The 144,179-nt window shown below is 34.5% G+C and overlaps 1 protein-coding gene and 1 long non-coding RNA gene across 5 annotated transcripts; both read right to left on the reverse strand.

Annotated features, from left to right (window-relative positions):
• Positions 1-16,181: 16,181 nt before the first annotated feature.
• On the reverse strand, positions 16,182-41,018 carry LOC150099451 (uncharacterized). 2 transcript variants are annotated; one of them, XR_016549401.1, is made up of 4 exons: positions 40,915-41,018; positions 36,890-36,916; positions 18,711-18,749; positions 16,182-16,342 (listed from the first exon to the last, which is right to left on the reverse strand). It is a non-coding gene; the product is annotated as an uncharacterized LOC150099451 (long non-coding RNA). The 2 variants fall into 2 exon arrangements; XR_016549400.1 differs by lacking the exons at positions 36,890-36,916; positions 40,915-41,018 and adding an exon at positions 22,318-22,385.
• A 1,978-nt stretch (positions 41,019-42,996) lies between these two features.
• Positions 42,997-85,608, reverse strand: LOC150099452 (uncharacterized). Of its 3 annotated transcripts, XR_016549377.1 has the most exons (8): positions 85,281-85,608; positions 82,444-82,499; positions 68,425-68,508; positions 67,889-67,915; positions 66,810-66,845; positions 51,714-51,752; positions 45,278-45,391; positions 42,997-43,039 (listed from the first exon to the last, which is right to left on the reverse strand). XR_016549377.1 is itself a non-coding variant. In XM_090404095.1 (7 exons), the coding sequence occupies exons 1-7, from the start codon at positions 85,372-85,374 to the stop codon at positions 45,374-45,376; spliced, it is 354 nt and encodes a 117-aa protein (XP_090260221.1). In that variant the 5' UTR covers positions 85,375-85,608; the 3' UTR covers positions 44,977-45,373. The 3 variants fall into 3 exon arrangements, 2 of the variants coding, with proteins under 2 accessions (XP_090260221.1, XP_090260222.1); XM_090404095.1 differs by lacking the exon at positions 42,997-43,039 and having other exon boundaries at positions 44,977-45,391; XM_090404096.1 differs by lacking the exons at positions 42,997-43,039; positions 45,278-45,391; positions 51,714-51,752 and adding an exon at positions 65,778-65,998.
• Positions 85,609-144,179: the final 58,571 nt, after the last annotated feature.

A 144,179-nucleotide genomic window follows, 5' to 3' on the forward strand; every position in this document is an offset into this window, starting at 1 on the left:
TAGAGTAACGGCCGCTATCTAATTCATATAGTTCGAAAGTATGGATTGCAATATGAAACTAAACACAAATATAGATGGCAGAAATTAGACTTTAAGAGAACAATTAATTCCAAAATTAAAACAACATATAAAGGTTAAAAACATAAATCCATATTAAGAGATTTTACAGGGAAAAAATGCGTTTTATAATTTGAAGGAAAAGATCCAGAAATGTAGAAAACATGGATAGCACATTTATATGGGATGGAAAGAAATCGACATTCAGAAAAATAAAATTGATATACATGGACCGAAAGACGAAATGCGATACAGGAATAAAGGGAGAGAGAGAGAGAGAGAAAATACAATTGCAAAATTTAAAATGAATGACGCTGGAAGAAACAAATGTTTAATTCTTGACTTGACAAGAAAATGCACACACACACACACACACACACACACACACACACACAGTTCATCATACAGCGCCTTAAATACAATCCACATCTCCGCAGTCGCCACATGCAAAAAACCTACTTTTCATCCCCTTGTTCATATCCTCCTTACAGTTTTTAGGGCAGACACATCTTGTTCACACACACACACACACACACACACACACACACACACACACACACACACACACACACACACACACACACACACACCTGCACACATCTCTTACCAGAGAATGCGAAATCTTGAATCTCCGGCTTCATCTTCTGTCCTTCAAAGTCTCTAACTCATTATCAGTCATCTGATAGTGGATTAGAGCTTCCACCAGTTACTTACTGAAGGATCTTTTATATCGCCCACCCCACGTACTAACTGATACAATTTACCTTCACTCACTTACTCAAACGCTATCCTTAGTTTTTCCAATAATTCATTCGGCTTATATCCCTTGCAGCAATCAAACCTGCGAACCATCAAGATCTTCTAGAGCCTGCGCCTTAAACAATGATTTATATAACAAATTATATAGTTCTTCAGTATAATGATTTTTTCACCTTTTGGAAAATGTAATTCTCTTTTTCATTAAATTTCCAGTATGGAGACCACATTTTTATACACAGAAATAGATGTTATTAAAATATGCAATATAACTCGACAGGTTGCTGAAATTCTTATACATTTGTTATGGGACATTAATTTTTCTGGTAATTTTATACATCCTATACCACTGATGATGAAACTTGTCGGATTATATTGTTCGTTTCAATAAAATCTGATTATGTATAGAAACATACTTTAAAGAAAATCTGCTAAACTACAGAAACATTCGTTGTTATAATTCTCTTTTTCTTTTTGTTTCTCATAAAAAAAATCCTTCTGCAAGGTTTTTTTTTGTAAGACACGGCTCAAAAGTAAAGACCAGATCTCTCTCTCTCTCTCTCTCTCTCTCTATCTATCTATCTCATTATAAATTGGAATAGTATTTATCTTTAACGTTTTTTGCCGCAAGCACATGACTTCAAGAGTATCTCCTGTTTCCAAATAACTTGATTCACTTTCTCGTTCAAGCCTTTACTAGACCAGCACCTCTGTACAAATATCAAATGTGTCCAGGCTTAGAATACTGCTCTTATACCTCGGGAGTTTATTTTCATGCCATCCAGAAAAAAAGTGTTAGAGGTAGTTGAAGAGCCTCTAAATGATGGTTGATTCAATCCGTTTCTCACCGACTCTCTCCAGCCATTATCTCGAATAAACGGTGAAGTTCCGCATTGTGCTTTTACAGTAGAAATATAATGAATATTCCCCTTGTTTACTTATTATACGTATGAAACATACGAAGACATAAGAGTTTCATAGCTTTGTTTGAGAACTAGTTTTAGAACGAGTAACTAGTGCGGCTAACTAAAGGGAACATTCTGACGCTAGCCTGCTTGCGATGCGAAATCACATGAATGTCGCGTGAAACATGTTTGGCATGAACGACCGATAACAGAAAACTATCTTATTAAATAATAATCAGTAAAACATATACAATAAAATACCATAATTAGAAACAAACAAAAATTATATATATATATTTATATATAAAGTTATTTTTACCTTCATGCATTCTTCCATTTGTCTGTTCTGAAATAATAAAAGAGGCTAATGTCATTGTACGTTTATAGTCTTCCAGGTTGTAATCTTAAAAGGAAATTTATACGACAATTCATAAAATATTCAGGTAATCATAAGAAAGTATTGAAATGTTTGAAGAAAATGTCTGAAAACAAGGAAAAAACTTATTATTATTATTATAAAGCCTCAAACAGTTTCTAAGATATAAATTAGGACAGCATTATATGAACTGATAGGCAAAACTGGGCAAAACGAAACTGAAACCTAATCTGCTATTCCACAACCCCAGAAAGGAACGCGGTCACAGATAGTTTTAATGAGCAACGGTAAAGATACCTCACACTTTCATTCACCGAAATATGAGGTTGAAATGAACTTATAACAAAAATAGTTAGCAATCAGGAACGTTGTAAACCAGCTCCCTATTGATTTCTAAAGGAAATAAAATAAAAAAGAATAAAAAGTTACATTTACATCGTTCGGGAGATAAACAGAAGTGAAAGAATTATTTTATTTTCCAGAAGTGTCTCAATTCATTTAAATTATCACAAACATAAAAGGATAGATATTTTACATCTCTAAAAATTTGAGTATGCATTCGAATTGTGTATTTCCGACTTGGCAGCTTTTCGAACTGCCAAGTCGGAAATACACAACACAGTGGATTATCTAACTCTGTAGTTCACTCACAGTAACTCGAGTACCACATGATTACAAACTGTCACGAACGATATTCACCTTTAAACATGTATATGCTTTAAATATATTAATATTGAGCCTTATAATAAAAACAGAACAGTATTTAGAAGTAGGTGATTTTTATCGAATACTTATGACTGCAAGGTATGATAAGGAAGGGTGTTACCTTTCTACGCATCATTTTCTTCCTCTCCTCCTCAGACCTTTCCTTGTATGCGATTATTAATCTATCAGAATTCCTCGCCAAAATTGTTTCACAACATTCTTTTACACAGGTCTTGAAAAATTCGTAACTCTATTAATTAAAAAAAATAACGGTCACGTAAGCATTCAGAATTGCGTATGAATATATTTCGTGACACTAAACACACAGCTCAATTATGAGTATCACTGTTAAATATAATTTCTGAAATATATAAACATCTCATAGCAAGAACCCTTTCATTAATATCAAAATATATTATTATTCATGTTAATTGAACCTTCTAATTGTACATATTCGAATTGTACATGTATGCTATGTATATCGTACATAGCATACACGCAGTTGGAACAAGAACAGCTTTTGATATTTCAAAATCGGTCCATTCTTCATACGCTAAGAAAATCTCAAGAGATGATTGAATTTACACTAAATCACTTGTAATACAGTCGAATACGCTTGGAATCTAAAATCTACTTCTACCAAATGACAGTTTTCACCAGACATTCATAAAATAAACCGTATTCAAAAGAATTAACGCATGTAAATAGAATTTACTATTTAGAATAAATAAATTTACTATTCAGAATAACATAGTAAGAAGTTAGCAGATTTCGGATTCGTTGTCATGTATGCGTTTGGATCATCAACGATTGAACCAAACCCCAGAGATGCGTTATTCAGTACATCTCTGATAGATTGATGTGGGTGTGGTCTGTAGCTACTGTATTGTAATGAGTTGCTTATTTGCCATCTGATGAAATCGTAAGACGAAAAACATCACTCAAATGTGCGCGCATCCTAATCAAAAGGAAGCATATTCTAACGGGAAGAATACCATACATAAATCAATTGAGAAAGAAGCCACAGTACGGTGCTGTGATCGTTGGATAAAAATCCTTTGTCAGTCAGAGCTTCATATCATAGTGTCATCTGCATCGTTATAATAAGAACCTAATGACCTTTGATATTTCTTAGACAATTTCTGACGAACATCATCACAATCGCATCAATTCTGTGGATAGCGTGAGTCATGACCAGCCTATGATTCACAATACGCCCTTAATATCTGCTTCACAATTCTTATATCTTATAAACCAGTAAACATACTCGTAAGGTGATTCGTAGTTAGATTAAAAACGATTTTATTCTCTATAAGTATGGATGCAAGACATACGATCGATTCTGGTTACATGCAGTCTAGTCAAAATATTATAAGTACTTCTATTGGTACAAACTTTTGCTATTGAAATTTCACACTGAAATCAAAGTCTGTGTACATGACACTAAACGTGTGTAACATACTGTTCATTCGACATTGCTGATCGATATCGGCAGTGTGATCTGACGGCTTCGAAAAAATTGCAATTGTAACCAGGAATCTGTCAATATTTTAGCGTCTTTTGCGGACAATGCTGTAGTTAAGGTCTTCCAAGAGTGGAAGAATACTAAGTAAACCAGCAGTCGCCAGAATAACAGTGGGCGAACACGTCTCGTATCGATGCACGTAGTGAGCGCATGTCCTGCTTTGTGCAAGCCCATATACAAAAATCTGTAGAAGAGCTGATCATGGTATTGACCAGGAAAACAAATGGTACAACTTGCCTGAACAGTCATCATCATCCGTATGGGCCTCCGAAAACTGAATTAAACTGAAGAAAATAAAAATGAAAAGAAAAACTTCCTTTTCGGATGAATCTCCTTTCCATCTCTCAATCCTTCTACCAACCACTACATAGTAGTGGTAGGTAGAAGTATTGACGAAAGCCAAGAGTGGAAAAATTATTGTGCGTGGACGTATTTCCTGGAAATCTCTTGGAGCCCCTAAAGGGAGCCACCATAGTATGAATATTACAAATGAATGCTACCGATCCATTTTGGCTGATCAAGGACACACTTCATTATGAATATTTTTCTGATAACACAGGGGTATTCCAGCAAGATAATGTGCAATGTCATGAATGTTACTCTTGAGGTTCGAGAGTAATTCGCCAATAACGATCTGTGATTTCTGGGTGACACCATAGCCATCAATTCGCCATACTTGAATCATACAGCACACCTCTGGGATTTACCCAGTCGAGGGATTCCGCCTTTCAATCCTCAGTTTAACCTTACCGGATATACAATATGTACAGAAAGCAGTTTGGTACAACATACATTCTGCAATTTTATGAGCCCTGGGGTAACAAAATATTAATTATTATACTGTAAACCTGTCAAAATATAAATTCTTTGTTAGATCATTAAAATCACGAAAACAAATAAAATAGTTCAAGTAGTTCAGACTCCTAATTATAATATATAATAATTCTAATGCAAAAATTAAAAAAAAATCAATACAGTAATAAAACAGCTATATATATTATACAAAAGAAAAGCACCTTTTTATTATATTTTGAATCAAAAGTTGCGCTTGTTTGGAAAAACAAGAGTATAGTTACAACAGGAGTCAATATACATATCAAAACACTGATTAAACATTAGTAACTAGCTACTTGCATTTTCCTCTGTTATTTTCCCTTCTCTCTTGCATTCTTCTAAATCTATGTCAACACGTTTTACCACTGTAAAACAAACAAACAATAAGTACCTCAGTAAAGATATTATGTTTCGAGATAATTTTTGAGTTAAAATTACAAGTATGAAATGCCTCAACAGCGCAAACGGAAGAACAAAGGAACATTGCCCCCTTCGATTGGAAAAGACCTCAGTTCAATTATCGTCGCGAACGGGAAGAATCTTTATATGGGCTTTTGCAATTAAAGGTGAGATAGTTGATCTCTTACGGACTGAGCAGGATATTATCTCCCGGAAACTTGGTTTTTCATCCAGCATACAGGCAAATCAGCCAACAAGAAAAACGCAATTTACAGAAAAGAAATATCATTGGTGATTGCAGGCGGTAGGTGGAGTTGTGTTGATGGTAGTAGTTTTGTGGCGTCCAGTAGGAGGGATTAAGTAGAAGAAACAGTGATTTGTGCAGTGGAGTAGGCTGCTCTTCCACAATAGATCCAAGTGCTTAGTACTTCCTAGTTTAATCACCAACTGTAGAATAGTTTGAAAAATATGTAACATGAAAACCATTTTATACATCCACGTAATAATTCCCTTTAGAAAGGTGTAAAGGTAACCCTCGTACAACGCGGTACTTATACAACGCGGTTTCGATATAACGCGGTCTAAAATTGTAGCAACCCTTGTTGATCTCGGTACAACACATTTCCAACAAAAACACGGTCTACAAATTGTAGTAACCCTTTATCTTTTCATATGTTTTTCACCGCGCGACTTAAAAATCAAATTTTATCTTCTTTAAATTTGTGTCTGCCTGTATCCCGCATGTAACTATAAGTAGCGAATTTATATTAGGGGAAATACCCTTTAGCACATGTACTTCAATTGTTTACCGTATAAAACGTTTATTGTTGAAAATTGTCCTCGTTTCTTGCAGGAAATTACATTTAAAATCATAAGTGTGTTCATCTCAAGCTGAGCACTTTATTTTCTAGTGAGTTACATACAATATGTAATGCTTGCTTTTTTGTGTAAAAATTTATTTTTATAGTAATGGCCACAAACTGCAACGAAAGGGAAAAGCCAACATTGAAAAAAAATTAATTTCTCTCGAAGAAAAATATTCAAAATCTTGGATCGGTTGAAAAATGAAGAAAAACCAGGCGTTTTTGCAGAGGTTTTTGAATTTAAATGAATCAACAATTCGACCAATCAAACAAACGGAACATAAAATTCGAGAAAGTGTTTATTGCTGGGTCAACGATAAGAGCAAAGCCCGTTGCACTTGTACGCGATATTCTAATGGAAAAATGAAGAAATCTGTAATGATTTGGAAAGAAGATGCACTCAAAAGAAAATTTCTATGGATGGAAATCTTATTAAACAAAAAACTCTCAAAGTTTATAAACATTTATAGTGCAGACCGAATGTTCAATGTGGATGAATGCGGATTATATTGGAAAAAAGTGCAAAAACGCACCTTTATTTCGAAAAATGAAAGATCAGCTCCTGGATTCAAAAGTTTCAAAAGATAGAATTAATTTACTGTTTTGTAGTAATGCATCAGGTGATTACATGATTACAAAACCAATGTTTATTAACGAATCCTCAAATCCTCCTGCTATGAAAGATTAAAATATGCACTATTTTATTTTGCCTAAAACATTTATGCATTATGTGCAATGAAGTTTAAGTACAATTTGTAATTTTTTATTCTTTTATACTATGTATTTGTTTCACAGTTTATGTTTTCTTAAATTACATGAATTACCTGAATTAAATAAAAATATTTTTTGTTGTATATGTCATTATTGTTTATATAATTAAAAAAAAAAACGATTTCGGATCATAACCCTACTTTTTCTATGTGATCTGAGACTCGCATAACGCGATTTATATAACACGGCATTTCTACGGAATCTAACATCCGCGTTATACGAGGGTTACCTGCATTTTACCGAAATTTGATATTTTAATCTTTACTTTGAGGTTTTAGGCCTAATATATCTGATAAAGTCAATAACTAGGAATGAGGGAACTAATGCTGTGCAAATAAGTGCATTATTCTCAATAAATTTTATGTGGACGAAATAATTATTGTCTATTTTGAAAATGAAACCCATCTTTCTTAAAAAAATCAATATAACAGTTATTCCTGCATCCATATGTGATCGGCTAAGAGATTTAATTTAAAAGTTCTTTTATAAATTGTTCTCCAATTTTCACCAAAGGCATAATTTCACTTTCCTGCATGCCCTTCATTGGTTTTTGAAAATTTGAGTCCAGAAGTTTGAATAAGCCTTCGACTAGTATATGTTGCTGAATAAATTAGTCTAGCAAGCACACAGTGCTCTGATGGAGCTGTCATGCCAGTGAAGAGCATTGGCGTATTAACAAAACATTAATTCTGTTCCATAAACCTGGTATAATGTTGTAAACTGATTATCCATATGTTCTACATTTCCATTGGCGTTCTTCCTTCGAGGTTTTATAATCATGAGTCCACACTGGAAGATGCAGCTTAAGACAGTTATATGCATACTAGTAAACTTTACTTGGTGTTAATTGAGTGGTACAAGAATCTGGATATAGGAATAACGTAATTTCCACATCACCATTTCGAGAACAATTTCATCCTTTGATGTTGCATCCTGATTCATTCTCTCTGCTTCATGGCTGATGAGACACCCGTTCATTTCTTTGCTTTATAATCATACCCACAGACAATGCGGAACTTGAAATTTATCCCTTTATTATTAATTTGCATTATTCAAAATAATGAATGACCTTCATGGTAACTTCCATGACATTAGAGCTTCAAAGGAAACACCACACACTGATTTCTTTTGTTAGGCCTTTCTTCAGCTGACTGCAAAGATTGCACGCGAGAACATACTAATAAGAATGTACTAAATTTCGATGATACTGCATAGTGAAGAATATCTACTTCAGATTATAAAAATGTTCAACCATAAAAATTTTAAATAACGGAGAATAACTTCCGTAATTAAGAATTAAGAATTTACTTACTATAAAGATTAATGAGCAAAGTTGTTTACATAAATATTTTGCTGATTAAAAAATTCATTAGCCCGTGTTAACATATTTCTACTAATCAAACTCATAATAGGCATAAACGTTATCTTTAATTCTTGCATTATCCACAATATCTTACTTACGTCTTTCACAACTATTCTTCATTACTTCGACTTCTTGAGCCGATACGAAAGAAACTTCTAAGAAGAAAATAAGGCAAAGAGTCACTTCCAACTTCATGATGACAAAGATAGTTTTATTTTCAAAACGGCTACGGATTTCTGGGAGACAAACCCATCTAGCTGAAGTCTTTTATACTCTCAGAAAAATATTTCGTCCTAAGTTGCGTGCAAGTTCAGAAACGTTTATAAGAGCAACAAAAAAATAATCAAAACCGATGTTTGTGTCGTTGAATAAAACGGCTGCAAAAATATTCCACAAAACATTTCCTGTCAGGCATTTTGCTATATTATATCATTCGGTACCTTGCGGTGCCTAGCAAGAAGCTTCGCGAAGTTAGTTCAGTTATTTTAAAATAACGGAAAATTTCATTCATTCATTTTTATCACCAGCCTTTGTTCACACAGCACATGCACTCAACTCAAGCAGTTTCGATCTTCCAGGAAAGGGAGGTGCGTGCTTCGATGGTCACTGAAGAAATGTTTCATCACAAATTCCCTTGACTTCATTTCCTCCATGCATGCACTGGCGTTTTTTTTTTAAATTTAATTTAATTTATTTTATTTTATTTTTATGAATATTGTTATACGTTTGCCGATTTGCAACTAACTTCTTCCTACATTTCAGATTCGGTAACGTGTACGTTTATTGTGATGTGTTATTAGACTGCATTAAGAATCTATCAAAGAGAATATAGCACATGATTTTTAAAGTTGTATCCATGAAGGGTAATTTGCAGTCTACGAGTACCTTTGGAAGCTCAATATATATGGTAATTATTAATAGCCCTACACTATCTGTGATAACGTTATGCAAAATGTAATTAATTTTAAGGCTTATGAAATTTTCGATATAGCTTTTTTTTTTCAATCGTAGCAAATGCTGCTTCATTTTTTCCCCAGTTCACTGACTGGTTATTTTATCTTGAATTTAATTCGATCATCATCTGATTATATAAGAGTGAATCTGCTAGTCTCATTTCATCCATTGGGAATACATGTAAATACATATCGGTAGCAAAGGGCGACGCCCTCTTGCGTTAAATTAGAACAATTTCCTTTTCTAACTAAAAGCAATCAAAAATTAATTGTATGTTTGAAGTATACGTTTACATTGTTTCATGATGCTATATAATCCTGTTCGTTTCCATATAGTTTTATATTGTGCTTCTCTTTCTTCCATTTATCTCTGTATTCTCTAAGAGCACAAGTTGACTTACTTTCCATGAATTTTCCACATGAATTCTTCTTTTTCTTGACTGTCATCAACTTCCGGAGTCCATAGTGGAACAATGATTTTTATATTCTCACAGAAAACCTCATCACCTGCCTATCTGACTGAATTAATCAATGTTTTCGTCGGGGTTTGCCACTGAAACCCCAAAGTTTGGTTATCGTTTTCAAACTCTCATTTTTCCTTCAACGGTGTTTGAGTATTTGAGCTACAGTTCACCTCTGAACACTGCTCAACTTTGATTCGTTTTAAAACTTTCTTACACACTCTTCTTTTCAATATGAAATTCAGTTTTAGCCTGCTCAAAATTAAATACTATTCGCGTCCTATGTCAAATACTCTATATACTCTTGTGTCCTGAACCAGTATGTAGCTATTTCTTGCATCTCCTCTTGAACATTTTCGTATATCTTTATGCTAGAATATGGTGTTAGTAATAACTAATCCATGTCCTGAATAGAAATCCATAAGTACTAACCATTATTATTAACTTTGTGCTTTTCTCCAAATTTTCCCCAAACGGTTTCATGTCAAGTAATCATTTTCTACTCTGCTGTTTAGATCTCCAACAAAGACCAACTTTTCCTTTTTCATTGAACCAGCTTCCCTCTCTAATTCTTCAGAACATTCTTCCATTTCTTTGTTGGTAGAACGTTCTGTGGGACCATAAGCAAAAATAAGTCTCGTTGTCTATTTACCTTTCTAATATTTGCCCACATCATTCTGCTTGATATTCCTGCCATTCATGATTTATTCTAGTTATTTTTCTTTTACAAATCCAAATTGGAATGTGGACCATTAATAACAAGAAATATATACAATAGCGCAGTATAGATATTATTAATTTATTATAATGCTTCATAATTTATTATGTAGCATTATAATAAATATTATTTTATCGATATTATTTTATATTATTTTATTATAAATTTATTATTTTATCGCCTTCCCGTAATGCTAAAATGGCAGTAGAAATGCGATTATAGGCTTGATTCTTGTCACCGAACAGAGAAACATTTAGTGAAACCTCTTTCAAAGCATCTTTTTCCCGAGTCAGTCGACTTTTAATTATGGTTTATGCCCAAAACTTTGGTTTTAAGTCTGGATTCAAGAAAGTAGACCGTAGAACAAATTTTCCACAAATATTTCTATATGTCTAGTAATTCTACCATGTGTAGATCTCCAACAAGGACCAACTTTGGGTTCATAATTGTTTCAGTTGCCTTTTCTAATACCCTAAAAATTCTTCAAAAACTTTCTACAAATATTTAGAGTAGGATGGCTGCTATATTTGTATTTTAGTAGAATCCTTTGTGCTAGCAGAGGCACAATAAGTCTCATTATGAAGTTCCCCAGTCTGATATTGGCCACATCACCCTACTTGACACTGCTTGCTATTCAAGATTTTTTTGATGTTTAGTGGCAAACGCTATAGATACTTTCTTTCCCTGATTTTTGTCTTCTTTGTTTCATTAGGAATAATTATATGATTCTAGTAGTTATCCAATTCTCCTGTTAGATCCGTTTCTGTCCCATTGATAATTATGTTAATGGTACGAATCATGGACTCTGCTAATGTCTAGTTATGGTTTCGATTTGCTGCTGACGTTTCTCTATTCGATTGATTTCCTGACGAAAATAACAAGGTCGTTGTTTAACCGTGCGAGTTTCAGCCTTATACCATATTTTTCACATTGTACGGTCATTCTATTTTGGTTTAAGCCAATAAAAATGCAATTTGTAAGATTAAATATAAAAACACTAACCTATCCTTTTTCATTCAGCGGCCATCATGGGTGATGTTAAACTTGATGGAAAATCACGAATTTAAAGTAAGCACTTTTGTATGAAATTTGAACTTGCTCACTCCCCATGTTAATCAGGTTTTCATGTTGAAACATGCCGACAATGCTACGTCATTGTGAAAAACTGATATACTGATAATTTACCACTCTCCCACATTTGGTGGGAGGGTGGTAAAGTACACTATACACAAGCGTGAAAGTTCACTGTAGTAATTATGAAGGAGATTTTATTTTTATATTTATTTATTTTATTTTTTGTGAAAAAGTATGCAGTATTTTATTTTTATCTTTAATATACTAACATGCTAAAGTAGGAACAAACGATCTTTAAAAATATCTATATATTAATGACATGCATTTCTCTACAATAGTTTTCAAATAAATGAAATAGGATTATTGTTTCCATACTTGGGTACAGGGTAGAATTATTTCCTTCCAGTCTCGCAATTAGATTTCTTTGTTTCTTCTAGTGGCTGTCTTGGTTTTCGTTTTTAGATTAGATTTAATATTTCTTTTTGCTTCATTTGGCTGACATAATTTTCGTAAATAGTTTCCTAGTTTTCCTGGCGTACGAGGAAGTTTGTTACTGGGTGGTTTCATTTATCTTTATAGATGCATTATTTGTTATTTTTCGAGTTGTAATTGATTAATTTCAGATTTATTATTTGTATTAATCGTTAGCGGTTTCCTTTCCTGAAACGGTACTTCTCTTCGCTTCACCGCCTGAAGGAGAAGGAACAAAAAGTCTATTTGCTGAATTTGTGTTTCATGTAGTCTGTGTTTCTGCGTGGATTTCTTCCTCAGAATCCTCAGAAGTTCTATATTAAACTTGATTCTGTGCGTATTTCACAATATGATATTTCTTCTTTAGGTCCGGTATTCGGTGATAAAATAGAAAACTTATTAAATCCTCAAGAAATTAATGTTCATTCGAAATAATTTTTTCCATCTCCTAAAGAAATACAAAACCCAAGAATGGTATTTTTTTATGCAAAAATATCAAAGCAGTCAAACCGAACATTAAAGTAAATAAACAAAACTGTATGAACAAACAAAATTACCTAACCCACTCCCTCCAAGAAGCAGAAACCACGAGGAGAACACACCTATTCATAATGCAAACTAGAACATCTTGTTTCCTCATGACTGTTGTTTCAACACTAGGGAAACTGACAACTGTATCATCTCCCCCATCACACAAAATATCACATGTAAGCAAATGTATACTACCCTCTAACAATAACTGGCTGAACCGCCAGAGACAGAAAAATATCCTCGCCATCGTCGAACATGTCATATCTCCCCACCCTCAGGTAAACAGCTCGGGACCATGGAGACACTTCTGACCGTACAGCTTTCCCTCCTCATTCTCTCAGGGGTTATAAATTCCATCAGGAGTATCATAGATATCTTCTAGTGTTATATTTCCGAATTCGAAATTGCAAAATGTGACATTTACTAGGATTGGCTTGTCATCCCATCCTTACTTTTGTTCATAAACTGCCAGTCTATTGATATCCCTCTAAGTACCAATACATCTGCATCATTCTGATAGTCCCATCGAACTTTAAATTATTCATAAACAGCAGAATATTTACTTGCAAACCACTCAGATTATCATTAGATCGGATTAAACAACAGCAGTCCCAAGACAGAACCTGCAGGATTCCACTAGTAACTCACCTCTTCAGGAACACAGGAGAGTTAATACTCCATACGCAGCTATTTGATATCTATAAGAGAGCCAGTTTCTTATCCATCAACCAATCGATTATCAAGACCCACTGAACCTAATTGATGTATCTATTTATTAAGTGCTTGTTTGTCGAATGCTTTTGCAATATGTAAAAATATCACCGTATATGACCAACTCCATCCAAAAGTTAGTCCCTTCCTTTAACAAACTCATGTTGAGCTCTAAAAAATCGTTTCATTATATACCCAACCTGTATCCTATTCCTAATGGATATCTATAAAACCTTATCAGCCACTCCAGAAAAACAAACAATCTGTAATTTCAATCATCTGTTTTGCTTCCACCTTTGCAATGGAACAAGTTTACCTCCACTCATTAGAGATCATTACGGAACAAAGACTTCCATTATACAACAAGTCTGTGGAAATATCAGTTCCTTAGCACATATCTTTCACAACATGATCTCGTTTTTTTCTGAATTCCTCACGTTATTTTCCTATTTCTCATTTAACACGTATTCTATTAACTATTAACTAAATCTAACTATCTAACTATTAATTATAGTTAGGTACAGCGTCGATTACTTCCACTATTCTCCATTATCAAGGCATGCTCACTCTTTAGTCGAACAATTTCAAACAACCCTCTCAAATCCATTACACGATTTACCCAGTTTCTCAAATCATTCGTCCTATCATAATCCTTTCATCCATATTCCCACTCCGCTTGCTCGAGTTACACAATCTAAAGTACCAAACAAGAGTATTCTTTTAACACCTTTTTTCTTTATACACAAAATGTTATTGCATTATTTTCTAGTATTATTTTCTCAACTTTTCCACTTCCTCTACCTCTTCTCCCTCTCCCTTTCTATCCATCTCTTCTAATTTCATTCTTACTCTTCCGATTGGATAAGATTCCTTATCTAAACCATGAATCTCATCCGTACTGCCTCCAACCCGCTCCGCATAGTTCGGAATTTCTTTAAAATCTTGTTCCACTCTTTCTCTCTACACTCGCTTCAGAACCGTTCTCACTTTCTTACAATATTTGTCTTATGCTTTCAGGTGTTACCTCTTCATTAAAGCTTACACATATCGCATCCATTGTGTATACATCTTCCTTAATCTCATAACACTTTTCTGTTTTTTTTAAGGCAGAGACAGATATTATTTAACGTGGTTTGTGAAAACTATATGCTTGTGCACTATTTAAGAAAAACAAATAGGGCTATACTGTCACTTAGTTCGTTAGATAGACCTTGTGCAAACCCTGTAAAATCCTTTTAGATGCTCATAGTTACCTCAGTAATGCTATTACCATGTAAGACTCTAATGCGACCGAACTGGCTGCTTTACTTAGTTGTTGTTAATACGCAAACACATACTTGGTTTTTTCTATATTTAAGACGGTGGGTTCTATAACTCTGATGTTACCACCACTCAAAACAGAGTCACTTGATTTGTAGGTATGCTGTTGCTTTTTAGCATTGTTATTTCCATTAGTTTTCTGCTTTCCTAGTAGGTCTACATCAGTTATCATGCAAATTTCTCGCACCTGCCACCAAGCGAACGCCAAATAGAGGTAGACGGTAACTACAGATGTCCAAATTCTAAATTAGTACCATTATAATTGAGGGAAATGCCAGCTTGCCTAAAACAATTTATTTCAGAATAAGAATATGTGGACATTCACTGCCGATTACTTTTTCTTTACTTCCATATCACAAGATTCCTTCCAGGTGCTCCGGGATTCAATATTTGAATAACATATCTCGACTTTGTTCACTACGCCTGAAAATTTCCACCATCAAATCTAGTGTTGCACAATATCAATGCCAGGGAAAGGAGCAGACGGATATGAAGCTCTAATGCATCGTAAACCGATGATACATGCAATAGCCGATACCAACTGCCTGAGGCTGCAGAGATAAGGAAACCATCTTAGACTGATCTTCAGTTTTATTGCTAGCAACTGCATTAGCATCTGCCGAATCTTGTTCTTTAATATGTGAGGAAATCATATAACATCTTGATTACATCAGTCAGGAACTTCTGTCTTCTGATATTACTAGATCCTTTATTGCACTGAAATGAATTCCTCTTTGTTAAATGTTGTCATCATTTAAATATAAAGAGTCAATAGGCTTCATTTCGGCGATGTAACATTATTTTAAATTCAGGGCATATTAAATCCCACATTGTTTCAAAACCGAATAAGAAACTCAAAGATTGGAATCAAAGAGTTTCATGCCTAATATAGTAAACTATAAAAGAATCGTACTATGTACTACGTGCTTTAACTTACTAGCGTAAGCTAAAGCACGTAGTATATAGTACGTAGTACAAGCTAGGGCAACTCATTGTCATCATGATGTCTTTGTGACTCACACTCCTTAACAACGTTTTGTCAATACTGTGATTATTATTCGATTAGCATTCACTGGAATATTATTTATATCGCGACGGTCTTTACGTCAATCCAAATCTCTATTGAATACAAGGATAAGCATTTAAAATTTCTTATCCATTACGTATAAATTTACAACAAAAATACAACGTGAATTATAATATATTAGATAAATCTACAGTTGCAAGATGAACTTTTCTGTAGAGAGAGTAAGAAAAGTGTCAGATATTTATTGAAATGATATTGTTTGAGTCATGTAATATCACATTTAAACTTAGTCCAAGGCAGAGATTATTTTTATTTTTTATTTTATTGGAGAGAAATACAATCTTAGTGTTCATTTCTTTCAAATACAACTTAAAATAAATCATACACAGCAGTGTCATGCGTAGAACATTCCTAATATTCTAAGTAAGAAAATTTAACATTTCAAGCTTTCTTCGTGGTGTTCTCGGTATTCGGTTTTTGATATTTTTGAAACTTTTTCATGAACGTCTTCTCCAGATGGTCCTGTCGAAGCAAAAACCAGAATTTTTGAGATCAAAATTAAATGTAAGTAATCAAAAAAGTAATCAAAAATTATGTAATAGTTCAAATTTTTCTCCAATTAATAATTACCCAAAAAACAATTGGTGTGGTGATTGTTTAACCCTATTCATTGGTATCCAACTCCTGGGTAACTTTGTAGCAAGTGCTCTTGCAAGAGGCGAACTGAGGAGAACTATGATAGCTAATGAACCAATACGCACTTGTGCAGAAGTAATAATGTAGAGGTTGTTGACCTGTGGCTTGAGTTTGATGAATGCAAAGATGTATACAATGCTGATTTCTATCTTAAATGGATTCCGAGTAAAGTGTCTGAAGAGAGAGAGAGAGAGAGAGAGAGATTTATTATCTGGATGTGTGGAAGCGCAAAGTCAGGAAAACAAAATAAACTAAGGCGAATGCAAATGAATGTGTGTGAAAGAATCCATGAAGCGAATTGGTCTGTAAATGAACACAAAATTTGGAATCTAATGTCTTAGGCCACAATATCGAATAGCGCAATTAATTCAGAATGTAAAGGTAGTTGGTAGCCTAAGGGTATGCCACAATTTCTACATACTAATGCTAGAAGCATCACGAATAAGAGAGAAGAATTTTTGATTTCGTCAGTGTAGTTATGCCAAATATTATAGTGGCCAGTGAGACTTGGCTAACAGCAGATGATATAGTTACAGGGAGTGAACGTGAACTCGAATGTGTAATCGAGGCCAATAAGATAAAATATCCTCCAGTCGGTGACTAGACTTATTCTTCAAAACCAGTCGCCGACTGAATGATCTTTTTCTAAGCCTTTATTTGATCGGTTCCCGAGTTAGTAGATGTCTTGCACAGGTAAGCGGTTTTTTCCAGAAACTCGGGTTTTTCATCAGTTCTGTAAACTCAACAAAATCCGCCGTAGAACCCACATTACTTCAGACAATAACATATCCTCTTAGGATTAGGTACAAAGAGATGAGAGCCTCCATAGATCAATCAATATAAAAGAAGCCCTTTGGTCGGAAAGACCAGGGTTCGATTCCCATCTAAGATGTGAGGAACCTTCATCTGGTCTCTTTTGTCTACAGGTGAGTTAGCCAGTCTCATATGGAGCTAGGGTTTGTCCCTCCTGGATACTGTGGGTTTGCGTTCCCCAGAACAGGCAAACCAGCCCAATGAATACGCATGGATTACAGTCACAATTACTACCCTTATCCGTAAGGGCAGTAATCATTGATGAGTGCAGCAAGGAGTGACTACCAAGATGCATTAATTAGTATAAGCCCCCTCATTAGGAGGGGTTCAACCCATCCTTGGATGGATGGATAAGTAGGATAGGATAGGACCACAAGATGTCAGTACTTCTTTGCCAGTCTCTTCATCATTGGCTGCGTATAATTAGTGATAGACATGGGTCAGCTATTTCTGATTGGCTGCCTGTGAAGATTGAACTGCCGACCCAGTCTTCAAAAGCTAGAGGCCTCACCTACTCCCTATAAGGGAATAAAAGAAATTAGCTAATTAAATTAAATTGAGATAAAATATCTGTTGGCTCATATCATTCGAGATAACCTTTGCTCAGCTTGGTCATTGATGAGCCGTGGTCGGCTTACAACTTGCCAGCAGTTCGGATTTTTCCTTCCTCGGACCGCTTTCTGAAGGCATTCACAATGACTGACCGTGAGCACGTCCAAGCCTTGCTATCTTGAAAATGCTCTGACCAAGTCCTTTGTCCATCATAATTTGACCTGTGTGAAGCTGAATTAAGTGATCTGTCTTTCCCATCTAAAGAACAAGAATAACACTGATTAAAATAGTCAGTATCGGGTGTTCTTTAAACTATTTCATGATCTGCACGCTCTGCGTTGTTAACCTGCAGTTGCTTCGTATTGCATGAAGACGCGCTGTCGCTGATCACAAAGTTTTGTCTCTTGGGTGTATATTTATAACAACAATCAATAACGTACCATCTCGAGATGATAATATACGGTATCTCATGTAGAAAGCATTCATTGTTGTCACGCGTCATGTTCAAAAGGGTCACAATATTTCCATATCAACGCATTTCATATTCACAATTTAAATTTCAAGTGTACTTTTATTAATGCACCCATTCTCTTGAAACCACGTCCTTAATATTTGCTCATATATAAATAGATGATATCACAACTTTCAACTGTCAGCTAATAGTAAACGAGAAGAATCGATGTGAAAATTCACTTAGGTTTTTATGGTATTTCAAGTATCAACTTGAAATACCATAACAACCTATCTTTTTTTCTTGGTAAGATGCAAATACAGATTTTTAAATAGTAATCACAAACATAATAAAGAAAATATCTGTTATATAACTTACTTCAATCATGTTGCAATCTTTATCATCGCCGCAATTTTTCTGTAAATAAGTAAACACATGTAACAGATATGCTGATTAAAAATTGCATGGAAGAAGGTGTAAAGTAGCAATCCTATTTTAGGTTTTGTATTACGTTAGTGTAGTGAACTAAACCCAACAATAAATAAATTACTTTTTGTGGACTATTTCGGAAATCTGTTGGAAATGTTGCAGTTCATTATATATTAGTATAAAGAAAATAAGTTAAAAATCAAATAACTGTAATCGTCTAAAATATCATACTGTGTTAAAATTATTATTATTATTATTATTATTATTATTATTATTATTATTATTATTATTATTATTATTATTATTATTATTGCAAAGTTGCAAAGTAGATCTTTTCTTGTGAATAAAAATTTAAAGTACATCAGTGAACTCTGTTCTTTAAGACGAATATATAGATGTAAAAACAGTAAGTATCTGTTAAGTAATAAGTAAAATATAAGTATTCAAAGTTCGAAGTATACGTTGGTGAACTACGCGAGAAGAGAACAAAGGAGGACGCCATATTAGAAAATACAGCAAGATCGTCAAACAAGAAGTATGAAGTGCTGCAAATGCCAAGAAGACCTAACGGGGGAAGAAAACCACGTAACATGTAGGAACTGCCAAAGAAACATGCATTTTTTATGTTCAGGATTGTCCGAGACTACCTGGCAGCGAAAATCAAACAAGAATCGTGACGAGTGGAAGTGCCCCATTGCAGAGATAACAAAGGAACGTCGACTTCGACCGCAATGGGAAAACAGCCAACGCAGAAAACAACCACAGGCAGTAAACAGCTATCAACAACAGAGGGAATTAAAAACAAAGAAAACAACAACGGAAACCCAGGTGAGCCATCTTTAAATGCATTACTTGAAAATAGATTACAAAACCTAAAAGACTGTTTAATCGATTTTGTTGGAAAACTATTTAAAAAACATACCGCACAAATTACAGAAAAATTTAACCAATACGAGGCATTTATTAAATTTAATAATAACTCGATAGAAGATATGTTACAGACCGTTAGAGAAATTAAAAACTGCGTCAAATAGCTAAGTGAAAGACAGCATAATTTAATTAAAGAGACAACGGACCTACGGCAAGAACTAAACTCTCTAAAGCAACAGTACGAGCTCTCAAACCAACAGCAGCACAAAAATGACCTCCTCATAAATGGTTTCCCAGAAATAGCTACGGAACCTCTAACAGACACTGCAATACAACTAAGCCAAAAAATCGGCTCCCCATTGAACCAAGAGACATCCAGTTAGTTCATTGGTTACCACAAAAAAAGGAAAAGAGAAAATAATACCCGTCCTTCTCCCGTCGTAGTGCGACTCACCAACAGCCTAACAAAAACTACACTTATAAAAGCTAGCAGGATTAAAAATCCAGTAGTAAAGGATCTGAAAGGAGACCACGAAAACACCCCAATATACTTGTCTGAATACCTTACTCCACACTACCAGAAAATATTCTACCAAGCAAGGAAAGTAAAAACAGAAAACAATTACCAGTTTATATGGATAAGAGACAGCAAAATATTCCTTAGAAAGACACAAGACTCAAAACCAATCGAAATAAAATCCGTAGATGACCTCAACAGGCTGTCACATTGAAAGGAATATTGACAACTCGTAAAGAAGGACCAGCTCCCCAACCAACATGAATGCCCACCATCAAGCAGACGTAACCACCCAGGAACATGATAATTGCCACATTCTGAAATCAATATCAGAATGGAAACAACTGACAATCCCCCAAAAATGACTATCTATTCTCCACATCAACATCAGAAGCATTCAAAAATACTGGCTAACCCTGCAAGCTTATCTGAAGGAAGACATAGACGAAATAGACATTTTAATACTGACTGAAGTATCTATGACAAACGAAGAGGCATCCTCCTACCAAATGCCACACTTCCAACAACACAAACACTGCAGACAAACAAAACGAGGCGGTGGTATAATAATATTTACCAAACATAAACTAGAAGTAACAGAAATAAACTACAAATTAGAATACGCAGAAAACATATGCATCGAAATTAAAAACATCAAACAAGAAAACTCCCTGATATTAAACGCAATATACAGAGCACCCAACTTAAGCACCAAAAATTCCTAGAAGAACTAAACAGATGGCTTTCAGCCACGAAAGTAGGCACCTCAAAATACTTGATAATAATAGGAGACATTAATATAAACATTAGGAACATAAATAACAACACAGAACAATACCTAGGCCTATTATCGGCATATAACATAACCCCATCCATACAGTCGTATACACGAGAAGAGATAGTAGGAAACACAACAACCTCAAACTGCATTGATCATATAAATATAAGGGCCCCTCCAAACAGCCACACAGCAGCCGTCATAACATGCAAACTAGCAGACCATTATTTCACAGCATTGCAGTTTCACACTGAACCAGAACCCATAAAAATCACTGAGACTACAAAACAGTATCATAGCATTGTAAACGAAGCAATAGTGAACGATGAAATCAGAAAAACAGACTGGATGCAGATAGCATCTTTAGTCCCTGCTGAAGCTGTATATAATAATCTTAAACTTGCATTTAACAAAATATACAACAAAGCATTAACAAAAATAAAAATACGCCCACAAACGAAACAAAATCCATGGATAACAGACAACATACTAACATACATACAAAGAAAAGATGCGCTATGGAAACAATTTAAGAAGTCACCGAACAATATCGCTTTAAAAGCAGAATACAAAAGAAAACGGAATCTCCTAACAACCCAGATTCGAACGGCAAAAAGAAACTATTACAGCAACAAATTAACAACAGCACAGAATGACATAAAGGAAATCTGGCACCTGATTAATGAAATGCTGGACAATATACACAGAACCACTGCCACAGAAACAATAAAACACAGCTTTGCCTGCGACCCCAAATCTCTCAAACAGTTGGCAAACAACTTTAATCAGCACTTCGTGAACTCTGTCCAAAAGCTACAAGAAACAACCTTTCCTCACACATACGAACATTCTCCACTAGGTCAACGAGCAACCCAGTCGATGTGGTTCCCCACAGTAACAAAAGAAGAACTATCACTGGCAATTCAACAAATTAATCCTAACAAAGGACCGGGGATAGACGGAATCAGACGAAAAGACATCAAGAAACACTCAACCGACCTGCTTCCAGTTATACAAAAACTGTTAAATAAAATCTTCGAAACGGGACACATACCTGAAACACTGAAGACTGCATTAATCACACCCATACACAAACAGGGAAAAAGAAACATAATAAATAATTACAGACCTATCGCCATGCTGCCTGTAATCCACCAAATCATAGAGCACATTGTACATCAGAAACTCTCCACATATGTTGAAAAATTTCAAATCATACCCAAAACACAATATGGCTTTCAAAAAAATAAAGGAACAGCAACACTCCTGGAAGATTTCACAGATCTAATAAACGCTGCATTGGATAAAAACAAAATAACATTAGTGGTATTCATTGACCTAATAAAAGCATTCGACACACTAACACACAAAACCTTGTTAAAGAAACTTACCCATATCAGAATTGTAGGGCGTCTACTCCAGTGGTTTAAAGCATACACGAAAAACAGAAAGCACATCACACGTATAGGATCAGCACACAGCAAAGAGGTACATGTAACCTGTGGAGTACCACAAGGAGCTGTCCTATCTCCCATTCTATTTAACATATACACACACGACATAAGCTAACTCCCCCTAAAAAGTAAAATCTTCCAGTATGCAGACGACACTGCCATTGTATCCATTCACAACCCTGCAAAAATCGCTTACAAAAATATGCAACACGACATCAATCAAATCACTAACTGGTTAACCTAAAACGGCATATATATAAACCCTGGAAAAACAAAGCAAATGATATTCAAAAACCCCCAAACCCTGCCCATAGAAACTAAATATCTCACTATCCGACATTCATCCTCCTATACACAAAGTGCCGAACCTAAAATCACAACCATCACACAAGTGAAAACATCTCGCTACCTTGGACTTCACTTCGATGCAGATCAAAGTTCGAATAGCCATACAAACTACCTACATACTAAGCTTAGGATAATAGCAAGCAAACTCTACAGATTAAAAGACATTACCCCAACCCACATAAAAATACTAATCTATAAAGCATTATGTGAAAACATTTTAAGATATGCAATCACATCATACGCATTCTGCGCAGACTACAGACTTAACAGGCTACAATGGTTGCAAGATAAAATGATAAAACTGATATGCTGGGAACAACCCACTCTTATGCAGATAGCATGGACAAAACACAAAATATTTAAGGTGGAACACTTACGCCACTACACAGTCATGTTAAAACACTACTACAGCCCAACATATAGAGTAACCAGAACAACATATCAAATAACAACACCACAGTCAACAAACTACATGACATATAAGTACAACAATCAGCACCGCAAAGCCACCTGAAACTTCTATGTACCTGACATGATAAACAAACTGCCGTTCGACAACAGAAACCTAGGAACATACAGAGAGCTGAAACAGGCACTATATAAATATTATAGCGAGAATGAAAATTAGAGCAATTCCTGTTTCTCTCTCCCCACACCACTCATACACACATACACAAACCTATGACAACCCCCCCCCTCTCAAAAACTATCACTACAAGAACACTAAGAAACAAACACACCATGTCTAAATCCAACCCTATTTGCACAAAAAAAAAAGTTAAACAGTCGAAGTCTTTCGAGCACGTACCAACAAACAGTAAAATCAACACCTGGCTTGTGACCAGTATAGGAACACAACCATGAAACCACCACCCTCTGTCATCTATTATCTTCCTCAGATAAGCTCTGCTAAGCTTCGAGGAAGAAAATTACTAACTTGCAAGTATCTGTTATACACACTTGTAATGCATTATAAATATTATATATATATAATATTTATTATATATATATAATAGTTCAACAGATATTGGAGTTCAACAGATATTGGTGTCGAGGCTAGCTGGTGAACGGATGTGCTATCGGAGAGCTCCTGAGAGATTTGTGTTTTTTGTTGATTTATTGGTGTTTTGGATTCAATTTAATGGACTTAAGTGTTTCATTTTGGTATATTATTGGAGCTTTATTAGCGTGGTTAGTGTACTAAAGTGTTTTATAACATAATCTATGTCGGGAAGTCGCCGCTAGATGAATTCGTAATGTGTAGTGTTCGTGCAAGCTCCAGATAAGATAAGTATCATTTTCAGTTATCGATACAAATTACTTAATATTATGTACTTTTGTTTTGTTTGCCTTGCGTATTTTAGTGCGTCTATTTTTGGTGTGTTATAACGTATAATTTGACAAAACACGTTACAGATAATATGGCATCTGTGCGAAGGAAAATGGCGGCCAGTAATGAAGGTTCGCCATCGTTATCAAAGAACGGTAGCATAAAAGAAATGAGTCAGTGTACTAGCTGTGAAATGTACGCTTTGCGGAGTGCGGTCGGAGTGTGGTTAAATGATAATAAAGGATTGAATGTGTGTAGAAAATGTAGGGAGAATGCGGAATTGAAGTGTATTTCAGATCGTGAGTGTGATATTTTTGTCAACCTTCAGAATGAAGGAAATAGGGATATGACAAGAAACGGCAAGGTTGTACATGAAAATTGTGAGAGTGTGAATGTAGAAAGTGTGAATGATAGTATAAATGGTTTCTCAGAGAACAAAAAAGATGAGATAGATGCATTGAGTGAGATCGCGTTGTTGAATAGTGCGATAGAAAGAGCAAAACAGCAGCTAGAGTGCATGAACAAAAGTAGACTGAATGAACCAACCAATAATAAAAGGTATGACAGGAAAAATAGACGTATGAATGTGAACATGAACAAAATGAAGGATAGAGTGCTGTATGGAGACTCGTTAGTACGAGGTGTGTTAGTAGAGGATATGACAAAATCGTACCAACCTGGTGCGACCATAAAGGACGTAACTGCATCTATTAGAGAGCAAAAGGAAAGGGTGAAAGAAATGATTGTTGTGGCAGGTACGAATGATTTGAAAGGAGATAAAATGGAAATGATAGAAGATCTGAATGAATTGTTTGAGGTAGCAAAAGAAAAGAGTGAGAGAGTTAGAATGATTAGTCTTTTGCCACGGTATGACAGTGAAATGTTTAAAAGGAGGGCTATAATTGCAAATGACTTTATGCGTGGGTTATGTATGACGAGTGGTGTGGAATTTGTGGATGTGTGGAGTGAGTTTGATGGGCGAAAGGATCTATATAAGATGGATGGCTTGCATTTGAATGGTTACGGTGTAAGAAGACTTGAGAAAGTGTTGCTGAATGTAGTGGATGTGCAAATTCAGGGAAACTAGATTTGTTAGGGGGGGGTAGAGATACAGTCCTTATGGAGGCAGTTAAATGTAAGAATGAATATAATATGCCAGAGCAAATAAGGACAACAAATCTGAGTGGGATAGTTAATATAAGGCATCAGGGTAGGGTTGGGGCTAATGGGGGTCTTAAATTCATGTACACTAATACTAGGAGTATTAGGAACAAGAAGGAAGAGTTTTTGGCCATGGTTGGCACTTCCAGACCACAGGTTATAGGTATTAGTGAAACATGGCTGACTGTAGATGATATAACTAGTGGGATTGAATGTGATGGGTATAGTGTGTTCAGGAATGACAGAGAGAATAAAATGGGGGGAGGAGTATTGTTGATGATAGCTGATGAGCTCCAGCCAAGGAGAATAGAAGTTGAATTGCAGGATAGAGAAAAGAGCACATTTGAGGCCATTTGGTGTGAGATTGTGGCTAGCAGAACTAAATATACAATTGGGTGCTGCTATAGACCAGGTGATGGAAAAGATGGTGGTGACAGTATGCACAAGCAAATAGAAGAAATGGGTGGAAGGAGGGTGATTATTATGGGAGATTTCAACTATGGTCGCATTGATTGGAGTGAGGAGAGGACAGACGGGAGGAAGGAACTGGATTTTATGCGGTTATTAAGGGATAACTATCAGCGACAGCATGTAATGGAAAATACTAGGGGTCAGAGAGTGCTTGACCTAGTAATTACATCTGAGGATTTGGCTGTAACAAATATGACCACATTGCCACCAATCGGTGAGAGTGATCATAGGGTCTTAACTTGGGAGGTGGCTAAAGGTGTAGAATTTTCAATTAAGACAGGGTACATGTGGAATTATCGGGCTGGAAAGTATGACAAGCTTAGGAGTTTGATTGGTTCAGTGCCATGACATGTACAACTGCAAGGACTAGAAGTTGATAGTGCATGGGAGGTAGTTAAGAATTGCTTGCATGAAGCAATGGCTGACTGTATACCTAGAGTCCGAATAATAAATCAAGTAGGGGTTAAATGGATGAATAACACCATTAAGCTTGAGTTGCAAAAAAAGAAACAACTATGGAGGGAATTTAAGGAGAAGGGTGACCGGCAGGCACATGAATGGTATAAAGCGCGGGCCAGAAGGGTCAGGAGTGTGGTAAGAAAAGCAAAAAAGGATTACGAAAGAACATTGGCCATGCAGGCTAAAGAGAATCCTAAACAGTTTTTTAGATATGTAGCAAGTAAAAGGAAAAATGTACATGGCAGATTGATTTTAAAGAATGCCGATGGTAGGGAGGTAACTGAATCAGTTGAGATAGTTGAGTTACTGAGTGAGCACTTTGCAAAAGTATATCATCCAGGTGGTGACATTGCAGAAAGGAATAAACCAGTAGATTATACAGGACTTGTGGTTAATGAAGTGGAGGTGAGTAGTCTATTGCATAACCTCAATGTCAATACATCTGTGGGATTGGATGGTATACCAGCTCTTGTTGTACGAGAAGCAGCTAAAGAATTGTCAGTACCCTTGACCAGTTTGTTTAATTTGAGTTTCGGGTCGGGGTTAGTCCCGAGCGGGTGGAAAGAGGGGAAAATAGTTCCACTGCATAAAGGCGGTTCCAAGACTGCTGTTGTAAATTACCGACCGATTAGCATATCAGGAATCATTGTCAAGGTCTTAGAGAAAATAGTCAAGAGAAAAATACAAGATTGGATAGAAGAAAATGGGATACTCTATCGGGGACAGCATGGTTTTGTGAAGGGTAGGTCATGCCTCAGTAATTTGCTCACGTATTGTAACACAGTGACGGCTGAACTGGATAAGGGTAATGGGTTCACGGTGATTCTACTGGACCTTGCCAAGGCCTTTGACAGGATTCCACATGGAATTCTAATCAGTAAATTGCAGCATATGGGAATGGACATAGGGTTGGTGAGATGGATAGGAGGGTGGTTGACGGAGAGATATCAGAGAGTGGTTTCTCAGGAGTAGAGTCCACAAGACGGCCTGTGACTAGTGGTGTGCCACAAGGATCTGTTCTTGGACCACTGCTGTTTAATTTGTTCATAAATGATATAGGAAATGATCTAAGAGGAACAGTTCATTTGTTTGTGGATGATGCGAAGTTGGGTAGGGCAATAGTGAATGCAGATGATGTCAAAATTTTTCAGGATGATTTGGATAGATTGGAGATCTGGGCTAAGGAGAATGGATGTCAGTTTAATGTGGCAAAATGTAAGGTTTTGCATTTTGGGGTGAAAAGATTGGCGGCAGTTTACTGCATTGGTGGAACCCTGCTCCAGGAAATTGATGAGGCACGAGATTTAGGAGTGTTGGTAGATAAGGAATTGAAATTTAGGGGACACATTGCAAAAGTGACCAAAACAGCTCATCAAATCACTTGGTTGCTGAAGAATACGTTGACAAGCAGAGACAAGCAGGTTATTGTTCCTCTCTATCGAGCCTTGATGAGACCCCATCTAGACTACTGTGCTCAGATTTGGTCACCTAGGTTTCTTCTTGATGGGGAGGAGGTGGAGAGGATCCAGAGGCGAGTGACCAAGATGATAGAGGTCTGTGGAATGAACCGAATGAGAACAGGTTGAGGATTTGTGGGTTGCAAAAATTGGTTGATAGGCGGAGAAGGGGAGATATGATTGAGACATTCAAATTACTGAAGGGTTTCTATAAAATTAATTCAGAAGATAATTTTGAGAACAGGGCTGGTTGTGGGAGGAGTAGGGGACATCCATGGAGACTGGGCAAAAGTGTGGTTAGTAAAGGTGTTAGTGCTGGGTTCTTTACTTTTAGAGTAGTGAATGAGTGGAATGTGCTCCCTGAGTCTGTGGTGGATGCTGTGACAGTGAATGAGTTTAAGGCGAGGTATGATAGATACTTTCTGAATGTCAAATAGTTGTGATGAATATGATTTGGGGCCTCCCTCGATGAGTCTAATGACTCCCTGGAGTTGCCCGTAATAATAATAATAATAATAATAATAATTTTTTTTTTATTTATAAAAAAAAACTTATTTGTTTTTATAATGAAAATGATAAGGTTTACTATAACACAGAGTATCTCCACACACACAATGAAAAACATATTATCTTTTCTGTACAGTACGAAAATTCGATGTACAAAATGCAGAGTACATTTTATAAATATGAATATACATTTTTTTAAACTATCTAAATATGGATTGGCACCAATGTGCACACAATTCATGATACAATGCAGTAATGCAGCATACACATACAATTCAATAATAATAATAATAATTTTTTTTTTTTTTTTTACATTTTATTATGTCTCAGTATAAGTTACATACAATAATAATATTTACAGTATTTACAATAAGGATTATACAGAAGTTTTTTATTTATTTTTTTTTAATTTTTTTTTTTTTATGTCTCAGATGAATTGCATACATAGTTGCTGTAGTAATTATATGTATATAATATTTATAACGCATTACAGTGTGTATAACAGATACTTGCAAGTTAGTAATTTTCTTCCTCGAAGCTTAGCAGAGCTCATCTGAGGAAGATAATAGATGACAGAGGGTGGTGGTTTCATGGTTGTGTTCCTATAGTGGTCACAAGCCAGGTGTTGATTTTACTGTTTGTTGGTACGTGCTTGAAAGACTTCGACTGCTATTACAGTTTAACTTTTTTTTTTTTTTTTTGTGCAAATAGGGCTGGATTTAGACATGGCGTGTTTGTTTCTTTGTGTTCTTGTAGTGGTAGTTTTTTGAGAGGAGGGGTTGTCATAGGTGTGTGTGTGTGTGTGTGTGTGTGGTGGGGGAGAGAGAAACAGGAATTGCTCTAATTTTCATTCTCGCTATAATATTTATATAGTGCCTGTTTCAGCTCTCTGTATGTTCCTAGGTTTCTGTTGTCGAACGGCAGTTTGTTTATCATATCAGGTACGTAGAAGCTTCGGGTGGCTTTGCCGTAATGATTATTGTACTTATATGTTATGTAGTTTGTTGACTGTGGTCTTGTTATTTGATATGTTGTTCTGGTTACTCTATATGTTGGGCTGTAGTAGTGTTTTAACATGACTGTGTCGTGGCGTAAGTGTTTCACCTTAAATATTTTGTGTTTTGTCCATGCTTCCTGCATAAGAGTGGGTTGTTCCCAGAGTATCAGTTTTATCATTTTATCTTGCAACCATTGTAGCCTGTTAAGTCTGTAGTCTGCGCAGAATGCGTATGATGTGATTGCATATCTTAAAATGTTTTCACATAATGCTTTATAGATTAGTATTTTTATGTGGGTTGGGGCAATGTCTTTTAATCTGTATAGTTTGCTTGCTATTATCCTAAGCTTGGTATGTAGGTAGTTTGTATGGCTATTCCAACTTTGATCTGCATCGAAGTGAAGTCCAAGGTAGCGTGTTGTTTTCACCTGTGTGATGGTTGTGATTTTAGGTTGTGCACTTTGTGAATAGGAGGATGAATATTTGATAGTGAGATATTTAGTTTCTATGGGCAGCGTTTGGGGGTTTTTGAATATCATTAGCTTTGTTTTTCCAGGGTTTATATATATGCCGTTTTCGGTTAACCAGTTAGTGATTTGATTGATGTCGTGTTGCATATTTTTGTAAGCGATTTTTGCAGTGTTGTGAATGGATGCTATGGCAGTGTCGTCTGCATACTGGAAGATTTTACTTTTTAGGGGGAGTTGGCTTATGTCGTGTGTGTATATGTTAAATAGAATGGGAGATAGGACAGCTCCTTGCGGTACTCCACAGGTTACATGTACCTCTTTGCTGTGTGCTGATCCTATACGTGTGATGTGCTTTCTGTTTTTCGTGTATGCTTTAAACCACTGGAGTAGACGAACTCCAATTCCGATATGGGTAAGTTTCGTTAACAAGGTTTTATGTGTTAGTGTGTCAAATGCTTTTGTTAGGTCAATGAATACCACTAATGTTATTCTGTTTTTATCCAATGCAGCGTTTATTAGATCTGTGAAGTCTTCCAGGAGTGTTGCTGTTCCTTTATTTTTTTGAAAGCCATATTGTGTTTTGGGTATGATTTGAAATTTTTCAACGTATGTGGAGAGTTTCTGATGTACAATGCGCTCCATGATTTGGTTGATTACAGGCAGCGTGGCGATAGGTCTGGAATTACTTATTATGTTTCTTTTTCCCTGTTTGTGTATGGGTGTGATTAGTGCAGTCTTCAGTGTTTCACGTATGTGTCCCGTTTCGAAGATTTTATTTAACAGTTTTTGTATAACTGGAAGTAGGTCGGTTGAGTGTTTCTTGATGTCTTTTGTTCTGATTCCGTCTATCCCCGGTCCTTTGTTAGGATTAATTTGTTGAATTGCCAGTGATAGTTCTTCTTCTGTTACTGTGGGGAACCACATCGACTGGGTTGCTCGTGGACCTAGTGGAGAATGTTGGTATATGTGAGGAAAGGTTGTTTCTTGTAGCTTTTGGACAGAGTTCACGAAGTGCTGATTAAAGTTGTTTGCCAACTGTTTAAGGGATTTGGGGTCGCAGGCAAAGCTGTGTTTTATTGTTTCTATGGCAGTGGTTCTGTGTATATTGTCCAGCATTTCATTAATCAGGTGCCAGGTTTCCTTTATGTCATTCTGTGCTGTTGTTAATTTGTTGCTGTAATAGGTTCTTTTTGCCGTTCGAATCTGGGTTGTTAGGAGATTCCGTTTTCTTTTGTATTCAGCTTTTAAAGCGATATTGTTCGGTGACTTCTTAAGTTGTTTCCATAGGGCATCTTTTCTTTGTATGTCTGTTAGTATGTTGTCTGTTATCCATGGATTTTGTTTCGTTTGGGGGCGTATTTTTATTTTTGTTAATGCTTTGTTGTATATTTTGTTAAATGCAAGTTTAAGATTATTATATACAGCTTCAGCAGAGTCTAAAGATACAATCTGCATCCAGTCTGTTTTTCTGATTTCATCGTTCACTATTGCTTCGTTTACAATGCTATGATACTGTTTTGTAGTCTCAGTGATTTTTATGGGTTCTGGTTCAGTGTGTAACTGCAATGCTGTGAAATAATGGTCTGCTAGTTTGCATGTTATAATGGCTGCTGTGTGGCTGTTTGGAGGGGCCCTTATATTTATATGATCAATGCAGGTTGAGGATGTTGTGTTTCCGATTATCTCTTCTCGTGTGTACGACTGTATGGATGGGGTTATGTTATATGCCGATAATAGGTCTAGGTATTGTTCTGTATTGTTATTTATGTTCCTAATGTTTATATTAATGTCTCCTATTATTATCAAGTATTTTGAGGTGCCTACTTTCGTGGCTGAAAGCCATCTTTAGTTCTTCTAGGAATTTTGTGGTGCTTAAGTTGGGTGGTCTGTATATTGCGTTTAATATCAGGGAGTTTTCCTGTTTGATGTTTTTAATTTCGATGCATATGTTTTCTGCGTATTCTAATTTATAGGTGATTTCTGTTACTTCTAGTTTATGTTTGGTAAATATTATTATACCACCGCCTCGTTTTGTTTGTCTGCAGTGTTTGTGTTGTTGGAAGTGTGGTATTTGGTAGGAGGATGCCTCTTCGTTTGTCGTAGATACTTCAGTCAGTATTAAAATGTCTATTTCGTCTATATCTTCCTTCAGATAAGCTTGCAGGGTCAGCCAGTATTTTTGAATGCTTCTGATGTTGATGTGGAGAATAGATAGTCCTTTTTTGGGGATTGTCAGTTGTTGCCATTCTGATATTGATTTCAGAATGTGGCAATTATCATGTTCCTGGGTGATTACGTCTGCTTGATGGTGTGCATTCATGTTGGTTGGGGTGCTGGTCCTTCTTTACGAGTTGTCAATGTTCCTTTCAATGTGAGAGCCTGTTGAGGTCATCTACGGATTTTATTTCGATTGGTTTTGAGTCTTGTGTCTTTCTAAGGAATATTTTGCTGTCTTTTATCCATATAAACTGGTAAATTGTTTTCTGTTTTTACTTTCCTTGCTTGGTAGAATATTTTCTGATAGTGTGGAGTAAGGTATTCAGACAAGTATATTGGGGTGTTGTCGTGGTCTCCTTTCAGATCCTTTACTACTGGATTTTTAATCCTGCTAGCTTTTATAAGTGTAGTTTTTGTTAGGCTGTTGGTGAGTCGCACTACGACGGGAGAAGGACGGGTATTATTTTCTCTTTTCCTTTTTTGTGGTAACCGATGCACTGACTGGATGTCTCTTGGTTCAATGGGGGAATTGGTTCAATAATTATAATATCATAATAATAATAATAATAATAATAATAATAATAATAATAATAATAATAATAATAATAATAATAATTACTACAGTAACTATGTATGCAATTCATCTGAGACATAAAAAAAATTCTGTATAATCCTTATTGTAAATACTGTAAATATTATTATTGTATGTAACTTATACTGAAACACAATAAAATTAAAAAAAAAAATCATCATCATCATCATCATCTGAAAGTAATCCTTATAAGTAAATGCAGAAATTTGTATGTTTTATCACTCTTTCTCAATTATTATTATTATTATTATTATTATTATTATTATTATTATCATCATCCTCTACACAAAGTGCAGAACCTAAAATCACAACCATCACACAGGTGAAAACAACACGCTACCTTTGACTTCACTGCGATGCAGATCAAAGTTGGAATAAATGATATAATCACGTAATCACAAGAAAGATATTTATTTAACCAAATATTTCGGTCTGGAAATAGCAGACCATCATCTTTCTTGTGATTACGTGATTATATCATTCAGTCTTATGTCGCTAGTATCCTTAAAACAACAAAGTTGGAATAGCCATACAAACTATCTACATACCAATCTTAGGATAATAGCAAGCAAACTATACAGATTAAAAGACATTGCCCCAACCCACTTAAAAATACTAATCTATAAAGCATTATGTGAAAACATTTTAAGATATGCAATCACATCATACGCATTCTGCGCAGACTACAGACTTAACAGGCTACAATGGTTGCAAGATAAAATGATAAAACTGATATTCTGGAAACAACCCACTCTTATGCAGGAAGCATGGACAAAACACAAAATATTTAAGGTGAAACACTTACGCCACTACACAGTCATGTTAAAACACTACTACAGCCCAACATATAGAGTAACCAGAACAACATATCAAATAACAACACCACAGTCAACAAACTACATAACATATAAGTACAACAATCAGCACGGCAAAGCCACCCGAAACTTCTACGTACCTGACATGATAAACAAACTGCCGTTCGACAACTGAAACCTAGGAACATACAGAGAGCTGAAACAGGCACTATATAAATATCATAGCGAGAATGAAAATTAGAGCAATTCCTGTTTCTCTCTCCCCCACCATACATACACACACACACACACCTATGACAACCCCTCCTCTCAAAAAACTACCACTACAAGAACACAAAGAAACAAACACGCCATGTCTAAATCCAGCCCTATCTGCACAAAAAAAAAAAAAAAAGTTAAACTGTAATAGCAGCGAAGTCTTTCAAGCACATACCAACAAACAGTAAAATCAACACCTGGCTTGTGACCACTATAGGAACACAACCATGAAACCACCACCCTCTGTCATCTATTATCTTCCTCAGATAAGCTCTGCTAAGCTTCGAGGAAGAAAATTACTAACTTGCAAGTATCTGTTATACACACTTGTAATGCGTTATAAATATTATATACATATAATTACTACAGCAACTATGTATGCAATTCATCTGAGATATTAAAAAAAAAAATTATGTACAATCCTTACTGTAATTCTGTAAATATTATTATTGTATGTAACTTATACTGAGACATAATAAAATGTAAAAAAAAAAAAAGAAATAAAATAAAAAAAATAATAATAAAAAAAATTATTATTATTATTATTGAATTGTGTGTGTATGTTGCATTACTGCATTGTATCGTGAATTGTGTGCACATTGGTGCCAATCCAAATTTAGCTAGTTTAAAAAAATGTATATTCATATTTATAAAATGTACTCTGCATTTTGTATATCGAATTTTCGTACTGTACAGAAAAGAGAATATGTTTTTCATTGTGTGTGTGCAGATACTTTGTGTGGTAGTAAACCTTATCATTTTCATTGTAAAAATAAATAAGTCGTTTATATAAAATAAACCTTATTGTAAATATTGTAAAAAAAAAATATTATTATTATTATTATTATTATTATTATTATTATTATTATTATGTATACTCTGTATTCAAAAATTCTGTATAGTCTTTATTGTTAATATTAGAAGAACATGTGTTGTAAATACATAACATAGAAGCAAAACGTATTATTAAAAATTTTAATTGAAATCCAATGTAGAAAATGCAGCACTTAGTGCTAAATTCTGTAAAATTATAAGTTGCAATATCACTCAAGGTGTTTATTGTATGTGTAAATATTTTAGCAATCAATAAAACGTAAAACTCAAAAACAAAATTCCGAGAGATCTCCAGGAAGCCAGGAACTCATCGAAGGAGGTAACGTATTACAAGTACCAGCTGTCATATCTGTTCTTGAATTCGTGTACACTTCTTGTATCCACCACCTCGAATTGCAAACCATTACAATCACGCACCACTTTATGAGGGAAAAAAGTACTTCTGATCCTCCTTCTTGACATACGTTCTCAACTTCCAAGGATATTATATAGTGCTTTTCCTAACCCTCCATGAAATGAAAAACTCTATCTACTGATATCCTGTATGTTCCTTTTAGAAATTAATGCCTCAATAAATCACCCTCTTTCTCACATTTGCTCCCGCGTTTTGCTCCCGCGTCTGTATTCATAATCAGTTTTCCACAATCCTCGTTACATTTAAGCATTCTTATTCGTCCACTGCATCAAAATCACTACGGAAAGGAGGAAACCAGACCTGCGCGCAATAATCCAAGTGAGGTCTTACCAAGGCATTGTAGAAAGGTAATACGACTTTCCTTTCTTCACATATCAAAGTTCGTTTTATTATTGCAATTATCCTATTACTTGTATTCACAATTTCTGCTCATAGCCCTTGAACTTCAACACCCTATCTATTAAATTCAAAGATCCTAGCCCGATCAACCTCTTCTAGCATAATACCACCAATATAATTTGACTTTGCATATCTTATCACATCAAACTGCATGAATTGACTTCTACGAACATTGAGCTGACAACTATTTTCACATGCTCACAATTCTTGTCTTTCCAAATCATTCTGCAAGTACTGCTTATCAGGCATATTCAGGATTACCTTGAATCCTATATGCCTTTGAATCAACATCAGCATAAGCACTTCAAAATATCATTAATATATATATTGAATAACAATGGATGAAAGTCTGATCTATCTGGCACACCACCGGTTACATTACATCCCTTCCATCCATCCACTTATTCACTAATATATTATAACCCAAACCATTATTTTACAATTTGTGCAAAAAGTGTCACATATTGTGTTTTGTTAAAAGCTATAGAAATATCGAAAGGTATCATGGTGTATCCACTCCCTTTACTAACTGAACGGTAACATTATTATAGAATGTGAGAAAGTTGCTCACACCTGACTTTCCCTTAGTAAACCAGTATTGTTCATTGCAAAGGTAGATAATCTCTCAACCCATTTCTGAATTATAGCTCTATCTATCTGTTCCAAAAGCTTCACTATCACTTGAAAAATACTGATAGGTCAATAGTTGGGTTCATCAGTCTTTGCTCCTCCCTTGTGCAATGGAATTACCATACATTCCTTCCAATCTTTCCTGTTCTGAGACTCATATTAAACAGCCTGGTCAAGGAAATGACCAGTTCCGCTGAACGCTAGTTTAGCATCCGCACTGATATACACTCAGAGCCTATTGCTGAATTCATATTCAGCTTGCGCAACAGCTCTGTACCCTCCTCCTCACACTCACCTGAGTTCCTTCATACAGTGAAGAGGTACCATTTACACACACACACCAGGTTGATAACTTTCATCAAAATGGCCACTCAATTAATATTTCATATTTTGAGATTAAATAATCCTTTAGGGAAATATTTTTGAATAACTTTTGTCTATTCGTATTCGAAATACCTGCTAAACTACAATTAGCATGTGCTTGCTTAATTTCAAATATACAAAATACTATATTGTATAGTACTCACTCACTTATGAGCATATATGCAAAATGCTCGGTCATGTGCGTCACCATGTGTTGTTGGGAACTGTTTAAGAATGCAGCTGGTCAGTAATCGTCAATAGAGTGTGTCACAATTGGGAAAACAAAGGATCTTTTGGAGTATGATAAAAGGCTTCTTGCTCATCTGACCGGAGCCACCACTTTGAAAGCGAAAAGCAGACTGGTTTCTCAATAGATGAGAAATCCCCGATGTTTAATCAGTGGAAATAATAACCCACACTGCTTATCTACGAGGCCAAACTGTGGTCTTATAAGCAGTCTGTCAGGGAAAACATCACCGTCGTTCGAGAAGGTTTGTACAAACAGGACTTCTTATGTGTACAGCAATTGACCGAAGCATTCAATAAAGGATGTTCCTGACCATATCTCACTGTACTATGGATTTTAACAGGGAATGGAAGAGGAACCGTATTGGCAGTCGCATTCGTATACGTTCAACTCGTTAATAAATAAAAGCTTCTAATATAGTGGCTGGTATGTGTAGTAATAGTAATAGTATAAATAATAACCGCAGTGTAATTCTTAAAATAATGACATTCCTCATAACATACATTTTACGAACAATAATATTTGAAAATAATTCTTACCTTTGTACATGCTTTTATTTTTTCGCCCTGAAATGAAAAAAAAAACAAAAAATACAACCATTCTACTTTTCATATACCAGTGTGGAAACGTAGTATGATAACAAATGTTATGTACTAAACTTAACTAAACTAAACTGATATGTATTCAAACATTTTTTTAGAAATAATTGGTGATGTGAGACAACTGTTAGCCAAAGAAGAGAAAGGAAACAAAATGAGCATAATCGCAAACAGCTGGTTCTTTTAAAATTAAAAATTAGGGAAGACTAATATCAGTAATGGTATTCTGGTTAAAATAATTTTAGAGAGAATTACGAATAAAATAGAAAAAGAAATGAATGAGGAACAGTTTGGATTCAGAACCAACTAGAGCGGCTATAACTTGTCTAAGAATTATTCGGGAGAAAACACTAACCATGGTGGAAAGTTGTTATGGGGATTTCTAGATTTTGAAAAGGCATTTGATACAGTGAAACATGAAAGGCTTTTTGACATTCTAGAAAATATTGATATTGACTCTTATGACTTAGAAATTTTAAAGAGATTATATTGGTCACAAATAGCGTCGGAATGTGTAAATGGAGAGGAAACAGGAGAATTCCCGGTGGAAAGGGGAGTCAGACAAGGATGCAAATTATCACCATTATTGCTTAACTTTTATAGTGAACAAATGTTTAGAGAGGCACTTGAGGATGTAGAAGAAGGAATAAAAATAAACGGAAGAATCATTAATAACTTAAGATATGCGGATGATGTAGTGGTGATGGCAGAAAGTGAAAATGGGTTACAACAAATTATTAATTGAAAACTCTTGTAAAGAGTATGGACTAAGAATTAACACAAAAAAGACCAAGATAATGATAATGGGTAGAAAAATAGGAGATAATGTAAAAATAAGATGTGCAGGAAAGATTTTAGAAGAAATGGAAAGATTTAAATATATAGGTAGCTGGATCTCAGAGAAAGGAACTTGAGCATTGAACATTAGAAATATAATAGGCAAAGCTAAATCGACATTTATGGAAATGAAGAGAATTTTAATAAACAAGAACACTAAAATAGGTGTTAGAATTGGAATAGTTAAAGCAACAATTTGGAGTATTGCAAGTTATGGAAGTAAGTCATGGACACTCAGAAAGGGAGATATGGAAAGAATTAATGCATTCGAAATGTGGTGTCATAGAAAGATGGAAAGGATTAGCTATACAGAAAGAAAATCAAATCAAGAAGTTTTAAGACGAGTTGGGATGGAAAGAATACTACTAAAGAATATTATGCAAAGAAAGACCAGATTTGCAGGACATCTTCTGAGAGGTTCTTCGGGACACCTGACAAGAACTATATTACAAGGGAAAGTTGAGGGGAAGAGAAGACGTGGAAGACCAACTAGAGAGTGGTTTAATGACATCGTAGAATGGACTGGTTTAAGAATGATGGAAGCGACAGACAGAGAGTAATGGAGAAGAGCTGCTTATCTGCTGCTACCCTCTTACTAGAATCTGCTACCGGACGACGACAATGACAATGGTATCAAGCATCTGAGAGTTGAAAAATTTGAGGATGATTGTCAGATGTGGAAAAGATAGTACCAGAAAAACAATTCTATGAGAGAAGGTTTTGCTTTCAAAATGCAGAAGTCTTTGCCAATGAGATCAGAGCTGCTGCTTAGCGAAAAAGGGAGTCAACTTGAGGGGAACTATTATACACTTGTATCCTAAGGACTTACACTATTTCTGAAGATTAGAATCGAAATTCAGACTAACCAGCTTGTTGAAAATTTGTATAATTGACGATTTCGAGTAGAAAGCTGGTACACATTAAATTTTTCGAATTTCGCGCAAAGCAATCACCTAGTAGCGCTAAACAAAATAAAAGGCAAGAAGCTGCGCAGCGAACTATGTTCGAAGGAAACACATTTCGTTAAAGAATAAAGTTGCAAACTTGAATATCTTTTAATGTAATCTCAAAGACATTATCTATATGATTCCACGTGGGGAGGAATTATTGAAAGCTTTAAGAAGGCTGCAGAATTACTGATATTGCCATAGAGTTTTAAATCTCACTTAGCAGAGTTTCAAACCAATGGAATATGCTTCAGACGTTTCTAAGAGGTTGCATTCGTAATCGACGCACGCGCCTTGTCGGCTTGCTAGTCAGCTGCAGTGAAACACAGGTATGTAAATATCTCGACAGACTGTGGCAAGACGTCTGCAACAAGTAGTCCCAATCGCCCGAAGGCCTGTAGTCTAGATCCCTTTAAAATCCACAGCTCATCGTAGAGTACGTTTTCAGTGGCGCTGTATACATAAAAATTGGAAAGACAAAAAGGTACTCTCGATTCCTTTTTGTCTTTCCTCCGATTCTAAACGACACATAATGATGCGTGAATGGTTGCCCTCGCGAGAATTTTCTTGAAAGGGAAAGATATGGTGGTGCGGCAGTTGCGGTGTGGGAAGCATTATTCTTAATGGACGCACCGAGCTATAAGTGTGGGAAAAAGGAACTATTACTGGTGAACGATATTGCAACGAAGTTCTTCAGAGTCATTTTCGATTGTTCCGCTGTAGAAGACTTCATTTTATGGATGACAATGCCACACCACATTGTTCAGAGAAATGGAGATACTTCTGAGAACACAGGATATTAATCGAATCGAGTGACCAGCAAGGTCTCCTGATCTCATCCCAATAGGACACGTTTTGGATGCAAAAGGAAGAACCACTGATTCTCGTGGTTCTTCCTTTTAAAATAAACCTTATTTTAAAATAAGCAAGGATAAGGCCTTGTTTATTTTAAAATAAACAAGGCCTTATCCTTGCTCTGAAGAGGAGTGGGCCAGTTTACTTCAGGAACTGCTGCTTTCCTTGGTGTTTAGTATGGTACGACATTTTCAGAGCTCTATTGGACATATTCTTTACTCAAATAGACATATTCCATTCTGAAATGTCTCTTCGCACAGTTTTCTATAAACACTGTGCATTAATTACTTAACTACATCCTTAGAAAATGTGTAAATTTTGCCAAAAATATATTGTAGTTTAAAATGAAGGTTTATTTTCTTGATCCTGAGAATTAGTAATAATATTTTGGTTTACAGATCAAGTGTTGATCAATTTTATTAACTTAACCAACTAGTTTCGCCAAATGTTAACTGTTGGCGTCTTCAGGACACTTACATATAGGCTGAAACAATCTCACAATTATGTGTAACTATAAAACAGAAATGTGTAACTATAACACGTTAACAGAAATCAAGGCCTAATACTCCCAGAGATATGCAAAACCCTCATCAAATCTTTAAAAACAAAAGAAATGAACTTTAATACAAACTGCAGAAAGTTCCTTAGCAACAGCTAACTAATCTTGTACACGCGATACGTGTTTCACGCACGTTCGATACTATTTTATTTGTAATTATTCTAATCAGTTTTTTAGAGTTATTCTTGTCAGTTTTATAGTTACACGTAATTATGAGATTGTTTCAGCCTATATGTAAGTGCCCTAAAGACGCCAACAGTTAAAGTTTGGCAAAACTAGCTGGTTAAGTTAATAAAATTGATCAACACTTGATCTGTAAACCAAAATATTATTACTAAGTATTGTAATTTAATTTTTACAAAATATATAAACATTTTTGTGTAGTATGATTTATTAGTATGCTAGCAAAGTATTAGTATGCTAGAATATATTTTTATATGTAGGTAATGTAGATCGTTGCTAGCTTCTGGGCACCACTGTAAATAGCAAACAAATATGCTTTTAGTTCAGCAATCATTTATGCTTTCAAATTTGCAAAAATTCATTTCATCACAGAACATTATTGTAAGGCAAAATTTTTCCAGTATGATAGGTAATTCGACTATGGATGTGATCCAGACATGTGTTTGTGTAACACATTACCTATGTACCACATCAGAATTTTTTCAGAAGTAAGTCTATAATTTTTCTATAATAATAGAAACTTATAGACTAAAAAATTATAACGAGAAATAATATCTTGTCGCTATAATAAGAAATTATCTTACCGTATTTCTGAACGCCTGCATTCTCTCATTTGCGTCCTTCTTTTTTATATCAGGGTCAAATTTCCAGTGCTCATTACAACAGTCCTTGTAATACTTCTTGTAAAGTTCATGCTTCTGTTAATACAAATAAACACTACATATCAAATAAATCTAATTGTTAAAAGCCTTAAAAACAATTTCGTTATGAATAACATTACGAAATGTAATTAAAGAATTTGATGTTGGAAATCTTGTTGAAATTAATCACAGTGTTTACAAATAAATCAAATGATTAATTTCTGTAGAAATTTATAATCTATATCAGATTAACTAGTTGTTTTGGATTTATCGCCGAAACAAATAAGGCTAATGAGACTACTTGGTCGTTAGTTCCAAATTCGGTGGAAACGAAGTTCACTTTGTATTGTTTGATGTTATCATAGTTTAATCAGCACACTGAGGAAAGTCAGAACATAAATCATATAACGTAATGCGATGGACCAGAAAACCATGACTTTCGCTTTAGCAGGAGAAAAAGTTTCTGCAGATCATATTTTATATTACATAAAGGCATGATGATGTATCTTGGTTCTGGACGTAGGTTTTGCAGTAGAAGAAGGGTCCATATAGGAAATTCTAACAAGTATATACTTAATCGTAGATATGATAAAATTTGTTAGAAAAGCTCTAAAGAAGTGAGAAAAGTAATATTTGTTTTTCATTGGAAATGAAAGTGTTAATTCAAAAATTATTAATATATCTAAATTCTCACTCTCTAGTCAAAGAATGAGATTCGGACTTTTCATTGGAAATAACAAACAAACCCATCAGAGGCCATATCCAAATATGTGGTTACCTTTCAGGTAACGACACACGAAGAAATCTTGGGGGAATAAATCTGGAGACCGTGGTGACCAAAGTCCTTGAGAAATCAGTCTATCATCAAAAACTCTTACAAAAATTGAATTGTTTCATTTGATGCGTGATAAGTGTCACCTTTCTTCTGAAAACATCAATCACGTTCTTCAAGTAAAACTACATTTTAAGGTGGGTGATGACATTTGGTACAGTGCACGGTTCAATATCGCCACAAAGAAAATGGGTCCGACATTTCGAAAGTATGATACTACATAGCACACTTTAATTTTCAGGTAATGCAAGGTCGTCGTGTCGTGGAAAACATGAGTATTTTTTGATTACAAATTCTATAATTTTAGCTATTATCCACTTAAGTGGAACACATTTCATCACTGACGAAAACATTGTTTTCAGCTTGTGTGAACTCCATTTTCCTCAACAAATGATGGAAACCACATGCAGTACACACGACGTTTTTCCTTATCCAGTGGCTTCAATTTTTGAATTGAGTGAATGAAGTTTTACTTGTATAATGACTCTTCAAATACTGCCATATGACATACCTGTCTGTGCAGAGAGTTTTCTAAGAGTCTTTGAAGGTAAATGCTGCAATACGTCGGGTACCGCAGTCACTTTAGCACAAGTAAAAGTCTGTTTTCCGTGACGTTGTTTGTCTGCGACTGATACAGTTTCTGTTAATTTCGTAATTGTGCAATGTTGATGAACAACAGTTTTGGGATACTTCCGTCGAAATCCCCCACAATATTTGTGTAAAATTGACAGTCAACATCATATTCCAGAATACCAGCTCCTTGCTCCGGGGAAATTGCCAATTTGCTTCCCTCATATTCCTTGGGTGCCATCTATCGGCAAAATGAATAATTAATGAAGAAATTCGATGCAGATTAGCTTCAACGTTTATGTGCGCGACTTTTGGATCACCCTGTAGTATCGAAGGGGAAGCAGATTACAGTAGATAGCGGTTTTCACCTCATATTCTTAAACCATAAATATATAATTTGTTTGAATGGATGTTTATTGATACTTAAACCATTGATATTCATTGATATGATATTGAGCTTTAAAATAAAAATGTTTTGTGTTGTGTTTTTGAGTAAATGGTTGAGCTTGTTCGGAAAAAGAAGATATGTAGTTTAAGTCATGCACCCTTGTAATACATGATGCAAATACATTAATAAATTAAAACATTGGTTTAAATAGTAATAATTCTTCTTGCCTCTTTGTCCTTTACTTCACAATCTTAACATTTTGTCCATTTTGTCCACCACTGTAAAAATTAAAAAAAAATAAAGCACACTTTCGAAAGAACATTAGTAAAGATCATCAGATTAAATGCATTTCAAGAAAAATAAATTAACTTAAATGGGAAAGATTTATTTATCAATATTAATTAGAAGTTCCTAAACCTTTTACAAAATACCTAGAGCTACTAATTATCTGAATTTCGCTTTTAATTTGACTTTATCAGTGCTAAAATTATTTAAAGTGATTCGAATCTGTTATGAAAGTTTGCCCGTTTCTTGGTATTCCGAGAGTAAAAATAAAACTTAATTTTAAATATATATATATATATATATATATATATATATATATATATATATATATATATATATATATATATATATATATATATATATATATATATATATATATATATATTTCTTTATATGTAATTTGCCATGTCTCTCGATCATTGGTGTCCTCTGGTGGCCTATTGGAAGAAAAACAGTTCCAGAAAGAAATTCATTATCGCATTCTATGTGATTGTCTACCTGACTTTCAAGCGAGAAATTCAGAAAGGTTTATCGAGCAGTATAGTTTCATGTCCAGGTCATTCCAAGAAAGGGCGGTAAAGTTCTACAGCAACTCTCTTTGCTGCAGTTTGCATATGAGAAACCAAGAATGAATTAAGTTACTGCAACCAATAAATTGAATCAGCATCCGAAATGAAAAGGACTGAGCACTCAACCCACAAAATAGCTCAATATTAACGAAGATAGAATATCAAATCTGGAAATAAATAAGAAAAAAATTTGAGATTACATTAGATTAATGGGAATCTAGCTGAATACGTTTGTTTCAGCTGTTCAGTTGAACAGCTGAAACAAACGTATTCAGCTACATTCAAACTACAAACAAACAAGATAAACTACAAACAAAGAAGATAAACAAAAAATTAAAACAAGTGAAATGAGATTTATAAAAAGAACTGCAAAATACACATTATTAGATCAAAAAAGGAACGAAGACATTTTAATAGAACTAAAAACAAAATCAATGGAAGAAAAACTAAACAATTATAAACAAAAATGGATTGAACATGTAAACCGAATGGTCAACACCCGAAATCCTAAACTAATACTAAAATATAAGCCAATTGGAAAGAGAAGGCAGGGTAGACCTCAAAAAAAGATATCGGATGGACAATCAGACCGCAACAGACCGATATGGTGTATACCCGTAATTAGTGTTATGATGATGATGGTGTAGAAATTATAGTAAATTGTGAAAAAATAAGTAAACAAAAAGAATGAAGAAATTCAAATGAAGAAATGAAGAAATTCAAGAATAAATTCTCTATAATAAACAGATTATCAGCAAAATATTAGCAGCATGAATAGTCTCTAAAAGTGCATTAACATTGCAAAATATTTTATCGTAAGTAACATTACGATAAAGGCAAGGACAGTAAAAGAAGTAACTAAGCAAAGAATCCCTGAAACATACATGAAATATATGAGAAAAAGAAACTTATGCAAGACTAGATAAAAAAGCGAAATGAAGGGAGATTGCAAAAGATATAAACTAGATACTAGTTATGAAAACAACAGAAATAATTCTTAGTAATTTGTATTTTTTTATTAACCCTAATTTTAAAAACCTTTAATTAGCCTCTTGAAAAATAATCTAGAAGGAATGCGATATTAAGGAGGACAACAGAAATGCAATATGAAGGATGCTAATTACAGGCAAGAAAAGACGAAGAAACAGTGGCCGCCAGCGCTGCATACTCGTCTGATACCGAAACAGACCATCTCGCCTAGATTAATGAAGTTAACAAGAAAAAGAAAGCGAAAATTGAGAACAAGTGGTGTTTGCTTTAGTGAAAAAATTAGGCCTCTGAATGAATTTCTCTTATAACCTGCTTACGTTTATAATTTGCTTTTATTTTCCAAGTTGATGTTTTTAATAATTGAAGTTACTTCATTCCCAACAAGATATTCATTAAGAACATCTCTCATTATGCGACATTCGCGCTAGGGAATTGTAATCAATCTTTCTTCCTGTTACGCAGAACTCCCAGTGGTTGGTTCAACAGGTCACGTGTTCTGTTTCGAAAATCTCTTATATTGCTGGTAGCGCTGATTACCCTACGTGTTGAAAATCCTTCGGCGTGCGTCGTTTCAGCTTGTACATTGAAAGTTGTTTTATTCTGCCGTTGAATGACAGAAAATACCAACTGCACGCACTTACGTCATCAAGGTTCACCGTTTTGATAACTTACCTAGGTGAATGGATATCTCCAAATTCCGGTGACGAAAGATTTCCATACGACCCTTCAGGAAGATAACTCGGTCACTTGGTGTTAGCCTCTTGTGTCTTAGTAGGCAACTGTTATCTAAAGTGACATTACATGACAATAACACGAGAATGTAAATATTGTTTTTGATCATTTAGAATTTAATCAAAATTCAATATTAAAGCAGAGTGATCGCATTGATCATACAAAGCTCTTCCAATGATTTGTTAGATTTAAAACATACAATAAAATCAATTGATAATCATATAAAATAACTATAAATATTAATAATTTGGTAATGAAACTGACAGTCTTAATACAATTACTGATATACTTAGAGAATATGCATAATTGGTTTATGCTTACTCGATGTTATGACATTTTTTATTATTAAATGCTTATTCTGAATAAGATTGAATTTATTGTTTAGGCTGTACGAAAACTATATTTTCATTTTGGTTTTAATGAGTGTCCAATTTAGTAGTCCTTGCCAAAAATATATTAATAACGTATACAATGATTTATAAATACAATACAGAACTCGTGTTTCAAATGATATAAAGACAGTCTTCCTCCAAATAATGGAATCGATTTTCTGTTAATATTGTTTTATTCAATAATTAAAGTTAAAAAAAATGATTGCAGTTGGTGTTATTTACACATAAACATATTTACATATAAACACCTGCCTTGGGACAATTATTATAAGCACTAAGAAGAATATATAATTATAACAAATATTCCCCTACTAATAACTTTCCTAAATTTATAATCTTTAACATTGAAACTTATAATTTAATAATATCTCACTTACTTTTTTGGCAACAATCCTTTCCTTTACTTTCTTCATTGGCCGATACGAGAGAAAACCCCAAGATCAGTAAGAGGAAAGCGCTCCCTTTGAACTTCATTATGACAAAGTTAGTGTTACCTTATCGATAGCTGCTGATTTCTGTGAGATTGATCCTCCCGACTACCACATCTTTTATACTCTCCGAATAAGTCCTCCCTCACTTCCTTTAGGTTGAGTGCAGCTCAAACTTTTTTTTTTTTTTTTTTTTTTTTTTTTTATAAGGGACCACAAAAGAAATCTTCAACGTTGACTTGATTCAAGGCGAATAAGGATGCCGTGAAAGTAGCATACAAAATGTTTTCAGTGAGTTTTGCTATCTTACATCATCCTATACATGGCTATATCATTCTGTTCAAACAAGACTTATGAATGTAGTTGATGACGATATAAGACAAATTTTTTTCCTTGGATCACTTGCTTTTTTTTTTCACACAAGATAGCAATTTATACTCTTAGAATAACGCTCCTTCCTTTAGGTTGCGTGCAGTTCCAACATGTTTTTTAAAAAGGAAGTTTAAGTGCGTGGTTCTAAGATTTCTGAATAAATATTGTATCACTTGTTCCAATTGTTATGCTTTGCGTATTTCCCAGAAAAATGTTTTTGCAATCAAACGTCAAGGTCGCTTGACGTTTGATCATGGCCACTGGTACAATTCAACCCACATGTAACAATTATTGTTGCGTACTTATAATAATACTCTTTCTGATTAGATATTACAAGCTACAAGATATTTTGTTTTATAGTTAATGAATCCTAACTCAGAAAACGTCAAATTATGCAGTATTGTTTTAATTACTGTTTCAATTACTGTTTTATTAACGAAACTATATCCAATTCATATAAATTACATCAACACTGAAATATGAAAAGATTAATCGAAGCTGCTTACACAGCTATTCGTCGTCGTATTATTATTATTATTATTATTATTATTATTATTATTATTATTATTATTATTATTATTATTATTATTATTTGATATTTTAATTTAAAAATTATTATAAATACCTTAAATATGCAATTATATTATTAATAAAATGTACTTATATAAATCTTTATATATATATATATATATATATATATATATATATATAAAATAAAAAACACTATAGGAAACATTGTATCACTATAAAAACGACTATTATAAAATTCAGTTAGCTTTGATCTGTAGCTACAGTCCGTGTTAAAGTTCTATTGTTGGGCATCTGCGTGCGTCTGGCTTCACGAGTGTGCATATCAGATAGCAGAGCTGAAAGAATCCGATTGATTATAGCTAAGGTTATTATTTATATGATGAGGGTCTAACAATTTCTTTAGATTCGACAATGCGGCGTTCTACCTCGTCATGGCATATATGAAGGTTTGAAGTTGTTGTCCAGTTTATCTCATGTTGACGGCCTTCAACATTTGTGTTTACTGAAAACAGTACCTGGCTTGACAGGGGCACTTTCTCTAGTTCTTTTGTAGGCAATGTCTCGCTGGCGTTCTTCCAGACGTAGGAGGATGGATTTTTCAGTTTGGCCATTGTATTGTTTCCGGCAGTCACACGTGATTTTGTACACTCCTGGGAACTGTAGACGTTGTGAGCTTGTTTGTATTTGCTTAAAAGCGATCTTAGTTTAGGAAGAATAGAGAAGCAGGTTTTTATGTTGAACTTTCGTAAAATTCTTCTTAGTTTCGTGGAGAGCGAGCTGATGTATGGTAAGGAGATATAACCTTTGGGGTTGTTTTGTGTTTCTGAGTTGGGTTGATGGCGGCAGTATAGATGCTTATTAATAGTTTTCGACGAGTAGCCATTATTTGTGAAGATTCTTTGTAGATGTTGTAGTTCATTTTTTTAGCTTTTCATCATCTGACAGTACAGATCTGGCACGATGCGCTAGAGTTGAGATGATACGCACTTTCTGTGCAGGATAGTGATGAACTACAATATCTACAAAGAACCTTCACAAGTAATGGCTACTCGTCGAAAACTATTAATAAGCATCTAAACCAAATTTATAAATGCATAACCACAAGAATATACACACAGTAGTACAACTACTCCATCTGAAAATGTCGAAACATATATATCAAAGACAATAATAATAATAATAATAATAATAATAATAATAATAATAATAATAATAATAATAATAATAATAATAAATTTCTTTCCTGATATGTACCCTCAAGGGTTGTTCAAGCTACTATGACAGCATTACATGATTAAGTTTACATTCTTCTTAATCTCCTATCCACAATTTTTCTCCAAATCAGTCTATTACTTATGAGCACTATATGATATTCTTATGATATATATCGTCATATATATATATATATATATATAACATTTTTTGCACTCGTTACGGTCATCCCACCAAAATCTTGGTCTTCCTTTGGGTATCGTTTCTGCCATCTTTGCATCAAACACATGCTTTGCTACACTTTCTTTACTCATTCTGTTTAAGTGTCCATATCCTTATATTAGAACTGCTGACACATTCTTGAATACTAGTAATGTTAATTTCCCTCATAATATCTTCATTTATGAATCTGCCATTGATGCCTTCGGGTCACTGCCGTATTTATCAGAATCCTCATATCTGTGATCCTTCATTAAGTGCTTTATTTCTAACTTAAATCTCAGATCCATAACTTCAAACTGGTTTGAACACGGTCTTGTGTGTTGCTATTTCGCTGTTTATACTAATTTCTCTCTTATTCCATATTCATCTATTCAGTTGGCCACCCACTGTAGCAGCTTTGCTTGTTCTGTTTGTCTATTTCAGAATTTAACTTGCTATCTTCACTAAAACTGTGCCTAAATAGCTGAAATGTGTTATTGGTCTGTAGACTCTTCATTGAGAATGCAGCTCAGTTTTATATGGTTTGTCTATTTTTAAAATTTTGGTCTTGCTATTGCTTATTTTCATGGCAGAGTTGTTACAGCTGTTATTCAATTTAGTTGATGAAACCTTGAAACTTGAACTAGATGTGTTTAGGAGTGCAACATCATTTATAACACAAAGAACTAAGTTGGACATCATTCAGACCCGGTTTTAAATCCTAAAAAATTAGTACACAAAATTATTATTTTTATACAAAAATGTTCCGTTTTTTCCCTTTATACAGTCAAGTCTCTTTTTGTGCGGTTTATTTTTATACGGTTTTAATGTTATGCGATACTATATTTCAATTTTTTCAGGAGTTCTTCGTTGTATATGTATGTACTTAGACTGGGCGAGAATGTAAACGCGGCATTATGTTCAACGTCTTAATGTGTAAGCTATGTATAGTATGAGTAAGCAGTGGACGTTTGTGAACTTTAATGTTGAATTAACTTCTATGTCTATCAGTTTTTTATGTGAAAATCTACAGTAAAGTTGATTTGTAATAATTAAATTTTAATCCCACTTAAAAAAACAACAACATAATGAGTACAAAAAGAAAACGTGAAAGTGATTCTGTCCCCAAAAAACGTAAATGGCTCACTTTGGAACAAAAGCTCGATATAAAATCAAGCTTCATGAAGAAGATACATCCGTTGCTAAAATAGGCCGTGAAAAAGGAATGGAGAGGACATCAGTTCGAAAACTTATCAAAAAAAAAGATCAATACAAATCGCATATTATTATATTTATCACAAATAGGGACTAAAACCAGAAGCAAACGAATGATAAATCTGGAGCGGCTATTATCCATATGGATCGAAGACTTAACTCAAAAGCGAGTTCTGCTTAGTCAAATGGAAATTAAAGTCCAAGCATTAAGTCTTGGTAATGACTTGAAGACTATTGATGATATAGAAAACGAAGTTGAGGGAACTAGTGAAAATGTTAGGGCAAGTCGTGGGTGTTTTTTTCGTTTTAAGCAACGAACTGGTATTCACAATTTGGCGAATCTGCCAGTGCACATCAAGAGGCTGCTTTAAGATATCCGAAGTGAAATCATGCAAAAAGGTGGCTACAAAGATGAACAAATATTTAACGTTGATGAAACGGGATTATTCTGGAGAAAGTTGCCATCACACAGTTTTATAACATCCAATGAAAAGTCATGCCCTGGATATAAAATTTCAAAAGACCGTCTCACACTGTTTTTCGGAGGAAATACGCAGGGGATTTCGAATTAAAATCGATGCTTGTGTACCCTGCAGCAAATCCTAGAGCTCTTTAAAATGTATCAAAAAAATAATCTCCCAGCGTTGTGGCGTTCAAATAAGAAAGCATGGGTCACAAGAGTTTTATTTGAAGATGGATTCACCAACTATTTTTGCCCTACAACAGAACGTTATTGCAGAGAAAAGGGATTAGATTTTAAGATTTTATTGATCTTTGATAATGCGCCCGGTATTCCGACTGGTCTTTGTGATTTAAATGAAAATGTACAAATAACTTTTCTTCCATCAAATACGACGTCGATGATCCAACCAATAGATCACGGTGTCATTGCGAAATGGCCAATTATTTGCGCCGCACTTTTTCTCAAGCCATAAAAGCTACAGCAGGAGAAATATGCGCCTACTTTAAGGGAATTTTGGAAGAGCTACAACATCAAAAACGTCATCGAAAATATAGGCGAAGCATGGCATGAATTAACGGGAGAGCAGTAGGGAAACATATCATACCACATTGCGCAATTGATTTCATTGGTTTTGAAACTCATTTTGCTGAAGCCACTAATCACATAGTGGAAATTGGACAGCAATTTGGTTTCAAAGAGTTAGATTCCGTCAACGTAATCGAGTGCATTGAATCGAACTCTAATGAACTGGATAATGAAACACTTATTAACATGGATGAACAAGGAGTTTATGAAGAGCGGGAGGACAACTTAGACAACGATGACTGTGTTGAAGTGCCTGCACGAGAATTAACAACTGAACAACTACAGTATCAAAAATTATTAGAATGGTTGAAACCCTCTCAGAGCATATCATGGAAGTGGATCCCAATATTGAACGTAGCCTTACAATTCGCCGAACGATGAACAATGCAATTCGTTGCTACAAAGAAATGTATGAAGAGAAAGAAAAAAAAAAGAAGAAAAAGGTGCAGACATCGATATTGCAATTTTTATAGAATAAAATATTAATTACGAAAACGTATTTTTTGTTTAATTATTTTTCATAAAGACATTTGAATTTATTAATCTCGTTTTATTTATTGAAAAACAGGGAGAATTTTTTTTTTTTTTTTTGGAACCAATTATCATTTTTTTTGTATGTATTTAGTTCTTCGATTAGTCGGATTTCAAACAGTCCGGGATATCGGTGGAACCGATTACCCGGACAATGCGAGGGATTGCTGTACATAATTTTGTTTATTTAGTTTACTTATCTAACATTCTCTTGAAACCATCTTTAATATTTGCTCATATATAGATAGATGAAATAACAACTTTCAACTGTCAGCTAATAGTAAACGAGAAGAATCGATGTGAAAATTCACTTAAATGTTGAAATATTTTATTTCAAGTTGAAATATCATAAAATCTATTCCTTTTTCTTGGTGAGAAGCAAATACAGATATTAAAAATAGTAATCATGAACAAAATAATGAATATATAAATGTTATATAACTTACTTGAATTATATTGCAATCTTTATCATTCCCGCACTCTTTCTTTAAATAAACAAACACAAGTATGAGGTATTCTGATTAAAAATCGTAAGGAACAATGCGCAAAGTAGCAATTCCATTATAAGTTTTATATTACATTAGTGAGCTAAACCCAACAATAAATGAACTTCTTTTAGAATATGTCGGAAATCTATATAATTTTTAAGTTCATTATATATTAATATGGACAAAGAAAATAAGTTATAATCAAAATAAAGGTAATCGTCTAAAATATCTTATTGTATTACAAATTATTATTATTATTATTATTATTATTATTATTACTTATATTTAATAAATATATTTTTATATTTTTATAAAAAAAGTTCTTATAATTATAAGAACTTTTTTTATAGCTTTGCTATGAAACCATCTAGAGGAAGTGGGAGATAGGTACAAGAAATCAAAGGTAGAAAAGTAAAAGTAGAGAAGAAATTACGTCCAAGATTTTACATCCTAGAAATCTTAATTACATTTTAGAAGGAAACAAAATTTGGAATTTTACTCTTTAAAAGGAACATACATTTTGGTGTTCTTTTGAAAGAGGCAATTTGAAAAAAAATGGGTTTGTGGTAGAAAATGACAGGTATGTAAGTTATTCGTAGAATTAAAACGCTCTTACTGCAAGAGCTGAGTATTACATAGGGAAGTGTAATAGATGAAATTCTCCAACTGTGTGTGTTCTCAAGTTGAATCTGCTATTAGCGGGCACAAGTAAGCAAACACATTCAGTAACTCATATCCGTTGGAATGCTATCAAAGCAATCTTCTGTTAGTTCCCTTGACAATGTTCTGGTAACAATGGAAGAAATATATAAGGAAAAAAAGTCTATCACTCTTTTCATAGACTAGCGGCAATTAACTACAGAATATGTTTCCTACATACTTATCTTTGAAACGTCAAATAAATGACACTTTCGGTTTCCATCTGTACGGTCTAGTGTATATTATTTATTGTATTTACTGTGGAAGGTTTCTAATGTTTATGTTTTAATTGTGACAGATATCAAGTGTTATGTACGTCGATTATGAATATCTAGAATGTTTGAAATCGTTTTATCAGATAAAGAAATGTAATAAAGCATACTGTCATCACTTGTATATATTATTTAAGTAAAGTTACAGCAGAGGGCATAAGTTACTGTGAGTAGAATAGCAGCATAAAAGTAAGAATACACCGGATACTCCAGCATTTCTCTGGAAATCGGAAGAGAGAAAATGGCATCACGCCAGATAGCCTGCAATCCCTTTACAACTGGAGCAATGTAACCTGCAAATTTGTCGTTTTAAAAGCCGGCATTTATTCCATATTCGAGCAAAAATGACAAATGATATGCAATATTTCCCTTGGTAGACAATTAATCAACCATCGACCCTCAATGAATCGCTTATTGTGAAATAAGTCTTTCAGATTATACGTTTCTAAGGGACATTCCAATTCACCGACCAATCCTTCCCCCGTACGTCATCATTTGATACCGACATTCAGAGGAACAGTTGGTGAATCATGTACTAAAAAATAATAAGCCGATGTCACTCCACGAAATTCACTCCAACGCCCAATTAAGATGGTTGTGTATATTCAATTAAATATACATAAAAGTCAAAGATAAATAAAAAGAAGGATGCATCTCATAATATTTTATGTATTTATTTTTTTTATTTAGGTTTCATTTATTTATTTACTTCAATATGTACATGCTTAAACTGCTAAATTAGATAATTAATGTACACACGTTTTAATTAAACTATCATCGGACTTTTACAGCACGCTAATTCTGCCAAAAGGATTCTCCTAATAAGCGAAATATTGATCAAAGGATTATTTAGTTAACTTTGATGCATTTCATGTTGGACAGGGTTATAATAATTCAGGAAGAGTAACTTTGTATACTGGAAACATGTCTTTAATCTTAAATCTGTATTATCCAGCATGTTTTATCATTACTTAAGTGTTATAAGAGTACGGATGTGAATTGTGATTTATATAAGGAGGGCAGCAGGTTGGAAGATTACAAAAGTGTGTTAGCTACACAAGAAAATTGAATAATCGAGTAAGCTGTACTGTTCATATATTTATAAGAAATAGAATGACCTATCAGATATATCCTCAGCAATTTGTTTAGTAATATGTCAGATCATCTTTAAACCACGAACATACAGGAAATTAGTGTAGAATAAAAACGTGCAGAGAAATGCGTAACAAAGTAGAAAATAGCATTGTTCGTGAATGGAGGTTAAGGTAATGTAGTGTGGCTTACAGCGATTATTCCTTCGAAGTATCAGTTAATAATAAAAAGAAGGTGAAGAAGGTAAAACCTAAAAGTTCGCAGCATGCATTACTAATAAAAATTTTGATCACGGAAACTTTATAGAATATTTAAAAGTTTGCATCTTCTATTATTTTAAACTTCCAACAGGAAATTACATTAAATATTGTAGACTAATATCGACTGTTCAACTTTCACATATTCAACTGTTTTTCAGATCGTAATTAGAAAACCGTAAAATCGATACCTAAACTCCATATTCTTTTAAACCTTAAATCTTAAAAGTTTAAATACTAAAAATGTGCTGGCGATTTCAAAAGAAAAAAATATATATAAATATGTAAATACACGAATGTCAGTTTTGATAATATCTCCCATTCTAATGTGCACATCACGTAGTACAATTACTCCATCTGAAAATGTCCAAACAAATATATCTCTGATATATTTGTTTCGATACGAATTTATATATAATTCGATACGAATTATATATATTTCGATACGCTAACCACTCAGCCACCTACCTGGCTGCCCGTGCGGTTAGCGTATCCGCTCTCCATCCAAAAGCGGCGGGTTCCAATCCCGCCGTGGGCATGGATATCTGTGATGCCTGCGGAAATACTAATAGGACTCAGCGATGGATGGCGTTGATGTATTGCAGTCAGTTGGATGATTGAGTGGTGGAGAGAGAGAGGTGTACAGTATGTGCCCACGTTTGATGAGTAGTTCGACTCCCTCAAGGTGTCAAATAATATATATATATATTTTTTTGACTTGGCAAAGTTTATTATCCTCATCACGTTTACAGAATATTTACCAATATATACAGCTGAAGTACTATTATCACATTTTCAATTTAGTATAAATATTTAGTATAGAATATTAAGTAAATAATATTTTATAAATATGCATAAATATTAATAATAATGATGTATTTTGCATTTTTTCACATGCATATTTACAATGAGTCATTTAATGTACTAACAGAGATCTTTCTCATTTTAACCATATTGGTTATGGAAACATTTCATTACACCATTTTTTTCTGCATTGTATAATTTACGTTTATATTTCAATTTTTAGTTCATTTCATTTCACAATTTATATTTAGAGTTGATATTTTTTCTTTCTTTTTTGTTTTTGTTAGCAACAGGAGATGCTGAGTGGATTCGTTTCACTTTTTTCATAGTTCTAATTATGTTTGAAGATCAATGATATAAATAATAAAAATAATATTTTTTTTTAAATTACACAAATTTATTAAAATTACGTTAAAGCTTACAAAGACATTAAGGTTTGGATACAGGTCACATCAAAGTTACGATTATATTAACATTGAAATGATTTAATTTTTTTAATTTAAAAATAAAGATTTTTTTTCAAAATTAAAATAAAAACTTAACAAATTTTAAACTTTTTAAAATTTAAAATAATAATATTTACTACTACAAATATTCTGTACAGAATGCTATGTAAATATCTTATTTAAATTGCATAAATAATGATATTAACAATGTATATTTACTACTTTTATAACATCATTATTTACAATCATTCTCTTTTTTGCTAAGTCGATTATAATATTTATTTGTTTCTTTGGGTGGCATTTCTGATTTCTTCCTCGAAGCTTTCAGAGTTTATCTTAGGAAGTTAATAGTCGGCGGGGGTTTCGTTGTTTTGTTTCTATACCCGTCGCAAGTCGGTTTTGATTTTACTATTACACGTGCCCATGGAATACTACTGCTTGTGCATGGTTTAAATTTTTGCAATTGGGGATTGGATTTCGATATACGGTGTGTTTGTCTCCTTGTAATGGTGTTTGAGAGGGATTGTTATAGGGTTGTCTGTGTGTGTATATGTGTGAGAGAGAATGAGAGAGAGAGAGAGAGAGAGGGAGGGGAAAGGGAAAAGGAGAAGAGAGTAGTTTTTTTTTAATGTTCAGTCCCGTAATAATATCTATGTAGGGCCAGTTTCAGCTGTCTGTAGGTCCCTAGGTTTCTGTCGTCGAATGGCAGTTTGTTCATCGTGTCAGGTATGTAGAAGTTTCGGGTGGCTTTCCGGTCGTGATTATTGTATTTATATGTTATGTAGTGTTGTTATCTGATATGTTGTTCTGGCTACTCTATAGGTTGGGCTGCAGTAATGTATTAACATGACAGTGTAGTAACATAAGTATTTCGCATTAAATATTTTGTGTTCTGTCCATTTGATCGCATAAGTGTGAGTTGTTCCCATAATATCAGTTTTACCATTTTACCTTGCAACCGTTGTAACCTGTTAAGTCTGTAGTCTGCACAGAACGCATATAATGTGATTGCATATCTTAAAATGTTTTCACCTAATGCTTTATAGATTAGTATTTTTATGGGGGTTGGGGCAATGTCTTTTAATCTGTATAGTTTGCTTGCTATTATCCTGAGTATGTTGTGTAGGTAGTTTATATGGCTATTCCAACTTTGATCAGCATCGAAGTGAAGTCCGAGATACGTGTTGTTTTCACCTGTGTGATGGTTCTGGTTTTATGATCGGCGCTTTGTGTATAGGAGGATGAGTGTCGCATAATGAGATATTTAGTTTCTATGAGTAGGGTTTGAGGGTTTTTGAATATAATTAGCTTTGTTTAAATTAAGGGGATATTAAATCCAACATTGTTTTAAAAACAAATAAGAAACTCAAAGATCGGAATCAAAGAGTGAGTTTCATGCCGAATATAGTAACTATATACGTATTGGCGACTACTAGCTTAAGCTAAAGCACGTAGTTCAAGTACGTAGTACAAACTAGGGCAACTCTTTGCAAAAGTAGAGAAAGTTCTGATCGCTATTCTTAGTATGTTCCACAATGTAAAACCCATCTGCTAGGAGATGTATGATGTTATACATTATGGTGCTTTGTCTTTACTTTAAATAATTTATGGGTGCACCTTTCTGACAACTCGTATAGCAGAGTATATAAGTTCTTTTCGCTATACCCTTAGTATAGCGAAACTCACTGATGAGATCTAAATAAAGATCGAAACCGGTCTGGGTAGTGACCTCCCGCCATAATGTATAACATCATACATCTCCTAGGAGATGGGTTTTACATTACGGAAAATACTAAGAATAGCGATCGGCACTTTCTCCACCTTTGCAACGAGTTGCCTTAGCCTGTACTACATACTTGAACTACGTGCTTTAGCTTACGCTAGGTAGTCGCCGATACGTTTATACTTACTATATTCGGCATGAAACTCTTTGATTCCGATCTTTGAGTTTCTTATTCGGTTTTAAAACAATGTGGGATTTAATATTTTTTAAAAATATATTTTGTTAATTGCTAAAATATTTATACATACAATAAACATCTTGTGAGCAATTGCATCTTATAATTTTACAGAGTTCAGCAGTAAGTGCTGCAATTCCTACATTTCAATTAAAATTTTTAATAATACTTTTTTGCCTTTATATTATGAATTTACAACACTTGTTCTTCTAATATTAACAATGAAGATTATACAGAATTTTGTGTATAATTTTTTATTTTATTTTTATTTTATTTATTTATTTATTTATTTATTTATTTATTTATTTTTAAGTTTGAGAAAGAATGATTATATGGACATTTTTTTATACATAATTTTTATACATAAAAATTTCTGCATTTGCTTATAAGGCTAGCTTGTAGAGGAGTGAGGCAAGTTAATCCCACCTACTTCGAAGCTTGGGTTAGCTTTTATCAAGAGAGTGGGATTTAGCTTTCACTATTTGTGTTGTTGCTACTGTTTATGTATGGGATGTAGGCATTGCATGCTAGTGATTTATGATGTGTATATTAGTGTTAATGGTTTCTTAACTTTGTTGGTATATTTTCCAGAGTTCGTTTTTAATGTTCTGTAGCTATCTACGTGTTTTAACTTTCTTGGTAGGTTGTTGAGTTGCGTGGGTATCTGATGTGATCTCACAAAAGAACCGTATGAGTTGTTGAAGGGTGTGGGGATGGACAGAGTTGTTGTAGGTCGTGTTATACGATATGTATCTCTGTTGTTTCGATAGATGATGTTGAAGTGATTCCTTGTTAATGTCATGTAGTGTTTCAAGTTTTTAATGCTCAGAATTCTGTGTATCGCCATGTGCTTGTCGGATATTGGTTGTTGCGTATAAGGTGTCCAGATCACTGTTGACACGATTTTCCTGTGTAGTGTTTCTAATTTTGTTAGGTAGCTGTTTGATGTATTTGTATAGACTGTTATTCCGTATCAGAGTAGGGATTCACAGATACCGTGATATAGGAGTTTTTTTATGGTGGGTGGAATAATGTCTTTAAATTGGAAGAGTTTTGCTGCGATGATCCGGAGTTTGGTGTGTAGGTATTCTATATGTTTTGTCCATTTAAGGTGGGAATCTATATAGAGACCGAGGTATTTTGCGTGTGTTACAGATTTGATTTCGGAACATTAGCAGGTATTTTTGTTGTCAATGCAGCGGTATTGTGTGATAATGTATCGATAGTGATGCGGGGCGTATGATTCTTGGGTTGTGTATTAACAACATCTGTGTTTTGGTGCCGTTGATTAGAATTGCGTTTTGGTGGAAGTATGTTGTGATTTCGTTTAGGTCTTGTTGTGCTTTGCAGAAAGGTGTGTCTGTGTGGATTGCTAGTAGTGAAGTGTCATCTGCGTATTGAAATATTTGACTTCTTATGGATATGTTATGAACATCGTTAATGTATATGCTGAATAGAGTGGGTGATAATATGGCACCTTGAGGTACACCGTGATTTACTTGTATACTCCCACTCTGACATGTACCTATTTTTGTTACTTGTGTTCTGTTTGAGAGGTAGTTCTTGAACCATGTATGCAGTGTTACTCTTATACCTAATGAGTATAGTTTGGTGAGAAGTATGTCATGTTCAAGTGTGTCAAATGCTTTGGTTAGGTCCAGCAATATAAGGGCGGCGTACTTGTTTTTGTCGAGAGCTTTGTTTATTGTGTCGGCGATGTCTTCTAATGAAATAATGGTGCTTTTTGTTTTCTGAAAGCCGTATTGGTTTTTTGAGATGATGTTGTACTTCTGTAAATAGTTCTGTAGTCTGGTGTGTGTTATTTTTTCTAGAATTTTTGAGATGACTGGTAGTGTAGCTATTGGTCTGTAGTTCTGAGTATCGTTTCTTTTGCCCTATTTGTATATTGGCGTAATTACTGCAGTTTTTAGTTGTTGTGGAATAATGCCTGTGTCGAATATTATGTTCACGAGTTTCAAAAGTATTGTATTTATTTGATCAAAGTGTGTTATAAGGTCTGTGAGTCTTATTTTGTCTATTCCTGGAGTGGTCTTTGGTTTTAGTTTTAGGAGTGCTTCTTTCAGTTCCTGTTTTGTTATGTGTGGAGAATACATCGTTTGTTGTTGACTTTGTGTCGGTAGTTTTTTGTTCATCGTTGATAGTTGGTCTTTTTTGAGTTGTGTGATGGAACTAGCAGACTCATGGTTGAATGAGTCTGCTAGTTCCTCTTGGTTTGTGTCTTGACCGAAGCTTTTTGCAATAAAATTTTGTGCTGGAGTTTTCTTTTTTCGGGTTACTAATTCCTTGAGTGTAGCCCATGTTTAAATATCCCCTTAATTTAAATAATGTTTTACATCGCCGAAATGAAGCCTATTACCTCTTTACTTTAAATAATTAGCTTTGTTTTTTCCGGGGTTTATATATATATGCTGTTTTCGGTTAGCTAGTAAGTGATTTAATTTATCTCGTATTGCATATTTATATTTATATACGATAATAATAATAATAAATATAATATATTTCCTGACATGTACCCTCAAATGGTGTTCAAGTTACTATGACAGCACCAGATGATTCATTTTACATTATTATTGATTTCCTGTCCACAATTTTCCTACAAATTAGTCTAGTACTTGTGAGTCCTCCGTTATTGTCATATCTAACATTTCGTGCTTCGAAGGCACTCGAGACTGTTATTCCATCGATGCCTTGGTCTTCGTCTGGATTACTTTCCCGCAATCTTTGCATAAAAAAACACCTGTTTGCTAATCTTTCTTCACCCATTCTGTTTAAGTGGCCATACCATCTGAGATTAGCACTGCTGACACATTTTTGAATGCTAATAATATCAGCTTCCTTTCTAATATATTAATTATTAATATGATTCTGCCATTGATGCCATCAGTTCACTTCCCTAATTTTTCTCAGAAACCCTCGTATTTCTGGCCTCTATTCTTTGATCAATTGTTTTATTTCCAACCCACGTCTCAGATTAATAACTTAAAACTGGTTTGAAAAATGCTTGGTATACTGCAATTTGCTGTTTTGACTAATTTCTCTATTATTCCATATAACTTTTTTTTTTAAGTTGGTTACCCACAATACCAGCTTTGCTTGTTCCGGTTGTCTATTTCCACACTGAACCTATATTTCTTCACTAAAACTGTCCCTAAATAACTGAAATAAGAGTGTTACTTGTTCTATAGATTATAGACTCTCCATTCAGAATGCAGCTCAAGTGTTCTATGCCCCTGCTTATTTTCATAGTTTTAGTCTTTTTATTACTGATTTTACTGTCAAAATCAAATAAAACATAATTTATTAAACTGGCACAATGCAAACTACTGCATTAATTACTCAAACTAATTTAACTCACTGACGTGTTTTGGAGAAAAGTACAACAATTTTTGAAATAATGGACACCACGGATGTTAGAATTCTGACAAAAGTTAGGGGAGCAAACAGATGGAATCAAAGACGGCATCCTTTTAAAAACGAACGAATTAGGAAAGAACTTAACATTGTCCATCATTCAAGAATATGTGAGCAGAGCTAATATCCGGTGGTATGGTCGCTTAAAAAGAATGGGAGTGGAAAGGTTAGAAAAACAGCTATTTCTTATTAAGAAAAACAACTGTTTGATATCCGGATATAGCTTAATACTTAAATATGCTGATGCAAAAATTCTGCCTTAAGAGACCGAAATGTAGATTTGAATATGTTGGAGATTTAAAAATATAGTTTAAAAGCAGAAGCAAAATAGCTCATAGGATAGATAGGATAGTAAAGATGGAAACCTAATTATCCTGTACTCCTTTGAGGTACAAGAATATATAAATTAAAATCATTAAATGCTTATTTCGCCATTAATTTACTTATTCCTGTCATTACTTTACTGATATTAATTTACTTATTCTGTGTTAATTTACTTATTCCCGTTATGTTGATAGTGATACAGTCCTTTAAGTTTCATCTCCCAGTGTGTAGCCTTTCACCATTTAAACTATTTTTTTTGCAGGAAACGTAACGTAATTTTAATCTGGCATGTATTGTAGAAAAGACAGGGATACTTGAGACAGCAGACAATATCTCATATTCCTAATTCTAATATCAATTTATGAGAAATTATGTGGATTCTTCAAATTACTTTTAGATCTCAATATTAGATTCCATTCTATAGGTTTTAGCAAATTCTATCGGCACATTTTGCACTATGAAACGAGGTTACGCATGATCGTCTTTTTTATTTAAAAAAAAGTAAATAAATAGTATTTTAATAATATAATTTGTATTCATTATCACTATTATGAAACTGATGATTTTTATCTGCTTTATTGCGTTTTTCTTAGAGTAATTACTTTTATTAGTATATGATTGCTTCTGATATTTCGTTGGAATTCTGTAATATTAAAATAACACTTAAAGCGGCATAAAAACTAACAAGACGGTATAACAGCAGACAGAGAGAAATTCTATGCTGAATAATAGAAATTCAATGAAAGAAATTATCCCAGTGAATCACACCATTTCGGAAACTAACGAGGATGTCGATAATGAATTAAATTACTTTGGAAATTATCAAGAATAAAATAAACTATCAGAGGCAACGAGGGAATTTGAAAGAGTCGAAAAGTAATTAGAATGGCACACGAAGAAACAGAAAGGTAAGCAGAAAAAGAAGAAACACTAAGCACTGTGTAATCAGGTAAGATATTGCGTAATGATAGTGTGTGCGATAATCAGGTGGGTAAATCGATTCCAAAATTGATCTTTCTTACTTGATTCGATTAAAAAATATTCGAGTAATCATGTTCCTACCAATATGAGAGTATTTCGGGTCTCCCGAAAACCTTTAATCTTGCAAATGAATAACTAAGATGATAGTTGAATTTTCGTTATGCTCAAAGGAGAAGAACTATTTGTCGGGAGTGTTCGATAAGTTTATATTTGTGTGCTGAGATATCGAAAAGGTTCATCTAACTATTTTTTAAGATTGATTGTATGGATGGTGTATGATAGTCTGTTTTCTAAGAGGGATATTGAAGTAGAAGCTTTCTTGATCCTGATGCATGTCTGTCGACATATCTGGTGTAGTGATTTTAATTCGTAATTCAGGCTGGTTCACCATAGTCATGGGTTGTATCTTCTCTTTGAATTCATTGATCCTTTATATTAAAATCTGGAAACAAGCTACATATTTTGTAGTTTGTTTCCCTCCTGAAAAAAAGCTACAAAACAACACCCTCTTGTCTTACAGGAGGATATTGTTAAAGATACAATGATCACTTCTTGACTTGAATTGATGGTGTAATCTGAGATATAAGGTATGGGAGAGATTCCTGTGATGAGAGGAACAGTGTATTTAAGTGAATGCAGTACGTTTTCCACTTAGGCCTCTATTGAAGCCTGCCAGTTATGTGAAGTGACCTTCAAGTGAATGTTCTTTCCTTCGTGTGTTAGTGCAACCAGATAGAAACTAGTTCATTGTTGTTAACTAAAGCTCTTGACTGGTGTGCTGCGATGATCAACGAATTCGGTATGGAGTTTGAGTTAAGGATGCAGTTGAAGTCATTTTCAGTTATAATGCTCCAAGCATCAACAATAATGAAGACCTACTTACACAACACTCAACCTACAACATGCTGAACTACACGACCGCTTCAACAAAGTAATTGGAATATAACATAATATACGACCAACTATTCAACGAACGAGTAGTTTCATAAGACAGCATTCTCTGGTACACTCTTTAGACATTCGTACCTCCACCTGAAGATTTCTTCCGGGATTATATTGAATCGCAATTACTCATTTGTATGGAAAAACACAAACTACAAATCCTATTCATCACTGCCATTATTAAAATGTGTTCGTAACACATTTTAATAATGCTAGTAAATGTATAAGGAGACATTTCTCAGATATGTATCGACGTATGTTTATATTGATTTCTTTGCATATTCTCAGATTTTAAAGACATTTTATTTAAGAAAAAATATCGCAGTAACTGATTCAGTTTTAGCATTTCATTTCATTGCATCTTATGCTTTATTTAGTTTTTTCTCAACGTTCAAGTATCAGAGAATTCTGCAGATTACCAAATGAAAAATTAGGCATCATTCGCTTTGTTTTTCAATAAATAGTTTCAAATATCAAAAAGTATATAAATTCGTTATTTCGCATGTAATAATCGAGAAGTCAAAACTGTATAAAAGGACTGCAATAATTTATTATACTCAGTATACGAAGACAATTGTTGGCTGTATGTTCAGTTGTAATTCATTCCACCCTTTAGTAATTCAGTTAAGCCTGCCTTGTCGGCTGAGTGTATCAGAAAGGTCTGTAAATCTCGCATATTTATAATACTGTGTGTTCGTTGAGGATTATGTAATTTAGCAACCTTGCTTTACGAACGAAACATAACACTTTCCCACGGGAGTTTAAACATCGCCTATAAGTGGAATGTAGATTTCACTCCGAGCTATGACACTGTTTACCACGTTTAAGCAGTTTCATTGCTCCGACGTTTCACGGATACACGTAGAACTATAGGGAGATAATGGACAAACACAGAAAACACCTTCAAGGATTTCTATTGGATAAGGACCTCGAAGGAAAAGAAATTATTATGAAATAGATCATTGTTAAGAGGTATTTGATCACGGCAATAACAGACTATGTATCTAAATCAAAAAGATTAAAAAATAGATGAATAGGAAATTTAGCAGGAATTGAGAAGAAGAGAAGATAATGGAGAAAATATAAACTTTAAAGAAGTGAGAATTTAAATGAAATCTATACAGTGCAAGCAAGAAGAGTTACAAGTGTAACAAGGAAGGAGAAATTAGATTATGAGTGGAGACTAGCTAAACAGGCTAAGAAAAATCCCAGGGAGTTTTTCCGTTATGCAACTATGAAGAGAAAGAAAGATTATGGAAGAATAACTCTGCTGAATTGAAATGCGCAAAAGTGACCAAACATGAAGTTATTGTAGAGTTGTTTAGTGATCATTTTTTTAATATAAGGATGCTATTCTAAAGAAAGAGGAAGTTGAAGAACCAATACTTCTCCTTTGTCCCTGGAAAGTGATTGAGGTTGAAATCTATGATTGTTTAAATCATTCTGATGTGAAATGGCTACTGGATTGAATGTAATTTCACAACATCTGAAAGAATTTACTAAAGAACTGTCTCTTCCATGGAGTTGGTTGTTTAATGAGAAGCTCATGTGCTCAACAATTCCTTAGAATCTTAGAATGTTGGTGAACAAGGATGTTTTTCAAAGGGATGATGAAGGGAAGAGATGTAGACAATAGGTCATTCTTAGAAGTTGTATAAAGGTGTGGTACATAAGATAGTGCTGCGTAACCTGTTTGCATGGAAAAACGTTGGTGATTGCCCAAACATTAAACCAATTTATAATGAAGTATGATAAATATTATATGTGTTAGAATAGATCCTACTGTTGCCACCCTTGATGAGTGTTGTTCCAGTAGATTTTTCTTTAATAATAATAATAATAATAATAATAATAATAATAATAATAATAATAATAATATAAGAGCCGAATCTTCGACTGCAGTTCACTGCATCGAAAACGTTTTGTGGAAAAGTATTGGATCTCTATCATGTTATGAATGCTGTTATTTCATCTGTTAACTTTATAAGGTCACATGAAACTAATCAGCGTATGTTTCAGCAGTTCCTTTGAGATATTAAAGCTGAATAGGTAGATGCAATTTTGTGATTTTAAACAGTTCAGTGAGATGGTTTAGTCGTAGTAAGGTGTTATATCATTTCAGTAAACTGTGTCATGGAACTGATATTTTTTGATCTTACAATTCTTACAAATCTTTCTAGTCATTTGAATGCACTTAGTTTAAAATTTAAAATAAAATTTGAATACTCATAGATTTTCTGAAAGATAAAACAAAACTATCAGCACCATTAGTCAGATGGTATCATCAAGATGGTATTGACTCCTAATAGACAATTTAGTTTATTTGGAATTTTTCACGAACTAAAAGAAAAACAGATGTTTTAAAAGAAACGTTCCTAACGTTAATTTGAGGTTTGAAAGTGGATTTCCTAAAATGTAAAATCGAAAGAGGTATTACTCTTTGAGCACCGAAAATTAATATCCGTTTAGATTAACTTCGGTCTTTTTTTGTCATCAAGGCAGGAGTCAATTCCATCTTGATGATACTGACTAATGGTATATCTGACTAATGGTGCTGATAGTTTTGTTTTATCTTTCAGAAAATCTGAGTATTCGAATTTTATTAATAATTGAAATCCAATTGCACAAAAGTTAACAATATAAGCTTTTTGTATATGGTCTGTCCACATGTACAAAAAAAAATACTATCCCATTTCACTATTCTTTATACGTGAATAATTATAGAAACGACTAATGATTCATGATTAAACATAATAAGATAAAGGAAAACGGTTACCTGAGCTGATAAAACGCGACTTTAGTAACTATTACAAACTTCAATAACCAGAAATAATTTTATTATTATTTAGCTAAACTTCACTCTGAAAAATATGCTTTTATCACATAAAACAAGTCACATTAATATTATATTCCTTGATAGAGTAGTTGAGTTTAGCTTCTTTAGCAGAATGATAGCGTCTCATTTCTGATACCTTTGAACCATGATTCCAGATAAATGCTTTAGAATCAAAAGATAAAGATCTCTTTCGCGCAATCCTGTTTAATAAAAAAAATACAGTAAATTTTCAATCGTTTGAAACTCATCGTAAAGCAATTATTAATGATTCATACAGTTTCTAATCTACCATGAATGAGTAATCATGTAAATGATAACTACAATTTTGGAGCGATAATCTTCTGAAGCTCTAAAAGTAAATTAGAGGCTATTTTTCTCTAACACAGGGAACCTCTGTAGTACATTACTTATCGACGTGTCATTTCCTCAATTCGAATTAACTCTGTGGGTATGAAGAACTTTCAAAGGGACCCGTGGTTTATCTGTATCACACATATGTAGAATAAGCTTCTTCTTGCCATACTAGTGAGAAAAATGTATGCGTGTGCCAGTTGTTAAGGATTTTCCACCCACGAAAAGCACATTAAATGGAGTGCACGCACACAATCAAATGATAATAAAAACCCTGCCACCTTATCCTTAGCGGCTTTTCCATGATTCAGATGATATTAAACTAAAACTATATCGCTTACGTATACTTTATAATGTATCCCAGACGCAACCACATTCTTTTGAAAAAAAAAGAAAAAGAAAAAAAGAATACAACAATATTTTTATATGATGGAAATATGTAATGTGCTTTATATTCAAGAATATTCTAGAAATAATACGAAACTGGTCGGCAAGCAGATCGATAAGGATTAATGTAAGTACGCCTATTACAAAAAGTTCATTAATATTTACTGATTGACACACAAATAAAATACGAGTTGTTAATTATCAATAAATGGGAGTCATACATGATAAAATTCTCTATAGGTATAATGAAAGGACATGTTAGAGTGGACTTACATGAAGTTTCAGGCAATCCTCATCGCCGCACTTATCCTGTAAATAAACAAACATAGGTTATAAGATTCTTGGTTATTAAAATTCATATATGACTTTAATTGCAGTCGTTTGCCTTACAGTATCATGTTAATAGCTTATGGCTTACTTTATAGCTTAGTCAATGAGTCGGTTGAGAAAATAAACATACATTGGAAATCAAAGATATTGTAATCAGTAATGACACGAAAAATATATTTAACATTCAGTACTCAACAAGGCTAAAAGATAAAAGTAAATGAGGTTTTAATTAAAGCATATTAATTCAAATACCGCAAACATATAGAAATCTTGACTGAAGACATGGTTAAACTGAGAGGATATATAAGCAAACGTGGTGAGTACAATATGTCAACAACTGAGTTCGTAAATAATACCGTGTTTGAGTCGGTTTTAGAGTATTCGGAAGTTGGGCTGGTTTGAGAGCAGAAAGTAGAAGTATATCATAGTAGCAGTTGGCAGGAGTAATTGTGTTTTCACTCTCATATATATATATATATATATATATATATATATATATATATATATATATATATATATATATATATATATATATATATATATATATATATATATATATATATATATATATATATATATATATAATATATATATATATATATATATATATATATATATATATATATATATATATATATATATATATATATATATATATATATATATATATATATATGAGGGTTTGGGAAGAAGAAAGTTGATGTTGGGCTGAGTGAATATCGCTTTGGCATGAGTGAATGTCTATCAGTTGTTTGGGATCTTGTCATGAACTAGTCATCAGGTTATTGATATCACACTTGTTCTGCGGAGAATGTGTCATTTTTTGCACATCACCCACATCACGTCATTCGCATTAATGACGTGTCAATTGACAATTTTGCATGGGCAAAGTTTAGCGTCCGACTGATATCCAGGATCACTTATATACATTTAGAGAAAACAATACCGTTGAACAAAAAAGCAGTTAATAACTTATAACATTGTACCATTGCATCAGTAGAACTAAAATTTAACAAACTTACCGTCATGCACCTATCCAACTTTTTAAACTGAAATTTAAAAAAAAGATCATTGTATTTCTGTGAAAAGGTAATAAGATAACAGATATCATGAACTCTATACTATATACGTTAGATTCTCAACGGTATTTAGATATTCCCTGAAATAAGATGTTCAACATCACCCGAAGTTGGTGATTTTAAAAATGGAAACTGAGGAAATTACTATAGGAACTCTAGAAACTGAGATCACAAAAACACATAACATATCTACATTGTAGCCAAGTGACTATAAAAAGGCAATAACTGTAATCATGATCATCCGCAGTTACTTATTCTAATAATATCGGATAAATTTCAAAGGTAAATTACTATTGTACTACTCATCGAAAAAATTATATTTACAGTTTGAATTCTACGGTTATTCAACTATGGATGCGACATGTTTTGATGTAGCACCTTAACGAAGAATAATATCAAATGAGAAACGTTTTCAGAAGAAAGAAATTTGCCTTCTTCGAGTAATAACATCTATTCGCTATCATAAGAAATTATCTCACCTTTTCCTTATCTTGAGGGTTATAATCAGGTTCCAAATGCACTTTACAACAAGCCATGAAAATATTTTCGTAATTTTTCTTGATCTGTAAATAAAGACAAATAATGCAGTGAATAGAACTGAGCATGATATCTTAAAGCACCTATTTGCAATAAAGCTAATTAAGGCATTCAGAATGAATAAAAATGCAAAATTTAATTTCTAAATTAAGAACAGACAACTTTTAGAAATTATTCTAATATTTACATTCAAATAAAATCATAGAATCATTTATATGCAAATTTAATTCCTGATATCGTTGGCTGTTCTGCAAGAAGTGATTTGAAGGAGAAAATTATTGTTTCAAGACGAGGCCTAAATGTGGTAACTCTGGAAATATCTGTGTATCGAAGGTAACCGTAGTAATTTTTCTGTGTGTTTGTGTGTACGAAGGAGAAAAGCGACACAAGCCTAAATAACACATTTTTGTTCACTTCCCGTAAGCACTCAGAGCTGTTGTGTTCACCGTGCTGCCCTTCGCAATATGCCAAAAGCTGCATCATTTGCACAGTGTGTTCAACGGCAGAACACAACTAGTCGGGACTGATATCTCTCAGATGCTGCTTTATGCTGTATTCAAAAAATCTCAGAGACAGAAGTCACAGGGGTCAGATCAGATGAACGAGCTGGCCATGAAGTGGAAAACTCAAGGCTAATCACTCTAGCTTCCGTAAAATGTTCTCGAAGAACTTCCTGTACTGATTGATCGATGTGTGGAGGGATCCCCATCCTGCATGAAAATTGCTAAATGCTTGCACAGGCGTCATAGTACCTATGGCATAACAAAATTGTTCATGACATCGTGATACTTGTAACCATCGGGTCCTATAATCTGACTGGCGATTGTGCTCAAAGAAGAATGGTCCAAATGATAAATGAAGCAGTAAACATGCCAGACAATACCGTTTGGGTGAATTCCAGTGGCGGCTCGTCCATAAGAGCTGTAGGACTACAGCCTTCCATTATAAAATGAAAGTTCCTGTTTTATTATCGTCGTTCTTAAATTTTTATTTATATATTTATCTAAAAAACGTTATTTTTTGTTTGTAACACAGTACCACTCGATAGCAATTTACATAATTAATTTTGTAGCAATAGTCGTATTTTGCAATAGTCAATATGCTATGCGGGCTAGTGTACCGAACTCTGCAGCTCGCACCAAACCGCTACCTATTGGGGATAACATAAATCTTAATTACATCCACCGGTAATGCGTGATTTACGTGAAGTTTGAGCTGGGAGCATTGCAACCCACCACTACAAATTCTGACGAACCTACACTGGTGAATTCAAAGGAATTTGTTGCATGTGGATTTTTTGTCGCCCATTCCTGGCAATCGTGGGTTTTCATAGCTCCGTCCAGGTGAAAGTGAGCCTCGTCTCTCCAAAAACTCATCGCATGCCACGCTGCTTCCAATTTCACTCGAGCAAAGAATGTCAAAACGAATGTCAGTCCACTTTTAAAGTATTGCGGGTGCAACTCATCTGTCTTCTTTATCTTAAAATGGGTATAAATACAGAATCTTCCGTAGAATTTTCCATACAGTAGTGTAAGGCACATCCACGTCTCTGGATACAGCATGTACCACAGAAACCAATGCTGTTATTCATGGCCTGCTCCATAACTGGCATTATAGAGTAGGCATTAACCTCGTCGACATATGTACAGGAGACGAAATTAGCGGAGTTTATCAACACGAAGCTATACTACCTAACAATTGCAATGCAATTGTTAGGTAGTATAGCTTCACGAGAAAATCACGTTGAGGCAAAGTTAGTTTAGTGCCATCACTGTGGATGTGTTAACAACTAGAGTGAAGGGAAAAATCCCCTCTCCATATTTTTAAAAGTGGAGGAACGTTTTATATATATATCGTTTCCCCATGACTCACAATGTATTTATGCAAAATTTCGCAGCATTTGGATCACTGGGTGGCGTTCCATAAGGCCTTAAACAGGGATAGTATAATAATAAGCCAAAAGCTATTTTACCGGCGACATAAGTTAAGTTAAAGGGAGATGGTAAATCCCGTTTTATTTTATAGCCGGGTACGAAACTTGGATCGAAATCCATCGAATCCATAGAGTTTCATGCTGAAAAAACTATCAGCGAGTCCAAGTGTAAGTAATCACTTGGGTAGTACAAACCAGTTTCGTACTAAGCTATAAAATAAAACGGGATTTACCATCTCCCTTTAACTTAGGGACAGCATAATTTTGACCACCGTGTGTGTGTGTGTGTGTGTGTGTGTGTGTGTGTGTGTGTGTGTGTGTGTGTGTGTGTGTGTGTGTGTGTGTGTGTGTGTGTGTGTGTGTGTGTGTGTGTGTGTGTGTGTGTGTGTGTGTGTGTGTTTTACCCCCAATAGTAACCCTTTCAGGAGGTAATTTATTCCTACATGCTCCATTGCATTACAATGCTTATATTACATGCAGCTTACAAGTACTGATTAACATTTCTATTTATATTTTTGTATCAATTTTTCATATTTACATTTATATTTTTATATATACATGTATTAACACTATATAGTATATTATTATTATTATTATATGCTATTATTATTCACATAATATAAGGATTTATGTTAGGATACAAGAACTGGAATTGATTTTATTGGCAAATTTAATTAATTCTACGAAATACATTTTCGATAAATCTCTGTTTTGACACTGGCCACTTGTCTCCGGAAGTGATGATGTGTTGTATTAGGGGCATCTGGATGGAGGCCAATAGCTGACAGTCGTAAAGTATGTGGTCAAGTCTGTTGAAGATGTGGACTGCAAATACATGATGGTGATTCCAGGAGATGGAATCTGTGTAAGTAGTGTCTTAGTTTTCCATGTCCCGTTAGTAGCATGGTTAAACCTGGAGAAATGACGTGTCTTTTCAGCCGGAGTCTGTTTCTGATGGTAGGAAAGAATTCTTTTGTTGTTGGTCAGTTTTTTGATGTTTTCTATTTTTCTTCACACAAGTCTAGGATTTTCTCTTCTGCAAGTGTTTTTATAGCAGATTTCGAGTACTTCTGGTAACTTGTTGCTAGCCGTTCGTTTCTATCTGCTTCTTTAGCCAGCTGATCCTCTCTCTCGTTTCCTGCTATTCCAATATCCGCTTTCACCCAGTAGAACTTGATATCCCATTCCTCTAGAGTGAGATTTCAAACCAGATTTCTTGTCCGTTCTATTAATGCAATATGCTTGTTCTGGTTTTTTATGCCGTCTATAGTGCTTCTACTATCGCTATAAATTGTTGCTGTCTTTTGCTGAGAGGTGTTGAGTTCTAATTCCTGGAGATATGTGAGTGACTGAACTATAGCAAGTTGTTCTGCTTGGTTGTTGCAACAGAGAGGATGTAGTCTAGAGCAGCGATCTTGTATGATGGACTGCCTGTTGTATGCAGTGAACGAACAACCGACGTTCCTTTCGGTTTTCCTTCCCTCATTGTATATTTGTAATTCATCACTTTCAGAGCTTTACTTCTCCTTAATATTTGATTTCTTTGCTGGGTACGGCCACTTACTGTAGTGAAGCGGGATGTTCGTAGCAATTTGGATCGATGTTGTAACTTTCATGATATCTTCCGGAAGTGACGTCATGTACAAGAGATAATTCTTGTATTTTTAGGCAGATCGGTGTTAGAGCTGCAATTACGCAAGCTGCCTCGAAAAATATTGTCTTATATCATTTAATTATACGTATGGCTATAAGCCGTTGAACTCTGTTTAGTTTTTGTCGGTTTATCTTTGATTTTAGTCTTTGTTTCCAGGCAGGTGCAGCATAAGATATCAGTAGTAGTATAGCTCCGGTATGTATTGTTTTCAGCGCCCGTTGGCCTAATCCCCACTTAATCCTTGCCGACTTACCTGGGAAGTTGACTGCTTGTAAGCTTTTTTCGGCAACATATGATATGTGCTTATTGAAGGAAAAGTTTAATCTATTTTTACTCCTAGGTATTTTAGCTCACTGACTATCTCTAGAACTTCTTTTAGCAAGACCGTTACAGGTTGTTTTGACTTATGCGTGAGATGTGGAGCACTTTAGATTTGGTGCTATTGAAGGTCACTTTCTTCTTGCGTGCCCACTCTGCAATTTTAGAGTTCTTCATTGGCCGTTACTTCTAACTGTAAGCCGTCGTGTCCTCGAATAATTATCATCGGCAATGGCTATCACTTTTGTTTCACTAGTGACAGGAAGTCTTAAGAGTGAGTCGTACTGGATGTTCCAGAAATCTGGCACACAGCAGGAACCTTGCGGACAGCCTCGTTTGATTTTTTCGTTACAGTTGTGTTTTTAGTGTCATAGTTGCTCTTCTGTCTTGAAAATAATTTTTTGTAAGGCAGAGTAAGTTTTTTGGGCATTTTAAATATATTAATTGATTGATAACGGCTGGCCACCACACAGCATCGAAAGCTCCTTGTGCATCGAGTGAGATCAGTAGTACGTCTTTTGTATGCTGTAGACTGTGTTCTGCGAACTCAGTCTACAGTCTAATAAACCTCGATAATTGCGTCTACTGTGCTGTACTGAGGTTTAAATGCGTACTGATTGCTGCTTAATAGGTATCTTGAGTAGACATAGTGCATTATTCGGTTTATTAGAAGTTTTTCTAGTACCTTACCAGCAACGTTTATGAGACTGATTGGTCTGTATTTGTTAATTTCGTCGGATGTTTCTTTTTTCTGGTTTGATTATGGATATAATTTTTGAATGTTTCCATATTGAAGGAAATCGTCCTCTTTTTAGGCATTTGTTGTAAACTGTTGTTATGAATTCACACATCTATGTGTGATGGTAGACGGCTCCCTATCCTCTCACCATCCAATTAATGCCGGGGTCGCTCCAGACTCAGTTCTCTCACCGATCCCTCTTCCTTCTATATATCAATGACCTACTTCAGTTGACCTCTAACCCAACACACACTTTTGCAGATGACAGCACATTACATTCCTCCCTTTGATTTGACAAACCCTACCCTACACAACTCACTTCATCCCACAGAATATCAACCATCACTGCCTTTATTTCCGAACTCCAAGCCATCCTCCGATGGGGCTCAGACAACCTTATCAACTTCAACGCTAGTAAAACCCAGTTCTGTCTTATTTCTCACAAAAAGGAACCATTTTTCCCCAACATTGTTTTCGATAACACTCAAATTCACAGACAAGACGAAATTTCTTTTCTCGGAATTACATTGATATCAAGCCTCTCCTGGCATAAACACATCACAACCATTGTATCTTCAGCTTCCAAAAAACTAGGTTTTCTCTTTGGCTCAAGACGCTACTTCACCTCTAAACAGCTGTTAACACTATACAAGTCACAAATCCGCCCAGCTCTCGAATACTGCTCTCACATCTGGAGTGGGGCTCCAAAAAGCTCCCTCAAAATGCTTGACTCAATACACAGGAGAGCAATAAGACTAATAAATGACCCATCCCTCGCCAACTCGCTCTCCCCCCACTTTCACATAGACCCTTGGTCTCTGCAATCTGTATATTCTATAAATACTTTCATGGGAAAGGCTCATCTGAGACCGTATCAATAAATCCCCCACCCTGTACTAAGCGCATTGGAACACGTACTGCTGCCGCCCAACGTCCTTTAACAGTACACCTCGAAACCCGCAGAACAAGTTTCTTCTCCTCCTTATTCATCCTTGCTACTGCAGCGCTGTGGAACAGTCTTCCTCCTGACGTATTTTCCAAGGAATACAATATACAGGCGTTCAAATCAAATGTAAACAAGTTCCTTCTTTCACAACCCATCACCCATACACGGTACTAACATACTATAGGTTGACCAGCCAACCTCCTGTATATGGGCCCAACATAAAAAAAAAAAAAAAAAAAAAAAATGAATTCTGGGAATTCGAGAAACGCTGTTAAGCTTATTCGCTGCGCGCGCGCACGTGGCTTGGGATACACGTCTATATTTTATGGAAATATTAGGAATATCAGCTATCACCAGCAGTGATAAAATGAAAGGAAGTTGGGAATTCGATTGCTGTGGAGACAATGCAACCAATAGCATTGTAGGTTTTTAATCATAGTCCTCTATTCCTGACGTGATTAAAGAGAAACCAGATTAGTTTCGTTATGTGTTTCTATTTCTTGTATTCAAAATTATTTAGTGGTGTAGACGAAATCTCAATTAATTCAACTTTCTCGGTGAAAAGTAAGTTATTTATCGACATTTTTGTGCATTATTTTTGAGGAACCGATGTGCGGGGAATAGCAGGGTAGCTTCTCTGATGGTGTTCAATTCCTTTTTTTTTGCGGGGTGGGAGGCGAAAGGAAGGAACGTGGTTTGTCCAACGCTAAAAAAAATATAAAGATAGGATATTATGGTCATTCTTTAGCATAGTTGAGAGGAATCCATGAGCAACGGAAAATATCTTGGTATCGAAGCTATTCTGGATTCTTTTGATGCCTTCTAGTGGAAATATCAGAGGTGTCCTAAAGAGAACAGTTCGTATTATTTTAATATTAAATGATTTCACTATAGTATCGTAAGATTCGCAGAAAAGCTGAAGTATGGAACACGTTAGATGTTGCAATATATTTGTTACGGATTATAACAACAATAACGCCAAAACGTAGAACTGGATTGTTGCTTGTTGTTGTTGAGTTAGAAGTTTGGACAGTAGGCAGGAAGGGTTCTGATGGAATGTGATATCAAGTCCACACACACGCACACACTGAGCAATACTGGTAAATCGAAATACTACATGCGTATTAGTGCAGAAAGAATGGATGAATATACTGATAAAATTCTCAACAAGAAATCATAATAAAAGAATATATATATATATATATATATATATATTGTTGAAATTAGGGTTTACTCGGGATGTATACATTTATAAAAATAAATTTAACTGACTAGAACCCGAGAAAATATAACAAAAATCTTTAATACATCACAACTAGTTTCATCGGTGCTCCGACTTCTTCAGGTGAGAAATACAAAACATAAGATATAAAATAACACGGTAAAAAATGAACTTTCCAGCTTAATAAAAAGCAGAATAGTAACAGTCATATTTGAATAGGTGACCGCGTGCTACCGTTGGCATGAGTAGAATGTGTGCGACAGCTAATTTTTGAGCGCCAGTATTGGATTACTGCGCTATGGGAATCAGGCAAATTGTAGCTAAGATTATTGTTTAAATGTGAAGGGTCCAGAACTATTTCTTTTGATTCGATAATTCTTCTTTCGAATTCATCCTTGCAAATATATAAATTAGTAGTGCGTTCCCAGTCAACTTGATGTGGCTGTTCTTCAAGGTTAGAGTTTGCCGAGAAAAGGACATGACTTGAAAGGGCGCTCGTTCGTGTTCTATTGTAGGAGATGTCACGTCTATGTTCCTCAAGACGAAGTGAAACAGATTTATCTGTCTGGCCAAAATAAGGTCGACCACAGCCGCACAAAACTTTATAAACACCAGGAAAATGCAGATGGTTGTGTTTTGGTTTTGGTCGACTCAGAAAAGAACGAAGATTTGGCAGCGTAGTATAGTCGGTCTTTATGTTGAATTTTTTCAGAATCTTAGCTAGTTTTGGGGTAAGAGTGCTGATAAAAGGTAACTGTATATGAGTGATAGGGTTGGAGTCATCTTCTTGTCGAGGATGTTGGCGTGGTCTCAAACGTTTAGTGATGTTACGAGACGAATATCCATTATTTAAGAAGGTGTTTTTTAGGAAGTTAAGCTCTGTTTGAAGGTCTTCTTCTGTGGAAATGAGACATCTTGCTCGATGGGCGAGGGTGGAGATGATGCCCAGTTTCTGAGGTGGGAAGTGATGAGAAGAACCATGCAAATATCTATCAGTGTGGGTGGTTTTTCGAAAAATTGAAAATTTAAGACAGTCAGGAAATCTACTGATCTTTAGATCCAAGAAGGGGAGAACGCCGTTAATCTCTAGTTCTGATGTGAATTTAATGTTTTGATGTTGGTTATTTAAATGGTTTAGGAAGTTTTGCAGTTCCTCTAAACTATGTCCCCAAATAAGGAAGATGTCATCAATGTAACGTAACCACAGTTTAGGTTTCAAAGTAGCTGAGGAAATAGCTTTCTCTTCAAAATCTTCTAGAAAAAAGTTAGCTAAGACTGGAGATAAAGGGCTGCCCATAGCTAAACCGCTAGTTTGTTTGTATATTTTATCTTCGTAGCAGAAATAGCCGGAATTGATGAAGTGAGTTAGAAGAGCGAACACTTTTTTAGAAACCTTGTCCTTAAGAATGTCCTTATTGATGACGTCTTATATATATATATATATATATAAGATATATATATAAGATATATATATATATATATAAGATATATATATATATATATATATAAGATATATATATATATATATATAAGATATATATATATATAAGATATATAAGATATATATATAAGATATATATATATATATATATATATATAAGATATATATATATATATATATATATATATATATTTAATACGTATAAACATAGTAAATATATATATATATTTGAAAATTTTTGGATATCAAAATCATGCATTTCAGTGGAACTATAATGCGCAACGATAGTTTGCACATGCTTCTCGGAAATTACATCAACCAGTTTATTTCTAAATATACTTAGAGAAAGAGTTCTAGATCGTAAAATGTACAAAGCACTTAAAGCAATTAAGAATTGCAAAACAAGACATTTCAGAAAATACCGTTACTAAATCCCAAAATCTATTGAAATTTTTCAGAAGTCAAATGACTTTCATTTGTAGGATGTTTTCGTTTATTTCGGAACTGGCCCACGTTTTCTGCATAATAAAACTTTTCTATGTAAAGATCTGTATAGCAAGGAAAGATTGTTATCCGGGGCGAATATACTGGGTGTGTTATTATGCGGTGCTCATCCACGAAATATCAGTATCAGCCATATTATATTTTTGCATTTATTCCCATTAAGGACTCCTCCAATTGGTTGCAGACTTTGCGCGATTCCTAAAAATGAACACAATATGCTATACTAATGTTCCATTGTCCTCTTCAGGGGGGGGGTAATAAAACATTAGTGCTTCATGAAGAGGACACTTTTCGACCCTTAAACATTGCCTTAATAGCCCGGGTGTGCTTTCAAAATGCATCCACCTTTGAGCCCTTCAAAAAGTTGTAAAGAGGGCGTAGTGGGTTAAATTCTTAGCGTTCAAGTATTTTTAAACAGCTGAGAAGGCGAGGCTGGGTGAGCTAACATTTTGAGCTTTCCCAGCATCTGGCGGCTGTGATTGGTTATTGTGTCAACAAATCCAATTGAGTTGTCTAGCGTCATGAATTGAGCGCTTCCTGCATCTAATGGCTGTATTACAAACAGCTGTTACACATGTTTTCTGGAACTGAAAATCTGAAAGCGGATGTTAGGAGAAAAAAAAAAGCAAAGTTTTTTAACGGTATAGAGACATTTTTTATTCTAGTCTTCGGAAACAACAGACAGTAAAAAATATCTGTTCCTAAATAAAAATGGATATTCTGTGTATTATAAGACAATGTTGATCTACAACAAAAAATCAGCATATGTGAGATTGATATGACAGAAGAATCGCTAATACTAAATAAAAGAAGGAAAAAAAAAACTAATGAATGTAGGATTCCCGAAATTGAGGATAATTCCGATAATGATCGGATGTTACGTATACTGAGTCTCAGTTAACAAAATGAAATTCTTGGAAAACTAAGCGAAATATACACCAACCAGAGAAATATACATAACATATGCAACAAATTTTACGAATGATTTGCTGATCCATCATGAATTATGCTATCATAAATTCACTTATTCATGTGTAGACTTTATACGATCATGCTATTTGCTCTTCCCAGCAACTTACAGGACACACATTTCACAAATGATAATTATTATTAATAATTCGATTGACATTAATGAAAGTATTTCTACTCATACTTATTCTTTCCTTTCATTTCCTATTCTCGCATGTCTTATAAATGACGATTCACATATTTTCATCTTTGAGTATTTCAAATATACCAACCAAATATAGTATTCTCCTTCATTGTTGTTTTCTAATAAATCCTAAAACAAACAGATTGTTCCCCCACTCTATGCAGAAGTATTCAAAGTTATCCTGCAATTAATTGCATTGGGCCAATTAAGATTAGCGCTGATACGCTATGCACTCTCAAAACTTTCATACATTGATAAAAATGCAATCACGGGGTCATGTGCGTCATCGGGGAGGGGGGGAGGGGCACTTCTTCCCGGGATTGAGTAAAAAATTCCACAAATTATAATCGTAAAAGTGATTGAGATGTGTACTCTTACACACTCGACCCTGGGACGCTTTGTCTGTCTTAAAATTTTATTATGGGTTGGCCTATTTCGGCGCACGGCGGGGTAGCCATAGAACACGTGTTTTATTGCAGCAATAAAACACATGTTCCTGTTTTTCATTCAACTTTTTCTGATTTGTGAAAAAAATGTTCATTACTGTTGTGAATGGAGACCAGTTCGTTTGCCCTCTGTGCCCTTAGTGAGTCACTGAGTGAAGTGTGAATTGTAAATTTATAGTGAAACAAATTTAAACAGAAAAATACATTTTTAAAAGCTAAGTGTATGTAATTTAATATTATTTTACTTGTTACTTTTATGAATTTTTGGCTTTTAAAGTGAAATAATTTAATTTAGGATTTGGAGATTAATTAATTAGTTAATTTTTAATTTAAAAAAATGCCGGTCAATTTTTTTATATATCAAATTGTGATAAAAACTTTATTAATTCTGAATACTTTTTTTTTAAAAATTAAAGAACATTAAAATCGATATAAAATGAAAATAATGTATTTATAGTTTACATTGAATTAACAATGAAATAAACGTATTTTAGCAAAAAATACTAAAAGACGTTTATTGATGTAATTATTTAATTAAATCAGTAATTATCAAATTTTATTGATGTAATTATTTGGGTCCAAGCTTTGTCTCCTCCCAGAAAATTTTCTGGCGGACGCACATCCATGCATATGTGAAAGCACACCCAACCGAAATGAACAGGCGAAGTCACTGGTTGTTATGTTTTAGAGTGAGAGCGTAAGACAATATGTGTCCTCTAAGTAATTATATTAAAGAAAGTGGTGGTCAAATTACATAAATCATTTATTTATGTAAATCAGCCTAACAAATTCTCATCTTCGACTGAAACACTGATCTCCGCCTTATTTCCCAATGGTATTAGTTTATGAACGAAGAAATTTTAAAATTGATATGCGATAATATTTGTTTTCTTGATTAAAAAAATGCATACATGTTCCGGAAGTGAAATACATTGTTAATTTTAAGAGAAATAACTATGTGGTTGAATAGCGGGTATGCAAGAGAATCAGCCAACCAGGCCAAGAATTAGTACTACAAATATTTCTGAGTATTTTTGAACTGTTCACAGAATAATTAACTATTGTAAAAATATTTATGTAGCTCCATAAAGACTAAGCATTTTTACATGAAATTTTACCAAGGTCAAACCCAGTAAGAACTGTAACCTGTACATAGAGGTTGTTAAATGTAAATAATCCCTAAGGGAATTGTATATGCTCTCTACCAAATAAGGGAATATTTTAGGTGTAGGATTAAGGCAATACCTTGCCACTAGTAAACCGTGTATTTTAGCTCTGTATAAAGACATCAAATTTTGTGTGTATATTCTCAAGGTCAGTGCTAGGTAGACCGAAAAAAGCTTCAAACAAATGTTCGCTACCAGAACGAAAAGGATATAGGGAGGTGTTGGAGAAAAAACAAAGGATGGGTCAGTCAGAGAAAAGGATCAAGGGATATCACCGAAATGTTCGGGAGTCTCATATCTCCGTGCAAGGATTCGTAAGTGAGTGAATAAAAGGCGTTGGCGAAACGATCGCGAGATCGGTTCAAGAAATTTTCATCGGTGATCCAGTCGTCGGTCAGTCAAGTCCTCGGCAGTTATCCGTCAGATATACGCCATCGGGAACGCGACTTCATGAGAAAGTATGCCAGCGGCCTAAAGGAAGGATGAGAGGAGCCGATCTGCCAGGCAACGTACAGATCCCCTGATGACAACTCTACGCGGGGAGCTATAGTCCAAGGAGAAGGAATCTTCGAGCGGAAGGGAATTGCTCCGTTGCCTCCGACGCGCATGCAACTACTCCCTAAGCCGAAGAGACTCCACCCGCACCCCGGGAAGATACAGACTCCGCAGACCGTCAACAAGTCTACCGCCGGCATAAGCAGGGAGAGAAAACCTGACACGGAAGAAAAAGGAGCAGAACTCCAGTAGAAACCAGATCCATAAAGGGTAGCCGCCACCAAAGTGAGTGTATCTGTTTAACCAATTTTCTTGAGTTTTTAGGAGAACTTTCATTAGTGGACTGTAAAGTAAAGTCTGACCTAAATAGACATAATTAACGGTTGAAGATTAGAAAGTAAATAATTGTCAGGAATTTGTATGTGTAATAAGTCAGAGTATAACTGTTTGCCAATTGGTGAATGTGGCCTATAGAATACTCGCCTATAGAATATTCCTAGCATAGAAAGGAAGAAGCATTGGTGTGTAAAGGATTTGTTCTATATGCATGATAATTAAGAGTTAACAGTTAAGTAATATGTACCATTGCTCAGTGTAAATGATTTGTGTTATAATGAGAGAATTAGTTATTTATATGACATAATTTGTATGAGTGAATGGGAGAATTTAGCTAATTGATTTATATACATCTGAATTGAGATGTTTTATTTTATTACTGCAAACTTAGTGTAAATTGTTTTACGTGAATTAAATTTGTTGTTTGAATATTAATAGAGAGTCGCCTGATACATTATTTCTTGATGCGCTGTTCTCAAAAACAACCGAGCTTGTGAGCGGGGAAGATAGACAATTAATACAAATTTAAAGTAAAGGGGTAGCCACGCCGGTATATAAGTGCAAGAAAGGATATATACCGAAAGTAGAAATATTTAATGCCATAAAAGGATATCCTGAGGCGCAGTCATTAATTGAAATAAATATCTAGAGATCCTTGGCATAAAAATAGGAATGCGGAGGTAAAATATAAGGAATTGAAGGGCATAAGTTTAAAGATAATAGAGGAATATAAGGAAACAAGACAATATTAAAGATTTAGGAATTGACATAAGGATAAAGATAATATTATAGGAATAAGAAGGAAAAATTTATATAAAGATAATAAGGGAAGAAACAATAAAATACGAAAGAGAAATTTATAAAGAATCACATTTATTTACACTATGTATTTCACTTTGGAAGAATGCACACACACACACACACACACACACACACACACATATATATATATTTTTTTTTTTTCAGACCGAAACGAGAATTATCATGTTTCACTAGATTATTTATTATCTACCAAAATTCTCTCAAACACAGTTAAAATAGAAATATATAAAGACAGTCGTTAGACCGATGTAGTTTGCTTTTTAGAGAGCATAACAGACCAAGATGGAAGAGCCTTGGAAATATATAAAAATAAAATCCTTACAAAAGTCTTTGAACTTGTAAAAGATAACACAACAGTTCAACCGTATGTACATTGGCAAAAACTATACCAATCCTATACTATAGAACACCGCTATTAAACGATTAAATCAGTTTATTACAGACTAAGAAGGATGAATGGAGAAAGGTTTATAATTAGCGCTGATAGAAAGGGATCCAGAAATAGATCGCGGGGAACTGAGACATCGAAATGGTAACACATCAAAAAAGTTCTGCTGACAAAAAAAAAAAAATCTGGATTTCACTAGAAGGGATCAAATTAGAAAAAAAGTGAATATATATGTATTCAAAAAAATATTCTTTTTTTTTTTTTTCAATAATTTATTGACCTCCTTCGACGAACGCAGATAATTATTTCATTCTACTGCTCTTTTTAACGTAAAAATGGCGTGGTTTAAATGCATTATTAAATTATAAAATTGATAAAATAATAATAATTTTACATGCCTCTTTATTGTGTATGTTACACTTTTCTGTAATCTCTGTTGTGTACGTTTCCCAAACTGTAAAAAAAAATAATACACACATTTATCCCTTTATAATAATCGTGCCATTTTAAGTAAACTTGTTAATTCAATAAGAAACATCAAATTTTCATTTATCGGGGTAGTATTCGTAAGTATCTTCCCCTCGTCAGATATGTTCACGAATTGGATATTCAGGAAAGATTTCGTATTTCAGACATTTTAAAAGGTATCATCTCAGTTTACATTTCAATTTAACCATTCTTATTTTCAAAATATGAAAGCTATACGAAATTTTGAAAATAATAATGGTTGTTTTCAAAAGAATCATTATTTTTCAAACGTCTAACAGACGGCATGAAGCCGCGTGTTAAAAATAAATATTACAAGCAAATATAAATAAATTAATAAACATATTTATATATCGAGAATTTTTTTTTTTTTATGTTGGGTCCATGTACGAGCAGTTGGCTGGCCAACCTATAGTACTTTAGCGGCGTATATGGGTAGTGTGATGGGAAAGGAAAAACTTGTTAACATTCGATTTGAAAGCCTGTATGATGCATTCCTTGGGAAATACCTCAGCGGGAAGACTGTTCCATAGTACAGTAGTAGCAGGGATGAAGGAGGAGAAGAAACTTGTTCTGTGGGTTTCGAGGTGTACTGTGAAGGGATGTTGGAAAATGGCTGTACGTGTTCCAATGGGTTTAGTACAGATTGGATTGATGTTGTTTCAGATGAGCATTTTCCATGAAAATATTTGTAAAATATACAAATTGCAGAAAAACGTCTATGTGAAAGTGGTGGTGGTGGGGGGGGGGAATCGATAAGAGATGGATCATTTATCAGTCTAATTGCTCTTCTCTCTATTGAGTCAAGCATTTTGAGGGAGCTTTTGGGAGTCCCACTCCAAATGTGAGAACAGTATTCGATAGCTGGGCAGATTTGCTATTTGTATAAGTTTAACAGCTGTTTTGAAGTGAAGTAACGTCTTGATCGAAAGAGAGCCTAGTTTTTTGGAAGCTGAGGATGCAATGGTTGTGATGTGTTTATGCCAGTTACCTTGATATCATGGTAATACCGAGAAGAGAAATTTCATCTTGTTTGGGGATTTGAGTGTTATAAAAAATAATACTGGGGGAAAATGGTTCTTTTTTTGTGGGAAATAAGACAAAACTGGGTTTTACTAGCGTTGAAGTTGACGAAGTTATCTGAGCCCCATCGGAGGATGTTTTGGAGGTCTGCGTTAAGGGAAGTTAAGATGGTTGATGTTCTGTGGGTTGAAGTGAGATGTGTAGGGTAAGGTTTTTTAAATGAAAGGGAGGTGTGCAATGTACTGTCATCTGCAAAACTGTGTATTGGGTTGGAGGTCAACTGAAGTAGGTCATTGATGTATAGAAGGAAGGGGGGTCGGTGAGAGAACTGAACTTTGAGAAACCTCAGCATTAGTTGGATAGTGGGAGGATAGGGAGCCATCTACTATTACACATAGTGTGCGTCCAGACAGGAAGCTGGTAATCCATCTGCAGAAGTCCTGAGACAGTCCAAATGATGGAAGTTTACTTAGTAAGCCTCTGTGCCTGACCTGGTCAAAGACTTTAGAGATATCGAGTGCAATTACTTGGGATTTGCCACATTTTTCCATGGTATATGTACAGAGATGGGTGATATATGAGAGCAGGTCAGCGTTGATCGGCATCGGCGAAATCCGTATTGGTGGTCGCTTAATAGCTGGGTACCTTAGAGTAGTAGTTGAGAATTGAAGGTTTTCTCCATCACTTTAGATAGGATTGAGGTGACTGAGATAGGGTGGTAGTTAGATGGCAACGATTTGTATCCCTTGGGAATGGGTTGAATATAAGCCAATTTCCGGGCTTTGGGATCTATACCAGTGGAGTAAGATAGTGTGTAGAGACGGCATAGGATAGGTATCAGTTCTGCTGCACAGACCTTCAGGATGATTGAAATGCCATCAGGGCCAGGGGCTTTTTTAGTGTCTAATTTTGACAACAGGTTTATGATCTCTTTCTGGCAAAAGGATACAGGGGGCTTTGAATGTTGGGCAGTTGGAATGTTGCGAGAGATTTGCCATTGGGGGTGCTGCGGTTCCGCAGTGCCTATGCACGAGCCGCACCTGATTAATGCGATTTAGAGTGAAGATTAAGAATATGTACAAGATATCGACTGGTTTGCTATGATAAGGTGATTAATACTATTCAAATGCTCCAGTCTATGTGTACGTATGACATAGCAGTTATACTATCTACAGACTGTAGTAGAGACTAGCCGGCTCTCTACAAGACCGTCTAATTTAGCTGCAGTTGAAAAATTCTTTAAAGGTTTCTAGAAATCTAAAATGGAATTAGAACGTAGGCCTACATACTGCATTTCCATGTGGAAAGCTGCTCTTTATATCGATTGAATGTCAGGTGATATTTGAAATTTCATTCCAGCAATGCAATAAATGCATATAAAAATTTATTCATTCAGATTATTGATCTCAAATTAAAATAGCGAAATGTAATTTAATATCATAAATTCTTCAAATGCACATACTTAATTTTTCAATAATTAAGAATGGTCAAGTGATTTTGATATCTTGAGAAATTCTACAATCAACTGCAATACTGATCATCAGAACATATTCTATATGAATATTTGTTGCAATCTTAATAATTAAAAAGAAAAAAAAATACAGTTGCTTGTTTTTTGTGTATAAAACAGTTCATTGAGATACTTTCTATGTAAAGCGAATTAGGAATGTATTAATCACAACCATTAATGAGAATTCTCGAGGAAACAATTTCCATAATAACTTACGTGTTTCGCATATATTCATCTTTTCCGCTTCTTTAGCCAATGCGAAAGAAAACGCCAAGAACAAGATAAGGGAAAGGGCCACTGTGAACTTCATGGTGTCAAAATTAGTTTTACTTTCTCAACAGCTACTGATTACTGGGACATTCACTTAAAGTCTTTTATAACAAGACTTCTATCTGTAATTTGCGTGCAGATTCACACATATTTTTAAGGAACAATAAAAAAAAAACTTCAGATTTTACGTGACTGAAAGTGAATAAAACCGATGCAAAAATATCCTACAAAGCATTTACGCAGATAAATTTGCTGAAGCACGTAATACGGTACCTGGCAGTACCTTTCTTCTCACAGGAAATAATGTCAAGGTCAACGTTTTTCAAAAATGTCACAGATTTCTTTCGTTTCGACCGATCATCCGCGCTTGCTCACATGGAATATATTACTCAGGCACCTTTGAGAAAATACAAGTATGTCATTCGATGACTACCGACTTGAACCTTGTATGCCTTCTCGTATTCATCAGCGCATTGCATGTCTCCACGAATTCTTTTTTTTTTTATATTATTTTATTTTATTTTATTTTTATTAGTATACTGAAAATATTACTCGTTTTACCCTTTATTTAAGATTTATTATTATTTTGTTTTAATGACATTTGTTATTAGACTTGGTTAGAATCTATGAGAAAGAAATCTGTTTAATAAAAAATTATTTCCACCAAAACTGTGAAATATGTAGCGTATCAGTACAAGTTAGAACCTGACAGTTACTTTCAGTAATCCCCAGTGTCAGTGAGATAGAAGAAGAGCCAATTATTATCTTTTTTTTTTTAAGACTGAGCACAAGTTTCTAAAATTATTTTCCTTAAGTTCAGCAAATTTGATTCCACTGGTTCTTCAATGTTTTTTTCGTGGTAACTTTAACCAGAACATTAACATTATTCTGATCACAGACCACTATTACGAAATTTACTAATAAACAACCACGTTCTTACGTAAACTGGCCAGTTTAAAAAGCAAATACTTCCTGATTAATCTGCCCTGGTGGTGAATTAAACAATAATTATTATTCTCAATGAATCGCTTAGACTAGAAATCGTTCTTTTTTTTTTTTTTTTCTGATTGAACGTTTACAAGGGATTTTCCAATTCCTAAAGGTATGTTTCATTATATAAATAAAGAATTATATACCAGTGAGTCTTCTTAGTATTATAAACAAATATATTAAAAAATTAATGAGGAATTATGTCCCGGATATTCTCGAAAGAGATTAGTTGATCTGTAGTGCACAGCACAGTTTTCTTAAGGAAAGGAGGATTATGACAAACTGCTTATTTTTTACGATGTGCTCACTAGAAAAAAAAATTAGTTCGGTGTATGGTTATATAATAGACAATAGGAAGCAGTGATCAGAGGAACGATTTTAGAAAACATTTCAGAAAGCCAGGTTTTAGACGTGGCGTACTACATACGTCAGTATTAAAAGGTTTGATTATTTAATATGTTCATAAATGATTTAGGTCGAAATATTAAAATGTTTCTCTTTTTCGATTATCTACATTCTATCAAGGTATTTAACGGCTCTCCTGATCAAATTTCTCTAGAGCAGGGTTTCTTAACCTTTCAAAGCCCAAGGATCAGCAAAATGCCTATACCAATTCTACGAACCACTAAGTTATGTAATTTTTTGTTTTTTTTTAATATATGTGGGGATTATCAACATTTTGGAAAAACTGTGCCTTTTATAACATACTAAATCTAAAAGCATGTTTTGAATACATATGGAAACATAATTAATTAAGCTTGAAGTAAACGATTACAAGTGTATCATCACTGAACAAAGTTTTAATTTTTATTAAACAAATAAAGGCATCAATTTCCGATTTGCTGTGGGCAAATGAATAGGTATGTCAACTCCTTCCCGCTGAAATCCCTATACATCACAGCAACTTTTAAATTTTATATGTTAACTCCATTCATCTGCCCATACTCATGATTTTTATCCGTATCCATATCCCCACAACGACTTTTATCTTCAAGCATTCTCTGATTCGACCTGCGTCATGTAAACTGTTCCATTCGCTAAGTGCTTTGTGAGACGAGGAAAATGTTCTTCTTATCTTACTCCATTCATCATAATACTGAATACGAATTTGACATGAGGGATATCATCCATCATGGATGACATCCCTTGTCCTGTCCAAACCATTCCCTGCATATACCCAAACCTTTCACTCAGAACATACCAAAGCCATTAATTCCCCCATCCACACACACAATTTCCGGCCGATACGAATCGCTTTATTTCCCTGACGAGTTTTCTATCACCTGCAAAAAAGTGTAGGACATCCTGTTATGTGAAGTCCTTTCCGATATCTATAAACAATCCAAACCACGATGTCAGTCGCAAAGTGTCATCCGCGTGGTCGGGCGCATTTCCCGCCAGCGACCGTTTGCCTTGTATGCCATACGCATGTGATTTGTACTAATCGTGTTATGATGGCGGTTTTAATTATATCCGTCCTGTTTTATCTAATGGCACAACAGTGGTCATCGCAAATCTGACAGATTCATTAATCGTGTGGCGGTTTTATTTATATCCGTCCTGTGCTGCTTGTATTCCTTACGTTATGATGTGTGTTTCTGTACAATCCATGACAGTACAATTCAGGAATATGTGGCCGAGCACACAGATGGATTCTGTGTGCTCGGCCGCATATTCCTGCAAGGGACTGTATGAGATACGGAACTTCGTTAAACGGGACGCGGGCAGCTATACTCCTCGCCAGCAGAGCTGAACCTCACCGTGATGTAACTTAGCGTAACTTTCGTTTCATCCCCGATTTTGGAAATGGATTAATTCCAAAACCAGTAACGAGAATAATCGGAAACTGTACTCCAAATAAATAATATAATAATAATTATGTTACTGCTTACTTTTAATGAGATGGTTTAGCTTCTCGGCCTTTGCAGAGTTGCTGGATATCTGGCTCAATATTGGTCAACTTCAGTGGAAGATTAGCACACACACACTAAGACGATTTCTGTATTTTGTTTTTATTTGAAGGAGCGATGAAAATCTTTTCTCTCAAAGAAAGATTGTAGAAACCTGCATGACGATTTTCAGACCTTCTTCAGATAATTCGGGAAATTCACTTCACTGAAGGCGAGATCCAAAATCGAGCCAAACCAAGATCACGAAATTGCATTTGAAGCCCATTGCCACTTGAAATCTCAATTAACTGTTCTTTTTTCGATAACGAAAGGTTGTTCTCGTGACTATAAACTTGAAATGGATCGCGAACCCACAGAAATTTCTTATAAAAGTTCTAAGAAAATATACACAGCAAATTCAAAATTCTGTTTCCAAGTTTTGAGGTGGTCGCAAACCATTTACAGAAAATCAGAATCAACAAAAAGATCGTTTTACACTAAAAAAAGGATTCCAATATTGGAAAAGGTGCAAATTATCTATCTTTTATATAACTAATACACAACACCAGTTTTTTCTTTTTTTTTTTCTTTTCTCGAACGCCTTTATTTTGTCGTAGGCATCAAGAACAGTTAAAGAATTTACCTGAAGGGAGAGATCTAGTTCATTTAATTTCGAAAAAAATGTCCGACAGATAGGATAGTGTTCATAACCATGCTTCATCAACAAGGAGTGATACAAAATTAGAATTACGTTCATTTACAAACAATAAAACTTCGTGCCTTAATTGAAATAACATTGTTACTACTTTGCCCCTGGAAGGCCAGCGAATTTCAGAATGAATCAAATATATCCACTGCCCATTTCATCACAGAGTACTGAAAATAACCTGTTATTGAACGGTCGAGCCTTAATAAAATTAAATAGCTTTGCAGCATTGTATAGCACAGTTTAAATTCTGGGGGTATTCCTTTGGAGGCCAACCTTTCCCTACGTATGAAACGCGATTCATATCTGGAGCCACTTGCTTAACCATAGAAACAATCCCCAACTATGCCTGCCTGTAAGGGCGCAAGCTCCATCCGAACAGAAGCCCATGCATTTTCCCCTGGATCCCTTTGTGTATTATGTGATTATTGAGAGTATGAAATATTTCTTCTCCAGTTGTTCAGGATGACAAAGTTCTACAAAACAGAATATCATCAAGAATGTTGTTGTTATCATGCGCATATCTTACGTAGCATATTAACTGTACATCATCTGTAACATCAATAATCTCGTCTATTTATAACGCATGAACTTCTTATCTCTTTCGATTAACTGAGATTCTACGTCACCTGCCACATCATTAATTCTGTGACATACAGTGTCATTGAAAGAGGAGTCAAATCAACATCTTTTAGTAACTTGTTGCCAAACAAAAATTTTACATCTTTTATAGCTGGAAGTAGTACATTTTCCGCGCTAGAATGAGGTTTTAGTGTTCTCGCTATGCGCAAACCTAACAGATTGATGCTTCCAGTGCCGTGCTATTAATCGAACTCATGGCCGAAACTACATCTTTCCCATGATTTAATGTCGCTAAGCGTTGCTGAATTTTTTTTTTTTTTCAATAGGTTTATTTTTCACATCACGATGTTTAATTTCTAAATGTCGGAGTTTCGCAGGTTACCTAAGTTTTGTCAAACTAATATTGGTTTGATATGATAAAGTCAACTGGAAGAATAGTCTAGAGTAATGGCTGTGATGCAATTATTTGGGATTTTAGCAATTATGTTAGATTATAGACTAAACACCAGATGTTGGACAGACGACTCAGTGTCAGACTGTGAAGGAGTGATGATCAAGAACTGATTGAATTACAACAGTGAAAATTAGATCAATGGAATTTTATAGCTAAAACCAATAAACAGAATGAGACCAAATTCTATATTGAGACTTTTGAAGGCATGGGGAGATTATTTCCGCGAAAAAAGATTTAGTACCAAAAGTCGCCGATAGGGGAAATATTGGCGCTGGTGTGGCCGAAAATAGTCAGATATTTGCAGTAAACGCAGGTAAATAGGATTATGCAAATTGTATTGTGCGTACGTGACAGCAGCGCCACTAATTCCACTTAAAAAGGGATTGGGAACGTTCAGGCAGTAATTTGAATGACTGACGAATTGTGCTCAATATGCGTCCTACCTTAAACAGTGCAATGCCGTAGTGGCCCTTCGGGAAAGTAGAAGGCTTCATAACCTGCGTACAGGTCCTATGTCAGCTATAGCACTGAGAGCTACGATTAAGAAGTTTGAAAAAACTGGATCACTAGGAGTTAGCCCTGGCAGAGGACGAAAAGCAGTGCAAGAAGAGACAGTAACACTCCACATATCTAGCTGGAATGAGTGACGCGGCTATCGCTTACAGCGTCGAAATAGTATTATTCCATTTTATCTGCCTTTAATGTAATTATCCGCTTGTTTTTGGCTCCGCCAGCGCCCAAATTTCCCCTATCGACGACTTTTGGTACTAAATCTTTTTTCGCGGAAATCATCTCCCGATGTCTTCAAAAGTCTCAATATAAAATTCGGTCTCATTCCGTTTATTGGTTTTAGCTACCGATGTTCAAGATCGCTTTTATGGTTGTGAACGAAAATCTGGAGCACCAGGATGAGCTAACTCCCTTCCATCATTATTCGGAACTGTCAATCCAAAGGAAGACATTACGAACGATGTTCTCAATAATTACACTGTGGCCTAACTGACAAGCATATTATAACACGAATTTCACTGCCCGCGTTCGACCGTTGCGAATATTCAGTAAATTATATATAAAATGGAAATATGAATGAAAGCGAGAACATCTCTCTAAAGTTTAATTAATTTATTTAATCATTCGGCTTATTTATTTATTTCAATATATATTTGTACATAGACTTATAACAATGCAGACATGTTCAACTGCCAAAATAGATAATTATTATTATTATTATTAGATTTATTTAGATAATTATTGTTAGATAATTATACATACTGTTTGATTAGCTAATCATTCCCCATTAATACTATCTAATTAAGCCCTAAAAATTCTCTTACTAAGCGAAATATGGATCAAAGAACATGTATTCAACAATTCTCTAGTTAGCTCTGTTATGTTTGATATTGGACAGGATTATAATGCATCTGAAGGATTAACCATCATATCCTAATCTTAAATCTCGAATCTTGGCATTAAATATTAATATAAGACGATTACCATTTAAGTGTCTTATACCGATGTGGATATAAAAGCGGATTCCTAAAAGCCTGGCAGCATGTTTGAAGAATATAAAATATATTACTGTCACAGATAGTAATACAAGAAAAGTGAAAATTCAGGAAACTGTACTGATCATATATTTACAAGAAATTGAATGAAGTATATGGGGAATTTTTCATAATTATGAAATAATCAGATAGCAAATCGCAATATACAACAAATCATGCAGATCTAATAAGATTTATTTTTAAGAAATTCTAAAAAGGACCCTCATATATGCAGCATTTATGAACATGACAGAACTATGCAATAGGCACAAGAAATATGCTTCCGGTACAAAGTTCGAAAATATATGAAAATTTCTAGAAACCCTTAAAGGAAATAAAGAAAAATATTGCTTTCAAAAAACCTACTGCCTATTGGAATTTCTTATTTGTACAAATGTAAACATACAGCCTACTAAACATGATATCTGATCATTAAATGCACCAATCATGTACATACGCAATGCAAAATAATGTTAATTAGCTTTTCAACGAAATGAAAAATGAGTTTACTAATTCCATGTACAATTCGATGTACCTGTATGTAGCAAATTCTATGAAATAAAAAAAGTGAAGCGAAATTAATAAAATGATTATTACGTGTATGTACGCTAGTGGCCAAAACTGTGGAAACCTTTTGGAAAAAGTGTATTTTTGACGTTTGATGGCTTATAACACCACTTTCTTTTGGTGTAATACCATAAAATTATATATCTATGAAAATATAATTTAATCAAGAATGTAATGAAATAAAGTTTGTTCAATTATCTGTATTCTATGAAAATGTATAGCCAAATAACCAGACACAAGAAGCAAAACTTGTTGTAAATAATAGTATTGTTTGTGAATGGAAATTAAAGTAACGTCAGTGGCCTCCAACGATGAATTCTTGGAAGTATCAGGTAACAATAATAATAATAAGAAGAAGGTGAAGAAGGTTAAAAGTGCGTAATGCGCATTACATATAAATCATTTGTGCACAAGAACTTTATCGAATATTTAAAAGTTTTCATCTTCCGTTATTTTAAGCTGCTCGGAAATGATATTAACTATTGTAGACTAATATCAGCAGTTCATCTTTCATTTTTCAACTGTTTTTCATATCGTAATTAGAAAACGATAAAGTCAATACTTAATCTCTATATATTTTTAAAACTTGCCTCCTATGGAAGGTTTCAGGACAGGGTTAAATACTAAAAATGTACTGGTGCAGTTTCATAAAAAAAAAAAAAATTTATAAATGTATAAACACAGCAATGTACGCGGCATTCATTTTTGTATCTCTCATTCTCGTGCATTCGCAAGTGTAGATAATGTACTGCAATTACTCCATGCACCACGAGATGATGATGATCTGTAACACACGATTCCAGCAAAAGTAATGTAGAAAATGGACAATGCGATCATGTCCATTTTCTACACTAATGATGGGAAAACCAAGAACATGATCGATATGATTATAATTAAAAGAAGGTGGACAACATCAGTACAGCAGTGTTGAACTTTTCAAGGAGCGGACATAGATTCGAATCATAGTTTAGTGATTGCAAACATCAAGTTGAAATTAAAGAGAAAATATAAACCTTGTCATCAGAAACGAAAAGATACAGTAAGAAAAAGTGAAGAAGAAATAGGAGGAAGGTGCAGAACAGTGTTAGAAGAGAACCTTAAAAGAGTGGACAAAGAAAAAAATTCGAATATAAGAGTGAAAGGAGTACTGAAGGCTGCAGAAAACGCAGTTGAAGAAACAGTAGTACAGGAGAAGAGAAGATCAAGAAGAAATGGATTAGACAAGAAATAATGAAATTACTACAGGAGAAGAGAATGGTGAACATAAGAATGGATGCATCAAAACAGACAGAGGAGCAATAGAAAAGAAAGTATAATGAGGTGAAAAATGCAGTCAGAATGGATAAGATGAAATGGTTAGAAGCCCAATGCACTAATATAGAACAGCACTATGGAGAGCATAAAACTAGGGAGATGTACAAAATTATTAGAATCACTGATAAAAGGTGGCAACCAAAACAGACCACAATTAAAGATGAAACAGGCAAAGGGTTGACGAATAAACACCATTGTGCAGCTGTGGAGAAGATACTCTAGTGCAGTGGTTGTGTGCCAGGGCGCACGGGTGCGCCCTAGAAGATTTCCGGGTGCACCCTGTGGTATTCCAGAGAAATATGTGTCCAGATATAAATATAAATATAGTTACTCTATTATACCTTTTCATTACGGAAATACCGCTCTTTTTGTCAACACATCATCATTATGTTAATTAACAGCGGTTTTTATTGCTAAGAGAACAAGAATATGGTTTATTCTTGTTGTGTATATTACTTATTTTAAAACTGTTGGAAGTGGATGTTATGTACATATTACTTATTTTCAGATAAATACACCAAAATAAAATGGATAGATTTCTCAAAAGGAAGCGTGATATTGAAGAATCAGATTATGGAAGTGAGCAAAAGTTAAGTGCAAGTAAGAAAGCAAAATCGCGGCGCCTACTCGCAAATATAATGAAAGTTATTTAAGCTTCGGTTTCACTTGGACCGGAAGTGAAGATCATCCTTTGCCGCTATGTTTAGTGTGTGGATGTAAAATGGCAAATGAATCATTTCTTCCTAGTAAATTGAGTAAACATTTTAAAACTATACACTCTAATTTACAAGATAAATCTGTAAGTTTTTTCAAGAGATTGTCTGAACAGCAAACAAAAGCGGCAAATTCTTTTAAAAGTATAATGACTGTTTCTGATAAAGCTCAAATCGCTTCTTATCAAGTCTCAGAACTGATAGCAAAAAATACGAAAGATCATACTTTAGGTGAGTCACTTATTTTGCCTGCATGCAAAAAATGGTCATGACAATGCTAGGAAATGAAGCAGCAATAAAAATAAGCAAGATTCCTCTGTCCAACGATACAGTTCACAGGCGTATTATAGAAATGTCTTCTGATATCGAGAAAAATGTATGCAGTAATAAACTTCAGTATTGAAATTTTGTATTGCAAGTTGATGAGTCAACAGACATTACCAACAAGGCGCAACTCTTAGCATTCGTCCGTTTTATTAATGAAGATCAAATAGTAAATCAGTTCCTTTTTTGCAAAGAATTAAGTGTGTCTACAAAAGATGAGGACGTTTTTAACATTTTGAATAGCTGTCTTGAAAAAGGATCTGGTATACACCAGGTAGGTCTAGGGGAAGTGGTTGGTCTTTGGTGGAGCGGATAAGATATGCCAACTTTTTATATGGTCTGTAACAAGAAGTAAGGTCATATTTTTTTGAGGATATTGGTTATTTTCTCAGAGGTAAGGACTACAAAGGTAAGCTTAATGCTTTAGTACTAGACCGTACTACTTACTTCCCTATTGAATATAATCTTGCCAGCTCTCAGATTAAAACTCTCCACAGACTCCTTAAGAAAGTCACTTCTTGGCCTGTGGAAGTCACTAACAAACTAAAACATTATAACTGTAGACCTCCCCGATTATATGGACTCCCAAAAATACATAAACAAAATGTGTCATTATGTCCCATAGTGGATGGCATTGATTCCCCCCCCCACATATAAATTAGCCAAACATTTAGCCAAAACGCTCACACACTATACTGGCAACACACCATCACACATAAAAAACTCAGCCCACTTTACAGCCAGTATAGAAAACCTCTCACTCTAACACACTGACATAATTGTCAATTTTGACGTCTCCTCCATATTCACTAATGTCCCACTCCAAGAAACCCTAGAGCTCATCCAAGCCAAGTTTCCTCCCGATATATCAGCCCTATTTCAGTTCACAATGAACTCAGGTTATTTCGTTCGGCAAGGAAAATTCTACAAACAGATAGAGGGGACATCCATGGGTTCACTACTTTCCCCACTCTTGGCCAATTTCTTTATGGAGACCTTTTAATAAAAAGCCTTAAACTCCGTCCCACAAAAACCCACTATTTGGCTTCGTTACGTGACAGACATGTTCGCTATTTGGCCACTTGGCACACTCCACTCCTTCCTAACACACTTAAACAACCAATACCCCAGAGTCCAGTTCACCTTAGAAAAAGAGGAAAACAACACCCCCCCCCCTTCCTAGACACTTTAATCACTTGCCAGCTTGATGGATCTTTGGTTTTCTCTGTTTACAGAAAACGCACCCATACTGGCAGATACATTCACCAGCAATCCCCTCCCCTCACAACAATATGGGGTTATAAAAACACTATATAACAGGGCAAAATTAATCTTCTCAGATGACAAGGCCCTAACCACTGAACTAAACCACATCCTCAACACTTTCTTAGCCAATGGCTATAACCCCAAAAAATACTAAAAGCAGTAAACCACAACCCCCCCTCCACAATAAAGATTACACCAAATCTACTACCATCCCCTACATCTAGGGCACATCTGAGAAAATAACCAATATCCTCAAAAAATATGACCTTACTTCTTGTTACAGACCATATAAAATGTTGGCGTCCCTTATCCACTCTACCAAAGACCAACCACTTTCCCTAGACCTACCTGGTGTATAGCAGGTCCCTTGCAGCTGCAATTTGCCCTACTTTGGCCAAACAGGCAGGAGAGCAAATATCAGGATTTCAGAACACAAAGACTACATCTGGTTTCACCAGTACAGCCACTCTGGGCTGGCAGACCATGCCTTAGATACCCATCATAGAATTCGTTGGAAGAAAACTAAAATAATACACCGCAGTAAGTTTAAGTACGAAAGATTATTCAAGGAATCATCAGCAGCTCTAAAAAACGTTCCAAACCTCACCAAATTTGGGTGTATGAAACTACCCCAAATTTGGAAGACTTACATTATGAGAACTTCAACCCAACAGCAAAGACAAACAAATTAGCCCGCCAGAGGGCACCATTAGGACGTTAGGAACAATATTAGTTTCTTGCTTTCTTCCTCATTTGCTTTTGTTAGTGCCTGCGTGCACACACCATATCTTTATGTTCCTGAAGATGGCAACATGACGTTGCCGAAATATAGAAGTCATTCATTAAAGTTGCCTTTAATTAATATACTTTATATGCGTTGTTAATTCCATAAGCTAAATACCAGTTATGTATGACCAACGTATAAGCCTTACTACTAGAATTATTTATATGATTTTAAATGCGCCCGACTTCAAAAGGTTTGAGAACCAATGCCTTGTACTAACACTATCCCATACTGGATTGTTACCCTTGGTACTAACTCAGTCATATTATACACATTCTTATACTCAGCTGCCTTGCTGATGTCTTCATATCCAATCAACCTCTTCTACCCCCCCTAAAAGCTCTAGTTTCCCAGATTTTGAATATCCACTTTCACTTCATTCAGCAACTGTTTTTGCAGTCCCTGAACACCAAATGCATTCAGATGCAAACCATCTTTCTTGTATAAGTCCTTTCGCGAGTCAAACTCACTCCGCACATCCACAAACTCCACACCACTCCTCCTGAATAACCTAAGCATAGAGTTATTAATTATTATGTCCCTCCTCAACTACTCTGTGATATCGCGGCAACAAACTCACTATCTTAACACTTTCGTCCCTTCAAGTCCTGTATCATACCATACTTTTCACCTTTTAAGTCATTCGTTCCATACGCTTCTGTGCTCTAGTAGCTTCACGTACATCATTCATCTTCGCCCGAAGAAAGCACGACTTTGTCCAACTCTCATCGATCACACCTTTTAAGATTAAATCGCAGTATAACACTCGCTCCTTAATTTTTCTTTCACTCCAGAACACTCATTTCACTCATTTTTCTCATCCCACACTTGCTTCTTTTTGTTATCTGATCCACTTAGTAGACGTTTTTGCAACCGCTTCACTCTTCGTATCACTCCGCGCAACCGAGTTATCTCCTGCACTGTAGCTAACTCTTCATTTTTATATCATCTCGTTCTATACTTTTACTCTCGCTTTCAACCGTGTCACATTTAATTTTACTCTCTGTGCTATCTGTCGTTACATCACAATTTTCAGTCGCATTTTCGCTTTCATCTACTACATCATTTACTAGATCAAAAACACTTTTGATCGTCGCTTTCATCTTCAGCACACTTTCCCACCATTATCACTCTCAAACCAAACTCCAGCCTCTTTCGGCAAAGCATACAGGACGAACTTTCTTTGATGAAATTCTTTAAACAATGACGACGATTTGGACGCGATTGCTTTACTTCACATTGGTGCCACGTGCTACGCTACGTATCTTATCAAAAGATTAATTAACACTATTTAAAAAAAAAAATTAAACTGAAGTAATTAGCTCCGGAATATATTCTAATTCTAGCACAATTTTTAAACTGATAACGCTATTTTATTAAAACGAAATAACTTATCTTTCGGAACTCTTCAAAATCAGTCCTACCATCAACACGCCACCTGACGGAATAATAAGTAATTTCCATTTGTTTTAATTTAACTGTTATAACTTGATCATTTACAAAATTATTGTATTTTCGTATTCTATTTTTCCATTTATTTTCGATTAGAATCGCTACACTACTAGAAGCTCGATATGTTGGTCCATTCCACTATATAGCATTAGTGAAACCATCTATAATACGCCCACACTTTGTAGAGCTTCGCTTGGTTTTCTGCCAAGAATAGTCGATTCATGCTGAAGGGGAGAGTTAAATGAAGGATGTACGAATTGGTCGCCAACATGTGAAATATCACGTGCTTTGATTTCGCATGTTGTCTTTCTTGTCTGTCGCTGTATACTAGTTTAAAAACTACAATGTTCGCAAAAGAACAGCTAAATTTTTCGACCTGTAATAATAAACAAACTCATTCCAGAAGATGGATTGCTTACCCTATTATCGGAATGGATTTTCCTTTTTGTGACATGCGCAGAGGTGTCGAAGGGTCTCGAATCTGTGGGCGTGCAGTATATATTTTCTTCCCTTTAATTTCTTTTTTTTTTCTTTCTCACTTGGTAAGGTAATCAGCCTTACCAAGTAAAACACGTTACCAAGTAAAACCTTACGCAAAACTCGCAACCTGGAGGAATGGAGGTTTTTGGCTAACCAATAATGATATAAGAACATCAAAATTTAAGTATATTTTAATGATGTGAATTGATTCAAGAGTGGCAGGATGTTTGAATAATACAGAAGTATGTTATAGTCACAGATAGTAATACAAGAAAAGTTAAAATTCAGCAAGCTGTACTAATCGTATATTTATAAGAAATAGAATGGCCTGTGATGTATCTCAGTCTGTATATATTGTATCAGGTCTGAATCTCTACAGTCCCGGATCTCTCTCTCTCTCTCTTTCTCTCTCTCTCTCTCTCTCTCTCTCTCTCTCTCTCTCTCTCTCTCTCTCTCTCTCTCTCTCTCTCTCCCTAACTGATAACGATAATATGAAATGTGCTTTTAGCCAAAATTATTCAAAGTGGTTTGAATTATGATAGGTTTTCAAACAATACACGAAATTATTACTTACTTTACAGCTGATTTACATCCATTAAATGTAATTCGCTAATATGAGATATTTTATATACAGAAGGAAAATAGCAACAAAATAAAGTACGAAATAGTAAAAAGCATTTTTACTATATTTACCTTCATAGGTACTGGATTATTGATGAATAGAAATTATGATAAAAGAAAAACAAGGTAAAAGATAAACTATGCAGTAGATATAGAAAGAATGCATTATTTGAATTTAGTATTTGAAACTGACTATTAAATTCCACTAAAGACTTAACGGAAAACAAAAAACAGGTAAAAAAAAAATACCTCCTATCAAAATTTCTTTCTAGTATAAATGCAATATTTAGCTTTGAAAAGCAACATGTCAAGCATATTTTCAATGTAGAATGATATCACCGCGAATAGTAGCTAAATGAATAATCAGTTTAGCCATGAAGTGCGATCTAAATGACAGTGCAAAGTATGTGAGTCGGCTGCCTTCGATAAATAATTCTCTGCACTTATATAAAATATGTAAGATGAAGTAAAAAAAATAAGCAATCTACTTAAAAGGTAGAATATCATTATAATTATTATTATTATTATTATATTACACGTAATCTTTATAATATAAAAATGCAGATTATGTAACAAAACAGTCAGTAAAGTATATAACAGTGAAGAAGATACTGAAGATACTGATAATTATGTGATAATATCATTAATATAATATTACACTGTTACATGAAAAAATAATGTAAAAAATCATTCTTATTGTTAAAAAATTATGTAAATAATGAGTTTACACTGTATGTTTGTGAGAATTAGGAAATATAATATTTTAATTGCATATGTGTAAATACTGTTGTATAATCACACTTTCTCAAACTTTGAAAAAAAAATTGTCAAGTACAACATGTAATATTATATAACTCGTGTAAATCTGAACTATATAATTGTAAATTATTACTGTGATTATTATTTCAAAAAACAAATAGCAAAAAAAAACCTTTTATCGTCATTATTATTGAAATCTCATTATATGTAGCACTTAGTGCTGAACATTTTAAAATAATATACTGTTACTCAAGATAATCATTGTATATATGTAAATATCTGAGAGATCAAGAAATTATATTTGCATTTAAAAATTGTTACTATTATTTTATTCACATGATTGATACACAGTCAAAACAAGATATCATATAAATAAAAATTTGACTTGTGATTCCAAACAATTCAGATTCTGCCCAAGAATCTAAGAATAGTCCGTCAGGTAGCGTCGTAAAATATGGACTGTTCCAAGTAATGCTGTTTTTTGTAGGTCATATGGGGTCGCTTCATTGATTTTTAATTGCTGTAAATAGTTGGACAGCTTCTTTGAAGATGCACCATGTGCACCGATAACTATTGGGATGACTTTGGTGTGTTTAGGCCACAGTCGGCCCACTTCGATTGCCAGATCTCGATATTTAGTAATTTTTTTCCAGTTCTTTGTTGTTAATGTTGTTATCACTGGGTACTACGATATCAATAATCCAAACCTGGGGAAGTTCGATAATTGTGATGTCAGGTCTATTGTGTTCTAAATGCCGATCAGTTTGTATTCGAAAGTCCCAAAGAATATTTGCTGTTTCGTTTTCCAATACTGTCTCTATTTTATGCTGCCACCAGTTATCAGAAGTAGGAAAACTATATTTTTTGCATTTATGCCAATGAATTATTTTGGCCACTTGATCATGGCGGAATTTATAGTCAGTTTTTGAGCTATTTTGGTGCAGGCACTGATTAGATGTTCTGCAGTCTCATCTTTCTGAACGCATAATCTGCATTTGTTGTTATTAGTGATGATGAAAATTATTATTATTATTATTATTATTTGGTGCTTTGGCAGTAAGTGGTAGCAAGCAAGCTATTTCGATGGTCCTGTTTTTTAAGTTGTCAAGTAGAGTTTTTATTTATGGATTAATATTCAAAGTGTATCAATCAGTTCCGTTCATTGATGTAAAAACTGTGAGTACCGGTTAAGTATTAATTCAGTTATTAGTTTTCAAAGCTGGAAGCAAAGAGTGGTTAACTACGCGACAGGAGAAAAAAAGAAAGTTGCCATTTTATCAGTCACATCAGGATCGCCAAAACCAGAAAAATGAAGTGCTATAAATGCCAGCAAGATGTCATGGGGGGAGGAACCACATATCATGCAGGAATTGCCAGAGAAATATGCACTTTCTTCTGTTCGGGATTATCCGAGGCCACTTGGAAGCGAAACTCGAATGCTAAACATGACGAGTGGAAGTGCCCGTAGTGTAGTGAAATGAAAGGGATGTGGCTTTCAACGGCAGGCGGAAAAGAGCCTACGCAAGCAAGCAAGCAGCAACCAACAGCAGAGGAAATGAAGAACAAGGAATATAATAACTTAAACGCAGTGAGTCCATTTTTAATCTGTTACCTGATACTTAAAAACAGAACGTAAAATTGAAAAGACTGCTTAATCATATTTGTTTCAAAACTCTTCGTAAAGTATACCACACAATTCACTGAAAAATTTAACCAATATGAGGAGTTTAATAAATTTAATAACAGTTCTGTAGAAGAGTATTGCTGACCGTTAGAGAAATTAAAAACAACATAAAAGTGCTAACGGAATGTCAGAATAACTTAATTAAAGAGACAACGGAACTACGGCAAAACTAAATTCTCTAAAACAACATTACGATTTCCTAAACCAACAACAACATAAAATGATCTCTTCATAGATGGTCTCCCAGAAATTGCGACTATACATTTAAAAGACATGGTAGTTCGACTAAGACAGAAAATTGACGCTACCATAGAACCTTTTTTGAGGTAATCGATTAATCGATTACCTCAAAAAAGTAAAAGGGAAGGTTTTTCCGACCTTGCCCCGTCGTAGTGCGACTCACCAACGCTAATCAGTCCGAGTACTTAAGACCATACTATCAGAACCTATTCTAACATACGATAAAAGTAAAAATAGAAAAAAAAAGTTTTATATATGGATAAGAGACAACAAAATACTACTTAATGACACAAGATGCAAAGCCAATCCAAATGAAATCCGTAGAAAATCTCAATAGGCTGTCACATTAAAAGGAATACTGATGAGTCTTAAAGAAGGGAAACCAACCCACATGAACGCAGACCACCAGGCAGATCTAATTACCCCGAAATATGACACTTGACACATTCTAAACTCGATGACAAAATGAAAACAAGTGATTACTCCAAACATGGGACTATCTATTCTCCATATCAATATCAGGAGCATTCAAAAATACTGGCTGACTCTACAAGCTTATCTGAAGGAAGATATAGACAACATAGGTATTTTAATACTGACAGATGTATCCACAACAAACGAAAAGGCAACCATCTACCAAATGACAAACTTTCAACTACACAAACACTGTAGATAAACTAAGCGAGGCGGTGGTATAATAATATTTAGCAAACATAAATTAGAACTAATCGAAAAAAGTATAAATTAAAATTTGTAGAAAATATACGCATCAAAGTTTAAAATATCAAACAAGAGACTTCCTTGATATTAAAGACAATCTACAGACCATCCAATTTTAAGCACTATAAAATTTCTGGATGAATTAAACAGATTATATGTTTAACTGCCCATTTATCTACATTGTGGTGTAAGTTTTAATTTCAATCGGTATTATACTGATAATGATCCGGGATACGTGAATAGGAATATTTTAGCAAATCCATCTTAATTTATAACATTTCGGCTGTATCTACGTGTAACTTTAGTAGAACAACCTTGATATTTTATTATTACGTAACACCTCCATTGAGTCCAAAGACTCATCGAGGGAGGGCACCTACTCTATAACTCTCCATCTCCACCAACCGCAACTACCTTCATTATCTACAGCAACACCATCCACCGCCGACCATCACCACTAGCATTTTCACAGACAATCACAAACATCCATGCCCATGGCGGGATTCGAACCCGCATCCTTTTGACTGGAGAGCGGATACGCTTACCATTCGCCAACCAGGCTGGATATCCAATTTCAATGTAATACTAACCTGATCATAATCTCCTCAAAAAGATAGGGAATACTGAGAAATTCACTAAAACATGGATCGATCGTATTAACCCCTTATTGACTGCCAGCTCATTCACATCATCAGTAATAATAACCAAAATCACAAATTTACCTAATGGCAATCACTGTCTACAGTAACATTATAAACTTCACCATCAACAGAACTCCAGAAAACAAAACTGAATCAACCATCACAGTAAAAAAGATATCGTAGATGACAGTATAAAAATAAATTGTAATTACATATAAATAAATTAAAAATATAAATATACAAAATCTCTGCAGTAAAAAAGAAAGAAACAGATTTTATTTAAAAAAATAAAAGTATATTAAGCACGATTTTTAAAAGAGATTAAAAAATCACCTAATCACACCCGATTTAAAACATTATATTAAACATAGCAATGCATGACAGATCGTGTAAATGTACATTATGCATATATATACCCAACCAAATACAGAATTTTATCAAAACCTCGTTGACAAATCGTTTGAAGATTAAAATACTGTATGGGATTGCAGACATACCAATTGTTTCGATGATTTGTATTGTATCAAAAAATAATAAATAAATAAATAAAATAAATCAGCTAGCGCCTTTTATTCCCATACAAGGATTAGGCGAGGCCATTTTAGCCCTATCTAACTTTTCCAGACTAAGTGGACAGTCCAATCTCCTCTGGTGTCCAATCAGAGATAGATGGCCCAAGGCTATTACAAATTAAGCGGCACGCAGCGAAAAGCCGATTAACAAGTGCTGCCATCTCGTGGTTCCTAACCATAACACAATATTTTTAATGTCTTAAAATAGTGTGGGTTCTACGGTCGATTTTTTTTTTAGTTTACGGGACGAAAAATGAGAGTTTTCGGGAGAAAAAGCTCGTTTTCCGTGCCAGAGATCGACTAACTCGGAACCGGTAGAACAAATGGCTTAGAAAATATTCCTCTAGTCGCAGACTAGAATCGAACTCATGACGCTCTTTCTTTGGATGGTTTGGGACTGCGGAGTGCAAACACCACTTCCACTAAGTATATTTTATTAAACCAATAACAAATAAATGCATAGTGGTAAAGTAATTACATCATAAATAGATATATATATCATCTATTTACATATGCTTTAACCTCCTTAAGGGTATTACTATTTGTTACAAGTAATTCATTTTGTGAATGAACAGTTACATGACATTACATTATTAGATATATTCAGGTTTTAACTCTTAATACGTTTGTATTACTGTTACTAACAATTTTAATTGCTAGCTATTTTATCACATCCTTATCTGATTTCCCATTTTGAACCGTAAAGTTCACTTAGCATTCCAGATAATTGATTCTCTTTCCCTCCCTCTCTCTCTCTCTCTCTCTCTCTCTCTCTCTCACACACACACACACACACACACACACACACATGTTCAGCTATCTAAGGGGTAGCCTTAGTTAATTTGATACAAGTAATTTCCTAAAGGACGCCCATTCCTCTGCATTTTCATCCTTTTCCGTATCTTGAATGTATCTATGAAATTTTGTTTGGATGTTTTCACCGCCTGTTCTGTAATACATATGGTCACAACTGTATGTCCAAAGAGTAAACATAGTTATAATAATTATGATTATTTGTACTCTCTTAAATTTTTCTCGTTTAGCCAAAATATTAGATTTTCATTAATTATGTGATTCTGTGACATCGATTGTTTCTCAAGACTCCAGACACCTTTGCCTCTCACGGAAAGGTGTCTATTTCGCATGTTATTAATTTTTTTAAGTATAGCTTCATACAACTCTTTCCATTAATCGACATATGTGTCTATTCCTCCAATTGTTATTCCTAATACGGGCAAGTAGTTTTTTCTCACCATTCCAGCCGGTATTCTTGGTTCCTTTTTCCAGTTGCCAACCATCAAACAGCAAGATTTTGCCACATTCACCCTGAGAGCTGAGGCCTTTGCGAAGGAGTCCAATATTTTTATTGTTTTCTCATTGCATTTTTTCTCCATGGATTTGTTTTCTCCATGACTCACTGTGTCATTTTCTAGTGTGAGTGTTACGTCATCGGCATAACCTGGAAATTTTACTTCGCTTTCTCTATGAATATTTGTTCCTTCAATCTGTTTATTTGTGTTTATTGCGCTTATTAGTGCTAGTACAAAGGTTCAGGTGCTAGTGCAAAGAGGACCATAGAGAGAGCGGGGGTCCCCTTGTCATACGGAACAATTGGTTTGGACCGGTTAGGAGAGTTTTTTTATTTATGATTATACGACTTCCTGCATTTTAATAGAATATTTTAACTAGTTCCTAAAGTTTGCTCCAAATTCTATTTCTTTTACTACTTCAAAGATGTATTCATGTATTCTAAAGCTCTTTCGATGTCTAGACTTAGTAATATGCGTGGTCCGTTGGTCAATTGATGGTATATAAATCTTAGATGTGTTATGGTATCTCTTATATTTCTTCCTTTTACTGCGCATGTTTCATTAGGCGGTATAATTTCTGTAGACATCCCTATATTTTGTTTCTGAGGATTTTTGAGATTATTTTATAATCAGTGTTTAACAATGTTATACCTCTCAATTTTTAATATCTTTCAGTTTTTCTGGATGGGAAGCTTTTGGTTTAATGTGATGTATCCACCGTTGAAGTTTTCTGGTTTTGCCTGCGTTTCTAACATTTGTTTAATCATCTTCATGAACAAGTTTTCGAACGTTTGAAAATATCTTTCGTACAACACACTAGTTGAACCATCTGCTCGGAGGGATTTTCCTTTCGGGAGATGCTTTATTGTATTCTTACATTCCGATATTGTAATGGGGGCATCAATATCTTGGGTAAAAAGTACATGAATTTATTTCGTTCAATGGTATCACACACTTTTCCTGTGAATAGAGCTGTAAAGTGTTTGTGAGACACCCTCAGTAAATCTGCATCTTCTTGCATTATGTTCCCTTCATAATGAAGAGCATTTATCCTTCTTCTTTCGTTGTATTCTCTTTCGAACAGTCAGGCAGTGGATGTTATGCCATTTCCACTGAGCTACACAGCCATTTTGTGTATTGTAATGTTATTCAAAGAAGAAAGAAAAGTGCCAGAAGAGAATACAATACAAAAGACGCAAATGATAACGGAATGACAGAGAGGATCAGATTGTTTAATAACAGAGGCAACATTAAAGTTCAGAATCACTTTTAGCTATCTCCAAGTGACATGAAGTACACTATCTTCCGATAATTGTCTGGACACGCCTGTTATTTGAAATTATGGAAAATGCCCGACTTGTTAATAGCATACAAACCGTAGCCAATCAGCGATATGTGGCCAAAGGCTATCACTAATTAAGTGACACGCAGTGAAGAGACGACTAACAAGTGCTGCCATCTCGTGGTACCTAACCCCTAAATTTGAACTTAAGTTTTTCTTTATTGCTTTCCAGAATATGTTTAGTTGGATTATCAGCGATTTTTTCAAGCACATTGAATGTGCTAGAAAGAATCACTGATAATTCGGGTAAACATATTCTGGAAAGTAATAAAGAAAAACGTAAGGCCAAATTACATACTTTAAATCAGCAGAGAAATTTGAATGCCAGTCATACAAATCTAACCAATCAGGATATTTTTTCCCCGGCAAACAACTCCAATAGTGAACAACAAACAACTGAGATGAGGAGCGACCAACCACATGCAAGAAAGTGTCATGTGATTAACCTGTATAGCCACACCTTAAATGACGGTCAACTTTCATTACTTCATAAAGGCCTAAACTTCGCAGTAGCACCTAGAACTGTTAATAAACTGGAAGTTATATACCACACAGAAAGAGGCATTAAGTCTTTTCCAAATAATACAGTTGATAAAATTCCTTTAGAAACCAGCAATGTTTTGAATAAAAAGAAACCCTTATATAGCAATCTTACAAAAACAGAACTAGCAGAAGTCAAGTCATTAAAAGCTAACCAAGATATAATTACAGAAAAATAGGACAAAGGTAGTTGCCACCGTCGTCCTTGGCAGATCAACTTACATCCATCAGATGAATCAACTAGTCTAGGATAACAGCACCTACCAGCTTGTGAACTATAATCTGACGACCAGGATAACGAAAAAAACTGTGACATTACTTAAGTCTGTCACTTCTTGGCCGTCAGACACTGTCAAAAAATTTATACCTCATTACGACCGTTCTCCCAAAATATTTACGTTAATTTTCGAATATTTACGTAATTTGTACAAAATCATAAGCTCCGCTTCGGCCGAGTTGAGGGAATATAGGGAATTATCATCTAGAAATGAAATTAGCATCAACACTGAAGGAGATGGTAGGTAATTTCCCCTCCTATATAAAGAACAGACAACACTTTATAAACATAATTAAAAACATAGCAAACGGCAAAGATGATTTATTAGTCAGTTTCACGTTTCTGCCTTCTTCACAAATGTCCTAATCAGTGAACACAATTCTTCTCCTACAGAAGAAATTTCCACCCGACATTACGCTCTCTTTTTCAACGTACTACGTTCCGGTTACTTCATGTGGCAAAATAATTTTTGCCACACGAATTTTTTCCACTATCCTCCCAAATTGCTAAATTTATATGGAAGATTTTGATCAACGTGCTCTAGATTCCATTTTAACCTACATTTTGGCTTAGATACGTTGACGATGTTTTCGTTAAGTGTCCACACCGCCACCAAACGTTAAACACATTCCTTAGCCACTTGAACAAACAACATCAGCACATATAATTTATTATTGAAATTGAATATCAGAACTCGCTTCCTTTCCAAGAGACACTGGTCACACGTCTTCTCTCAGGCTGTGTATCTTTCACTGTTTACCGCAAACTTACTCATGCCAGCCAAAACTCATGTCACCACCCATAGCAAAAATTTGAAGTCACCCTCAAAAAGAACACCCTCAAAAACAGAGCTATAATAATTTACTCTAATGAACCAGCTCACAAACAAGAATTAAAAATTATTAACCATAGATTTATAAATAATGGCTGTAGCAACAAATAATATTAATAGAAAGTTCTTCATAAAACTTCATCAAAAAATAATATAGATTACAGTAAAACCATAGCTGTCCAATACATTAAAGGATTATCAGAAAACATTAATAGAATCCTACACCATGATAATCTTAATGGCATTTTTAAACAACCTTTAAAATTAAAAAACATATTCAACTCTTCTAAGGATCCTCTCCTCCCCATTGGAATATCCTGGTTTATTGCATCTATTGCACCTGTAACTTACCTTATATTGGGGAAACTGGACGTATACTTAAAAACGAACACAAAAGACACATTATATATAACAAGTTTGGTGAAGCAAGTCTCTGAGATCACGCTCTTAATACCCTACACCAAATTGATTGGGAAAGTACTTGCTCGTTACATCATACGAAAACCTGGTAAAACGGAAATTTAAAGAAACCTGTGAATTTTTGATTAACCACCCTAATCTTAACAATAATGGTGGCATAAAAATATCAAGAGTCTGGACGGCACACGTTCAGCCCACTTAGTTTCAAGCAAACACTGGCTTTAGGACTGTAAGCATTTTTTAAGCTTTTCTATGTCACTAACCATATCAGTTTGTTGTACTTTATTTGTGTACTTATATAAGTATTTTATTTATTTATTATTTATTAATTTTTTCTTTCTGTAAACATTTTGCACTCCAGCTTAATTTAATTTTGTAACCTAATATATAATAATAATAATAATAATAATAATAATAATAATAATAATAATAATAATAATAATAATAATAATAATAGGACTGTAGCTTTGATGTAATAAGATTTTCTTTTTTCGGCAGAGTTCAGGCCAATCGTTGTAATGGTTGGAAAGTAGCTTTATCATGCCATGTAGACTGTAGTGCAGCTTGTTTCTTTGTATATATGTGTGTACTCCAGATGATAACCTTCCTGTGAAGGTCGAAATGTCGAGTGTTTATTTTGGTTTATATTAAAGTTTTACTCTAACACGGTAGTTGGTTCCATAATTTTTATGATGTATTCCGTTCTCCGTGTAAGCATGAAGAAAAGAATGAATTATGTTGTTGATAAAGTTGATTCTGAAGGATGGAATTTTGTTTTCTACCGAAATCAGGCCTTGACCTCCGTTATTTTGATGTGTGATCTCCGAGTGACTTGTAGAGTGTGGTGTAAATTACCCAGTTATTTCTCTTCCAGAAGAAAAGTGCGAATGTCTTTTGGATATGATAGAAATAGTCTTCAGGATGTGTCAGTACTTTAAAGGTGGACTAGAGCTATCTCAATGATGATTAGGACTTTTCCTCTGGGTTAATAACTTATACCTATGCTGTTATACTCGTATTTTCCCACCTACCACGAGATTGAAACCTTTGTGCTGTTGTATCAACTCATTGTATTGGATATTTCGGTGTTGCTTAGGTGCATGACTAAGTATTTTTGCTTTTTATTTGACAAGGTACATTCATTTGGAGAGTTAGTGCTAGACTTCAATCTGCTGTTCGCAAGCCAGTGGTTTTGTAGTTTTTAAATTGGCTCCTGATTTTTCATATATAGTCTGCGTACTATATCGGTTACTTTCATTTCTTCATTACGTATTATGATGGTGAATTCATCGACATATGTTGATAGGCTGTTTCCAGGTGTAATTCGGTTATGTGGGTTTCCTGTGCATGTTTTAGAGAAGAGCTCAACGGCTAATGCATGCTATTGATTCCTCAAGAGTATGGCGAAGTGCGGGTGAGCCGGTTGTTTCAATAATCAGGGAACTTATAGAAATGTTGTTTCGACTTCACAAATGTACTCGTGCTGCACTCTATCAAAGGCCTTTCCTGATCAATGCTGATTGAGTGTAAGGTTTTCCTTTCGGCTGTTTGCTATGAGGATGAGATCATTTGTTAAAAATAAATGACTTATCGTGTGCTGATCTTCCTGGAACATAATAAGTTTGGTATTGGCCAATAAGCTCGGAAAAACTGTTGTCTCCCTTCATTGGTATCAGTGATGTTACTGAGATTTTGAATTGTGGAATCCTACAGTCTTTTAAAGAGAACATTTCCGAGTTGATCACGGAAAACTTGAAAAACACTGTTATAAATGTATAAACGTCAGGAGATTTGTTTGGGGACTAGGATTTATAAGCAGTTTTGAGTTTATCTGAAGTGACTAGTTTTTCTAAGTAATTAGATGAAAAATATATGTTGCAGTGATAGTTTTTGTTCTTTCAATATTTGGTAAATGGCATGAGAGATGTACTCGAGGACCTATATATATTCTTGTAATATAGTAGAAGTTCAGATATGATTTTATTTGGATCTTCTATGATACTATAATTACTGAGATATAGTTTGTTGCCTGATATTTTTTTTCAGAAAAGGATATTTCTTTTAGAAAAAATAAAATATTTTTGTTAACTTTATCACATGATGAATGCAAACTTTCTAATAAAATCCTCCTACTGCCATTTGAGACATGCTAATTTGAGCTAAATTGTTTTTGGAAAATTCCGTATATTCGAGATGGTATTTTACAATTTGTCTTTCTAACTCAAGGAAAAATAAAGATTGAACTGCGGCAGGTCAATAAGAATGCAATGTTTCAGCGAAATGCACTGAAATCCGTCTTGCATGAAGCTGAAGTTGTGCTGGGCCTTAGTTCTATTTATCTGCAGCGTTTTAAGATTGTGGGGTTTAATCTAATAGTCACGAATTAAGTATTCCTTGTTGACATATTCGAAGAGAAATATCTATAGTCACTTTCTAGCCTGTATATTGTTGTTTGATGTTATCGAATACAAATACAATAATAGAACCAACTTGAGAAGTGCGAATAATGTGTGTCATCGTAGAGAGGAAAGCGAGGAATAATTCTGTGTCTCTCCGATTTTTTCAGAAAATCGGTGTGACACTGACCTCTGTTTTTATCGATAATAAAAAAAAACCGAAAATAATCTGCTAAGTCGCATTTTAATAATGAACGATTGAACATTAATATCTGTGTTAAGCTTGTTCCGAAACTTTCCATAACGGTCTTGCATGGATGTCTTCAGCTTTTTCCCTTCAGTTTTTAACACCTGGTTCAAATCCCATCCAGGATGAGGACTCTTTAAAAAGGCTTTTAGTTAAAACCTTCAGGGAAGGATAGACCACATTTTAATCAAATATTTTCCAATAGTGTGTAAACAGTAATCCAAATGATATGTTATGTGATGCTTGTAAAGTATAAAATTGTTATAACTACTTGACTACTTATCATACACGATGATTTCATACATGTATCTCGAACCAACTAACACTTGTAAAGAAAACTGAAAGCGATTTGATTAAGCAGGTAAGAAATAATTTTCACTTTCCAGCTAGAGTACTCAAACACTGAAAATCGTAGTTCAACTAGAAAGAATTTGTATTCTTCAGTTTCTTCAGATCTGACTCCCCAGCACTGTTTGCTGTAAAGTTTGGTGGAAGGTGAAGTTTGCTATTTGCCAGTAATACCTTCAACTTTGAAAAAAAAAATCGTACAATATGGCAATTATTACACATAACAAGTAAAAATGAGCACTTATATAGTACTCATTTTTACTTTTACCGATCCAAATCTGTCTTCCTGAGATCAAATAAATGTTTCTGTATTAAGTGGCCACTTTATTAGGAACCACTTCTCCTCAATAGGTGTGTGTTCCTAATGAAGTGTCCATTCAGTGAGTGTGTGTGTGCGAGTGCTCTCTGAATGTAGCAGGTGGGTTGTACGTATGATTTAAGAAAGATTATTTGCCTCACGTTATGCAATAGAATTACATATTCTTTATTTGTTGAACAAAATCTTACAACGATATTCATCGTTAAAAGGAATTTATTTTCCATTCTCTTATAAGTTTATGAATTAAAAGAGAAATTTGCGTTTCACCGCAGTTTATTTTGTCGTGTTCTAAATCTTGTTCGTATTACATTAACTTGTGTTAATTCCTAATCGGATTGCTCCATATGATTCTTCTCTTTCCTCTTCTCCTATTTTCCTTTCAACCTGAACCATCCTGTTTTATTCTTCGCCATCATTTCCTCCTTTTTAATATTTACGCACTTCTGTTTAAAAGAACATTTCTTTAAATAAAGTGAACATTTGATGTAAATGCTATCCAAATAAATTACTTTCGTAAAGGAAAGGGTAACTGAAAAATGTGTTGATAATAGCGATCATATTTTAGTTCTAAGCTTTTATATATTTACATCTCATTTACTTTATTTATAAAATACCATTACCAGTAATGGTTTTTGCATAATATACGACGATATTATGATCAGTTCATAATATGAAGAGAATACTTAAAACAATACTTAGCAATGCAGTTGATATCTTCCCTCCAATTTTAGGATAATTTTTAGAATGATTTATAGGAACAACCCTATATCATTGATAAGGTATCGGAAAAATTATGTGATTATCGTCTTAGAAACAGTAATTTTCTTTGGAGTTTTTATTTACTCAAAGAATAACTGAAAAAACAAACTTCCGTATTTTCTAGAAATAGAGAGAGAAAGAGTCCTGAAAAACTTCCAGTCGAGATTGTCAAACATTCTGTAGGTCAAAAATCTCTCGAAAACGCTCTTTGCTTTCATGAAATGTTTCAGCGCAATCTCTTTATCAAGCAAGAGAATATGCTCACCTTATTTGCGCAAAAATCCCTGTTACTCCGCTTACTTTAGAAACGAACAGGTTCAATAGAATATTTAGAAATCCAGTTATGGTATCTTCGTCATGTAAAGTAAACAATGTAAAGAAAATAAAGTCTAAAATCATCAAAAAGGGAATCATCAAAGATAGTATCTGCAATTAATAAAATACAATGGAATTCTTGATACACATAATGTAAAAGGACTTCGATAATAAGCAGACTGTTCAACTTCTCCATTATTACCAAAGAATTGGAGTGGAGTATTCACTTTTAACATAGATGATGAACAGAGCAAAAACGAACTTCGAATTAAGATCTTGAAGATATTAAAGAAACACTAGTAACCATGAGAAAGAATGGGCAGCATCGAATATATTGACATAGTAAGATCAACTGCGAACAGTCCATTGAACTCGAATAAGTTTCATATTAATATAAACAATTATCCTCGATGCAATTATATTTTCCACTTACAGATAAACATCATTAACAGCGTTTAAAAACACAATAAAAAACTAAAAAGAATAATTGTCCGAGAACATTCACCTAAACAAATTATGATACTTACAGACAGCGTTTCGCATTCAGTCTTTACATTATTCTTCTCGAATTCATTCTGCAAATAGACAAGTATATTTAAATAAGTAATTTCTACCTTCATATCAGAATTTAGACCTAAAGATACAATGTAGGTCGTAATTCATTTAAACGTATTTCAGTTAAGGATTTTTTTCCTTTGAAATCCACTGTGCTTTATGTATTATCAATTAAACATTTAAACCTTTTCTATAAGGCATGCCGAAAATAGAACTGCAAGGTAATGACGTATGATTTGGGTATATCTGATTAGCATTATCGAGTGGTCAGCGTCATCATCATTAGCAACTTTTTATTCGTTCTCATTTTAAAGGTGGATAGCAACTGTGCTGTTATTGTTGTATGAGCAATAACAGCGCATTTGCGATGTTCTCGGCGACATAAAATTACTGTATGGGAACAGCCGATGGGTGTTGAAAAAACTTGACTCCTGAACAGAGCTCTGGCTTGAACTTTCGAACTCTTGTGGAATGGATGGAAACGCCAAATGCGAGCAAAGTCGAATGGCCTGACAGTGACCAACCTCATAACTCTTCTGAAAAAAAAAAAAATCGAATCACTGCAACAACATACCAAACTCTAGACTGAAGGCTCTCGTATTAGAGTGAGAGCTGGGATGAGCAGGCGTCCGAACATTTTTGATAATGTATAGCATTTAAATATAGGAGGAGTACCTCAGCTGGTATAGACGAGCCCTTTGGTTACAAATACCCGGGTTCGAATCTTGTCTAATGATCCGAGAAACCTTTATCAGGTTTTTCAATTAAAGGTCATTAGCCGACCCACATATGGTGAAGGGTTTCCCTTCACCATATGAGTAGAAGTATTATTTGATATTTTTATTCTCATTACTCGTAATAGAATATTTTAAACGGTGCACTGTCAAGTGGCGTTTTATGGTCTCTCTTAAATCGTTTGCAAATGAATTGCTGTTTTTTTTTTCTGTGGAGTCCGCTATTTGTCTTGGTGAATGTTTTCTCCTAATACAGGACTATTCATATTATATTAATCTTATCTTAATATTTTTAAATCGTTTCCACTGTTTTGCTGAACACATTCCTCCTCTTTCATGGCATCCGTCATTGTTTTCTGCATTAGCATTACGCGTACTGTTTTATCCCACCATCAAATGACTACGAATTCCAATTTCTCAACTGAAACCTTCACAAGTTCCTTCCCTTAGATAATAACTTTCCCACACATCGCAATACAATGCTATACGTTTTACTGCTCTTTATGTATGGGATTATTATTACAAATAGCAACCAATTAGCGATCCATTAAGTACTGGCTCACCAGAAAAGGTTGCGTGACTGAATAAAATATCTATACACACGTTACATAAGAATAACATTTAAAAACAAAAAAAGTAGCCAATTTAGCTAGAGCTATGTGTCTTCTTGTGATGATCTGTTTTTCATTGATCAGAAACTTTTCGTAACGATACACTGGAAAAAATCCATCATAGATATTATTTAGTTAAGAATCTTTAATATATGCCCACTAATGCAAATATACTGTATAATAATATATTAGCATATTCTTACCTTCCGACAATCGTAATATCTTTTCAGCTGAAAATATAACAGAAAAGAATGAGTAATTATAGAATAAATATCCTAAATTTAAATTACTTAATTGTGAACTCGGCATAGATATTAAAGCCAGAATTTATACGTATATCATCAAATACTTTTGATTTCTTGTAAAGATACATTTGTATAATCACGTGATCATATCCAATAACTATGTCCTCGGCTTCCCCTACATTATATTGAAATACGTATTGAGCAGCAATATATTTAGGAGAAACTTATAAACGTATACGAGGGTGGTGTGAAAAGTTCTCGGCCTAACAATTAAAATACGAATTTTTAATTTGAAAATTATTTTTATTTTTCAACATAACTCCCTTAAGACTAATACATTTATTCCAGCGATGCTCCGCACCATTATCCCGTCCCTGTAATGGTTCTCAGTAAGATCTGCAAAATACCCCTCTACAGCTGCAATCACCTCTTCATTCGAAGAAAATGCTGACCAGCGAAGAAGAAGAGTGTTAGATTTAGGAAGAGATAGAAGTCAGAGGGAGTCATATCTGGGGAATAGGGTAGATGTTCCAACAATTCATAGTGCAGATCCCTTAATTTTCCCATTGCCAAAACATTTTTGTGGGCAAGTGCATTGTCCTGATGAAAGATGATTTTTTTAGTCTTGTCTGTTTAAAAGATGGGATAATATTCCCCGATTATTGTTTACCCTTTTCATGATAATTAATAAACAAAATGCATTTAGCATCCCAAACCACCGATGCCATGACCTTTCCAAGTTTGAGAGAACCGACTTTGTCTTCTTTGGAGCTGAAGAACCGGCTATTGTCCACTGTTTTGACTGCTGTTTGGATTCTGGTCTGTAATGGTGAATCCAGTCCTCATCCAGGGTAATAAATCTAGGCACAAAATCAGTTTTATTCTTGTTAAAACGCTCCAAGCACTGTTCAGAAATTTTCATGTGAGTGCAGTTTTGATCTGCTGTGAGCTAGCGCGGCACCCATCTTGCGCAAAGCTTTTTCATTTGCAATTTTTCATGCAAAATATATCCAAAAATTAAACTCGGCAGCCCGTTTCTTAATTATCGAAAACGAAAATGAACTGTGCCAATAAAGCTTTATGAACTTCGAATGAATTTCGTTTTGCGTTAAACCTTCTTTACAGAGAATTTTTTAACCGCACGATACTCAATTTTATCCGTTTTTTATCCATTTCATGTGATACAGACAAAGCATTTGCTTCAGAAGCTATAAAACGAACTACTTGATAGAATTACTTGCAATTTCACATGGATGATTATGACAGATGTACTAACTTGTGAAAAAAGCCTTGTCGATAGCATGGCCATCTATGGTCTAGGCGGCCGAGTACCTTTTAGACCACCCTCGTACCTTCATACCTAAAGGTCTGAAGATTATCACTTTTTTCACATTACTAAGAATACTACCCAACAGATTGTATTAATTCAGGTTGCTTATTTTTGGTCAGTCTCCCTTAACATTACTATCAGCAAAGTATCATTATTCAAACTAGTATGTCTCTTAACCTTCGTATCATCTCACCCCAAACATTAAACGAAGTAACATTCCCAGACCGTTACACTTGCTTCACCAAATTACTACTGCAAATATCACGTTCAATCAATTATCTGCAGGAACAGTCACAAACCTTCACACATATGCAGTCTTCACTGTTGGTTTGCAATAATTGACTTTTGCCTCATGTGCATCTTTCTTAGAAACTATCACTACATAGATGAGTTTTTAGGTCATGTCCTTTAGCAAGAATCTGGTGTAGACTCTTTAATCATTCTCTGCACTTTGAAGTTTTGACTTCAAAGTGCAGAGAAGTCTTTACAGTCATTTCAAGAACTCTGTCCCTTGGCTTCGTAGGTTTTCCATGCATTTCTTGTTTGAGGATAAATCCCATTGTTACCATTTCCATAGCATTTGCCTACATGACTTTGGGTGATACAAGCTTTTATCAATATTTTGAATGTATAGTTCACTGACAAGACATGACATGGCATGGTATATATCACCACCCGCTTTCGTAGTATGTACTTTATTTCTCTACTTATCATTGGCAGCATAAAGATATAAGTAGACTCTAGAAATATGCCGTTTATCTAATTCCATTCTATATCGCCTATAAAAGCTGAGAGGTAGGAATATGTCCAGCCTACTCTTAAAAAGAGGAGATAGATCGGCTATCAAATTATCGTCCCATTGCTCTCCTACAATTCCTATGGCTTGTTTCCATGGTTTGGACACAGGTCATGGAAATTTTCAGAAACACATATGTCAACTGTTGACATATCTAAAGCGGGTTTATCTCTTTACCAACCAACAATCTTATGATGGCCAAATAATCACGAATAGGGCTCTTTTTCTTCTCTAGATGTTAATTGAGTCTCATTATGGATGATTTGTATACTAAATTGTACAGGAATATGAAGTACAATTACATATTAAACTGTATTGAGGTGATGAAGAAAGAGAAATTCGATAACAGATTTCATCATTCTCACTCCAAGAGTTGAGGTGCCTTTGCATTAACTTAGGAATATCATTCTCTTAAATTAAAATCTTAAATGAAAGTGAAGACCGGATTGATCTAATAAAGGTTATTAACTGAATAATAAAGATTGAGAACCGATCATATAGAAACGTCTATATCTGTGATTCGTATTATGGTGATAATGAAAAAAATGATCTATTTGAAGAACAGTATGTTGATCACCAGATCAAAACGTCTGTCTGTATTTGCGAGTAGTGTTATGCTGATGATCGTAAAGTAACTGATGTTATGAAAATTGCTTTCTTACCATTCAAAGAAATGCAAGGATATTTAATGAGTATTGAGAATAAAAGGTTTGATCAAATACGGTGAGAAGGAATTTGTGTGATTCCAATGTTTGGAAATTCAATGAACTTGGCGTTATAATTTTTCTTTGTCTCATTTTGTACAACAATATTTATATTATTTTTCTGTCGTGAAGATTTACACTGCTTTAATACAATGATCCTTTACAAATCGTCAAAACAGAAAATTAAAAATATATACTGTGTATTATTGTTAGTGGATTATAAAGCAATGGCTTCGACCACATAGAGTGCAGGGTATTATCATAATGATTTGAAACTTATGAGGACTTCAAAAGGACCTACACTGCAGAAATGATGCTAACGATGATGAAAATGAGAACGTTATTAAAGAAAATGACTTAGAAGAAGACATCAATTCAGTACGAAATAAAATAATTCTCGGAAGTGGTTGTTGTTTTAGTAACAAACTGCTTAAGCTGCAATCACCAGAGAACAAACACTTTTGCTAATATTCCATGCATGCGAAACGTTCTTAAATAAATTGAGTATATATATATATATATATATATGATCAAACTTTTTATGCAACAATTCAATTCAGAAATCTCTTAAATACACAGTAAGGCAGTTGCTTCATTTAAAAATCAAGTTTCTATATTCAATGATGCCCATGTAAAAATAATGCCACAACATAGCATTATGAAAAACTGCAGGATTCATTTATACAAGCAGTAAATCTATACTGCTAAACGACATTCAAATAAATCCGCTATCAGCTTTTATTCCCTTTTAGGAAATAGACGAGACCATTTTACTCTATCTAACTTGTGTAGACTTAGTAGAGTTAGTAGGCTTCAACTGGTAGCCAATCAGAGATACTTGCCGAAGAATATCCCCAATTATAACTCGAATCCGACGAAAATTAGAATGACACGCCTCGCCATCGTGCCGTCTCTAAACCTAACATAGTCTGTTGTTGTCTCAAATAGTGTGGATTCTACGGTCGACTTTCTTGGACTTATTTGACTAAAATCCCGAGTTTCCTGGAGAGAAAGAACACTTTTCCATCGCCAGAGATCGACTAACTCAGGAGCCAGTAGAAGAAAGACTTAGCAAAAGTTACTTTAATCGGGGAGTAGACTAGAACTTAAGTCTTTCTTTGGACGGCCTATCGCACGGGATACAAACGGCACTTTCATTGAGCTACACTGGCCTTGATAAACGACATTCAGTGGAATGGAAATGATAATTCATAAATGTCCTCTCATTTGTTTTATTATATTGAATAACATATTTCCACATTATATATGAAGCTTTTTGAAGAATAATTCGTCCCCTAGTTCTAAATTCAAATCATTATCAAGAATAATTATATTTATGGTAATAATGCTTAAATAATAACTACAGTTAAGTATAGTTTCTGGGAAATTCCCATGTTACTCCTCTTAAACACTATTAATATAATTAACGGCTATTATAGCCTGTTTTTTAAAGGGACATTCCTAAACAAAAACAGGCTATAATAGCCGTTAAATATATTAATAATAACTACAATGTTTTACCTTTTGTTCCCATGTTTCATTGTTTATCTTGGGATTCGAGTGATTTCCTTCTTGAACAGATTTATCACCAAGCATTTCCTTCATACATAGTTTGCCAGATTCGTTGTATACTTTAACTATCTATTACAAAAAATACAGATATAGAGGTAAAATTATAATATGCTGTAAGAATAAGTTGTTGTGCATAAGTTATTTGTTATAAATGAATAAATTAGATGATATTTCACTGATGGAGTATTTTTAGTCAGTTTTACGAACATGACGCCAATATGTTAATATTTCGAGAGTTTAAGGCTATGTCAAAAGTGAAATCCTTATGTGATGTTAGTGATATTGTTACACGAAGCTTTCACATCCCTTACTTGAGCATACTTTTGTGCTAATAGATTATATTCGCGTTTAAAACTAATTGTCAAATGATGCACTAGGACAGGAGTGGGCAACCATTTTAAGTGTGCGGCTCAAAATCGCCAAATCTTTGATGCAAAATTTTCTCACGTGCCAGCCGAAAGTTGGGAGCACATATTATTATTTGGTGTATTTTAAGTATTTGGAGAACATTTTCAAATAATCAAAAATCACACGTGCAGTAAAATCAAGGAATATGGTAATAGTGATTATTATAAGTCATATAAGATTGAATGAATATAAAAATTAGTCACGGACTTACTTAAAAGTCCTTCTACCCTGTTGATAGCGTGGATATTTTTTTAATTTTCCTTTAAGTGTAATTCTTGTTGCCATATATAGCAACACAATTTTAAAGACGCAAGGTTTAACACCAGCAAAATAGTAAACAATAATTTTGCATCTTTTTTTTTAATTTTTTTTATAAAGATCAATCAGACATAAGATTTTTAAAGTTTTTCAACTATATTACAGTGCACAATCTCATAATCGTTTACTTGACTAAAGCACAATAAAAGAAAAGAAAATTAAAGATATTCGTTTACTAATTCTTAATCCCTTACGAGTAATACATAAATATTACAGATAAAATTGAATATTATTTTACCTATATAGTACATTAAACAGAAGTTAATCTTTACTAATTTTAGCAAAAACATCAAATCGAAACGAGAGAAAGAAATATAGTGGACGATTTATTTATTTAGTATCAGTGAGACTTCTGCTGCTGCATCACTGATGACAGATAATTTATATCAGGTTTATATTTTGTAATAACCTGTAGAGATTTGCATGCGCTACTAGTTTTATCTGTAAGGATAATCTTATTACGAGACTTAACAAAGTTCATCACTGAGAACAATGGTTCACAAGAACATGTAGATGCAAAAATGCATAGTAATGCTGTTGCAAGGATTTTTAAAAATGCAAAAGTTTCTGGAATAGTATTCCAAGTCCTTAGTACCTTGTTTTCCGCATTTTTCTCTGTTACTCCAGCCTCTAATCGCTTCTTTTCAATAGTTTCCAAGTCAATTCTGAGTCATCAAATTTCTGCCTCCAAATTGAGCTACTTTTAAATTCAATCAACTGCATTTCAAAATCATCCATATTTATCCACTAAAACATCAACAAGTTTAGTTCATCCAGTTTTATAATGTCTGGAAACTTAATGAAGTTTGTAGTCTCTGAACTTAACAAGAGAGAACTGGTCAACAGTTGACACAATGATGTTTAAGAATAGCTTTTTAAGACATTGGGAGTTGTTCTGTCATACATTTGGAGATCATTGATATATTTCTTTACTTTTGGAAAATATCCAAATCTCTCACTACTCCTAGTTTAATTTCAAATGCCTCTATGTCATCAACAGTCTCACCAGAACCCTGTAGGTTAAGGTTCAAGTCATTTAATGTTCGCAAAAATCTTCAAAAAACATCCGTCTACAAACCCACACGACGTCACACATTTCTTCATAAGACATTTGTTGATTAGTCAAAAAGAGATTTATCTCATCCAGGCATTCAACAAATCGTTTTAGAAGAAGACCTCGACTATGACCACAAACATTGTTGTACATTATTAATCCTGTGTACCCCGAATCCACCTCATTCAATAGCTTCTGAAATTGTCTTTTATTCAAAGCACGTTCAGAAATTTAATTCACAATCTTGGTTACTGTTTGCATCACTTCTTGAAGTTCCTTTAGGACAGCTTTTGCACATAAAGTCTCCTCATGTATGATGCAATGAAAACCTATCAATAGATGACCAACGTGTTTCGCAAATAGATTTATAAATCCTGCTTCATTACAAATCATGCTGGGCGCACCATCTGTTGTGATGGATACCACTTTGAAATATCAATTTTCCGAATAGATAATTCGTTTATAACTGCTTTACATATTTCAACCTCAGTGTGCTCAGGTATTGTTATGAGGTTAGGCATCTATTCGCATATTGCGTTAATCCTACAAAATCGAGCAAAGATTGTTAGTACAGATGATAACGTAATGTCTATACTCTCATCAACAGAAATAGAAAAGAAGTTACATGAAGCCAAATCTTTTGTTAATTATTCTACTGTATTCCTTTCCAACTTAATATCCAATCCTTAACTGTTTTTCTATTCACAGACAAATTTTAATGCGCTGAATAATTTTTACCTTTTCTGAAAGAGTATCAAAAAGGAAAGGAGCACATTCTAGCCATGCTTCTTTAATATACTCCCCATAACTGAGTGGTTTTCCACGATGGCGAATAACGTTTGAAACCTAAACACTAGCAACAGCTAACTTGGAACTAGGCCTACTTGAAATAAATTTCATCAAATTATCAGAATATTTTTTGTCTTGCTCAGTTCACGAGAAATTAATTCTCTTTTTTCTTGCTCATTTTTATTGCTAAAGTTCTTATGAACAGTTTCAAACTGTCTCTTTACAAAAATAACTCCGACAAATAACTGATTCGTAACATAAAATTCTCAAATATCCTCTTCATTTGAATGTCTGTGTTTCTTTGCTGGAGGTTCTGACATTCTGTACAATCTGTAAAGTGCAGGAAGCAAATAAAAAGATATGATCATGATATATATATCATAAATACGAGTAGAAAAAAGGGAGAAAGAAAGAAAGTAAGTCAAGAAGGGGAAAAAGTAAATTACGAATGAATGACAAAGTTGTACAACCACAAGGTCTATAGAAAATATAATGCTTTCTTCATACGACGTCCAACTTTAATGAAAATCAGATCATGCGCTGTAGAAATGTGAACAGAGTCGTTTGGACACTGGCAAAAATTATAATTTGGACTCAGAAAATCTCACGATAATCACTCTCTGCATACACTTACCAAGTTTAAGCAAAACAAAATTATTAGAATAATAAGCCTACCTATACACATGCAAATAAAAGAGAAGGCTACGCATGCAATCTAATCAATTGCAGATAACACTTCATAATCTGAATATTGATAATATATTTCACAAAGCTTTAACAATAACTTATGTTTATGGCAACATAAAGACAATTTGCATTTATATCTCATAAATTAAACATATTTATTGAAAAATAAATACTTCCAATCCATATTTTAATGACATGATTTAATTAAATCCAAATCCACATATATACGCACTTTAGAAAACCAATAAATTCTTTAAGAAATACAAAAAATGAAATATATATAAAATGGTAGTAAAGGAGTCACGCCACGTCCTGCCTGGCGAATGATGCAACAACTGAACTCGATAAAAGTTGTACGTCAGTATATCGCGGAGATAGATTATGTTTGTTTCATTTTCATATTACTTATTATTACTAACACATCTACAACTCAGCGTAGATGTCGAATATGTATTTATTTATTTAATTACTTTTAAGGTGAGCTGTGGGATGCGTGCAGAAAAAAGTCGTCGGCGTGCCACATTTGGCACGAGTTCCAAGGGTTCTCCACCCCTGCACTAGGTTGAACTTTAATTCTTTACTGATGGAAATAAATAAATCTACCAAGAATTCTGAACAGCAAAAATCCAGATTATGAGAAATTTCAATAATTTCAGTGTTTAAAGTAACAATAGCGTACATTGTAAATTCTTTGAGCACCATTTTAGGGCAATATTCGAAGCAGTTTATTGTTTCACCAATAAAGCTAAACATTTTATTCATTTATTTTATCCATTCCATGATATTTGCTGGACAATCAGAAAAAGCAATGGCTTTATCATCTAGAAATAATGCAAAAAGCATTATTAAGGTCGTTATACTTTCTAGTTGAGTTAACGCCAGTGCTAAGTAGGAGTTTTCAGGTGTTGGGACTAATTATATCTAGTAGAGTAAAAATAAAAAGACACTACTTTAATATTCCACTATAAGTGGCCAACATATTATAAGAAATAGTTTTGCCATAAGAAGAGCTGTAAATGTATCAAGCTCTTTGATATTTATTGAAGAATATTAGTACGTTATAAAAAAGCTAACGACCAGTGCAATATAACTATAAGTGGATCCCCTAGCGTCTTTTATTCCATTAAAGATCCGCGTTTCCATTTAGCCTTAACCAGCTTCTGGAAAACTGGTGCCTGCCAATATACACCTTTAGCCAACCGGAGATAGCCTTTTCCAATAATGAGTACTTTTAAGTAGCATTAAGAGGAGATAATACTACAGACAACTGCAAGCATCTAGTCCCTAAACCCAATAAATGCATATCATTGCTTGAAATAGTATGAGTTTTAAGGTCGATTCATGAGTTGTGGGATTAAAACCAGAGTCTTCGAGAGAAAACAGTCCCAGATGCACAAAACAGAGATGGACTAACTCCAGAGCCGGCCGAAGAACGGCGCAAAAACCTTCCTCTATCAGCAAATGGAACTAACCTTAGAATGGGGTTTCTTGGGATTGGCCTAGCTCTTTGGTTATAAATGTCACACCTACATGGTTACACCCGTTTTCGATGTTAGATCTTCGATATTAAAACTTTGGTTGATGATGATCCTTCCAGTAGTCTAACACCTTCAACAATAACAAATAATTGTCATTGAATTAGCACTCTCACACAAGAAAAGACGACTATTACTGATAAAAAGGAAATATATTCATAGAATTCTTCCGATACGGTATTTATGTAGTAGACAGTTAATTACGCCTTTATCGTGGCTATTTATGTGGTCACATGTATTGTTTAATTAATGCTAGACCACTAGGAGTCTGATTTAAGAAACTTCCCGAAAATAACTGACTTTTTTGCCTCATAATATTAGTGCCACATAAATTATATTCAGTGGGGATCATAAATTAATGTAAAAAACAATGAAAACCTGAAATTGTTTTGTAAACCTCATTATAATTATATCCACAAAAGAAACAAAATGCAGTGAAATTTCTTTCATATATTAATACATTATTTTAGCATTTAACGTTGTAACTAAAATATACCAATACAGCTTAAGTTAACTGATTAATGACGTCCTGTACCTCATCGGTTAAATTGTGTTCACCTTGACATTGAAGCATAATTCTGTCCGCTGTAAAAAAAAAATAAATAATTCAAGTGGCATATTTTCCTGAGATAATGGCAGAAATAAACTTAAAGATGCATCCTAAATATTGGTGATGCAAACTGTACATTATAAACTGACTAATAGCAAAAATATAAAAGTGACGGTATTTCTATATATCCACAGGAAAGAGTTCTACAATGAATGAAATGATTTTGATGAAACTTTATATAAAACGCGAGAGAACACTGTCGAACTATTATTCTATTTTATTTCAGTGCAGTCATTATTATTGCTATTATTGTAATTATTATTTTATTCACATAATTGATACATAGTCAAAACAAGATATCAAATAAATAAGAATATGACTGGTGATTCAGAACAATTCAGATTCTATCCAAGAATCTAAGAATAGTCCGTCAGGAAGCATCGTAAATTATGGACTGTTCCAAGTAATGCTGTTTTTTGTAGGTCATATGGGATCACTTCATTGATTTTTAATTGCTGTAAATAGTTGGACAGCTTCTTTGAAGTTGCACCAAGGGAACCGATAACTATTGGGATGACTTTGGTGTGTTTAAGCCACAGTCGGCCAATTTCGATTGCCAGATCTCGATATTTAGTAATTTTTTCCAGTTCTTTGTTGTTGATGTTGTTATCACTGGGTACTGCGATATCGATAATCCAAACCTGTCGATGTTTGATAATTGTGATATCAGGTCTTTTGCGTTCCAAATGCCGATCAGTTTGTATTCTAAAGTCCCAGAGAATTTTTGCTGTTTCATTTTCCAAATACAGTCTCTATTTTATGCCACCACCAGTTATCAGAAGTGGGAAAGCCATTTTATTTTTTGCATATATGCCAATAAATTATTTTGGCCACTTGATCATGGCGGTATTTATAGTCAGTTTGAGCTATTTTTCTGCAAGAACTGATTAGATGTTCTACTGTCTCATTTTGGTGATCGCATAATCTGCATTTGTTGTTATTATTGATGTGAAAATTTTTGCTTTGATTGCATTAGTCTGTATTGCCTGTACTTGAGCTGATAGAATAAATCCTTCTCTTTCTTTTTTAATGTATCCGTGTTTTAGCCATTCCCACTTCTTGTTCACGTCAATTTTGTCCTCAGTATCTCGAAGATATTGGCCATGCAAGGGTTTATTTTTCCAGCGCACATATCGGATATTTTGTTGTTCCTTTTTGTAATCGGATTTCTTTCCTTTTGCTTTTAGAAGGCCCTCTTGTGTAATTTCCTGAAGGATTGGCTCAGAGCTATTGTCGATGTAACTTCTTAATCTAATCCGCCTATTCTCCTCGCTAGGTACAACAGGTCAACATCACTCCGTTGATCTAATGCATAATGCATAATGCATAGTCATTAGATTATTATTATTATTATTATTATTATTATTATTATTATTATTATTATTATTATTATTATTATTATTATTATAGCGAGATGAAAATCTCTTCCACTGGCAATCCCTTCCACTCATTCTCCGCTCTTCAAGTGAAATATCTATTCCTCACTCCCTTGCTAATTCCAGTCTTACTCGATTTACATGAAATAACTCTATTTTTCTTCACATTATTCATGCAGAAATTTTTCTCCACATCAATCCTGTACTCCTCCTCCTTTAGCAATTTACATGTCTATATCATATCTCCCCTTATCGCCAATCGACCAGCTTCTGTAAGCTACACATCTCCAAACTCTCCTCATATGGAGCATGATACAGTCCTGCTACCATATTAGTTATTCGCCTCTGAATGCGTTCCACCTCATCCACATCTTCAAGAAATCCAAACAACCGATGAGGCCTTATGAAAGCCTCATAAAGGGAAATAATAACCTTCTTATTTGTGCATGTCAGGGTGTTCTTCAATAACCAGTTATTCCTATGAGCTGTTTTAGCCACTTTTGCAATATGCCCTCTGAATTTCAACTTCCTATCCACCAAAACCCTCAAATCCCTGGTATGATCAAGTTTCTGCAGTACGGTTCCATTAATATGGCACAAAGATAATAATCTTTTCACTCCAAAATACATAATCTTACAATTTTCACCATTAAATTGCCACCTGTTCTTCTTTGCCCCTACTACCATTCTGTTCAATTTATCCTGTAAAATATCAACATCTTTTTTGTTGACAATTGCTTTACCTAATCGTGCGTCAGCTACAAGCAATCTGAATATGTCCTATATCATTAATGAACAAATTAAACAACAGTGGTCCAAGTACAGAGTCCTGTGGCACGCCACTGGTCATTGGCCTTCTAAGTCGTACCCGTCCCGAGGATAAGGCTGCTAGCCCTAAGCTTCCCGATGTGTCCTATGTTTATAGATGCGTGTGTTCACATTACCTGCTTGCGGGAGGAAAAACCAAGGTAAACTGGGGAGAAAAACCTTGCAACACACGCCCAAGACTGGCTAAGTTGGTTACATCTGAGAAAGACCTTAAGCTCCTCAAGTCAGCCACTGGAATCGAACCCAGGGCACTCCTTTCCCAGGCATGTAGTTGCGAAGCGCATAGCCGCTCGGCTAACCGCGTGGACAAAATAAATATGCAATACAATACAATAAATATAGATTTTTATAAATTAATTTTCATTAAAGAAAAAATGATAAAGAAAATATCTACTATATTTCAAATACATTTACAAGAAAACATCCTCCTTTAGCATATAATCGTTATAAGTGAAAATTTGGAATCTTTTGCTAAAACATCATAAAATTAAATATTCACTGCTATTCATATCGCATGAAATTGCTATCCATTACGAATCAAACGAATAAACTCTTTGATTTGGGATTTTTATAAATTCCTAACTTCCATAATATTTATTTTTTTTGTTAAATTGATCTCTACCGTATAACCGAAATTGACAAGAGATGGCGCATTCAACTTAAATAGAAATTAAACCAAGGAAGCCCCCCCCCCGCCTCTTAAGCAGATAGCAGTGAAACAAGAAAGTATAATATTTATTGTATCATTGATTATATCTTCAGGGTGTTGATTGTCATACTCATAAACAGCGATGTAAACCGGCAATATATTTAAACCTAAATACATAAATTCAAACACACCGTAACTTATGAAATCTTTCAATAACTAGTTCCTAAATATAAAGTTGAGATCTACATTAAATTAGGAAGCAGTTCTACTCTTATACTAGATTAAATGAAATAAGATGTTGAACTTGCGATACATGCGATTCATTAAGAATCTATTCACCTTATCTATAAAAATCTTGCTTGCGGATTGCGAGGCTACATTTATAACTTTAAGGAGATGACAGAGTATCTCTAAAGGTTTGTTTTTCACTACAGACAAACAAACAAGCCATAGAACATATAAAGGGTATTTACATGCTATTTCAATCAACGCAAAACTATCTAGTTTATTCAATTATTTTAATATTTCAGAAGGATTTGTCACACTAAAGGAAGAAATCACGAAATGCAACATCAGTCCAATTATTTTTCACAATTTTAGCAGGAAGAATATTATTTCTAATTTCAATCTGGAAATATCTTTAAATTAAGCAAGATACTACATTTTGTCTCCTTAAATGTTGATTATTAGCGAATATTAAGCAATTCTGCAAAAATGTCTGATTTCTTAAATTCTCTTCTAAGATGGTATTTCATGAACCAAAAAATGTATGCCCTATCTTGCTTTAATGAAGACACAAAATTTTATCAAGACAACATCGAAACTAATATTTTACTTACCCCAATCTGGATGACCGATCTGTCCTTCTCCATCTACTGATACGAAAGTAATTGCCAAAAAGAAAACAAGAATAACTGGAATGAAGATCCTCATGATTCCAATGTCGACTTCACTCACACAGCTACTATTGAAACACGTGAGGGTTTTATTTCTGCAAAATTTCTCGTTCTCTACTCTCTAAGCGTTCTCCTTTTATTGTGTGCAATGAAAAAAAAATTAAACCTGAACATACAGTTTTTAAAGTACGATGTCATCGAAAAATAATAAAAGGTATTCATATATAAGACACTCCTAGTACGTTGTATTGCAAGATGTTAACACTCTTGTTTCCACAGAATTCTACCAACGAACTTGCGAAAATCGCAAAAAATAAAACAAAATGTTGCGGTCTCCAGAAAGAATTCTCTTTCTTCTGCGGCCACCTGTTCTTTCCAAAACATATTTCTACACAGATGCACTTACCGTTTCTGTATTCAAGTCCGCCCGTTTGCGTGGAGTTACAGTTACTGAATAAACATATCTATGGCGTGTCTGTTATTGTCTACGACTGTAACCTCATGAAAATCGAACTAACTTGCAGTTAGTTCGGTTTTCTTCTGAATTTGTACAACGACACCTTTAATTGAAGATGTGTTCAGATGCAGAGTTACAAAGCTACATTTTCAGATATATTGAGAAGCGAATCACCGAAAAAACAAGACACAATAAAAGAACTACTGCACTAGTGCAAGCACATTTGCTAGTAATCGAAAGGTGGGGGACCAAGGGGACCTGTCCCCCTAAAGAAAAAGGAAAAAACACTAGAAAATTTTCCAAAAATCTTTTCCTAATTAATAAAGTTCATTTTTTTTTGTTGTGTCGTGTCTTCTGTGTCTATACTACTTATTAATTAGCGATCATTGCAGATGCTCAGTCATAGGTCGTATGCGATGCGTAGTGTGTATTCTCAAATCGTCTACTCAACTCCCCCCCCCCTTTTTTTCCCCAAGATTACATCCTGAGTCCGCTACTGGTGTAGGCGGATTAATTCAGTCAGGAGAGCCTTAGAAGACCGAAACGATAGATGCAGCAATACTGAAATGCTTACGATCAACAGACTAATTAGGAAATTTGTCGCTAGGAGATTATGAATTGAATAATAATTGTATTATAATAGCGTGTAGGATGTATCAGCAGTAATGATTTTTCAGAATGATTACATTTTCGGTTCCTAATATAAATTATAGCTTTGTTGAACCTCGGTCCATCGGATAAATCGGCAAACTATAAAGATTTGTTCTGGTTAACATTGCATTCCTATACACCATCCTGACTGTTATAAATTATAGAGAAAATCAAGTTTTTAATGATGCTTTATTCTTCTTGATGTTTTAAGAAACATAGATCATTTGACTGCTTGTATAGTGTTTGAGGTATCATAAGGAAGGTGAGTGTGATTTTGCTAACTGGAACTCGAGTTTTTCTACCAGCAAACGAGCAAAACGACTAGAAAATGTGCGAAATTTGTAGATCGTCATCATCATCATCATCATCAGCAACAGCAGCACGCGTTTCAAGGATTTAGACCTAGAGTGGCCTGTTCTGCCCTTAGAAGTCATCGTTGAATATCTTTGGAGGACGTACTGGTTTTCCTTATCCTAATGGTTTGTAATATAACATTTGTTTTAGCAATCTTTCTGTTTTCATTCTTTCAACGTGTTCCATCCACTTATATTTATATTGCCCTTCTACTTCATTTACATATTAGGCCCAGTGGCCTTATAGGTTACGTATTAATTAGGTTTCACAGCTTATTACAATTCGAAACCCGAAATCCCACTGAATAGGTCAGTCAATCCTATTCCAGGAGCGTTCCATGTCTGTAGATGACTATGTTCAAGGGCCGGTTTGCCTGTTCTGGGAGCAGAAAAACCTTAGTTTCCTTGTAAAAAAAACACCTACCTCGGTAGGAGACTAGCTAACTCACCTTTTGTCCAAGAGACCAGATAAAGACTCCTAAGCTTACTGAAGGGAATCGAACCCGTGAAAGCGCGTCGTTGTACTTACTGAACTACGCAGGCTCATATAATTTTTTTTCTATTATGGATTCCTGGTTTAATTCTTTCATAATTTCTACATTTTTTTGTGATCGAATAAAGTATACTTTGCAGTTTTTCTCATAAACTTCATTTCTGCTGTTGTTAATCTTTGTTTGTCTTTCTGTTTTATTGTCCAGATTTCACTTCCATTTAATAGGACTGGTAGGGCTAATGCATTGTATACTTTTAATCTAGTTTGTATTTGAAGTAGGTTAGGTTTAAATATAATGTAAATTATACCTGCTGTTTTTAAATATTTCGCTTTTTTTTTTGGTTTATATATTTTTCTTTTTCATATACAGGGTGTTCGGGATAAATTTGACAGTTTCGTAAGGAAAAAGAAAATCTTCTTTGTATCTATTAAATTTAATGAATTGACAAAAAAACATTACAGGCAGAGTTAATTACAATACTATCAACAAGATTTACTCAAAATAACCACCATTAGCATCGATCACAGCTTCAATTCTGCTTCGGAACCTCGAACAAGCTGATGCTACAGTCTCCCTGGGAAGGGCCGCAAAAACTGTTTTAATTTTATCCATTAACTGGGCTTTTGTATTACTGGAAGTGCGATTGGTGTCTTTTTCAACTGCGCCGCATACAAAATAATCCATGGGGTTAAGGTCTGGGGAGTTTGGAGGCCAACCATTTGGACTGGTGAAGTCGTAGAAATTTTCAGACAACCATTTTTGTCTTTTCCCAGAGGTGTGGCAAGGGGCCGAATCCTGCTGCCATACATACGGCCTACCATTGCCTACCCTTGTTATCCAGGGCTTGACTACAGTTAGCAACTCCACGAACAAAGCCCGAATTCCAATGCCAGGGTTCTTCAACACCTGTTCCTGCAGATTTGCGAGGAATTCTCCTGTACGAACGCAATCAGATCGTCTGCTAGGGATCTTTCTTCTTGCTACATCCTCGTAGTCACCATTGCAAGTCTCTAGTTCATGCCTGATTGTTTTTACTGTATTCAGGGAGCATTGGGCAGCAGTCGTAATATCCTTATTTTGATGGCGGGCACGAATCATCATGATACAAGTTATTCTCTTCCATGATTCAGGTGGGTTCCAGCTATCCATCCTTTCTGACATCTTGTATATGAATGAAGAAGGGTCCAAACTTTTAAATGAAGAGAAGTGTGTGTTAATACATGTAACTTACGGAAAAATATAATTAATTATAAATATGTCAAATTTATCCCGAACACCCTGTATATTCATACATCCTAGGTAATTAAATGAACTCATCTACTCTAAAATATTGTCATCTATTATTATTTTAGTTCTTATCGTATCTTGTCCTTTATAAGCCATCATTTATTTACTTTTTGTTGATATTATCATTCCATAATCTTTGGCCATTGCATTTAAATTTAAAATATCTTTCTGTAAATTATCTTCAGAATTTGTAATTATTGTTTGGTAATCATCAAAAATTAGAATGTTTAAGTTCACAGTAGGAGAAAGTCTAATTCCTTAATAGAAATTTTTTTTCCATTTTATTATTATTTCATTTAAATAAATATTAAAAAGATTGCTGAAAGAGGTCATCCTTGTTGGACTCCTTGGTTTATCTCTCTCTCTACATGATAGTCCATAATTTAATCCTATTTATGTTTGATTATTTTCATATATACTTATGGCAGATTTTAGAATATTATTTGGTATTTGTTTTTCTTTTAATATGTTAAATAAAATGTTTCTTCTAACTTTATCAAATGCTTTTTCAAAGTCAATAAATGTAACACGAGTTTGTAAATTATATTCTCTTCTTTTCTGTATTATTAATTTTAGGCAAAAGGCCGGGTCTATACATTGTTGGGTGATTCGAGAAATGGCCTGAGCTTTTGGAGCTACACCACGCACATAAGAAAGATTTCGGGGATTAGTTTTTTCCAGGGTTGTCTCTTTAGTGAATGCCTTTCTCTAGGATATGACCGATTTTTCTTGGTGGTATGGACAACCTTCCACTGAATAGAACCACTGAGTAGTGAATTAAATTATCCTTCAGGCCAATTGTTTAGGTTAGAGCGATTTGCGGGATCGTTTAGTTTTTGGAGAAGAACTTTTATTTATACGGTGGCCTCAGAGGAGAATTCTTAAGAAAGCAGAAGAAAACTTGAAGGATGCGAATCAGGTAAGCAGATGCTCCGTCCGCTGACTTTTACAAAAAGCGTCTCTCGACCACGACAGAGAAGGAAATCATCATACAATCATGGAAATCATGCTACAGGGAAACACAGGAAGCAACACTCAGGAAATTCTGGAGGCTTTTACAGGCCCCTAAGAAGCCTCCTCACAGATAAGTAAGCAGCGGCCTCTCGAGGCATGGAGAGACCGCTGACAAACCTAGTTGACTAAGTTTGTCAACTGATCTTCAGACGATCCATCACTGTTCTATAATAGCAGACGAAATGAAACTAGCTGATAAATCAGTGCAGGACAAGAAAATTTCAGGGCCAGATGGCCTTGGAATAGAATTTGATAGAGCAGCATGAAACACTTTGTTCCCATTATTAATCTGGCTCTTTCATAATTTCTTCCCAAGTGGGGACATACTAGAGGACTTCACCAAGAGTTACACAATATTTCTCCACAAGAAAAACAGAGATGACAGAATCATAGTCAGCTCGCATTTTTCCAGTGCACTCAATGACATAGAGTTATTCACAGGAATAATTAATAACTGAATGAAGCACAATCTCTCAGTATTTTTAGCAGCATGCAGAACTATGGTATCCAAAGCAGGGAGATATGGCTTAATCTCTTTCTTCTACGAGGTATTATACAGCTTTACAAGAATACACAGTATCCCTTGGCAGAACTCAGCATAGACTTGTAAAAGCATTTGACCGACTCCGACATGAATTTCTCTTCCATGCTTTATATCTCGCAGGGTTTGATGAAAGATTCTGATGGGCAATCAGAGGAATTTACTATGAAGCCAAAACCAGTTTGATAGTAAAGGGCTACGTATCAGATCCTAAACTCCTTTGCAAAGGAGTACGTCACGATTGTCCTTCGAGTCTCTTCTTTTCTCTCTGGCATTAGAACCGTTTATATGATGGGTGAACAATACCACCATAATAAGAGGAATATTATAGAGGAATATATAGAGAGGAATAATAATATACGAGGAACTCTTTTGGAATCCTCTGAGAAAAAAAAGTCTTTCCCTTGTTGCACAAACCAGTCCTCAACTGTAGATATGAATTCGCCAACTGATAAATTTTGTTCTTTTCAAGAGTTTCTTTAAATTTAGGAATAGGAAATAGTCAGATGGGGCCAGGCCTGGCGAATACGGTGGATGACGCAGATATTGAAAGACCAAGCTGTGCATTGTTTGTTGGATTTCATGAGCAGTGTGAGCAGGTGCATTCTCCGGCAAAAGCAATACTCCTCTGCTCAGTTTTCCGCGGCGTTTTTTCTTAAACGTGCTTCAGTGCTGCTGAATAAACGGATGCTGTAACATTTTTTATTATTTTAGAGGTACTTGGTAAGGATTATGCCATCCATATCCCAAAATACAATGGCACGATTCTTCCCTGCTGACTTTTGGGTTTGGAACTTCCTTGACCATGCAGAACCTTTGTGTCTCCACGCCACTGATTGCTGTATGTTCTCTGGGTCATATTTCATAAACAGTCACAACGAGCCAAACATTTGCATCTGAGTTCTCAAAATGACCAAAAATCCCTTGAGATGACGACACACGTTTGCACTTTTCGTGCATTCAAACGACATTTGAGAACCCACTTCGCTGAAAGCTTCTATATGTCCAGAGTTTGAAAGTCAATGACCATAACTCTTTCTCTGGATATCTCCAGAGAATTTGCAATGTTCTTGCTGGTATTCGTCTATCATCAAGGATCATGCCATTTACTGCATCGATGTTCTCAGGTGTGATTTCGGTAGAATGTCTTCTTGACCTGGGAGCATCTGTTGTCTCAGGATATCCAGTTTTAAACTTAGCCACCCGTCTACCAATTGTTAGTTATGCTGGGGAACAGTTCCCTAAAGTCTCACGCAAAATTTTGTGATCTCAGTTGCAGACTTTTCTTGCAGAACGATAAACTTGATGATGACAGCACCTCTGTGTCTTCGAATTTCTTTAAACCTCTGACATGTCTTCTTATATATACTAAATGAAAAAGAATAAATTATTAAAATTTGAGAAAACATGGTTGTTAAAGGGTTTAAAGATATGTTCTCTCTTGTGGTTTATATTAGTTGCTTTAATGTCATTTTCGCCAGTAGTTCTCTTATAATAAATACCTAGAATTGCTAAACCACGATTTTACTTTAGGGAACCCATGCTGTTGATCAAAGAGAATATTGTTATAATCAACCTAGTTCGGAATCTTGGTCCTGACTACCCTCTCTAATAAATTAACAACAACACAAGAAAAACAGATTGGTCTGTAATTCGAAACCACAGTCTTTTCGCCCACTTTATGAAGAGGAACAATTTTCTCCTCTTTCCACTTCTTTGGAACTTGGGAAAATCTCCTATTCATATTAAAGAGATAAATTAAAACTGATGTTAACTCCTTGAAGTATTCCCCAAAGACACACGGTGATATATCAACAATACCTTTATGAAATGTTCATTTAACATCGTTATTATATTTGCCTCTGTGTTATCATTCACTGCAACCAGTATAGTTAGTTAACGATCCTTCATATCCAAAACAAAATATTGCCACACATATCTTCACTTCACTTCGCTTATAATTCATTTCTCGGTGAACTGTATTTTCGACGAATTGTGATTATTCGATGAATTGTTATTTCACGATCAATTGTTTCGACAAATTGTGTTTTCGATTAAATGCTAATCGGTGAATTGCCTTTCGATTAATTATTTTTTCGATAAATTGCCTTTGGGTAAAGTATCGTTCGTTAAATTGTCTTTCGATAAAATAGTTTTTGTTGAACTATCCGGATACCACAAAAATATGCATATAACAATAACTCGGTATATAAAATGAAGGTGTTCAAGTTGCTGTCATGTGCCTATCGGTGAATGTCAGATGGCACATGAATCTCATCTTCAAACTCAATTCAACACACTCATGAGTTAAAACATTATGCCCACCTACCTACCTAGTAAATGGTCATGCTTTAGAGGAGATAACAGTTTGCACCGGTCTTGACGTTGACTCTACCAGACAATGGAAGATATCGTGAATATGCTGAAATCAATGGATAGAATAACTCCGAGAGATAAGCGACCAAATTATTGAGGCACTAGCATCGATCGACTGATGCTTCTTTCAATATTACCTAAATTATTTCTAAAAATGCATGCATTCCTCATAAGTAAACACAGTTTTATTTTTGCCTATAACTGTTATTACGATTTGTATTATTACTGGCGTAGTATTACACTATTCTGGAAATAATAACAAATCAGGAGAACAGATCAAACAGAATCTGATGTAACGATACCAACATAAGATGACATATCAATTCATATATATCAACGGTACTAACAGGCCAAAATCGATATAGTTACTTAATAAGCAGAGTGTTGGTGCTAATTACCCCACCTATACAATACACGGAGCTCCAAAAAGCAAACCTGATTAGACTCTCACAGTAAAACATTGTTCACAGACTGGATCAGTTTACTCCAATAACTTTATATTAACATTCTCCTCTAATTCACAAGAATGTCAACGAAATATCTAATATAAAAGGAAATCAAGCAGCTCTTAACTCTTGAAAAAATAACGATATATTAAATAGCATTGCCCTGAATATCAATCTGAGGAAGTGATTAAAAATCATCTCCTAGTGATGTACAATTACTAAAATCATATTAAATGTAAATGCATTATAGATATACACTAACACAAACGTACATATGAAGACTTCAAGTACCGAACCCCCTGCAATAAACGTATTGTAAAATGGAGTTTCTAGATGAGAATGTAGGGTTTCAGAGGATCTAGAAGTTTTGTTGATTGCAGTGTTTGTAAAATAAGAAAGAGTAGCGCAGTGTACTTCTATATACATAAAACTGGACTAGTTTTCCCGAAAACTAAAAAATATCGTTAATATACAAAAAAACAAGGAAAACAGGAACCTCGCTATACTCAATATTAAATATCACAGGATTCTATTGCAATGTTTGAGATTAACGGTTCATCGTTAAATAATGTGTAGTAGTGAGAAAGCTAACTACCCAGTTGTAAAACGTACAGGCCAAACTATTGTTTGTTTGAGAAACCATTATGGCGTAGGAAAGCGAATGTTTTATAGATATTATGAGCAATGAGTTCCACTGCACAAAGGTGGTTCCAAGGCTGCTGTTGAAAATTACCGGCCAATCAGCATAACAGGAATCATTATCAAGGTCTTAGAGAAAATAGTCAAGAGGAAAATACAAGATTGGATAGAAGAAAATGGGATACTGTATCGGGGACAGCATGGTTTTGTGAAGGGTAGGTCATGCCTCAGTAACTTTCTCACGTATTATAACACAGTGACGGCTGAACTGGATAAGGGTAATGGGTTTACAGTGATTCTACTGGACCTTGCTAAGGCCTTTGACAGGATACCACATGGAATTCTAATCAGTAAATTGCAGCATATGGGAATGGACATAGGGTTGGTGAGATGGATAGGAGGGTGGTTGACAGAGAGATATCAGAGAGTGGTTTACTCAGGAGTAGAGTCCACAAGACGGCCTGTGACTAGTGGTGTGCCACAAGGATCTGTTCTTGGACCACTGCTGTTTAATTTGTTCATAAATGATATAGGAAAGGATCTGAGAGGAACAGTTCATTTGTTTGCGGATGATGCGAAGTTGGGTAGGGCAATATTGAATGCAGATGACGTCAAAATTTTGCAGGATGATTTGGATAGATTGGAGGTCTGGGCTAAGGAGAATAGATGTCAATTTAATGTGGCAAAATGTAAGGTTATGCATTTTGGGGTGAAAAGATTGGTGGCAGTTTACTGCATTGGTGGAACCGTGCTCCAGGAAATTGATGAGGCACGAGATTTAGGAGTGTTGGTGGTTGAGGAATTGAAATTTAGGGGACACATTGCAAAAGTGGCCAAATCAGCTCATCAAATCACTTGGTTGCTGAAGAATACGTTGACAAGCAGAGACAAGCAGGTTATTGTTCCTCTGTATCGAGCCTTGATAAGATCCCATCTAGACTACTGTGCTCAGATTTGGTCACCTAGGTTTCTTCTTGATGGGGAGGAGGTGGAGAGGATCCAGAGGCGTGTGACCAAGATGATAGCAGGTCTGTGGAATGAACCGTATGAGAACAGGTTGAGGATTTGTGGGTTGCAAAAATTGGTTGATAGGCGGGGAGGGGAGATATGATTGAGACATTCAAATTACTGAAGGGTTTCTATAAAATTAATTCAGAAGATATTTTTGAGAACAGGGCTGTTTGTGGGAGGACTAGGGGACATCCATGGAAACTGGGCAAAAGTGTAGTTAGTAAAGGTGTTAGAGCTGGGTTCTTTACTTTTAGAGTAGTGAATGAGTGGAATGCGCTCCCTGAGTCTGTGGTGGATGCTGTGACAGTGAATGAGTTTAAGGCGAGGTATGATAGATACTGTATGAATGTCGAATAGTTGTGATGAATATGATTTGGGGCCTCCCTCAATGAGTCCAATGACTCCCTGGAGTTGCCCGTAATAATAGTAAAAGTAATAGTAATAATGACAATTTCCTTCATGAACATCCTTAGCTAACGCAATGGCGTTGATGCTGCTTGGTCTAAAAGACAGAATCCTGTTTATAATGTGAAGAATATTTAAGACAGCTTCAATCGGAAGCGAAGTTAGTAGTCTCATACGGTAATTACAGGTTTATCTCTCTCTCTCTCTCTCTCTCTCTCTCTCTCTCTTGAATTCTCATTTTTAATCACACAAAATAGGCAAACCAAACAGATGGATATATACTCAATTGACAAACATAATACGCTATGCAGATAGGAATAACTGTCCTATTGAAGCTTTGATTAGATGTCTAAGAAGTATCGTTACTTAGATTTTCAAGGGGACATGAGATGAGATGAGATTAACTTCTACAAGTGTTTTATTTTTCTCCAGTGGTGAGAGACGTAGGTAAGATGATATTCTGAGGATGGACATCCTGCTGTTTTTTTCAGTATTTCATAAAAGATGCAAAGATGTGTCTAACTTCTTACAGTTTACATGGAATATGGATAATTTTTATTGCAAGATAAATACCAGTGAAATAACAGAGTATAAAAACTAGTCACAAGGGAAAAAACATTGGAAACAATCTGAAAATTATGGATTGCTAATAGCTTTTTGCAAACCATGTAAGTCAATATTTCTCTGGACTTTTTCTGGTACCAAATCAAAAGACAGAATCAGTGTAGCATGTTTTTATTAGACAGAAGGCAGTTTACCTTAATCATGTACGCAGGACTAACAGTCATTCAAAAAGTGAAACAAGTTGGCTTTCTCTTTAATGATCATGTTGGAGAAACGTGTGGATGAAACCTTTTTCTTTCTCAATACAGAATGAACCAGAATTCAATAATACCATGATAAAAGTATCTCACGTTTGGTTATTTCATAATAAATTTCGATTCGATGCTAATAATTTGAGTGTCAGAATAATGCGTGTTAACATTAGGCAGAAAAGAAACAATGTATTTCAATAATCACATTCTTCATTATTTTTCTTAGAGATTCTTGGGATATTTACTGGAAACTCAAGAGTGGATCCGGAAAACCGTTTTAATAACTATAGGAATCGTTTAAATTTTGCATTCTATGCAAATACGTTGGTCAGAAGATTGCAAATCATAAAGTAATCAAGCAAATAAACTGACATAAAATAATCCATTTAGGTTCTTTATCTACTGTTGGTTATCAATATAAGAAGGCAAAATTGAATGATTTTCTTAATTTAGATGGAATGTGTAGCTTGGATTATAATTTCAACAAATTAATAATATGCAGTGATGTAAAGAGATGTTTAACCAAATTGGATCAAATTTTTCGATTCTACTTTTGGATGTTCCAATACAGAAAAGGAGAGAGAACCAAGCATACAAATATCACCTTTGAGAAGAAAATAATAAAAACGTGAGTACTCGGTTATATTTCTTTTTGGTTTTTTATGCGTGATTGGGGTAATTGAAATGGGAATACCGCTTGAAGCCTGTAAGGTTCCATTCTGTAATACGTAGCACTCTCAGAATAAATGTATGGGATTCCTCAAGAAAATCCATTATCTCACACCAAACACATATTTTATTTCACGAATCTTTGCGTGCACACCTTACAGAGTATTTTAGTGATTTTTTCTCTGGATGGCATCAAAGCTTCCTAAAGTATTTCCATTAGGTGGCCTAATATGCTATCCACGCTGCTCGACAAAATTAACAAAAACATTTAGCAATTACAATGAAAGTCGTTCAGTTTTCGATAAAGCAGAACAAAATTAGGTACGTTGTACAACAGAATAACAAAGAAAGGGGAAAACAGCGAGAAACGGCGGACAGGTATAATGGACATTACATAGGGTGCACAAGAATTACCAAAACGATCACATTAGAGAAGTCTACACGAAATATGGTCAAGATATGCTCGGAAATATGATCATATAACAATGATATGTTATAATCCTGATAATGGCTAAAGAGGCCTGATAGCGGTGGACTATAACGGTGCTATAACATTCTATGGCAACAAATTCCATTCTTACAGCAGAGTAGACGTTAACTCACTAAGTAACCAAAATGATAACTTTCGGCGTGCGGTTTGATTCCTGATGGCGCCCCACACGCAATACATCGTATTTAAATCTGGTGACTGTGTTCATCTACCACGGCAGTCATTGATTATCATTGAAAATTAAATCAGGGACAACTGCGACCCTAAAAAATTCGAACATAGGATTCGAGGATCTGTTCTCGATACCTCTGCGCAGGTATGGGATCACTATCAAAAGTAGGATGTGCTGTTGATCATTATTCCTACCTACTCAACATGAGAAAGCTGCCCTCACAGTAGAGTGTTGCTTTCTCGGAATGTTCGATGGATGGTACTTTCAGGTGAAATAACATCTGGAAGTCGTTTGTAGGACACAACGGGTCTCATCAGGACAGAACAGAACTGAAATCAAATAATCAGGATTCCAAATGACATATTCATGCAACTTATTTCAACAAGCTCTGTTGTTGTTTGTGCTTAATGTGATACAAACCACAGTTTTCCTTGCGTAGAATGCACTTGAATTGAACTATCTTAAAACACAGCCTGGTTGATAATATTTTCATCTGTATCCGATGGAACCTCAAAGGAATGTTAGTGAGCGGTAATTGTAGGATTTCTTAGTGCTGTTAAAGCCAGAGAGCGGTCTGATTTGGATGACGGAGCCCTTGGCAGCTCTACCGGTAAGAGTTGAGAATTATTCATACGTATAAGCTAAAAATTGGAAATAAAGTGAAGTGGATGAAACCCATGTTCTAATACGTATGAATAACTGTGTGCAGACCTATTCAGTAGTACATCAGTTTCTATTAAGTATTCTGAATTTGTATCCTGTTATATCACATATCCACTTTCTGATATGCTGTTAGAAATATAATGTTCATGGTAAACATTTTGTTCTATTAATTTTGTCGAGCAGTTTAGTCTTCCGCAAAATCACGATGTTAAGGATGTAACTGTCAAACAAGAAACTATGGAACTTTGATGATGTTTATGATAATTCTACAAATATCTCTCTCTAAAGAAAGAAAGATACGAGGCTGTTCACTGCTCACGCGTGGTTTTGACTTCAATCGATGATTAAACAAAGTAACAATTTCAACCGAAGTGTGAGAGATCTTTCCTGTGAAAGATATGTTTTTTTTTTCGTTCACTGTGTATGTCTTTAAGCATGATAGTTTAATACCTACTGACGGGTATATTTAGAGCTAAAGTTCATCATAAATGAAGCGTCGACAGATGAGTGTTTTGGCTTAGTTAGTAATGTCGGTGAAGAAAAGAAACTAAGTCTCTGAGAATCAGTATATTTTGTCTTTTGATTGCATCTGATTTTGATTTGTACGTCTGGATTTCTCATGAAAATCTTGAACTCTCTTGAGAAAAGTCTACAATCGTCATTTTAAGGAAGATAATTTCAACTAAAAGATGCTTATAAAAATTCTCTTGTACGGGATGGAATTTGAAATAACGTCCTTTCAACTTAAGGGAAAATGACCTTAAGTGTTTAGCGGGTGTAAACTAACCAAGAATATAATGTTGCCACGAACTTTATCAAGTATCTGACTGCAATTGTCCCGAACATTGCTTGTCTTTAAGAGAAATGTTTTATGAGTTATGAAGTTTAACCTAATAGGGCTATAGTTGAGTATTCCTTGATGGCATATCTCACAAGAAAAATCTGCAGTGCCTTTCAAGGCAATGTTGTTGTTTTCTACAGCTTATGAAGTATAAATGCAAGAATGAACTCAACTCGCAAACAGTGACCATTATGATTACTTCCCTTGGGTTTCTATATCGCATGTAATTGTGCACTTGGCAGTCAATTTGGAAGAAGAAAGTGCCGAAATCAAATCTTTCAGTGATTCAGATTAATCGATGTAGAAATCAAATGGTCCTTATCATTATTTTTGTCAAAAGCAAAAACTGAAACATAATCTTCGAATTGCGACCTGAAAGCGATTTTATTACGCGCAAGTTAAGAAATAACATTCAATTGGTGAAAGTGAAAATCGTTTCTCCAGATCTGACCCCAAATTTGACAATGCTAATACTGGAATTTCATAAAATGTGAAAGAATTCCGAGTTCCTCTTTGAAATGATATTGAGTATTTTTTTTTACTTGGGTTTTTGACAAAAAAATAGTTGTAATTTCTCACTTAAGTTTCAGTTGCTCTGTATAATTGTGATATTATTTGAAAAGAAAAGAGAGTTTATTTCCTATTTGAGATGTATCAAAAAATAATGATAGATATAGAGACTATATTAGCGAACAAGCTAGAAATCCGAAGTGGTTTTCGATTGACTACGGCAGCAGTTTATTCGTTGTCCAAATCTTGTCCACGTTCAAATTTTAATTTGAACTGCAAATTGGAGAATTATATATTTTGCGATTAAAATGCTCACCTCTGTCATTAGACCTGAAACCTATATAAATCACGCAGTTGTTACAATCACGTAACGAATACACAGTCAATATATTGAGTGAGTGTGACGCTTCTGTGTTGACTAGCGACCAATTCGCCCTCCCTAGAACAAAAAAGCAATAATTTCCATACATTCTTTGAATGCATCAGATGTGTTGCATGTGTAATATAAGGGAATACTTTATTGTCTCACATTACAAAATTGGATTACTTATCCGTTATTTATTTCTTAAAAAATGTGACAAAGATATACATAATTTAAAAGGAATTTATTCCATTCTCATACAGGGTTTTTAAGTTTAAGAAAAATCTGCGTGTTTCATACAGCAGTTTAGTCATTGTTCCTATTGTCCCATTTATACATTCAAGTTTTAATTTCTGATCCTGATTGCCCTGATTTCTTCTTCTTCCATTCATCTTTTATATTTTTCCATTTCTCTTCCAAGCATTCCTGTTTAAAAGATCATTTTAAAAACAAATTGAATAATGATTCAAACGTTAGCAAAATATACTACTGGAATAGTATATTTGGGCACTGAAAGATATAAAAATAATAATAATAATAACAAGAAAAATCATTATTTGGATCAATCCATTTACACCTAATTTACTTAACTGTATGAAAGATCCTCCGTATCTTAGTAGTTATAGACGAAACAGTTTGGTCGGAAAGACGCTGGGTTCGATTTCCGTCAGTGAATCGAACCCTTTTCTGGAACACCTTTATCTGGTGTGCTAAGGTGGAAATAATGGCACATTTTTGCGGAGGGTAGTGCTGGGAAGAAGCATGAAGGTATCTGTCAGTATGAGTAGGTTTTCTAAAAATTGAGATTTGAATACTTTCAGAATTTCTGGTAAACTTCAGATCTAGAAAGGCGTACCCGTGACAGCACGTAGTCAACTTTTATTTGGAACTCAAGCTCGCATTACTGTTTGCAAAATGTACTACTGTGTTTTGTAATAGTACTGTTAATGCAATTTTTAAGTCTCTGTTTATTTCCTTGATTGTGATACCTGAAGAAGTTGATCCATTCAACGAAACTAGTAAACTAGTAGTATCTTTTTAAATAAACCATGTCACCTCTTTATTTATATATATATATATACATATATATAAATTTCGAATAGAATTATCTAATGCACTACCTTGAAAATTTTCGGACTTTAAGCTTCAGCTAGTTGCATCTTTAATACTCCAATGTAGGTAGTAAAATGCAGAAGTATAATTATTATGTGTGCATGGTGTATTTGTTTTCCACTTTTCGTGTTTTCGTGATAAAATTTGATTCATTACATTTACATAAAACTGTTTATGTATGCGATCTCTGATATTACTTTTTAACTTTCCATCGTTGCGTATTTGATAATAATCTAAGATTTGATTTTCAAATACAAATCCACTTACTAACACGTAATATCTAAATCTAAAAAAAAAACTGAAGTAAGAAATGAAAGTGGATTTTGAATTACATCTAAATCGAAGAAGCTAAAATAGCATGAAATATTTCGTTTGATATCTGTAGTAGGATTTTAGGTTTATGTAATCTTTAGCCTACATGAATTACTACTCC

Source organism: Typopeltis vanoorti, chromosome 14 (assembly GCF_054136105.1).
Source record: "Typopeltis vanoorti isolate ZY-2024b chromosome 14, IOZ_Tvanoo_1.0, whole genome shotgun sequence".
Classification (NCBI taxonomy): Eukaryota; Metazoa; Arthropoda; class Arachnida; order Uropygi; family Thelyphonidae; genus Typopeltis; species Typopeltis vanoorti.

Coding starts and splice junctions, on each gene's coding strand:
- LOC150099452 (XM_090404095.1), bottom strand. CDS start 85,374: ATGAAGTTCACAGTGGCCCTTTCCCTTATCTTGTTCTTGGCGTTTTCT. Junction 68,509..82,443: donor GTAACATACACAATAAAGAG/GCATGTAAAATT, acceptor CTTTATTTACAG/ATCAAGAAAAATTACGAAAA. Junction 66,846..67,888: donor AGTTGGATAGGTGCATGACG/GTAAGTTTGTTA, acceptor GTTTATTTACAG/GATAAGTGCGGCGATGAGGA.